General features: G+C 43.2%; 17 protein-coding genes, 1 long non-coding RNA gene and 1 other non-coding gene across 25 annotated transcripts; 8 read left to right on the top strand and 11 right to left on the bottom strand.

Moving 5' to 3' along the window:
- Positions 1–3115: 3115 nt before the first annotated feature.
- LOC112937611 (GRAS family protein RAD1) lies at positions 3116–4448 on the top strand. Its single transcript, XM_026022414.2, has one exon. It carries the CDS (start codon positions 3607–3609, stop codon positions 4198–4200), a length of 594 nt encoding a protein of 197 aa, XP_025878199.1. The 5' UTR covers positions 3116–3606; the 3' UTR covers positions 4201–4448.
- A 2897-nt stretch (positions 4449–7345) lies between these two features.
- On the bottom strand, positions 7346–9237 carry LOC107281671 (GRAS family protein RAD1). Its single transcript, XM_015790713.3, has one exon. It carries the CDS (start codon positions 9173–9175, stop codon positions 7571–7573), a length of 1605 nt encoding a protein of 534 aa, XP_015646199.1. The 5' UTR covers positions 9176–9237; the 3' UTR covers positions 7346–7570.
- A 3365-nt stretch (positions 9238–12602) lies between these two features.
- On the bottom strand, positions 12603–16987 carry LOC4325015 (protein NRT1/ PTR FAMILY 8.1). The gene is made up of 4 exons (XM_015790891.3): positions 15966–16987; positions 15631–15848; positions 15018–15535; positions 12603–13641 (listed from the first exon to the last, which is right to left on the bottom strand). Exons 1-4 carry the CDS (start codon positions 16060–16062, stop codon positions 12867–12869), a joined length of 1608 nt encoding a protein of 535 aa, XP_015646377.1. The 5' UTR covers positions 16063–16987; the 3' UTR covers positions 12603–12866.
- A 1040-nt stretch (positions 16988–18027) lies between these two features.
- Positions 18028–21123, bottom strand: LOC4325014 (protein NRT1/ PTR FAMILY 8.1). The gene is made up of 4 exons (XM_015772372.3): positions 21034–21123; positions 20834–20958; positions 19988–20732; positions 18028–19082 (listed from the first exon to the last, which is right to left on the bottom strand). The coding sequence occupies exons 2-4, from the start codon at positions 20934–20936 to the stop codon at positions 18257–18259; spliced, it is 1674 nt and encodes a 557-aa protein (XP_015627858.1). The 5' UTR covers positions 20937–20958; positions 21034–21123; the 3' UTR covers positions 18028–18256.
- A 7529-nt stretch (positions 21124–28652) lies between these two features.
- On the top strand, positions 28653–31631 carry LOC4325013 (probable carboxylesterase 16). Its single transcript, XM_015783264.3, has 2 exons — positions 28653–29707; positions 30740–31631. The coding sequence occupies exons 1-2, from the start codon at positions 29016–29018 to the stop codon at positions 31278–31280; spliced, it is 1233 nt and encodes a 410-aa protein (XP_015638750.1). The 5' UTR covers positions 28653–29015; the 3' UTR covers positions 31281–31631.
- A 330-nt stretch (positions 31632–31961) lies between these two features.
- Positions 31962–39195, bottom strand: LOC4325012 (probable thimet oligopeptidase). Its single transcript, XM_015767428.3, has 20 exons — positions 38985–39195; positions 38512–38633; positions 38004–38167; positions 37490–37580; positions 36711–36890; positions 36385–36462; positions 36159–36239; positions 35715–35807; positions 35416–35496; positions 35156–35318; positions 34919–35039; positions 34562–34634; positions 34182–34289; positions 33798–33895; positions 33666–33711; positions 33207–33303; positions 32804–32877; positions 32621–32725; positions 32453–32533; positions 31962–32371 (listed from the first exon to the last, which is right to left on the bottom strand). Exons 1-20 carry the CDS (start codon positions 39103–39105, stop codon positions 32261–32263), a joined length of 2088 nt encoding a protein of 695 aa, XP_015622914.1. The 5' UTR covers positions 39106–39195; the 3' UTR covers positions 31962–32260.
- A 6341-nt stretch (positions 39196–45536) lies between these two features.
- On the bottom strand, positions 45537–53417 carry LOC4325011 (uncharacterized). The gene is made up of 3 exons (XR_010738749.1): positions 53059–53417; positions 48780–48854; positions 45537–48221 (listed from the first exon to the last, which is right to left on the bottom strand). It is a non-coding gene; the product is annotated as an uncharacterized lncRNA (long non-coding RNA).
- On the top strand, positions 46484–52679 carry LOC9266691 (putative ABC transporter C family member 15). The gene is made up of 10 exons (XM_015760762.3): positions 46484–47303; positions 47389–48836; positions 49115–49201; positions 49581–50168; positions 50254–50418; positions 50492–50786; positions 51047–51567; positions 51726–51789; positions 51889–52128; positions 52244–52679. The coding sequence occupies exons 1-10, from the start codon at positions 46484–46486 to the stop codon at positions 52339–52341; spliced, it is 4326 nt and encodes a 1441-aa protein (XP_015616248.1). The 3' UTR covers positions 52342–52679.
- A 127-nt stretch (positions 53418–53544) lies between the features above and the next one.
- On the top strand, positions 53545–58032 carry LOC4325010 (protein PLASTID TRANSCRIPTIONALLY ACTIVE 10). Its single transcript, XM_015760769.3, has 12 exons — positions 53545–54294; positions 55284–55343; positions 55435–55464; positions 55563–55636; positions 55730–55811; positions 56050–56123; positions 56263–56329; positions 56470–56562; positions 56696–56872; positions 56988–57038; positions 57122–57273; positions 57350–58032. Exons 1-12 carry the CDS (start codon positions 53593–53595, stop codon positions 57741–57743), a joined length of 1956 nt encoding a protein of 651 aa, XP_015616255.1. The 5' UTR covers positions 53545–53592; the 3' UTR covers positions 57744–58032.
- Positions 58033–58939: 907 nt separating this feature from the next.
- LOC4325009 (uncharacterized) lies at positions 58940–61759 on the top strand. Its single transcript, XM_015768895.3, has 5 exons — positions 58940–59443; positions 60181–60337; positions 60784–60834; positions 61005–61097; positions 61413–61759. The coding sequence occupies exons 1-5, from the start codon at positions 59307–59309 to the stop codon at positions 61488–61490; spliced, it is 516 nt and encodes a 171-aa protein (XP_015624381.1). The 5' UTR covers positions 58940–59306; the 3' UTR covers positions 61491–61759.
- Positions 61760–61992: 233 nt separating this feature from the next.
- Positions 61993–65739, bottom strand: LOC9266226 (uncharacterized). The gene is made up of 11 exons (XM_015764775.3): positions 65425–65739; positions 65223–65305; positions 64991–65126; positions 64420–64913; positions 64253–64300; positions 63812–63986; positions 63584–63696; positions 63393–63489; positions 63020–63239; positions 62674–62833; positions 61993–62585 (listed from the first exon to the last, which is right to left on the bottom strand). Exons 1-11 carry the CDS (start codon positions 65645–65647, stop codon positions 62172–62174), a joined length of 2163 nt encoding a protein of 720 aa, XP_015620261.1. The 5' UTR covers positions 65648–65739; the 3' UTR covers positions 61993–62171.
- Positions 65740–66978: 1239 nt separating this feature from the next.
- LOC9270232 (4-coumarate--CoA ligase-like 5) lies at positions 66979–71070 on the bottom strand. 3 transcript variants are annotated; one of them, XR_003240255.2, is made up of 6 exons: positions 69428–71070; positions 68777–68966; positions 68070–68215; positions 67864–67931; positions 67636–67755; positions 66979–67431 (listed from the first exon to the last, which is right to left on the bottom strand). XR_003240255.2 is itself a non-coding variant. In NM_001424311.1 (6 exons), the coding sequence occupies exons 1-6, from the start codon at positions 70592–70594 to the stop codon at positions 67309–67311; spliced, it is 1797 nt and encodes a 598-aa protein (NP_001411240.1). In that variant the 5' UTR covers positions 70595–70721; the 3' UTR covers positions 67197–67308. The 3 variants fall into 3 exon arrangements, 1 of the variants encoding a protein (NP_001411240.1); XR_003240254.2 differs by having other exon boundaries at positions 67636–67794; positions 69428–70743; NM_001424311.1 differs by having other exon boundaries at positions 67197–67431; positions 67636–67738; positions 69428–70721.
- Positions 71071–71847: 777 nt separating this feature from the next.
- On the bottom strand, positions 71848–75607 carry LOC112935996 (4-coumarate--CoA ligase-like 5). Its single transcript, XM_026022413.2, has 6 exons — positions 74498–75607; positions 74165–74354; positions 73035–73180; positions 72853–72920; positions 72661–72763; positions 71848–72202 (listed from the first exon to the last, which is right to left on the bottom strand). Exons 1-6 carry the CDS (start codon positions 75554–75556, stop codon positions 72077–72079), a joined length of 1692 nt encoding a protein of 563 aa, XP_025878198.1. The 5' UTR covers positions 75557–75607; the 3' UTR covers positions 71848–72076.
- Positions 75608–81251: 5644 nt separating this feature from the next.
- On the bottom strand, positions 81252–81325 carry TRNAI-AAU (transfer RNA isoleucine (anticodon AAU)). Its single transcript has one exon. It is a non-coding gene; the product is annotated as a tRNA-Ile (tRNA).
- Positions 81326–81428: 103 nt separating this feature from the next.
- On the bottom strand, positions 81429–83838 carry LOC4325042 (GDP-L-galactose phosphorylase 2). Of its 3 annotated transcripts, none has more exons than XM_015774053.3 (7): positions 83571–83838; positions 83012–83164; positions 82857–82916; positions 82524–82766; positions 82244–82429; positions 81915–82163; positions 81429–81805 (listed from the first exon to the last, which is right to left on the bottom strand). In XM_015774053.3, exons 2-7 carry the CDS (start codon positions 83105–83107, stop codon positions 81566–81568), a joined length of 1074 nt encoding a protein of 357 aa, XP_015629539.1. In that variant the 5' UTR covers positions 83108–83164; positions 83571–83838; the 3' UTR covers positions 81429–81565. The 3 variants fall into 3 exon arrangements, with proteins under 3 accessions (XP_015629539.1, XP_015629544.1, XP_025878192.1); XM_015774058.3 differs by having other exon boundaries at positions 83012–83141; XM_026022407.2 differs by having other exon boundaries at positions 83012–83124.
- Positions 83839–84615: 777 nt separating this feature from the next.
- LOC4325041 (DNA repair protein recA homolog 3, mitochondrial) lies at positions 84616–89707 on the top strand. The gene is made up of 8 exons (XM_015756709.3): positions 84616–84795; positions 85792–85849; positions 86092–86309; positions 86529–86616; positions 87514–87686; positions 87901–88047; positions 88507–88641; positions 88950–89707. The coding sequence occupies exons 1-8, from the start codon at positions 84718–84720 to the stop codon at positions 89340–89342; spliced, it is 1290 nt and encodes a 429-aa protein (XP_015612195.1). The 5' UTR covers positions 84616–84717; the 3' UTR covers positions 89343–89707.
- A 12261-nt stretch (positions 89708–101968) lies between these two features.
- On the top strand, positions 101969–106280 carry LOC4325040 (U-box domain-containing protein 45). The gene is made up of 6 exons (XM_015758356.3): positions 101969–102250; positions 103115–103192; positions 103343–103528; positions 103630–103737; positions 103880–105087; positions 105202–106280. Exons 2-6 carry the CDS (start codon positions 103142–103144, stop codon positions 106049–106051), a joined length of 2403 nt encoding a protein of 800 aa, XP_015613842.1. The 5' UTR covers positions 101969–102250; positions 103115–103141; the 3' UTR covers positions 106052–106280.
- Positions 106281–109107: 2827 nt separating this feature from the next.
- Positions 109108–112418, top strand: LOC4325039 (uncharacterized). 3 transcript variants are annotated; one of them, XM_026022409.2, is made up of 6 exons: positions 109108–109941; positions 110665–110786; positions 110874–110914; positions 111212–111310; positions 111386–111530; positions 111655–112418. In XM_026022409.2, the coding sequence occupies exons 1-6, from the start codon at positions 109344–109346 to the stop codon at positions 111730–111732; spliced, it is 1083 nt and encodes a 360-aa protein (XP_025878194.1). In that variant the 5' UTR covers positions 109108–109343; the 3' UTR covers positions 111733–112418. The 3 variants fall into 3 exon arrangements, with proteins under 3 accessions (XP_025878194.1, XP_015613862.2, XP_025878195.1); XM_015758376.3 differs by having other exon boundaries at positions 111386–111550; XM_026022410.2 differs by having other exon boundaries at positions 111616–111802.
- On the bottom strand, positions 112051–117476 carry LOC4325038 (transcription factor bHLH128). Its single transcript, XM_015758367.2, has 6 exons — positions 116686–117476; positions 113215–113603; positions 112997–113131; positions 112816–112881; positions 112599–112667; positions 112051–112415 (listed from the first exon to the last, which is right to left on the bottom strand). The coding sequence occupies exons 1-6, from the start codon at positions 117134–117136 to the stop codon at positions 112362–112364; spliced, it is 1164 nt and encodes a 387-aa protein (XP_015613853.1). The 5' UTR covers positions 117137–117476; the 3' UTR covers positions 112051–112361.
- Between the last annotated feature and the right edge of the window lie 4420 nt (positions 117477–121896).

Genomic DNA, 121896 nt, shown 5'->3' with positions numbered 1-121896 from the left:
TCATCCAGCGACCAGTTAAGATTCGGTGTAGAGGGAGGCTGAGGCGGCGGCGACAGGAGAGGCGACAGTGGTGGCAACTTAATGGGAAGCAACGGTGGTGTGTGAAAAAACGGTTAGGGTGGAAGATGGGCAATGGTGGAGCCACCTCCTAGATCTGGCTGCATCGTTGCAGTTTGGCTAATTCTTAATAGCCGCTCGGGCTCAACAATGTTGCTGGCACTATTACCGAAGATGAGGGAATAGATGGTTTGTTGACGTATAGGAAAAATGGTTGGCCAATGAGAAACGCCATTAGTAGTTGAGGATGAAGGAAGGGATGGTTGTCATTGACGTGTGGAAAAAAAATTACTACCTCCATTTTAGGTTGTAAGACATGTTTAACTTTAGTTAAAGTCAAACTACTCTAACTTTGACTAACTCTATAGAAAAAATAGTAATATTTACAACACTAGCATAATTTCATTAAATCTATAATTGAATATATTTTCATAATATATTAGTCTTGGATTAAAAATATTACTTCCTCCGTTCCAGAATATAAGAAGCTTTAGAGTTGGACACGGCTATTAAGAAAGTGTAATGCCGCGCTTCGAGCAAGACATTAAAGATTAATTTAATAAAAACCTATCCGCGAAAAGTTTCGTTCTTTGTGTGCGAGTCTAAGTCGTGCCATGGAATCTCAAATTTTAATCTCCTTGATCCCTCTCATCGACATCCAAAATCCACCTCATCGAAATTTCTCTTCCAATTCAAGTCTCCGAAATCAAATTCCAAATGTCAATCGCTTCCTTTGAATCCTCGTCAAATACTTGTCCCCGTTACCAAAAATATCAATTCCCATTTTGATTTCCCCCTCTTTGACTCCACCTTATGTTCCTAAGACCAAGTATCAAAGTTAGATCCAAATCCTTCTCAAATTCTCTCCAAATCAAAAGTTTCTGACGAAAGTCTAATTAGGGTCCCTCTTGCTCTGTGGGCCGATTTTCTCTTCCCGGCCCATCTCTCCCTCTCGGTCCGTCTCTCTCTCGCACGTGTGTCGCTCGTGTCCAGGAGCAAGAGAGAGCGCCGCCGTCTCCTTCCTCTCTCACTCGATTTTGGGCCTGTTCACTTTGATGCCATTTCAACCTTACCAAATTTTGGTAAAGTTACCAAAAAAGTGGCTACATTTAGTTTGCTGCTAAATTTTGGTAACTATATAAGAAATCCTGCCAAAATTTTAAAAATTTTGGCAAGTTGCCAAAGTTTTGGTAACTATGCCAAAATTTTGGCATAATGTTTTTTTTGGCAACAAAGTGAACAGGCCCTTTCTCTCCCGGCGCCGACTTCCCGCCACCGCCATCTAAATCCCCACCACCTTCGCTGGCTCCCGCCGTGTCAAGCCCTGGCACCGCCCGTGCCCACGCCCGGCCCCGCTGCCTCTGCGCGCATCCATCCAAGGATGGGAGGCAGAACTCCCTGCCTCGCCTCCTCCTCCTTCGCCTTTTTCCCAAATCGGCAAGAGCAAAGCTCCCCTTTTCTCCCTACTTTTTCATTTTTCCTCTCCCGGACCGATGCCCTGCCTCCACTGCTTGGCACCTAGCGCCATGGACAGCGAGCGCCCCTGACGCCACCGCGCCAGCCCCTGTCCTCGCCAGACTTGTTGTTGCCTCGGCTTCAGCCTGCATCTCCGCCGCTTTGTTTTCTTGCTCTCTCTAATAGGACAGAAACTCCATTAAGCCGTCACGAGGAACTGGCGATGGCGTATATTGTTGTGTTTGTGTGTAAAATTTTTAGGGTGTAGCTATATTTATGACGCCATATTTTTCATCAAAAAATAGTCGGCATGTATTTATATTGTAAGTCCCTAAATTACATATGTAATTTTAGTGTATTTACAATGTAAGTCTCAAAATTACATATGTAAGTACTAAAATTACATACTAATTATATATGTATAAGTGGGGTTTAAATGAGGTGTAACTACTGTGTAAGTAGCTGAAAAAAATCGACTGTAGCATATGGCACCATATTTTTAGCAACTCCGAAATTTTTATTCTTGTGTTTTTAATATGATGTGCATGTAACATCTTTATTTTTTGTCCCGTGATTTAGGATGGAGTGATTCGATGTATAAGTAAAAAAAATATTCACATATAATTTGGGGGTAAACTAATTAGACCCCAGTAACACCCTCCTTATTTATTTTTCCTTTTTTTTTCTTGCTTGATGCACTCTCTATAAGAAATCATCAACCGCAATAATGCAATTACTACAAGTTAATGCACCATCAATTTTTATTTACATCGACAATAATACGAATACTACAAGATTTGATCAACTAATATTGTTCATAATCCAACAACTACAAGCACATGCAACATCAATTTTCATTTATGTCGACAGTAACTTGATTACTACAAGATTTCACCAAGCATGGTTGTTGTTAATCCAATTACTACAGGCACATCCGCACATGCACCATCAATTTCATTTACATCGACAGTAATTCAATTCCTACAAGATTTGGTCTCAGTTTATTGCACACCATATTGTAACTACCTCGATTGGAAACAGAGATAAACCAATTACAATGATTGTTTTCAACCGACCACCGATTTTACGGATCTGTAAATGATTTACCCGAATTTAAATAGAACTAAAAAAACACGAATATTAGGGAAGGACCTAATATCAAATAATTAGAAGGGGTGAGGCTTCAAACCCAGGTCGTCTAGTCCACCACCTTGTGGAGCTAGCCGGAAGACCCCTGGGCGTTTCTCAGAACTAATCTACACAGATCGAACGTGGGCAACCGAACACCAGTTTTTGCGGACTCTGGGCGCGATGTGCGGTGCTCGGAACAATATTCCGCGCTCTAGCGCTCGGAATAGCGCTACCGGTAAATATTACTATATTTGTCTACAAATTTAGCCAAATTTAAATTATTTTGACTTTAATCAAGGTCAAAACGATTTGTAATTTGATGCGGAGGAAGTATTTGTTTGGACTTGATTAAACTTAGAAAAAAATCCTATTTGTTTTACTACGACGTGGACGACGCGGGGTTTGGTGGCAACGAGGTAGAGGCGTAGAGCTCTCATCCAGGGTCTCCAAGGCCACTGGCTAGGATGGAGATGGACAAATTCAGCTCGTCGTATCAGCCGTCGTGGCCACCAGCGCAGGCCACCGTCGACGTCGTCGGGTCGGTGGAGACGTACGCCGCGCGTCAGGAAGAAGAGGTTCTAGGATGTTCTTGTCAGCTGCAAGCAGAAGGTTGAGGCCTTGGAGGCTATGGAGACGCCGGCGACGGCGCCGCTTCGGGAAGGTGAGGGTCAGGGGGTTGGTGGTGACGGTGGCGGTGGCCGTGACGCTGGCGGAGGAGGGGAGGAGCTGACGGGATGAGGCTCGCGCAGCTTCTGGTCGCCTGCGCTGAGGCGGTGGCGCCGTGCTAAGACCGCGTGCAGGCGGCAACGCTGCAGGCCGGCGCGCCGGGCGTTCCAGCGCGTCGCGTCGTTCTTCGTGCAGGAGCTCCTGGACCGGCGAGCATCCGCCGGCGCTGGGCCCTGCGAGCACGGCGTTCTGCATCCCGCAGTCGTCGTGCGCGAGGCGTACGCGGAGGGGTTAGGGATGTACCTCGAGTTCAGAGGAATCAACCGTGGCCTCGAGAGCCTCCACATCGACGACCTCGGCGTCGACGCCGACGAGGCCGTCGCCATCAACAGTGTCCTGGAGCTCCACTCCGTGGTGAAGGAGAGCCGCGGGGCGCTCAACTCGGTGCTCCAGACCATCCGCAAGCTGTCGCCCAGGGCGTTCGTGCTCGTCGAGCAGGACGCCGGCCACAACGCGCCATTCTTCCTCGGCCGGTTCATGGAGGCGCTGCACTACTACGCCGCGCTGTTCGACGCGCTCGACGCGGCGCTCCCGCGCTACGACGCGCGGCGGGCGCGCGTCGAGCAGTTCCACTTCGGCGCGGAGATCCGCAACGTGGTCGGGTGCGAGGGCGCGGCGCGCGTGGAGCGGCACGAGCGCGCGGACCAGTGGCGCCGCCGCATGAGCCGCGCGGGGTTCCAGTCGGTGCCGATCAAGATGGCGGCCAAGGCGCGGGAGTGGCTGGACGAGAACGCCGGTGGCGACGGGTACACGGTGGCGGACGAGAAGGTCTGCCTGGTTCTTGGCTGGAAGGGGAAGCCGGTCATCGCCGCCTCGTGCTGGAAATGCTAGACCGCCGGCATCCGGTGGCCGGCCGCCGGAGAGAGGTAGACACCGATGCTGGACGTAAATAAAGAGCTCGATCGAGCACCATTGTCCGACCATGGATGATGGGCAAACACGATGCTGTTCAAGCCATTATATGAGCATGAACACTTGTATAAATAAGGCCACTGGTTAGAGGCTTGTTGTTTTACAATTTTGTGTAGGTTCTTATTGTTTAATTAGCTCATCTAACAACATACACTTATATTGTCCTTTTATTTTCTGTCAAAGTGCAACATGACACATCAGGTTTGTGGTGGGCTGCCCTGAACTTTGACTGAAGACGTTTTGTACACTTTGAGGGAGATGGTTGGATTTTATGATGGATGATTAGAAGATGTTCGGGGGGATACAAATTGGGTTTCTTTTGTGTGTTTGGTAAAAATTTGGCTATCTTAACCAAACCCTTCGTATGGATTCGTTTGTGGGCGAGCCAAACCCTATATCCTACTCCCTCCGTCCCAAAATATAACAATTTTAGCACTCAGGATTTGTCCCAAAATATAATAACTTATCCATCAACATTCTCTTCACAACCAATCACAATCCTCCACCATTTACTTTTCTCACCTATCTCCACTACTCATCCAATCATAACCTTCTGCCACTCACTTTTCTCACCTACCTCCACTACTCATTCAATCATAATCTTCTATCACTCATTTCTACTCTCTTAATAACCGTGTACAACTTTAAAACTTCTTATATTCTTGAACGGAGGGAGTAATTGGTTAGAGCCACCTTTGCTGTCACTAGAGTTCATAGAGGTTGATGGTTGCAAAGGATAAGCATATCGGAGCATAGATCGCAACACATATCATATGAAAAGAAATATGTAAGATTTTGCTCACCGCCATCCCTTCCCTCATTCTTGGTGGCGGAGCTAGTCGACATTGTCAAGCCAAAGCGAATAATAGCGTTTCTAATTGGCTGGCCTGTCTTTTCCATAAGTCAACAAACAACCAACCCTTCTCTCATCTCTCTGGTGGAGCCAATGGCGTCGTCTGTCTTGAGCAACTAATGGCGTTTCTAATTGTCTGATATTTCTTCCACATGTCAATAACAACCATCCCTTCCTTCATCCTCAACGACTAATGGTGTTTCTCATTGGCCAACCATTTTTCCTACACGTCAAAACCATCTATTCCCTCATCCTCAGTAATAGTGCCACCATTTTTCCTACACGTCAAAAAATCATCTATTCCCTCATCCTACACGTCAACAAACCATCTATAGTCTATTCCCTCATCCTCAGTAGTAGTGTCACCATTTTTCCTACACGTCAACAAACCATCTATTCCTTCATTTTTCATACACGTCAACAAACCATCTATTCCCTCATCCTCATTAGTAGTGCCAGCGACATCGTTGAGCCCCAGCGACTAAGAGTTAGCCAACCATGCAGCCTGATCTAGGAGGTGGCTCCACCATTGCCCATCTTCCTCCTTATCCGTTTTTTTCACACACCACCATTGCTGGGTTGTGGCCAATGGGCGATCGACGATCGATCCCCATCCCCCCTATACGCTCTCTCTCCCCCCTTCCTCCTCCCATTCTTCTCTTCCTACTACACCATAAATTTTAAAAAATAAAAAATAACAAAGTTGGAAAAAATATGTATAGAAATACTATATATAAAAAATATTTGAATTTAAATTCAAATTTGAAACGGATATGTAAACTTTTGACTTATAAACTTTAGATCTATAAACTAATATTTGAATTCAAATTCAAATTTGAATCAGGTATGTAAACTTTTGATTTATAAACTTTGGGTTTATAAACTTTAGGTGTATAAACTTTAGATGCATAGAAATACTATATATAAAAAATATTTGAATTCAAATTCAAATTTGAATCGGAATATAAACTTTTGATTTATAAATTTTGGGTCTCTAAACTTTAGATGTGTAAACTTGAGGTGTACAACTATAGATGCATAGTAAAGTAATGCGGTGAAAAAAAAAAGAGAAACCGTGCGGAGGAGAGGAGAGGGGGCCAATGGCCCCTTAGCAATCTCGACCATTGCTTCCCATTACGTTGCCACCATTGTCGCCGCCGCCTCAGCCTCCCTCTACGCCGAATCTTAACTGGTCGCTGGATAAAAAGAAGCACACCAAAGCACAAGATCGCAGCACAAATCATACAAACAAAAAAAAAGTAAATTTTTGCGCTAATTTTCATGCGAATGTGGTATAGCAAATCTGAAGTTTCTTTTCACACATAAGAATTCTAGCCAAACATTTATACGCAGACATCCACAGGCCAGTAGACCGGAAACAGAGAGGCGTAACTTATTTGATTAACGGCGCTAATAATAATCAATCATTCGATCACCTGATCGATCATACACATGTAACACATGGCTTGGCAGTATGCACTACTACATCGTAGCCAGTTGGAATAATTCGGCGCACCCGACGGCAGCCAAGGTGAGCACCAGGTTGAGATCTAACAACCTGAATGTGTAATCCTCCGGCGTGATCCATTCGTGTACCTTGTGCTTGCAGATGATGGCCAACGACGGCGGCAGCGGCGGCAGCACCTCTACTGGCAGCACGACCTCTACTTTCTTCCTCACCCTGACTAGTTTCTTCGTCTTCTGCATCTGTGGGGATGGATCCGCCGCCATGAGAGAAGAACGCGGAGACGTATAACCAAATTGTCTACCAACGAGTATAGGAACCGGATGGTCTACATATAAGCGATGTATATATCCATCCTTTTTTTCAGTTGAGATACGGGTGTATAACTAATCAGCTGCAACGAAATCGATCCGGAGGCTCCGAGGTTCGCGCGGATCTCCGCATGCGTGGCGTGGATCGATCGATCGATCCAGAGGTCAAGGGACTCTAGGGATGTACGGAATACTGAACCCTCGATATCGACGCCGATCGACGCGGTCTTCGCATGAACAGTACTGTCCTGGACGATGGGCTGGCCGTCTTGAACAGCATTGTCAAAACGTCTTATAACTTAAAATGGGAGTAGTAATATTCATCATTCATTGTTCTCTGTGTACGCCATTTAGGTTTGTGTAATATGTTCTCTGTCATGTTGCACTTTGGCAGAAAAGGAGCACGATACAAGTGTATGCTGTTAGATGAGCTAATTAAACAATAAGAACCTACACAAAATTGTAAAACAACAAGCCTCTAATCAGTGGGCTTATTTATACAAGTGTTCATGCTCACACAACGGCTTGAACAGCATCGTGTTTGCCCATCATCCATGAACGGACAATGGTGCTCGATCGAGAGCTCTTTATTTACGTCCAGCATCGGTGTCTACCTCTCTCCGGCGGCCGGCCGGCCACCGGCCACCGGATGCCGGCGTTCTAGCATTTCCAGCACGAGGCGGCGATGACCGGCTTCCCCTTCCAGCCGAGCACGAGGCAGCCTTTCTCCTCCGCCACCGTGTACCCGCCGCCGCCGGCGTTCTCGTCCAGCCACTCCCGCGCCTTGGCCGCCATCTTGATCGGCACCGACTGGAACCCCGCGCGGCTCATGCGGCGGCGCCACTGGTCGGCGCGCTCGTGCCGCTCCACGCGCGCCGCGCCCTCGCACCCGACCACGTTGCGGATCTCCGCGCCGAAGTGGAACTGCTCGACGCGCGCCCGCCGCGCGTCGTAGCGCGGGAGCGCCGCGTCGAGCGCGTCGAACAGCGCGGCGTAGTAGTGCAGCGCCTCCATGAACCGGCCGAGGAAGAATGGCCCGTTGTGGCCGGCGTCCTGCTCGACGAGCACGAACGCCCTGGGCGACAGCTTGCGGATGGTCTGGAGCACCGAGTTGAGCGCCCCGCGGCTCTCCTTCACCACGGAGTGGAGCTCCAGGACACTGTTGATGGCGACGGCCTCGTCGGCGTCGACGCCGAGGTCGTCGATGTGGAGGCTCTCGAGGCCACGGTTGATGCCTCTGAACTCGAGGTACATCCCTAACCCCTCCGCGTACGCCTCGAGCTCCCGCCCGATCGCTCTCATGGTGTCCATGCGCGCGCCGACGCCGGTGACCCGCACGCGCGCCGGCTTGCCGCTGGCGCGGGCGGCGAGGCCGTCGAGGAGGCCGCGCCACTGGTGGCCACGGTCGAGGCCCAGCGTCATGCCGAGATCGACCACGTGGACGTTGCTCTCTCCCTCGAAGGCTTCCAGCATGCACGCGTTCGCCACGAAGTGCGCGAACCGCAGGTACGGGCACAGCTCGTAGGCCAGCGCGAGCGCCTCGCCGCGCGCGCCGTCGCGCCCCGCGCACGACGACGGCGGGATGCAGAACGCCATGCTCGCTGGCCCCAGCGCCGGCGGGTGCGCCAGCGGCAGCCGGTCCGCGAGCCCCTGCACGAAGCACGACGCGACGCGCTGGAACGCCGTGCCGTGCACGGGCGCGCCGGCCTGCAGCTCGCGCAGCAGCGCCGCCGCCTGCGCGCGGTCGCGGCACGCCACCGCCTCGGCGCAGGCGACCAGCAGCTGCACGAGACGCATCCCGTCAGCTCCTCCTCCTCCTCCTCCTGCGCCACCCCCGCCGCCGCCGCCGCCATCACCGGCACCGACCCGGAACGTCGCCGTCGCCGGTGTGTCCATAGCCTCCATGGCCTCGACCTTCTGCTTGCAACTCTCAAGAACGTCCCAGAACCTCTTCTTCCTGACGCGCGACGTCTCCGACGACCCGACGACGTCGACGGCGGCCTGTGCCGGCGACCACGTCGGCTGATACGGCGAGCTGATCATGTGGTCCATCCTGGTGACCTTGGAGAACCTGGAGACGAGCTCTACCTCGTTGCCATCAAACGCCGCTTCGTCCACGTCGTAGAATCGGTAGTAATAATCAAGTTCTTGATTAGTACAAATAATCGTTGAATCTTGTTGCTGTGTCAGAGTCAGATGATGGCTCTGCTGCTGGGAACAGTCTGAGATGGAGTTGCATGGCTCAGGGGACATGCCCATGTTCATGTGAGGTTTGCAAGGGCAAATGACCTAACAAAATTTGTTACAAGGTTAATACATACCCGGTATATATAGACTTGTAGAGTTCATTAGTATAGTGTTTCATTAGCTTAAAAACATTAGCATTGTGTTTAAGCTGTCTGACATCTCAGGCTAGCCGTTTGCCTGTCTCTCTTTTCGATAAGTAGTAGTGCTACTAGAACCCTAGCTAATACTAGTGTTTTTTATTTGGTTAATTACGATGCTGTTTAACTTGTTAAGTAAGTACAATGCAGATAAAACTCACAATCAGTCTGTCTGACAGTGAACATTGAGAGATTACACGTGGGCGAGAAGATTAGATTAAAAATTGGCACAACATGGTAGAATAAATTTCACTCATCCAGTGTCAAAAAAAAATCAGAAACATGCACAGTTCAGAAATGCATCTCTATCGTCTGTGCTATTCAATTAGTAGATGAGTACAAGACAGATGAGGGATCGCGTTTGTTGCACGGAGGTGTTCCAGGGCGAGGGGAATTTTCGCCTGTTTTTGCTTTGGCCGGAGAGAAAGCTGCAAGCAGATGGCGTTAAGCTGATGAAGATCCAGCAGCAAACTTGATCAGCCATCAGAGATAATTATTAATTAAAACAGGAGGTTGATTGTAGAATCTCAATGACTTGGTGCACAGGGCAGGGCTGAATTAGTCTCTTCGTTAATCGTTAGGAGCAAAGTGGTTATCAATTTAATTACCTCCTGTTTGCACCTTGCACCGGCCATCAGCGTGTGGGATTCGGCAGTATTTCCATATTTGAATGTATTTTTATATTTAGACTGCTAATCTTCGCCACTTCAAATTCATAGTGTCAATTAGATAATAACAACATAAATTTCAGAAAAATCTCATGGAGTGAAGTTCGGTACGCTGTTGTGCAATAAGGGACACAGTACAAAAGGCAAATGCTCGCCGGCAATAGCCAGCAAAGAAAGAATACAGCAGTTGATTACAGCTACACGCAGAGTGTCTGAATTCTGCAGTCTGAACGCATGCATGCAAGATTGATTCCACTAATCAAACAGCTAATCTCGATCAATTAAGTAAATGCTTTTGCTCATCTCTATGCTCATGGAGAATTAAAATAGCTGGAGAAATTGGAGCACTTTCACCCAAAACGTCACTGTGGACGCCACTCTCTTTCGTCTGAACCGCAGTAGCACGATCAGGCTCAGCTCCGATCGAGGGCCAGGTATACATTCTTCCTAGTTCGAGCGTTAAAATTTTAGTTGCCGTATGATTAGTTTGTGCGTTAATACTCCTTCATCGACAATGCGTGTGAGATCTAGATGATTGACAAGTGCATGCCATTATGTCATCATGCCAACCATAAACAAATTAATTATGGTGTTACTGATCCAATTAATATCTTGCTAAGTCATGAGTGTAACGCGAAAAAATGCCGTAATGATATAGTTCTTAACCATAAAAAAATGTCTAACATCATGCAGATTATCTTCGTGTGTTCTAATTGGCTTTACTCTTATTGTATGATGCTTTCACAGAAACAACAGGATACTATACGCAATGGTGCTACACGCTTGAAATTGGTAACCAAGTAACTTTTATTTCAGTTTGGATAGCGTAGTACCTACAGAATCTCATGGTAGAATCTACGTGATTTTAAAAACATTATTTTAGTAGATCATATTATCGGTAGAAGTTGGGGGTTTGTCCCATCTCGTCTTTTTTAAGCTCTTTTCTATTCACTTCTAAACTTTTTGGCTGTGTGTCTACGAGCAGAGGCCGGAGATGTAACCCATTTCTATTATCTTAAAAAAAATTGAGTGTAACGTGAATGAAATATCTCTAGCAGCTTAATGCGAAATATGAAAATTAACTAGCTGTAGTGAATCTATGGTTTGTAAATAGTTCGGTACTACTGAACATGACGTACGCATCAGAAAATTCAGTACTATTTTTAAAATATAAATTGGTTCAAAATATATATCGAGCTTGAAGTGGTTCTGAAACTGAAACAAGTGGCCTTGCATTGTTCGTTCCGCTTAATGGTATTCTAAGATACGTGGATTGATGATTGATCAAGGCAAGAAGACTGTTGTGCTTCCTTTCGCTTTCAAATGAAATTTGAAATTATATAGCATTTCGCTAATCGCTAGTCATGCCTATGTACATCATACATGAGCCCTCTCTACAGTAGTCAGTTTGTATCTGAATTGGTTTTCAACTTGGTCGGCGCAGCTAATCATGGACATTTGGAACACCAGTGTGCTAGTGCCCATTTGTTTAATTTTGGCGGTTCAGATTATACAGAGTGGTTTTTCTTGAGATTTCTCCCGGTCCCAATCCATTCAGGAGAAGACAGGCTATATAGTGACATTTTTGAAAGGGACACCAAAGCCAGATAATTTCCATGTTATGTTTGGTCCAAAACTGGCAGCAGCGGTAACTAATTACTAGCTAGGTTACCCCGATGCACGATGCATCTTACTTAGGTAATTTTTTACATTTTCGCCGAACATAGTGGAGATGAGGCTCAACTTTCTCCAACTTGTGTAGCTCTGAGAGGAAGCAGGCGTACGTACGCATGTTTTGCAGTTGCTTTCGTGATATACACGCACTCGAAAGGTTAAAAAAAGTAAAAAAAAATAAATTGGTCGATTTAATTGAAGTACTTTTTCTGAACAGATGTATGTCCAGATTAGTAATAATAAGATATGTCACTTTTAAAACTGTTTTTTCCGTCTTATAAAAAACGAATTTAGAATCCGATATGACACATCCGATATTATATTGATTTTTTATAGTATGGAGGTATAGGTAATGCGTATTCCTTGTACGAGGAGGGTGAAACCATCGTACGATTAGTGCGAGATTCGTCACTACTGACGATCGCAAAGCAGGAACCATGCGGCGAAGTGGTCCAATTCTCGGTTAATTAATTGCAAATGGTAGTTAAGACCGATGTTGCATCGATGAGATGGGAGCGCCAACGGGCTAATATTTATGCCTACTTTGAACCCATGGGTTTCAGAACGAATTTGGATGATGAATTATCGCCGAATCAGTTCGATTTTGCTGGAATTTGAAATTTGGGAGTGCCTAGCAATCATTCGAATGATTTTTTTCATTCATCTCACTCGGATTTTTCAACATATGGATGTGCGCCACGTTGCAGAGGGAAACGGTCTAGCTTAATCGTAAGTTCGTAACAACGGACCCAATCTAATAGTTATAAGTCCAAAGAGGTTTAATAAAAAAAATGTCATCAACATATGCATTAAAAAGTTACACTGTAATTTTAGTATAATTACACTGTAATTAATTTGTAAGTAGTATGTAAGTTTGTTCTTTGGACACAAAACAATATTGGTTCCTTGCTCAGTTGGTAAAAGGCCTTTGTTCGGCAACAAGAGATCGTGCGGTCGACTCCTCGCTTACACGTGAACACACACATTTTATTTTCCCACCCGGTCCAAAAATCGAATGATATGTAACAAAAAATCTGTCGCAAGATTTATAGCAAAACCGTTGAAATTTTTCGAAACGACGCCTTACATGCAAAGCCGAACTGCTGGGGTTTTGGTAATTCTCCATGGGCTAACAGCTGACATGAAGCTTAACTTTTATTGGGCCAAGCCCATTTGTGTCATAAATGGGCTAGCGAGTAAAAGTTGCCAAGTCAACCCGGCCCATGTGCACTAGTCTACGGTCTTCTTATACGTGTACCAGCGTGCGATGAGGAGGTAGGCGGCGAAGTTGGCGACGCAGAGCGCGGTGAGCAGCCAGAAGAAGTAGTCGAGGTGGCCGCGGTTGATGTCGTCGGGGATCCACCCGGGCGCGCCGCCCCTGCGCGCCGCCACGACGACGAGCGCCGAGCTGGCGTAGTCGCCGAGCGCGAACGACGTGCTGGAGAGCGCCGAGCAGAGGCTGCGCATGGCGTCGGGGGCCTGGTCGTAGAAGAACTCCATCTGCCCGATCAGCGTGAACACCTCCGACGCGCCCACCACCGCGTACTGCGGCACCTGCCAGAACACCGACGGCCGCGCGATCAGCCGGCGGCGCGCCGCCTCGAGCGCGCCGGCGGCGGCCATGGCGACGGTGAGGATGACGAGGCCGACGCCCATCCGCGCCAGCTGCGTGAACCCGCCGTCGTGGCGCGTCACGCGGCGCGCCAGCGGCACGATGGCGCGGTCGTAGAGCGCCACCCAGAGAATGACGCTGAGGGTGTGGAAGATGGAGAGCGCGGCGGCGGGTACCTTGAAGCGGCCGAGGCTGCGGTCCAGCGTGTCGCCCTGGAGGATGAAGGTGGTGGTCACCTGGGTGTACGCCGCCGCGTAGATGATGCCGGTCGCCCACACCGGCAGCAGCCGGAGCACGCACTTGAGCTCTTCCACCTGTGTCACCGTGCACAGTCGCCACGGGCTCTGCGCCGCCTTCTCGCCGGCAGTCTTCACCGTAGCTCTGTCCAAGAACCTAGATCAACAAGCAGCCGAGTTCATGAGGCAAACGATTTGAATAGGTGATTTAGGGCCTGATTAGTGAGCTTAAAATTCTAAAAAATAGTTAGTCGGTAACCAGTTTCTAAGAATTTAGAAAAGCTCGGTTTTCCAGCTTTTGACTTCTAGTTTATTTTCTAGATTTTACAACTACAACTTTTCAAAATTATGACCAACGCTAAACTTTTTAAGGGAGTTTTTAATTCTAGAAAAAGCTGCAGCAGTTAGAAGCTCTCCAAACAGAGCCTTAGTTGCGCCATGACAATATGACATGTCATCTCAAAGAAAGGGTCGGCAATTAAAAGTTGATATATATTATTCTAAACTAGCTGAATTTTTATGTGCAGTGCATAGAGCTAATATATGTTCCACTAAAGTAAACTTTTTTGTTTACCTCCCTTTGATAATAAATATTTGACGTTTACTTGCAAATGTTCCACTAAAAGAATATTTATTAGTAACATCTCAAACTTTGAACTTTCTTTGTTTATTTTTGTGGCAATCATGGTTTTTATATCTCTTAGTATTAATGCGATGGCTTGTACATAAAGAAAGACTTTTAAAAAACTTGCATTTATTATACTTTTGTCGAAGTTGAATTACCTTGAGTTACAAATAAATTTGATGCGGAGTGAGTGTAACTTAACTTGTTGGTTTCTTTGTGGTGCAATCCGATCATCCAGATTCAAGTTTAGACTTGGCGTGAGTGCTCGCATTTGCGGCTAATTATTTTTTTCAGTGGTACATGACGTACCCCTTGATACCAAGACATTCGCAGTGAATTCGTTAGTATCAAAATATGTTGACTCAGTCTTTTAAAGATGCTCATAGCTAGAAATAGGATGTGCATGTATGCATTTATAGGGGTGAGTATGCGCGCGTTGTGAGCGCATACGTTTGTACTATGTTTCTAAAAAGAAAAAGAAATATGGCATATTATGTGTTTATGGAGTGATATTTCACATATTAATTTATATTATCATATTCATTTTAAAGAAACATTTGAGTGACATACGAGAAAGGAGAGGATGCCCGCTTGAGACCTTGTTCGTTCGATCCCTACAAGAATAAGATTGAGAGGAATTAATTCCACATCTCATAATAGGTATGAAATTATTCTTCTTCAAATTCTCTTGTGGGTGGGATTAAAAGGAAAAGGCCTGAGGCGGAAAATCCATCTCCTTATAGACTAGACTGGACGATTAGTACTATTAACACAAGAATTTGATGGTACTAATATTTGGGGTTAATCAATCCACATGATTTTTAGCAATCTCAAATCATTTTTTCCTCCAATTCAAAGAGAAACGACAAAGGCAATTGCACTAACTGGAAATGCATACGCTTGCTCACCTAAACTGACCGGTGTGGAGGAGTCGGCGGCGGCCATGTATCGCCGGCATGCCATCGACGGCGTCGCTCTCGTACAGCATGGACGAGTCCGACGGTATCTCCACGTCGAACTTCCTGACCGCGGCGACCACCACCTGCGCGATCCTCGTCAGCGGGCTGCCCCCCGGCGGCTGGTCCCGCCGGTACGTGGCGGTGCCGGCGAGGAACACGGCGACGGACAGCGCGCTGAAGATCGCCGGGACGCCGTACCCGACCCCCCACCCGACGCTGGTCTGCACCCACACCAGCACGGTGCCGCCGACGAGCGAGCCGCAGTTGAGCGAGAGGTAGAACCAGTTGAAGAAGGAGCTCTGCCGCCGGCCGCGCTGATCGTCCTCGCCGTCGTCGAACTGGTCGGCGCCGAACGGCGCCATGATCGGCTCCAGCACGCCGCCGAGCGCCACCAGGTACATCCCGGCGTACAGCGCCGCGCTCTCCAGCCTGATCACCGACGCGCTCGCCGCCAGCACGCCATAGCCCTGCATGCTCGAAAAAGAACACGCGATGTATAAAGCGTGAGCTAGAGCTCTCTGCACACATCCACGACGTACGCCGGCGGCGGCGACGAACGTACCACGGCGGAGATGACCATGGAGAGCACGATGGTCCAGTATCGGCCGAGGAAGGCGTCGGCGAGGTAGCCGGCGACGAGCGGCGCAATGGAGCCGGTGCCCTCCCAGTTGGTGACGTTGTTCGCCGCCGACTTGCTGCCCTCGTGCAGCCTGTACTTGAGGTAGTTCACCAGGTTCGTCGACACGCCGAAGTAGGCCATGTTTTGGAAGAAATTGTTCGCTGATCGACCAACGCATGCACCAAAGCACAGAAGATCGATATGCAAGTATGCAACACGTTACACGTACTGGGATATACTACCAAAATGTCTGAATTTACGAGCGTGTTTTACTTTACCGAGGATGAAGGTGCAGGCCCACCGATTCCGGCGATTTGACTTCCGGCGGTCGGCGGCGGCGCCGCCGTGCCGGTCATTCGATTCCACGCCCTCCATGGTTTCAGCAATTCAGAGAATCAGAGATCCTGGAAAAATGGCTGGAAAAGGATGCAGGGTTGGTGTATCAGAGATGCTGCGAGGCTGAGGTCGAAGGTTTCGAAGGCTGCTGGAGCTGTACAGCTCTATCTTCGATACACCTATACGATCTCAATATCTTGGCCCTTTTACTTAGGGAATGGCTTATCCCTCAGGGATAAGCCTTATCGTTTACTACATGTCATTTAAATAGTTATAAAATATTTAATAATAATAATAATATAATATAATATTTGATATATTACTTCGCAGTCTAGTAGCATTTAATAAAATGCACCATTTTTTTATTTAAAAAACACTTTCAATTAATGGACTTGCAGATGCAACTTATATTCTACTGAATGCAAGAAGCAAAACCAACATGCTAGAAACAGAGCTAACATGCAACTAGTACTAGTAAAGAAAGAAATAAAGGAACTTAACAATCTATGAGCCGATTTCAAAACGGGAAGACCGCCACTCAACAATGCTAATGAGGAAACACTATACTATTTCAAAAGAAGGAAGTTTGGAAGCAATCCAAGGAGCAGAACAACATGGATATGAAAAAAATATAATCCACTACTTGGGGAAGTGCCGTATAAGTGTAAAGCAATAACCACAAAAAGGAGGATTATACTCAAAGAGTCAATGTCTAAAGAAATAGGAGTATATTCCTATGTCCAAATCAACTAATTCAACTGAGCATCTAAGTTTAAATTCTACCTATGTAGGTTGTAAAAAGACAGTAAACTCTAATTAATATACGTTTTTGTTTTATTGTAACTTGAAGAAGTCTAATCTGGGCATATTATTGTAAAAAAGTCATAAAGATAATTATCAAATGCTTAGGTTTTAAAACAACAGTACACATAAATTTGCCTTCAAATATTATTATAACATTATAATTATAAGTTTATTGTATTTTATAAACTCCTAATATCAACAGCATTAGATATTCATGTCTTCATCGATAAAGGGTAGAGATGGAAGATCACATCGAAATGCCTTAAAATTTCATAGTGGCATGTATTTTAATAAAAATAAATAAATGGTAGAGCAATAAGTAATTTGAAACGAGCGGAGTATATATTGGTAGTGTTTAGCAATATCTATAACCAGTAGAGTATTCATTAGAGTTCAAAAAGAATTCCTAAGCACTATTATGTACTCCCTCCATCTAATAAAAAACAAACATCACATTAGATGTGACACATCCTATTATAACAAATCTAAACATAAGTTTGTCTATATTTATTATAATAGGATGTGTCGTATTCACGAGATTAGTTTATTTTGTGATGGAGGGAGTACGACATTATTCATCAGTCACCCCCGAAGGTACTAGCATACACTGAAATATAGGCTGTATGTTGACCATAGGGGTGAAAACGGTAACGGTAATTACCGGCCGACCGGCGTTCGTTTTCGACTTTCTACCGGCCGAGCCATATGGAAATGGTAATCGACCGAAACAAAAATAGAAATGGTAAAAAATATGGAAATGAAAACAGAAATGGTTTTGCTGTTATACCGATCGTTTCCGTATTTACCGTATTCTCGTGGAAATTACCGTTTCTTATAATATGGTAATTACCGTATTCTAAATATGTCGATATTATAGGACATGTCTATACTTGACCCACAGCTTATAGATTGAATGACTCTTCAATAAAATCTCTAACTTTTGTACATGGCTAAAATGAAGTTAATTTATAATTTATATAGTATAAGCTTGAATTTATGTATATATATATATATATAACATACTTATGTAAAGTTAAATATATGTTTTTATAGTTTAATGTTTCCGTATTTGTTACCGGTTTCCGATCTGTACCGACATGTTTCTGTCTGTATTGTTCCGTTTCCGGTTTTCCGATATTTCCGATATCGTTTTCATTTCCGACTTTACCGTTTCCGATTTCGTTTCCGAGAAAAATATGGTTACGGAAATGGTTGAGGCTGTTTTCCGATCGTTTCCGACTGTTTTCATCCCTAGTTGACCATCATACCCTCTATTCAGTATGGGCCAACATATATGTAGCCCACTCCGCCATACAAAGCCCAAATCCAAAGTGATGTGGCCTATTGAAGCCCAGCCCAACACTGCTGATATACGGTCGATGCAAGTACGGCAAACCTTACGGTTTAGGGTACGGTGGGCCCCACCCAGCTAATCTACGGTCTTCTTGTACGTGTACCACCGTGCGATGAGGAGGTAGGCGGCGAAGTTGGCGACGCAGAGCACGGCGAGCAGCCAGAAGAAGTCATCCAGGTGGCCGCGGTTGATGTTGTCCGGGATCCACCCGAGCCGCCCGCCGCGCGCCGTGGCGCGCGCCACGACGACGACGATCGCCGAGCTCGCGTAGTTGCCGAGCGCGAACGACGTGCTGGACAGGCCGGAGCAGAGGCTGCGCATGGCGTCGGGCGCCTGGTCGTAGAAGAACTCCATCTGCCCGATGAACGTGAACACCTCCGACGCCCCCACCACCACGTACTGCGGCACCTGCCAGAATATCGACAGCGGCAGGTACCCCCCGTCGCCGTCGTCGCCGTACAGGCCGTGCCGCGCGATCACGCGCCGCCGCGCCACCTCCAGCGTGCCGGCGACGAGCATGGCGACGGTGAGGATGACGAGGCCGACGCCCATCCGCGCCAGCTGCGTGAACCCGCGATCGTGGCCGGTCACGCGGCGCGCCAGGGGCACGATGGCGCGGTCGTAGAGCGGCACCCAGAGCATGACGCTGAGGGTGTCGAAGACGGAGAGCACGGCGGCGGGGACCTTGAAGCCGCCGATGCGCGGGTCCAGCGTGTCGCCCTGGAGGACGAAGGTGGTGGTCATCTGCGTGTACGCCGCCGCGAAGATGATGCCGCTCGCCCACACCGGCAGCAGCCGGAGCACGCACTTGAGCTCCTCCACCTGCGTCACCGTGCACAGCCGCCACGGGCTCGGCTCTGCCTTGTCGCCGGCGGTCTCCACGGCCGCCTTGTCCAAGAACCTGTGAATCATGCAACAAACCGGACGAGGAATGGCTAATTTAGTCAATGGACTAGTTATAAAACTTTCGAAAGAAAATTTCTCTAAAATCTTTCAAATATAACTACACTGTAACTGTAGTGTGTTTGTATTATTACTCAAGTGTAAATCGAATGTAACTAGTAAAAAATTTTAACAGTCTTGTAACAGCTCAAGTGGCTAGCACGCGTGGCTTGCGAGCATAGGTCCTGAGTACGATCGTGCAAGCGCACAAGCAAATCCAACGGACGAAAAATGGAAAGTTTTTTTTACCCTATTTTCTGTCCACGTAAATTTAGCAAATCCGTTTAGGGGAATAGATAGATCGTCTTAATTACTTCTGTTCCGGCGCAAACGTAAGAGTGGGATGTTGAAATGGTCACGGTGCATGCGAAAATGACTTCCCAAGTTCTCATTCACCTCTACCCAGGTCAGAACCAAATGGAAAATGATGAGAAATGGACCAGACACGAGTACGACAAACTTACTTCTCATTCATCTCCACCCGTAATTTCCAAGAGAAAAGGACCACATTTATATGCGCTCGACGACTCCAAGTCAACCAAAAGTATTGCCCGGCTACAAACTTTCTCTTGAAAAATACTCGTATAAGCATTTTGAAAGATACCCCAAATTTTGTACGCGCCTTATGGTTGAGAACGTCTTTCTTTACAATCTAATCGCTAGTCTTTCTTTCACTAAAAAAAATACCGTCGATGTCACAAGGAACAGTACGCAAATTAGGTGCACCGGTAGACTAAACACTGTCACTAGAGTCACTAGACTACTATAAACTTTTTTTAAAAAAAATTCAGAGAAACTACTGAGCAAGTGAGCAGTGTGACACGTGTCCCAATTTTTAAGGCGATGCATGTTACGCCTACTCACCTAAACTGGTCGGTGTGCACGAGCCGGCGGCTCCCCTGTATCGCGGACATGCCATCGACGGCGTCGCAGCACTCGTGCAGCAACGACGCGTCGGCCGGCACCTCGACGTCGTGCTTCCTGGCGGCGGCGACCACCACCTGCGCGATCCTGGTGAGCGGGCTGCCCCCCGGCGGCTGGCAACGCCGGTACGCGGCGGTGCCGGCGAGGAACACGGCGACGGACAGCGCACTGAAGATCGCCGGGACGCCGTACCCGATCCCCCACCCGACGCTGGTCTGCACCCACACCAGCACGGTGCCGCCGACGAGCGAGCCGAAGTTGAGCGAGAGGTAGAACCAGTTGAAGAAGGAGCTCTGCCGGCGGCGCTCGCCCTCGTCGGCCTCGTCGAACTGGCCGGCGCCGAACGGCGCCATGACCACCAGGAGCCCGCTGCCGAGCGCCACCAGGTACAGCCCCGCGTAGAACGCCGCCGCGCCGCCGTGCAGCAGCGCCGGCGCCGCGGCGCTCGCCGCGAGCACGCCGTAGCCCAGGACGGAGATGGCCATGAAGAGCAGGATGGTCCAGTACCTGCCGAGGAACGCGTCGGCGAGGTAGGCGGCGACGAGCGGCGTGATGGAGCCGGTGCCCTGCCAGTTGGTGACGTCGTTCGCCGCCGACTTGCTGCCCTCGTGCAGCCTGTACTTGAGGTAGTTCACCAGGTTCGTCGACACCCCGAAGTAGGCCGTGTACTGCATGAAGTTGTTCACTGCCCCCATACGTGACAGCATATGATGCATCCATCCACATCAATCACAGATGCAAAATCATCTCGAAATAATGAGATAATGAGTATGTGTTTTGTGTTACCGAGGATGAAAGCGCTGGCCCACGTGGTCCGGCGATCCTTCTTGGACGTCCGGCGATCGTCGGCGTCGGCGTGCCGGCCATTGCAGGATTCTACACCTTCCATGGTCTCAGCGGTTTCAAAGAACCTGGAAAAGAGTTGAGACGATGGGGACGATGCATACAAGACGAAGGCTGAGGGTGAAAGGTTTCAGGAAACGGACCTCTGCACTGAACCGTTTGGAGCGATCGATAGAGCTGTGAAGGCCAGCTGCTCTATCTTCGCATTCACTCCAGCTTCACGCTACGCTCTCGGTATATTCGTCGCGCCCTTTAATAGACACTCTCGTAGGGTGGTTGGATTTTTCACATTTTGGTCCTTTTGAAAAACTTATTTCGTAAGTAGACCCCTAGAAAAACTTATCCCAAAAATGGTCCTTTTTGGGGCGCCAGAGTGCCTGGCGCCGTCATTCAACAGGACGGCGCCAGCCTCTTTGGCGCCGTCCCCCTGCCGACGTGGCGGGGCGATGCTGAGGTGGCTAGGGGGAGTGCGCCAGAGTGGCTGGCGCCCCCCCGAATTTTTTTATTTTTGTTTTATTTGTTTGATATTTTTTCACGCTTAGGGACACACAAGAACCAACCATAGAAAAATTGAACTCAAATGGACGTAATATGTGACATGTAGAATTTTTCCTCTCCTCTCCTCTCTCCGAACTAGTGCAGAGGAGAAAGATGTGCAACTTTTTTATTTTTATTTTATTTTTTTGATATTTTTTTCACACTTAGGAACTCACAGGAACCAACCATGTAAAAAATAAACTCAAACGGACGAAATATGTGGCATGTGGAATTTTCCAAAGCTCCACCGAAAAACTTCTCTCCTCGAAAACACAATCTTGCAAGCGGAATTTGGAGGTTTTAATATCGCCGAACCCGGCAAAGCTGGAGAGAATCGGATGTAACTTTTTCTGTAGATGCCCGTGCATATATTATTTGCCTGATTCCGTGTCCGTATGAGAAAGTTACGCCTATTTTAATAGATGACATATTTTGTCCGTTTCGGTAGAGTTTTGGAAAATTCTACATGTCACATATTTTGTCCGTTTGAGTTTATTTTTATACGGTTGGTTCCTATGTTCTCCTAAGTGTGAAAAAAATATCAAAAAATGAAATAAAAATAAAAAATTACATCTCTATGTACTGTTTAACTTATATAGAGATTAAGTAATTTCATATAGTGGTAGAGTGCATATAGTGGTAATATTTTGAATTAGATTAAGTAATTTCATATATAGTGGTAGAGTGCATTATGTTTAACATGTTGATCAAAGAGTTTTACTAAAGGAGTTATGGTCTAATTTTAGTGAAGGTGCAAAGTAGACTAAGTGGTATGCTAGATATTTTCAGACTTAGCTAGGTGGTAGTTCGAGTTTAAATTTTTTTTGTGGTTGGTTGTATCGTGATCCTGAGTGTGAAAAAACATCCGAAAAAATAAAATAAAAATGACACCGTTGCAACTCCATATAGAGAAACAGGAATGGAGGCGGCGGCGCCAGCCATGCTGGCGCCCTCCTCCCTGGGGCGGCGCCAGCATGGCTGGCGCCCTCCTCCTGCCACGTCGGTTCGCGTGTGCCACGGTGGCAGGAGGACGGCGCCAGAGAGGCTGGCGCCGTCCCGTTGGATGATGGCGTCAGCCACTCTGGCGCCCCAAAAAAGACCATTTCTGGGATAAGTTTTTTCAGGGGTCTATTTGCGAAATAAGTTTTTTAAAAGGACCAAAATGTGAAAAATCCAGCTCTCGTAGAACTCCACGATTTTGGGTTTTGGTAATTTGCTCTGCGTCACATATAATTGGTTATGTCGCCACTTGAGCTAGTTGCAGAGTTGAGAATGAGAGTGCTGAGGGAGGGACCTCTGGAGTACTGCATGACATATGGTCCCATAGATCATCGTTGTCTTGCATGTCAATCTGTAGTATGTATTGCATGTGCAGTACTACAGAGGATCTGAATTGGAGAGTGCTGCGTGCATTGAACTACTGATATGTGCGAATGGCAAGGGGCAACGTTGTAGCGGGTACGCTTTCCTAATTAAGAAAAGGCCAGGTCAAGTGGTCTGCATTTTTCATGATAAAATTTCACAGAACTTCCAGCCTCATTGCTTGCCCATATTTCCTGATAAGTCAAAATGGCTGCCCATATTCCCTGATAAGTCAAAATGGCTTATTAGAAAATAAAAAATAATTTATAGGTAAATCTTTTATATATTTGTTTATAACAACTTAAAAGTCAGTGCTAAAAGAAAATTATATATGTTGAAAATATCTTAAAATCAACTTCATATGCAAGTTTAAAAATTTAAATTTTAGCTATCGCTTTAATTTATTAGGCCAACCGTTGGTGCTCTTCATATTTTAGGGCACTAGTTACTTTCACAAAACCCTATATTTTGAGGCTTGTTTCAGCAGAAGAATCAATCCTGTCAATTCTACTGTCAACACGTGGTTACAGTCTGCCCCAAGACACGTGTGGTTCACTAAAACAAACCTCGAAGTATATGATTTTGTGAAACCAATTACAATTAAAATTTACTCATTTTTCATGCCGCATAAAAGACGACAACACATACATAATAGGCCACAAATAAACTTCCGTGATAAATCGCTTGCAAATTCACACTGAAGCACGGGAGTATATATGAACTCCAAGATTTCTGTACCGTCATGGATAAAGTCATACACGCATTAACTCTATATCATAAAAAGAGTTTCCCACCGAATTAAGTATAGTTTAACTGGTTAGGTTTCTTACGTTGAAACTAGTCTATCCGGATTCAAATCCTATATTTGACACGGGTACTTCTATTAAGGGCTAATTATTATTTCAATGGTAGACGACGTATCTGTCGACAGTGAGATACTTGTGATGACTTCGTCAAACCCAAAATATACCGATCCAGTCTTTCAGTGGTGTTCATAAGTGTGTAAGGTGCAGGGTGTGCGTCTGTGCGTTCATTACGAACAGGGGCGGATTCAACGTGGGTGGGTGGGGGGGGCTTGAGTCCCTCCTACAACCACCAGACTCATGGATACCCCCCGAGTCCCCCCTCAATTTTTTTTGTCATGGTTGGTAAGATAGAAGTTGTTAAAGGTCTCTTAATAGCGTTTTAGCACAATTTAATACTGAGATGATGTGTTTATACTGGTGTACTAGCATGTTGAGTATCCTAATCTTTTGTTTCTGATCCACCCCTGATTACGAAGAGTGTACGTACGTTATGAACGGCTGTGTTTGTATTTTCTAAAGAAAAAAAAGAGCTGGCCAATAAAAGCAAGTGACCGTGGCGGCTGTCAGTGCACAAACATGTGCAATATGCAATGTGACGTACTACGTGGCCGTGCTTCTACCAGACAAACGGAGCCGCACCGCACGAAGAATAGGCAACGGCCGCGAAAACGCATGTGGTTTCCTTTCACTGTCCAAGCCCTCCCATGCATGCATGTGTCCGTGGCACATTGGTCAGCTGAAACATAGGCCCACACGAGAATGATGGTGCCTGCATATTTTAGTACCAGTGGCCTCATTGGTTCCCCTAAAGCGAAACTATATTAAAAATATCTTAAAACCAACTTCAAAAATATATTTTAAATTTGAAATTTTGGCTTTAGCTTATCTTTTTTTAAGCATAGCCGATGGGGCTATTAAGAGTAACAGGGAATGCGTGATGGTATTTCTCTGAAATTGTCCGGGAGCATGCATGGTGTGGACTCTGGAGACTGGAGTGGATATCTAAGCCATAGCTAGGCTTTGGCCTTTGCCCGATCCTAGCTAGTGGCTGCTGGTGACGATCGATATAGGCCATTATCTCCTATCACGAATTCAGGATAGGCAGTAGTGCTCTAGTACTACTCCGGTTTACTATCTCCATCCTACTAGTGCGTACCAATTGGAGCCAAGCCAGCTATTGCTATCTATCATTAATACTCCTTCACGTTTGCGTCCATCTCGATCACCCTACAGAATATAATGCATATACGGAGAATTTTCTCGTGCTTTTCATTTGGCTTCACCGTGAGCAGGACATGACACAAAAATTAACCGTGCGCGGTGTCCAGACCTTTGGTCCGCCGCGCTTGCCGATCGGTCGGCGTGTTACGGGAAAACGGACACGGTGCGTGTGTGAATGAGCGTTGTGGTGGCTTGCGCGCAAACGCACAAAACCGTGGTTCCGAAGGATATTAGTTCATCCGTGTCATAAATATGTTTATCAGTATCAGGATGTTAGTTATATTTAGAACATAATATTATAATATACAGGTAAGTAGTTTAATTATTGGTTATTAAAAATCGTCGGTGTTGTATGACACTGACACAACCACTATGGATGATCCGACCGAAACAAGGAGGCGCCGAGCGACGCGCGGCCTTTGTGCAGCCGGATGCAATGCGGCGCGCGTACGTCACACGAACCGCCGAGCGCAACGGCCGGTGTCTGGGTGGCGGAGCAGAGTGAATGAGTGATGGGTGGAAAGCAAAGCGCGCGGTGCCACGCCATGACGCGGACGGAATTTCAGGTTTGGGATGAGATGGGAAGGACAGTGAGTGGTGTGATGTGGTGTGGTGCGGCGTTGGATATGTTTCTTTTCTTTTCCTTTTTTATGTATCAGCTCGATCTCTTTTCACTGCTAATAATGCAGATCAATCAGCATGGGTGTAAGTGTGCAAGGGCGTAGACGAGCAATAGTGGCGACAGGTCATGTGTACCGTCAAGCTCGCTGCTGCCTTTTCCGTCTTTTTCTCATGCTGTGTTTGTCACCGTGCGCGTCCACCACTTTAGTCCGTGTGGCTCTGTTCCGATGTGCATCAGTTCATGCATGAGTGCACGGATCACGGATGCACCTATCGATCCCAGGTATAGCCGCCGTATACCAGTTCCTACTTCCTAGTGCAAAATCATCATACCGGGGTCCATCTCATTCTCATGCACCAATGCAATCAGTCTACTATTGCAGTAGTACGTGCTCTTCGTCTGTCTATAGATATATATTGCTCCCAAAGTTGCATGTCGCTGTTGATGCCGTCGGCTGTCGGGGATCCAGCCGAGCCGAGCCGGCGCCAAGCCCCTTGGCGTCCTCGCCGGACGGCGGGGCGCGCTCTGGTGATTGGGCGCAAGCATGGATGGCGCGCGGATTGCGTCGGGCAGTGAAGCGCGGGAGCGGAGGACGAGGAGATTTCGAATTAAATTTTTAAATATACATTATTTTTCTCAATTTTGTGTATACGTACATACATGCTTCTAAAAATTTTACAGAAATATACGTCTTCCGCTGGTTGGGGACGCGGAACCGCGCTGTCGACGCGGCTCGAAGACGTGGGATCGACTGGAGGGGGCGGTTCCGCAGCTTCAACACGTGTGACCGGGACGGTCCCGCGCCGAGATAATGCGGCACCGCTCAACCCGCGACTAGGCCGTGTGGCACCAACGCGGTACCGATGGGAGCGGACGGGAGTGACGGCGGAATGCGTCAGACTAGGTCACGGTCCCGCGGAATGGTTAAGCGGGTCCGCCAAATGCAAACGATCAAACACATAATCAAATAAACTTTTGTTCGTAATGCTGCTAATGCATGTGTAATGTGCTATATATGCTAATATGCATCACTGTGCTACACTGATCAAGCGGCGGTGGCGCTGACTGATGACGCGGGAACGCCCGCGGTGCCGCATGCCTGTTCTGCGCCACCGCCAAGCGGTGGCAGGCATGCACCCGAGCAGCGGCCGGTGCGGCGGCCGATGCGGTGCCGCACCGCCCCGGCGCGGGACCGCCCCAGTCACGCATGTTGGCTGGAGGAGGCGGTGCCGCATCACCAGCCTGCGGGAGACGTATATTTATGTAATTTTTTGACGTATATTTATGTAATTTTTTCAAACACATGTATATATATACAAAATCGAAAAAAAATAATGTATATTTTAAAATTTAATTCCGTGGATTTCGTGGAGAGACAACCGTGCGCGGTGGAACGCGTCCGGCGGCGGCATCTCGATCTCCGTACTTCAATCTCGGAACAAGCTGGGAGGCTGGGACGGACCAGATTGGATTTTGTGGGCCTAGTTGTTCCGCTGGCACGAGGCCCCGTGCCGTAATACTGGGCTTCGTCAAAAGCCCGTTGTATTTACGGATGGAATAAGTTCACTTTGACTCCCTTTAAAGTGATCCGAATCTAATGCATGACCCTCGACCGCAAAACCAGATAGGATGACTCCCTGAACAATTTGACAGCGGTTTTGGACGGCGGTTTTATTGACGTGGTGATGTTGACCTAGTATTTTTTTTGAATGACGAATGGGGCCCACATAGTTTTTTATTTTAATGCCTCCTAAGCGTGACGTCAACACCACAGACCAAGTCAACATCGCCACGTCAGTGCCATGTCAGCAAAACCGTCGTCCAAAACCGCTAAGGAATTCAAATTGCACTGGTTTGAATAGTTCGGGGGGTCATACCGGTTGTGCGGTTGAGGGTCACGGATTAAATTCAGGTCACTTTTTAAGGGAGTTAAAGTGGGACTGGTTCCTTTACGGACACGGGACATAGGCGAGTTTTGGGCCATATAGATGGCCCGCATAGGATCTCTATCGGTACCAGGCTGACTTCTCCAGCCCGTACGGTCAAGAAGCGGCCCAAGTAACCAGGGTCACGTAGGCGGCAGGCCAGCTGGCCATTCCAGATAGACACCGACGGTGAAAAGAACGGCTTGACTCGGTTGCGTTGCAGCCTGCGTTTTTCCACTTTGAACCTTCGTGCTCTCGCCCGTCGCGTCTGACTGGTTACTATTACTCGTATATACGTAATACCTCCGTATTTTAATATATGATGCCGTTGACTTTTCGACTAAACCATTCGTTTTATTCAAAAATTTTATGTAAATATAAAAATATTTATGTCATGCTTAAAAAATATTTGATGACAAATTAAGTCATAATAAAATAAATGATAATTACATAAATTTTTTAAATAAGACGAATAGTCAAACGTTAGACAAAAAATCAACGGCGTCATACATTAAAATTAAAATATGGAGGTATATACGTCATACGTATATTGTACCTGCTGGATTGGTCATTGGCAACGCGTTACTACATCTTACCACATGATTACTTATACCCCGTGCCGCCGTGCGTACGTGCGTGCCGTTGAACCGTTCCGGTTAATCGATCAGCTGCTTCTCACAATCAAAATTCTCCGCGGTCTAGTTGTCTATAGTTATAATCGCCGTGTCGCCGGCTCACACGTACTATGCGCACAAGTAGCACAAGTACAACGACACGGTCTTTGCGACGAGCGAATTGGCTGCAGGATGCAGGGGGTATCCTCCGCCGCTCGTGGCGTTGACGGCGGCTCGCTCGCGGGTGAGGATTTGTTACCTCTTCCCAGAAATCGCCTGACCCACCCGCACCGACAACACATGGAACGTGCGTGATCAGCAACCCCTTTTTTTCTGGGAGGAGGTAGAGAACGTGACCAGCAATCTTGGGAGTGAGAACTGGATGCTGTGTACTAGTACTAATCTCGGATACTTGGCCTTGTGAACAGGCTAGCTAATTGGTCTCGATTGCGCTTTGGTTAGACTGGTTAAAACGGTTGACACTTACACTAACCCGTAAACATACAATAATTTCAGAACATTCTAACGGAATTCACCATGAGAAGAGAAACAGAGGGAGGCGGGGGTTTGAATTGAAAAAACACGGTCGCATTTGGGAGCGGGCGTTCGCGTCGGCTCGGCTCGGCCGCATCCACGGAATCAAATCAATCCAACGAGCGAGCGAGCGAACGAACCAACCCCTTCTTCGCCTCGGCTTCGCTTCCCCGTCTTTTCCTTCCGCCTCACCAACCTCGTCTCGTCTCGTCTCGTCTCGCCTCTCGATCCTTCCACCCCACGCCGCCCTCTGCCATCATCGTCGTCATCCCATCCGGATTGCCACCCAACCAATCGCCATTTGCTTCTCGCTTTCCCTCTCCTCCCCCAACCACTCCATCATCATTCGCAATCCAATCTCGCTCTTGGTTGGCGTCGATTTTGACGCGGTCTGGTTCGTGAATCCGACGGAGCCGGGTGATCTGCGGCGGGACTTGCAGATCCGAGCGGGCGGGGCGGGGCGGGTTCGCTCGTCGGATGTGTGGATCCTGGTGAGGTGAGGCGATGCCGGGCGTCGGCGTGAAGATCTACAGCGTCTTCTTCAAGTTCCTCCTCCGCCACAAGCTCCAGTCGCTCGCCGCGGCGGCTGCGGCGGCGGCGGCGGGAGGGGAAGACGACGCGGCGGCGTTCGGGGTCTCCTGCCGCGCGGACGAGGCCACGGCGCCGTCGAACCCGGCCTTCTCCGCGGCGGACGGCGTCGCCTCCAAGGACCTCCACATCGACCCCAACTCCTCCCTCTCCGTCCGCATCTTCCTCCCCACCCCGCCGCCGCGCCCGCACAGCCGCCGCGCCAGCGAGCCCCCGCCCGCCACCGCCAACGGCGGGAGCGCGCCCTACAGGGGCTACCTCCCGCACGCCGTCTCCTCCCCGCGCGCCGCGGCGTCCGCGCGGCGGAGGCTGCCCATCGTCGTCCAGTTCCACGGCGGCGGGTTCGTGTCCGGGAGCAGCAGCTCCGCCGCCAACGACGCCTTCTGCAGGAGGGTGGCCAAGATGTGCGACGCCATCGTCGTCGCCGTGGGATACAGGCTTGCGCCCGAGAGCCGCTATCCCGCCGCGTTCGATGACGGGGTCAGGGTGCTCAGGTGGATCGCCAAGCAAGCGAATCTCGCCATGATGAGCAAGGTCGGTGGCGGGGTGGACACGTTCGGTGCTTCTACCGTCGAGCCGTGGATTGCTGCCCATGGTGATCCGGCAAGGTAAGATTTGTTCAATCCCTCTTGTTTGTACTTGTGTTAATCGGTAGTAGTACTGTATTGCAGTAAATGGGTAGGAACTTAACACTGCATTGGCAAATGAGGCAAACAAAAGAATTGAGTGAAGATAATTGGGTTTTTCTTTCACAACCTTCTATCTATTGATCTAATAGTTCTAATTTGTCATCCACTAGCATTTCTTGGTACTGTACATCAAAATTGCTCTAGTTTGGTGACCATATTAGAAGGGATGAGTAAATACTTGGTCTGTTGGAGATTCAAATGGTAATAATATTATGAATGTGTTGAGTTCCACAATAGTTTCCATTTCTGAGTGGTACCAGATTTAAAATGTGCGAGAATGTTCGCTGAGACAGGTTCAATGTTTAGTGCCCGTTAATTAGGCTTGTTCGATATGTCATGTGTAATTTATGTTGTATCACGCCATCTGCATGCACTTCAGCTTTTCGTGTGGATTGTGATGATACACAGGCTCACAACAGTGTGTAGCTCCAGAATTAAGAATAAGCATTCAAAAAATTCCAAATGCCAGCCCACCAGGACTGTACTCCAGATGGTTGTTGGCATTTATAATACATTGTGCCATTTTAAGATTCGTTTGACTTGTGGCATGTGTGTTGACTTTTTCTTTGGAAAAAAAATGTAAGTTTTTATCTTGTTGGGAAAGCTCTATTCATCTGGAAGCTAAATGTTGAGTAGATGTCTGTTAATGGTCTCTCCACAATGCAATTGCTTTAAATGCAAGCAAAATTACATGTTTTCGTATTGATGTACCATCTTCACTTCAACCTCTGTCGATTGATGTTGCAACTTCCTGGGTGTAGATGTCTCAACGTTCAAAGTGTTCACCTAAGTTCAATTTCCAATATAATATGTTAGTCTTTACCACGCCAACAACTATTCTTGTCTTGCTGGTCAATATACCTGATCATTTATAGTTATTCCTTTTGTTCTAGTTATTGAGCATTACTATTACTGTAATCTGACCATGCATTCTGTCTTTTGATTGAACAGATGTGTACTACTTGGTGTAAGCTGTGGTGCCAATATTGCTAATTTTGTCACTCGGAAGGCAGTAGAAGATGGAAAGCTATTTGACCCTATCAAGGTTGTTGCACAGGTTCTGATGTACCCATTCTTCATAGGAAGCGTTCCAACACACTCGGAAATAAGGCTTGCGAACTCATACTTCTATGACAAGTCCACATGTATACTTGCTTGGAGATTATTTTTGTCAGAGAAGGAATTCAGCCTGGATCATCCTGCTGCGAATCCCCTGGCTCCTGATAGAGGAGGGCCACCACTGAAATGTATGCCTCCGACCTTGACAGTCATCGCGGAACATGACTGGATGAGGGATCGAGCAATTGCATACTCGGAGGAGCTCCGCAAGGTGAATGTCGATGCACCTGTTCTTGATTACAAGGATACAGTTCATGAGTTTGCAACCCTCGATGTTTTCCTCAAGACACCGCAGGCCCAGGCCTGTGCCGAGGACATCGCCATATGGATGAAGAAATACATATCCCTCCGAGGACACGAGTTCTCGTATTAGTAGTTGTAGCAAATATATCAGAACTGTGAAATAGACTTACGGGAAAGCATCAACATGTTCTTTTTCACCTGGTAATGGGAGCAATTGCAAAGTGGAGGCCAGGAACCTGTTAGCCTAATGTGAGTGAGTACTGGGCTTTTTCCCCCCATTTATTATGGTCTTTGTGAGAGAGAATGTAGTGTGCAAATTGTAGACTGAACTCAAAGACGATGCTCTTCCCCCTGTAGAGCTCAATTCTTTAATTTCTTTTGTACCCTTTGTGTAATATGAAATTGTTGGGGCTTGAATTTACCATTTTTGAGAAGGCAAGTGTCATTGTCCAATGATCAATTTAAAGAAAAAGCGTTGATATACCATCGCGTCTGCCAATCAACTCAATTTTCTTTTACTTGGTTAACCTTTACTTGTTTTGGTTGTAATTTTGATACCACTCAGGTTTTCTAACGCAAATTCCAGAACAATATTCAAATGGAAGTTATCTCCAACTTGTTTTGGTTGTTAATTTTGATACCACTCAAAGGTTTACTTTGCATTTCACCCGTTTACTTCAACCTCACCTTCATTTTGCAAGGTTTAAGGCGACACATTGCTTCGTGCTTACACCAACAGATTTCAGGCCTAAGTTTCGTATGTCTTCCAGCTTCTTGTTTAATCCACATGCATGTTCTTTTGACACATGTATGCTCGTATGATCTTTTCAAGTTTCAGCATCGTCAATGAAGTGAAGTTAACTTCACCCCCTTTTCCCAGTTGCTAATTGTACAATAAACGGACATTGCACTACATGGCTGAAACTTGAGGGCAGCTCCGATGTGAGAAAAATGACTGCTCCTAGATACCTTGTCACTGCAAAAGCATTCTCGTTGCAGTAAAAGGTTGAACAAACGAACAGATCATAATCAGATCTCAGCACTAACTATTCCCTCAGAGAAAAAAAAATAATTCAACACTAATTAAACCTTCAAGGGTTACACGATCTTTCACAGACTGTTCCTCGTTCGGCTCTGAATGAAAGCTTGCAATGATGGTTCTCGTCCAAGGTAGTCAGATATGATATCAAGGGGATTTTTCGAGCCTCCTGGAGCCAATACCTGAATAATGAAAGCATTTTAGAACAATTGCCATGAGTCGATGATGGAAATACATAATGCCTCAGGAGCACTAGTCAGTACCTTATTTCTAAACCGCAACCCCGCATGCTGATTTAGCAAGTCGTCTTTAAATTTTGATGCAAACAGATCAGCCGCAAACACCTGCATTGTAAAAGTGAATGTGCTTTACTAATGGTTTAAAATATATGATGAGTGTAATATGCCTTTGGAGTTATGCTTAGATCAGACCTCACTCCATATGTAACTGTAGCACACAGCATCATAGCCAATAGCAATACGTGGAAAACATGAAGCTGGGCTATTCCCTTCCAACAAAGGTATACCTAGCATTACCTGAAAAAAAAAGGAGCATTACACCTTCAGTTGTCCATGCAAGTAATATAAATAATGAATCAGTTATTTACAATGTACCTTTGGATGAAGATCCTTGATTAAGTCATCAATGTTCACATTTTCGCCTGTATGTATTATCTGATCAACAAGGCCTGGTAACAGCAAAAGAACACGTATTAGCTAGCACTAATGAACATGTCAAAAAGCATATACCAGGTTGGGATTACACATATAAAAACAGTAATTTATTCAGTGAATAGGCGGAAAACAAGGGAAGTAAGACTGTTTTTCTTTTGTTCAAAATACAGGTCTTAAGAACGACAAATGAGTTTATTTATCAGTTATTGTGTTGCACAATTAGAGAAAACGAAGTGCTGGGGACATCAATCGTCAATGTCTCATAGTATCCGTATCTCACTATGTTGTCAGAGTATCAGAGATAGTACTGTTGAGAAACAATCTTCCCAGCAAAATGACTCACACAAAAGGATCTCTTGTTTCAGTTTCAGGCCAGCAAATATGTCACGCCTTCTTTTCAGTGATTGGCAAGCCTCACTAGTGATAGACTTCGTAATGTCCTACAATGATAAGAACAGAAACTATTTCAAGTGCAATTTGAAACAAGTTTCATCAGGTCAACACTAACTTGTCTAAGTCTAAAAAGCCTGTATCACCAATACAATTTTTTTTATGTGTCATCAGATTCACTTCATGTCATAAACAAAAGAGGAAACTATTCCCAGTTCATATACTGCTTTCTTAATCTAAACAATGTTTTTCCGGTCATGCAAAAAACATCCACTTCTTATTCATAAGCTTGGTTGTTCCATTGCCTAAAATAACTTGGTAGTATAAAAATCTAAATATCTCCTCTGTAGAGGCAGTGCACAATGTTTCAAATATTATTTCGGCACATAAACATCATGCTAACTTGCATCACCTGATGGAAGCCAGACATCATTTTTAGAGAAATGTTCTCATAGCACCTGAAATGGCAAATTTCATCTTACACATCAGAAATGACAGCTTCCAAAGTGTTGGTATGTTACTGAAGAAACACAGCAATACCTACCAATTCTCAAGTAACAGACTTGGAATTTCAGCAAAATCCCCCTCCAGTTGAAGACCCGAAAATCTAGAAAAGGTGGCTCTGTTGGAGATATGATGGACCTACAGAATATTGGAGACCAATCAACGCAGTTTTATTTGATGTTCAACAGCGGAAGAGATAATCAGCAATCTGGCATTGGTCAAAAGTCGAATTTCTCAAGAAAGAAAGCTAAATTTCATTTACCATAATTAAGGTATAACGATAATTCCCAAGTGGCAAAAACAGTGCCTAATGAAGTAATAGTATTATAAACTTAAAACAAAACATATTTCTGTGAAGCCCTATTTGTAAAGAACATTTCTGTTAAAAAGTTTGCTAAAAACAAAGTGAGAGAATTTAGCATACCACATGACTGAATTCATGGAATATCCTTACAACTTCTGGGAACCTCAGCAGTGCTGAATTCCCATCAAACTCTTTCGGGCATTGAGACAATAGAACTGCAACTGGAACCTGTTGGCAATGACCACCAAATTAACACCGGGCTCCACTAGAATCCACATGTACATTTCACCGATTATAGATATCACGACTCGTGAGAAACTGAGAACCGCAGAGTCGTTTTCTAGCTTGTAAAATTTTGATTGTCTTAAGTCTCCAGTAGCTTTGCTTTAGCAAGACACCCTTTTTACACTACTTTGAATAACCAGTCCTTTCAATTGAGCCGATTCGAACAATTGATCATGCTCTAACTGCACTAGAAATACATGAATTCTCTACATTACCTTTCTTGTGCCATTAGAACACAGGCATCTATTCTGAAGTGCCACGACGCAGGTATGTGCATATTTTCCTTCCCTGGGAATAAAGTCAAGTAGTTCATCAAAATTACTTTATTTGGTCGCAAGTGCAAGTGGAAGTGTGCATTTTTTTCCCTTGTGATTTGTGTTTCCATGTTATGCTGTTTATCCTTAATGTTTCTTTCATGTGTTCTGTGTCTGCATTTATCAAGATAAGATTTTATCCTAAGAGAATTGGCTTTCAGAAGTAATGTTTCAATATGCATGCTCAACTAGATTTCTAAATAGTAGCGTGAGGCTAGCAAAATTATTAAAACTTCACCAGCATGCATCCAAACAAACCTGGAAAAGATATCCAGAAAAAAGTAACCCAAAAGATCACTTGAACTTGCATCCCAGACAGAAAAGAGACGAACTGTATCGTGCCAAGTCTCAGCATCCTTCATTTCCTCAAATCGCAGTGCTGCCAAAATAAGATGAGAGTAAAACACATCCAGTCATATTTTGGAAGAGGTATATCCAGTCGAATTTTATGAATAATGGGGGGTTATGGTTTATTCTCTGATGGGTACATCTTACCAAACAGATCTTGAAACATCTTCAATATTCCTGATATGACCAGGTCAACAGGGAAAAATTGTTTAATTTCACCAATATCAAGATCAACCTTGAGCTCCTCAGCTCTTTTCATGTAGTATAACAGGTCTTCCACGCTAAATTGAGCATCACCCTCCTCCTCCATCTGAAATTAGAAGATTGACTATGAGTTTAAATTGTTAATAAAAAGAGTGTAATCAATAAAAAGAAAGAGAGAGATCAATAAGAGCTTTGTCCAAAACCTTCAGATCTTTGAGTACGCTGAGCTCCCTATTAGCTAGGCCATTTAATTGTTCTGACATCTCCTCCAAAAACTCCAAGACCTGTAGGTACAAGTCCTTTAGAGCATGAGTGGGTCTTGGTATCATATGCAAATTTAGGTGAGCATGTGAAAGGGGATGCAAATGAAATGGCTAAACATCATCTTGTTGGAAAACTGATGATCTGAGAGTAATTATATCAGTATATTGAGACAAAATTAAGAATGCAGATTTAGCTAAAAAAAATCTCTAGCAGATCTGCATAATGGGAAAGTACAAACCTTCCTTGACGTCCTCGGCATTCTAGGTTCAATAGCATAATCAGCATAATTGGGATACCCCAGCAATCTAGCAAGCCGGTGTCTTAGCTGGACCTATTATTATGTTAAAAGGGGGGAAAACACAACTTGTCAGCTGCTGGTTTCCATTATGAACTGAGATTATGCATCTAAAATAAGCAATTGCTTTACCAGTTAAGAAATTAAAACATTGTAACGCTTAAGTCAAATAATGCTCATAAATGTGGATTGCACCCTAGTGCACCTCTACAGCACAGGTTGGACGTAAAATAATAAAATCCTATTTCAATGAGCTATAATGTTACATATCTTTCCTGGGTAATTGACCAACTGCAGCATAGAACTTAGTTGTGCGAAATAAATGAAATCATGAATCGAAAGGTATAAGTTCCTTATGAGTTTACAGATATGAATATTTGGAGTTACCAATTTTTCCAGGATGGCTATATTCTCTTTTCCACCTTTCTGGCCATAAGCAACAGCAATCAGTTTCCTGGTAGAGCCAACCTTGAAAACAAGAAATAAATTAGACCAGTTAGCGATTATATAAAAGAATTGTAGTAAAAAGATTCTAATCTTAAGTACTCCACAGCATATAATATTAAATGCCTTATGCAGATGTGCATGAAAAGAAGCACAAAATAGAGCTGACCTTGCAATGCTCAAGAATTGGAGTAACATGATAACTGGTCAGCAGAACCTTCCACTTCCCATTTGTATTTTCCAGTTCCTGAGTTGAACAGTCATTGTAATGTAGGATCAGATAGAAATAGTATCATCCTTTTTTCTCTTATCACACTTCAGTTCATTCGTAAAGTCCGAAAATAGCTTTCAATAAAAGCTGAGTACTCCCATTTTTTAACAGTCCAATGTTCGCACATTGTAGTTCCTAAAGGTAAACTCATTAAAGAATGATATTGGATGGATCATGGATGTGTGAACATTCGGAAGTGTGTATACTGCATCCTCCCAGCTTACCTTTAAGAACTCTAGTGGCATCCCAGCCAGGTCTTCCTCGTTCAATAGAAGAAATTTTGTGGAATCATTTAAGCTTTGAATATACTTCAAACTTAAGTCATCAATGTGAGATTTCAGTTTCTCCATCTCCGTTTTCTTGCTTTGAGTTAGTTTAGCACCATTGCGTTCAAACTCTCTTACCTGTATGTGTCATTGACATAATGATTGAATCAGCAAGCAGGTACTCGTTGGGTCAAGAAATATGCTGGGACACCTTTTAAGCAAACAGCATATCCTTTATTTCCCAACAGATTCATAAGTAAAGTAGCTATACATCCACTGTCTACCTTCAACTTTGATCTATAGCTAAAAACGAACAGATATTAATCTTTTAAAGTCAATAAATCATAGGTGAAATGCAAAACGAACAAGAAAAGATAGAGCACGCACAAAGGTACTCCCTCCATTTCATACTATAAGTCGTTTTAACTTTTTTCCTAGTTAAACTTTTTAAAATTTGATCAAGTTTATAGAAAAATATAGCAACATTTTCAACACAAAATAAACATATTATCAAAATATGCTCAATGTTACATTTAATGAAACAAATTTGGTGTTGGAGATGTTGCTAATTTTTTCTATAAATTTAATCAAACCTAAAGAAGTTGACTAGGAAAAAAGTCTAGGCGACTTATAATATGAAACAGAGGTAGTACATCGGATGAAGAAAAGATACAATGACAAGGGACATCTATAGAGCTGCGTGATCATAGCATCATTCAGAGAAGGGAATCGTCTACCATGCACTGGACAAATCTTGTTGCTTCAAGGCCTATTCTTTCACCTTTCTGTGTGAATGCCTTTATGACACGATACACATCTTCACGCTGCCTGGACACCTTGCACGAAAAAACAAGGTACTTATACTAGAGTCTCAACAGGAATTTATTAGATCGGAAAGGTCAATAACAGGGAATTCAGGTTATTGTTTTATTTGAAACAGGGGCCCTTGTTTTATTAAGGAAAGGGAATTCAGATTCTATTAAGAATGTGTTTTCTTAACCATATCACTTCATTTAACCATATCAACAATGGAAAGGAATGAATACTGGAATGATGTTATGTGTTACGAATGCTCACTGAATTGGTTATATAATAATACAAGTATCGTGGATTCTTAAGATACCAAGATACCAACCTATGTGCATGGTTTCACATTATTTATCAACAGTGATTGCAACTCTGTCTGGTAGATGTATAACTACCAGCAGTTACACCGTGTAGATAGAAAAGGAAATAAGTAACAAGTTGCACCTGCACTGCTGGAAGTGAGAATCCAATCGTTTCTCTGCTTCTGCACTGGCCCTTCGTACATCATCAGACGGTGAGACCATTCTAGGAAGCACACAGGCTTGAACCAGTGGGAACTGCTGAGCATCTAATTCCGCCAGAGGTGCAATGACATTAGAGAAGCTGACCTGCAACAGAACATATCATGTACCAAAATATGAAACCCGTGCCACTCTTTGGCTTTATGCAGGCAAATAGACAGTATAGGATGAATATATCCTGCCAGTGTTGAGGCATTTAAAAAGAACCCACACATTTATTCATGTCACATTATCAACTTAATGAAATTAAGAAACAACATACTGTAAAGCGTACGTGTTTCTGCTGCTATACCACAAAAAGCATTTCAACGTAATGGTGGGATGCAAATGAAATAATGCAGCATATACACATTCCAAAACAATGCCTAAGATTTGATTGAAAAGGTATATTCCATAAAAAATGCAGAGGCAGCAGAGTGTTGGATACATACTTTATCTAGGGGAACCGCAGCCACAGCGTCGTATGTTTCCTTCGACTTAGAAACGACGCGATCAGCTAATCTCTTGATGTCAGCAGCTGAGAGGTTGACTTGCGCAGTAAACCCTGGGAGCTCTGCAACCATCCAACACATTCAAACATTCAATCACGCGAAAACTACGCCACTAAATCTTCATAACTCCATGCCCCAAGAGTTAAATTCCTGCAATATTTATTGCGATCAAACACATATTTCTACATCTCACGCGTGGATTTGCGGACAGAAGGGCAACATTATGGGGGCCATTTTTCCACTCTTCACCCCCCCCCCCCCCCCCAAAAAAAAAAAAAAAATCAACAGCGGATGCTACATTGCTACACAATTGAGCAGAAGCAGGAGAGGCGTGCACAGCTTGAGGAAAAAGTAGAGCGACATGAGGGGAGCATCGTAACCAAAACTCCGGGGGGGTTTCGGGCGGCGCGTACCTCGCCGCTTCCTGCGGCGGTGGGCGGCGACGGCGGAGAAGGCGAGGTTGAGGCCGACGGCGACGAGCGCCGCCGCGCCGGCCGCGGCGATGACCCGGCGCTCCCGCCTCCGGAGAGACATCGGGGCGGGAGGAAGCTTCTGGAAGGTTCTGGAAGGCGCGCCGCGGGCGGCGAAGAGGAGAGAGAGGGGAAAAAAAACGGAAGAGCAGCTGGAGCAGCGGGCGGCTGAGAGCTAGAGCTAAGCGAGCGGAGGTGACGATGATATGCGAGATCTGGCCGTTGGTATCCGCGTGGACGGCTGGATTTAAGGGAGATTTTTGCACGCCTCTATAGCTGTATACAGAAAATTGATTTGTACAGTACTTTCTACTTTGTTTATGCTGGTTGATAGCGGATTACCAGCTACAGGATCAGCATTAGGATTAATGCTAAAGAGATGGAAAGCTTGTCCATCAGGTTTTTTTTTCAAGCCAAAAGTCACTGTTGAGCTATAGAGCTAAAGATAAGATCTTCTGGATTTGTTCAAATAGAGTTTCGTTATTAAAAAAATAGAGTTTTGTCCCTATCTTTAAACATTGGCGTAGTGAATTTTAATCTTGGTTTTAAGGATGTGTTTGAGATGAGAGGAAATGAGACGATTGAGATGATACACGAAATGAGGTGAGCCGTTACCATATGATTTTTTTATAGGAAGCTGTTAACATATGATTAATTGAGTATTAATTATTTCAAACTTGTAAAAATGGATTAATATGATTTTTAAAGTAACTTTGCTATAGATATTCTTTTAAACGAAAAGACGTACCGTTTAGTAGTTCAAGAAGTGTGCGCGTAAAAAAAAGATAGACTTTTTTCTCTTGATCCAATACCATTTAACATAGACTTAATTAAGCAATGTAATATGATTAGCTTATAGCTTAAGAGCTCATTTAGAACACATGATTTAGAAAATAAAGGAATAGAAAAAATATAGAGATAGGATGACATGGATGTTGAATCTAAAAATGGTCCACATGAGTTTGTAACAAATGTCTTTTGGCAAAACCAAAGAAAAAAATATAGTAACTTCATGACTCTAGAAAGAGAGAGCATTAGGTTAGTTTTCCTCTGAAAATTTTATGAATTGATTATTCCAAAGGAATTTTAAAGAATTTTGTGGAAATCCAGTCCTTTGTTCCAAAGGATCAATTTTCATATAATTCTAATTCTCTAAATTTCTTCCATTTTTCCTTCGTTCCAAGGGTGTATTCTGTACCCTCTCAACTTCTATTTTTTTTTGTCACACGCATACTTCTCAAACTGCTAAACGGTGTTTGTTTAAAAAAATTTATATAGAAAAGTTGTTTAGAAAAACCATATTACTACCATATTTTAAGTTTATTTTTACTAATATTCAATTAATCATATACTAATGTGTCTTTTCATGATCGCAGCCTAAAGAGGCTCGTTTGTGCAGTGCCCATCGGACCATCTCTAAATACAAGCCCATGCCTCGGCCCACAGGCCCATGTGCATGCATCCGGGCCATCCGGCGCGTTGTGAAGGTTCAGATCATGAGCGAGTTTAATGCCTGTGTGCGTACGGAATCAAGTTGCACATTGCCAGTCATGACAAAAAAAAAAAGGTGTACAATGTAGACTCGTATACTAGCCGTCGATTCATCCTCTCAAACATGCCCTGATCCCGAAAAGGTTGTCCAACACACTGAAATTCCTGTGTATAATTATCCATGTTCTTGTTGAAATTGAACGTGCGTTACACGCACCATGCATGTCAAGTTGATTTTTTTTTAACACGGGAAATGGAAGACTGGGTTGATGGTAAGATATATAGAAAGAAATTTAAGCAAGCGGTAATCGGTGAAATAACTAGCTCTAGGATGATATCTTATATTTCAAGACACATTTTGAATGTTTAAGCTTCATATATTTGGGGACGAAGATACTAATAGATAACACCGCTCCATGATGGTGTGTCTGTTTATACCTCTGTGGTTAATATAGTTAGAGAAAATATAGTGCAAATCACATATCTAGTGGAAAACTAGAAACTACTCCTAGATTGAAAAATGAACATATAGGATTTTTTACGTTATAATAAGAGTAAAACTTTTATTCAACAATAGTTTTTTTATTTTCAGTGCACTTGTTTTTCATATAGATAATCCATCCGTGGTGTTTGAATATCCTACGCAAAATGAGGTGATAATAACGTGTGATTAATTAAGTTTTAATTTTTACAAACTTAAAAAATGGATTAATATAATATTTTAGAACAACTTTCATATAGAAAGTTTTCATACAATACATACCGTTTAGCAGTTTAAAAAGCGTGCCAGGAATATTTATAACTTAATCCACTTTTTTTAAGTGGAAACGAACTGAGCAAGAAATGTTGGTCCTGCGGCTTAGCTGTTCGTGGCCCGCGTGCCATCAACCCGTACTCTCTCTGTAGAAAAAGCAAATCATGGGTTTTCGTGTCCAATTTTGATTGTTTGTCTTATATAAAATTTTTTTATAATTCATAGTTTTATTATTATTAGATAATAAAACATGATTAATATTTTATGCGTGACTTATCATTTTAATTTTTTTCATAATTTTTTTAAAATAAGACGGATGCTTAAACGTTGGGCACAGATTTTTTTTTTATTTTTTTTTTTTTACGGAGGGAGTACGTCGTGGTGCCTGACTGGCGACTGCATCTTCATGGTGGACACGCTGGGTCCGTACGCGCGTGAAACCGACTGCTCACGCGCCCAAAGTACAGGGCAAGCTAAGCTATAGCTGTACTAGGCTACTGGCTAGCTAGTGCTACCGTGGTCCGTGGATGTGTACGAGCGCTGCAGGCAATGGCAGGGGGCAGCGTCATATTCACGTGGCAGACGAGGATGCATGGACCGCCGCCCGCCATTCGCTCGCCGGAGACATGCATAGCATACGTCTTTCTCTCGCCGGCCGCCACACTATTATGTCGACACGCTGTGCACACACGCACGGGTACATACGTCCAAATGTAGGCGTTTGCCTTTAATTTGCGAGCTGACCAATCCGAGAGAAACACGTTCAAAATTGGGTGGGTATACCATACTCCCTCCGTTGCGTAAAAAAAAACATTCTTCCTCCGTTTCTAAATATACACCATTGATTTTTAGCACATATTTTACCGTTCGTCATATTCAAATACTTTTGTAAAATATGTAAAATTATATGTATATATATATAAGTATATTTAACAATAAAGCACATGATAGGAAAAGAATTAATAATTACTTAATAAGAAAAACGGTTAAACATATTTTAAAAAATCAACAGCGTCGAATATTTTGAAACGGATGGAGTATTTTTTCAAGTATAAAAATGCTATATATAGGCATATATATATATATATATATATATATATATATATATATATATATATACACACACACACGTACATATACGAGTGATGTTGCGTGCGTCTGTCTCCATGGCGGTCTTCATACGTCTTCTTGGCTGAAGCATTCGGACGCGGCTGGTCACTAGTTAAAAGGCTATGTAGATGAGAAGCAGACTAAATATTAAATATTAATGGTATAGTATATATTTTTATATATAGGCTACTAGATTTATTGTAAGTGATATATTAATTGTCAAGATAATATACTAGCTGACTATACTTTTAAACTTAACTTAGAACTTAGGCTGCGTTCGTTCCTGCTAGTTACAAACTCACTCCTCATTTTTCTACACGTATGCTTTCTAAACTATTAAACGATGCGTTATTTTTACAACAAATTCCTATAAGAAAGTCATATTAATCCATCTTTAAAAAAGAGCTAATACTTAATTAGTTATACGTTAATAAGTCACTCTGTTTTAAGTAATGAACGTAGCTTCAGAGCAAGTGTAATAGAAGGCTATAAGTCGGCTAAATATTGAGGTGAAAGAGAGAGAGGAGAGGAGAGAGAGAAGAAACGAGCTGTAAACCTACAACCGGCTTAGACATAAGAACCAAGATGTTATATGAGAGAAACAAGTGGGCCATATATTAATGGTAAATAGCTATCTATTATATATGTAGGCTAAGAGAAGGCTGCAACAAATTTTATAGCCAACAAATCAGCTGTATTAGCCTTGCTCGGGTTAATTACTTTAAGCACGTATTTGCGTGTTGCCGTCTACGAAGTCTCTGGATTGTCATGCATGCATACAGGTAGGCATGGGCATGATTAAAGTCACTCGCAATCTTCCACTGGTATCTTCACGAAGGTTCAAATTCCTGAATGTTTTTAGAAACTCATCAGATGTGAAAAACAAAATCTCAGATTCTTACGGGAGTGAATTGGTTCCTGCCCAGAAACTCCGATATAAATCAATGAATCCAAACAAAGGGCTTATTCACTTTGATACCATTTTCAGCCATACCATTTTTTAAAAAATTAATTAAAAAATCTACGTTTAGTTTGTTGTCAAATTTAGTAAATACATAAGAAATCATATAAAAAATTTGACAATATTGCCATCTTGTTAAAATTTTAGCAATACCAAAATTTGGTAATGTTTATTTTGGCTACAATCTAAACAGACAAAAAAAAAAAGTCCTGATTGTTTCAAGGAAGAATGAGCAAGAGCGATAATTACCGGAGAAATCAAGTCTTTTACAAGGAAACACTACCATAATAATTTAGTTGGAACAGTAACAGAGTGAGATCAGTAATTTAGTTGGAACAGCAACAGCGTGAGATCAGTAATTTAGTTGGAACAGTAACAGAGCTGTAGCCAGTAAGCGAAAGGGCATGTAGCCATGGTTACCAGTGCCTCAGTAGCAACTGAGATCCTGGGTTCGACTCCCCATGGAAGTGAATTTTCCAGAATTTAACGGCGCTGTGCTTTCAGTGGTAGGCAATGTACCCGTCGACAGCGAGACGCATGTGGTGACTTCGTCAATTTATCCAGGATTTGCCGGCCCAGTCTTCGAAGATGCTCATAAGGGTAGGGTTTACGTGCGTGTGTTTATAAGGGTGAGTGCGCGTGCGTTGTGAGTGTCTGCGTTGTATTGTGTAATTCTTAAAAAAAAAAAGAGCTGTAGCCAGTAGCCTGTAAAGGCTCCCAGCACGAGAAAGATTCACAGCTGCAGGAAAATGACAAGATTTGGCAATCTGATGATCTGATCAGAACGGCGCCGCGCCGGCATGTGCAGATAAAAGAGCATCGGGATTCACGGGCACTGAGTAAAAGCAGCGTCGGGCCCTTTTCTAGCACGAATCTGGATGCTACAGGTATACCAACAGCAAAACGACTGAAAAAAATTGGGTCCAAACAATATGCACTACCACATATGGTGCCATGGTCCTATTCTCCGCTCTTTCCTTGCCAAAAAAGGGGCATCGATCGCGACATGCAACCAAGGCTCAAGTCGTGATTAAAAAAAACATATAGTCATTCCAGATCATTAATCTAAACAAGAACTACTGCTTGACGGGAGGAAGTAAAATAAATATCAAGCATGAGACACATTTCCGGCTGCAACATCGAACAAATAAAAGAAGGGAAAGAAAAGATGCTATTGCATGTGTTCAGTAAGGCACGAAAATAAAATAGAACAAACCGTAGTCCTCTCTTGGTCAATGGCAATATTGATCGTACCGTGCTTCCTGAATCCTTCTCCCGACCGTTTTCATGGTCACATGCACCTGAAAAAGAGAAACTAAATAGAGAATAAAGTGATAATTATCATCAAATCAACATGACACGACAGTACCATCCATCCATACAGACCACACACACAAAAAAGAAGACATTACCACTTGCTAATACAATTGAGATGTGCTTCTATGCTCCTCAGAAAAAAAAAAGCACGAATGTTAAAGATGGTGAATGGTCTAGATTAAAAGGTGATTAACAGGCTAAACGTTATTAGGAAGGGCAATTTCGTCCTTGAGGTAGTTACCCATATCCCAAACGTTCAATCCTGATGCAGCGCCGCCCCGACTGCCGCCGCATTCGATCGCAAGTACAAGAGAAAAAAAGAAGGCATTCCATGATTCCAAAACAGCGAATCCTCCTCTGTTCCGGCTACACATGTGCAGCACCTCAATCCACCATTTGATTGGCATCCATGTTCTTGCCAAATCAAAAAATGAGATGGGGGTAGAGATAAGAAGCATGACAAGAAAAATCAGAAATGGGCGAAGGCAGGGAGCACGCCGCGGTAGACCAACGGGACAGGCGGTGTGGCGAGAGGAGGAAGAAGGGGGTGGCGCAGCAAAAGTATACGGGCGATGCACGGTGGAGGAAGCGAGCACGATCGCTGAGAGTCATCGATTTGTAACTCCTCATCGGCTGATCGAGTATGTGATAACTTCACAGGACAAAATTGCCCCTCCCTAATGACTTTTACTCTGTTAAGCAACTTTTAATCTAAATCATTCATGAGCTTTAATATCCGTGCAGGTTTTTTTAGTGAGAAGCATAGAAGCACATCCCAATACAATTTCTTTTAAGTTCACCTGCTACTAAAACATGTTCTGCGACGTGGATAATGAACAGAAGATAAGATAAAACCACGAAGTATGAAAGTTAAGCACTCATTTTCCCATTCTTTCTTCCCAAGTACATCACTTATATAAAGTAGCGGATCCAGAAAAAAATAGCAGGTATCCTATACCTATTAATAGTTTACTTATCAAGTAATAATATTGTAATTAACATGGCCAAAAACAAACATCCTACCAGGTGTCGTGTGCCCCAGGCTCTAGGTTCTACCTTCTCTTCCACAACCACAAGGTCCTAACCAACCAAATTGGACGCATGTATGTGTCTTTCGCTCACCTTCTACTCACATGCCGTCCTCTTTTGCATTGGCCACCTCGGTAGTTCAATGATCATGCACTCGATCGTACAGCCGAAGGACTCGATGCAAGTGCACGCATGGTGGACACATGCATGTCTGCACAGCACACTGTTGGCAGTTTCCACTGCCACCGAGATGCCGCTCCAAAGTTGCCGATCCGGCGTCAGGATGCCGTAGCGAGATTTGATCTCTGTGGGCAACTTGGATTGGTGTCCCGGTTTGCCATACTTTCTGTCTGCATCTCATAACATGTTGCAGATATAGCCATTGCGTTTGGATAAACACTTCAGCTGTAGTTACTACATTTTCTTTATGCTGCAGCTCAAGGTACCTTGGAGGCCCGGACATGGAAATGGAATCTCAAAAATCATGGATATGTCTTTTTAAAGATCAGAGCACTTCTTGTCGTGAACGAGTTGATTGCAGGTCCGATTAAAAAGAGGAGATCCCAAGTCCAGATCCTATAAGTCATATGCAATCAGGTTCTCCTTTTGGTCTGCTCTTATCGGCTCTGCACTCCTCACTTTGTTTGCTGGCTCTCTTTCAAGTTTGCCTTAGCCCTAGACTCTTGCCTTGCTCCAATGTAACAGTGCAGTTCCTGTCATCTTGGTGTTCTGTTTCTCTCTGCCATAAGCCCATTATCCGTCTGGTGATTTCGGCATTGGATGGAGACCTTAGCAGTATTGGATTATGTCCGCATAGCATCGTTCGCTATCTTGCTGGTTTGGATCCTTGCAGAGCTTGCCAGGCTGAACAAGAGACATCGCCGAGAAGGACATGGCGACATGGTTTCATCACAAAGAAAAGGGGAAGTCCTGCTACCAGCTTATATAATTGTACTTTGCAATGCTTCAATCTCCTTGATGCATATTTGTTTTTCTGTTCTTGTGTTCTGGAAGCGCCAAACTGTCTCCCTGGATTTGATCTTCAAATCAGTCTCATGGCTTCTAGTGACTCTCTTCTTGCTCTACTGCAAACATGAAGGTGCAGGAGTTGTATCCAACTGGCCTTCAGTTCTTCTCTCGTGGTGGTTCTTCAGCTTCTTATCCGAATCACTTCTCACTTCGTTGCATTTGCTTCACCTCTTCAACTCTGCAACTGTTGTCGATTTCACTTCTCTTCCCTTGTGCACATTCATCTGCCTCGTGGCAGTAACTATGAGACCTTCCAAAGCAAACCAGCAAGACCAGAACCAACCGCTGCTTGTGAGAGAAGACAGTGATGACAGTAGCACAGACAGGTTCTCCAACTCCGGGTGGTGGAGCTGCCTCACATTCCAGTGGTTAAACCCAATCTTTGAGAAGGGACACAAGGTGCGTCTTGAGCTCGACCATATCCCATCTGTTCCACAGTCTGACACGGCAAACCAATCTTATGCATTGCTTCAAGAGACACTTCACAAGCAGAAACCTGAGCCAATGCCTATGCGGAGAGCCATTATTTGTGCTGTCTGGACACCTTTGATCGCCAATGGAGTCTTTGCAGGTTAGTGAGCCATTGGAAGAACAAAAGTGGAGCTACCCTTTGACCTTTATATTATACTAACATGATGCTTTGCATTTATTACCAGGGCTTAACACTATTGCTTCCTATATGGGGCCATTCTTGATCACCTACTTAGTGGAGCTACTCTCTGACAAGAATCCTGACAAGGGCCATGGCCATGGCTACATGCTAGCATGCCTTTTCTTTGCCTCAAAGACAGTGGAGTCACTTTCACAGCGGCAATGGTATTTTGGTGCCCGCAGGATTGGTTTCCGGGTGCGTGCAGCACTGATGGTATCCATCTATCAGAAATCCCTGCTGATGAAGAACTCAAGCACAGCCAGCGGGAAAATTGTGAACTTCCTCGATGTCGATGTTGAGAAGGTTAGCGAATTCTTCTGGTACGTACATAGAATTTGGCTGCTACCCTTGCAAATATCCTTGGCACTTGCCATTCTCTACCGTAGCCTTGGTGCAATGGCCTCGCTGTCTGCAGTCCTTGCAACAGTTTTGGTTATGGTGAGCAACACACCACTTGCAAAGTCACAGGAGAACCTCAACATGAAGATCATGGAAGCGAAGGACTCACGGATAAAGGCTATGGCTGAAGCAATGAAGAGTATGAGGATATTGAAGCTGCATGCATGGGAGACAGCTTACTTTGACAAGCTACTGAATCTAAGGGATGTGGAGAGGGGATGGCTCAGGAAATATCTCTACACATGTTCAGCAATTGCCTTCCTGTTTTGGGCCTCACCGACCTTGGTGTCGGTTGTCACATTTGGTGTATGTATTCTTGTGGAGATGCCATTATCAGCTGGAACAGTCTTATCCGCCGTTGCCACGTTCAGAATCCTCCAAGATCCAATCTACAACCTCCCAGAGCTCGTTTCAATGGTCACACAAACCAAGGTGTCCCTAGATAGAATTGAAGAGTTCATCAAAGAAGAACACCAGGGGAAGCCAAGTCGTTCTGACAATAACACTAGGACTAAGGACCTGTCTATGACTGGTGCAATGGAAATTGAACCAGGGGTATATGGTTGGGAAATTGACAATAGCTTGAAGAAGACAAAATTCATGCTTAAGATTGACAGAAAGCTGAGCATCAGCAAGGGTCAAAAGGTTGCAGTGTGCGGGCCAGTTGGTTCTGGTAAATCAAGCCTCCTTTACAGCATCATGGGGGAGATCCCAAGGATTAATGGTGCAGAAACAACAGTTTTTGGGTCAAGGGCATATGTTGCGCAGAGTGCATGGATTCAGACTGGGACAATTCAAGACAATGTGCTCTTTGGGAAGGATATGGACAGAAGCTTCTATGAGGAGGTGCTGCATGGTTGTGCTTTGGATAGAGATTTGGAGTTATGGGCCAATGGTGATATGACTATGGTAGGGGAGAGGGGCATGAACCTGAGTGGAGGCCAGAAGCAGAGGATTCAGCTTGCCAGAGCATTGTATAGTGATTCTGATGTTTACCTCTTAGATGATCCCTTCAGTGCCGTGGATGCACACACCGGAGCACATCTCTTCAAGGTACAGTACATGAGAAATCTGCAACAGTTTAGCTGTAATGAGCTTCAAATGAAATGTACAATAATGTTACAGCACAAAGGCACAAAGCAAGAACCATAATCAAAACAGGAAAACACAAAAGTATTCCACCCATTAGACAATCTGCAAATTATCTATAAGCAATCAAGTACCAAATCTAATTAGTAACCGCAAATGGCTTACTCACTGAATCGTGAGATCATCAGCACAAATATTTCTTCAATTTGTGAAATAAACTAATTCATATTTTGCATCTGCAGGAATGTTTACTGAGGCTAATGTCCTCTAAGACAGTCATATATGTTACTCATCAGCTAGAGTTCTTGAGAGATGCAGATCTTGTTCTGGTAAGGTATCAACTCAATTTCAACATGTTACTAATTTTAACTTGTGATAAAATGGTTGGTAATTGTTAGCTTTAGGTCAAATAAAATGGCTATATTGTTGTAAATATCTTAATTTGAGCAGCTGCTAGGGATGCAAGTGGGTCATATTGGACTTTGGTCAGCCCATTGATGCATCCTAGTCCCTTTGCTTGACCATTAATGCAAGTGCCACACGTGCAAAATAAACATCCAACTAAATGGGAAGCGAACCACTAAGTGGGTGGGTTTTGTATCCTTCAAACCTGTCACAAGCTGTCATATTTCATTTTTGCAATAATTACTAAGAACATACATGTAGAGTTATATGGTCTAACATATGATTGCAAATGTCCAACTGTAGGTCATGAAAGATGGAAGGATTGTTCAATCCGGAAAATATGATGATTTGGTAGCAGACAGGAATGGAGAACTCTCAATGCAAATGGCTGCACATAACCAATCCCTTAGTCAGGTCACACCTGCAAAAGCACATGTCTTGACTAAAAATAAGAGTCACAAGAGAAGGCAGACTGAGCTCACAGAAATAGAATTAGATCACAATGTAATAGGCAGGGAATGCGAGGAGGAGCGCGAATCTGGAAGAGTTAAATGGGATATTTATCGCAAGTTTGTCAACTCTGCATATGGCGGAGCTCTCGTTCCTGTTATTCTTGCATGCCAAGTCCTTTTCCAGGGATTGCAGATATGTAGCAACTATTGGATTGCATGGGCAGCTGAGAGGCAGGAACAAGTAAGCAGGGAGAAGATGATAGGTATCTTTGTGCTGTTATCAGCTGGAAGTTCTGTGTTTATATTGGGAAGAGCTATTGTCCTTTCAACGATTGCCATTGAAACTGCTCATCAGTTCTTCTTAGGCATGACCAGGAGTATTTTTCGAGCACCAATCAACTTCTTTGACTCCACTCCATCAAGTAGAATCCTCAATAGGGTGAGCCAACTACCTCTTCATTTGAATATCGTAATAAAAACGCCCCTTACTTCCAGTTCTCACGGCTTAGTTTTCTGCTTTGCAGGCTTCAACAGATCAAAGCACAGTTGACACAGACATTCCCTACAGGCTTGCAGGGCTTATCTTCGCATTAATTCAGCTCCTCAGTATTATTTTCATCATGTCTCAAATTGCCTGGCCTATATTCATTCTATTCATAATTATAATTGCCATCTCTACTTGGTATCAGGTACACCTTCATTCATTGCAATATGTTTTCCTCAGGTTTGAAAATGCTAGTAATTTGTAAAAACTTCATGCAGAGCTATTACATCTGTTCAGCTAGAGAACTAGCAAGGATGGTTGGCATAAGAAAAGCTCCAGTCCTCCACCATTTTTCAGAGACTGTATCAGGAGCAGCAACTATTAGATGCTTTAATCAGGGAGAGAAGTTCTTCAGGAAGAGTCTTGCGCTAATTGATGACTACTCCCGCATCACTTTCCACAATTCAGCAACAATTGAATGGTTATGTGTTCGCATCAACTTCCTCTTCAACCTTGTCTTCTTTGTGACGCTAGTCATCCTTGTCTCAATGCCTCGAAATACTATTGATCCAAGTAAGCGTTCCCATGAAAAAATAGTATCGTATCTAACAGCTATAATTAGATCTGCAGTCTTGCATTGCATTCCTGCTTATTCTTTTTGGTAAAACAGTGTTTGTTGTTACAAAAAAAAAAAAGGATTTACAGAGAAACCATGTGGTTGTATTTTACGTTTTTCAGAAACCCTAAATGTGTAACTCTACAGTACTTTGATAAATCACAATATTATTACATGGCTATAAACTCTAACCCATTTTGGTTTTCTCCTTGTTTAGGCCTCGCAGGGCTGGCAGCTACCTATGGCCTTAACCTTAATGTGTTACAAGCATGGGTCATATGGAATCTGTGCAACGTTGAGAACAAAATGATTTCAGTAGAAAGAATTTTGCAGTTCTCAAACATAACAAGTGAGGCCCCTTTAGTCATTGAGGACTGTAGACCAAGAGAATCATGGCCCTGGTGTGGAACCATTCAGATCGATTCTCTCCAAGTGAGGTACAACCCGGACATGCCAATGGTGCTCAAAGGCATAAGCTGCACAATTCCCGGAGAAAGGAAAATTGGGGTGGTAGGACGGACAGGGAGTGGGAAATCGACTCTAATTCACGCCTTGTTTCGGATTGTTGAACCATCTGAAGGACGGATACTCATAGATGATGTTGATATATCGCTTTTGGGAGTGCATGATCTGCGGTCAAGATTAAGTGTTATACCACAAGAACCGACTCTTTTCCAAGGGACAGTCAGAACAAACCTGGATCCTCTACAGCAGCATCTGGACACTGAAATATGGGAGGTAAACAATCTATAAAATATAGTGCTGTGAAGATGCTCTTCCAAATGAAATTTCTTTAAGTGTCTATAGCTGTTATAGGTTTTCAAGAAAGCAGTTAACAATTTAAAGACAGCTTCCTTTATCGAGTCTAGTGCTGATTTTTCCCCCCCATCTTTTAGGTTTTGCATAAGTGCCGCCTTGAGGAGATTGTGAGAGAAGACAGTAGATTGTTGGATGCACCAGGTATGAAGAACTATCTTTCCTTGCAGCAGTTTTAATTCTCACGTTCCAAATTCCTTGCTCGAGATGGACAAGTTATATGACTAAAGTTTGATGTTGCAGTTGTTGAAGATGGGGGAAACTGGAGCGTAGGACAAAGGCAACTTGTATGCTTGGCCAGGGTATTGCTAATGAAGAAGAAAATACTTGTTCTGGATGAAGCCACAGCATCGGTTGATACCGCAACAGATAATATCATCCAAAAGACTATAAGGCAAGAGACAAACAATTGCACAGTTATTACAATTGCACATAGGATTCCTACTGTGATTGACAGTGACCTTGTTCTTGTCCTAGGTGAAGGTAAAAGATATCCACGAATAACCCATGTTTTTCCTTTGGTTCAACAAAAGCAATTCTAATTTATAAAAAACTATATTAAGCGATGGAAGTACCTTTTTTATTGTTCGTACTGCAGGTAAGATACTAGAGTTTGATTCTCCAGAAAATCTCCTCAGAGATGAATCATCAGCTTTCTCAAAGCTGGTGATGGAATTCGTGGGAAGATCATCATAGGGTAGACATCAACCAGAGTTAACATAGAGATATCAAGCAGCCACCAACCTACTTAACTCCATCTAGACTTGTATTTATCAACATTGAAACTAACAGGGCATGAAGAAGGTTTACGAGTGGACAGCAGGCATCAGAAGTACAGAAGGAAATTTTGGTTTAAGTGAAGACTATGCTAGCATTAGATACTGATCTTTTCCTGATCTAGCCCTTACCAATTGGACAGTTGCTGAATGGTGTTCATATTATATTGGCAATGCAAGTGATCTTAGATAGATTCATATTCTTTTCCACCAACTACTAGATCAAAATAAATTGTAGCCTTAATTATATTCACCAAATCATTCGTTGTTGATTTGTTTGGATAACCGGGGTATTTTTTATATTGGTTGTCACAGTACGATGCCACCCTATAGTTTGATTTTGTAAACAAAAAGGGGCATAGCTCCTATTTCCATGCCACCATATTTGCTGAAATAACACATGGATCGGTTTTTAGCACATCAGAATTTCCAGGTAACAGAAACATATCAAGAGCAGCGCCTACAGCTCCTCCCACCAGTTTAAGAATACCGGGTTTCTACTCCACAAGCACTGATGCACAATATGCATTAAAAAAACGCCGAAGCTGGCAGATCAGAAAGTAATTGGAAATACAAATCCATGGTCCCTAAATGCTACGATCAGAAACAGCGGGGCGGGTTGGGAGGGAGTCCATACCGAGCGTACGCCCTGCGAGGCAAAAGGTCGAACAGTTGGCGAGCACTTGAAAACGCCCCACGGCTCCATTACACGGTCGCCCTCCCCCACCAGCTCCAGCTCCCCTCCCTCCCACGGACCCGCACGCACGGCCGAACGCGAAAGCAGGCTGGCCAGCGCGTTCCACCGCCGCTGTCTCGCTCTCTCTCCGCCGCCACCGCCGCCGCCGCCGCCAGCCTGCGCGTTCCACCGCCGCTGTCTCGCTCTCTCTCCGCCGCCGCCACCGCCGCCGCCGCTGCGGCGGCGGCGGCATTGGTCTGCGTCGCCGTGGTGAATTCGTTGTAAGGCCCAATCGGACGGAAATCCAAATTTTGGTGGGCCTAGTTGGGCCTCCGCCTTCTCATCTCATGGGCCATTATACTGTAGCAAAAGGACTGAATCTCTCACTGACATGTGGGGCCCACGACCTGCCTTATCCTCTCCTGTTTCAGCTCACTTAAACCCCTCGACGTCGCCACCGCCGGCGACGCCGTCGTCCCCAAAACCCGAGCAAGAATGGCGGCCACTCCGGCCACCGCCACCTTCCCGCACCTCGGCCTCCGCCCCAAGCCCCTCCTCAGGCGCCGCCTCCGCCGCATCGCCGTCTCCGTCTCCCCCTCCGGCCCCGACGAGACCCCCGCGGATGACCCGCCGGTGATCCCCTCGATCCTCGTCAAGAACACCGAGCCCGAGGACGTCGCCCGCCGCCGGAGCTGGGTGGAGCACGGGTGGGCGCCGTGGGAGGAGATCATGACCCCCGAGGTCGCGTTCGCGCGGCACAGCCTCAACGAAGGGGAGGAGGTGCCGCTCCAGACGCCGGAGTCGCAGGAGGCGTTCCGGATGCTCACCCCGGCGTACCGGGAGAAGGTGGAGTCCGAGCCCGGGTACGAGGAGCGCCTCTTCGCCACGCGCGACACGCCCGAGCCCCTCGAGACCTCGTGGGCCGGCGAGCTCCCGCTCCGGCTCGTGCCGCCGCGGGACTGGCCGCCGCCGGGGTGGGAGGTGGACCCCGGCGAGCTGGAGTTCATCAGGGAGGCGCACAGGGAGTTCACGGAGAGGCTGGACATGGCGGCGGTGGCGGCCAAGGGGGTGACGCACGTGGACAAGGTGGAGAACGCGCCGGATGATCTGGGGCTGGATCGATACAAGATGTTCTTGAAGCAGTACAAGGAATGGGTGGAAGCCAATCGGGACAGGTTGGAGGAGGAGTCCTACAAGGTAAAGCCGTTAATTTTGTTCGATCATTTGTGTGATGGTTTGATTTAACTGGGAATTTGCGTTTGACTGTGCATTGTGTTAGTTAGATGTAGAAGTGTTCATGCTTTAGTGGTCTGTGCCTGTAATTAGATATCTGCAGACCAATTGCTTCAGTTCACATTGGTTATGGAACGTGTTGGCATGCTGCTAATTACTATGATAATTATCAGAGGTGATAAGTTCACAAAGGATGGAAGAAATACCTGTAGAATGTAACAGTAGTCCAAAATCATTATTCTGGTAATAACTAGATAGTTGAAAATAAACCTTTTTAGTGATTACTGCAGTGGTTTATTGTGAATTTGTGATATCTTAATAAAAGTATTTTACATTTGTATGAACAGTCTACTATTATCAGAAAACCTAGACAACGGTATCCCGTTGGAACGGGATACCCTTATATGAGACTTACCTAATACCTAATACCTGTTGTGGTACCAGCTGCATGGTACCCTATACCTGTGATACCTGTTACCCGGTACCTGTGATACCTAGGACCTGATACCTGTGATACTCGTGCAAGAGAATAGTTAATATATCTATCCCGTTGCAACGGGATCCCCTTTTGTAGCGGCCCTCTACTATTATTGTATTTTCTTATCACTTAAAAAAAGTTCCTTTTCGACCCAAAAAAAAAAACTGTTATGGTGTTCAGAACCCCCTCAGATGCCTATTTCCTTGTACGTCATGAACACCTGTGTCCTAAACTCTTAGGTTCGATGTTGGCAAGTTGTTTTGTTATTCATTTGAGTGGCTCGGTATTGTCTGTTTTATGCTCTCTTCAGAGAGAGGCACGTCAGATAACCATGGGTTGATTTTATCTCCTGTAACTAAGCTTTGTTTGTTGGTTTAGACCTTTAGTTTAGGGGTTGAGTCTCACTTGTCATCTTTAAGAGTATTTGTAGTGTTCTAGGCGGTAATACCCCTCTTTGGCTATTTTTGTCGTGCAGTTTGATCAGGATTACTACCCTGGCAGACGGAAAAGAGGTGAGGACTACAAAGAGGACATGGTATGTTCATTACCTCTTGACAATTCACTGCCTGGTCAATTTTAATTTCTTGATATTATTAGTTCCTGATGTCTTGATTGCTTTTATGCAGCTTGAACTCCCGTTCTTCTATCCTGGACAGGTTTGCTAGAAGTTCTGATTGTACTCTCATTCTTCAGCAATTTGTTGACTGTTCTCGCCCTTAAATTCTGATTGTTTGGTTGAATGCATCTCATGCAGATCTGTCGTGGTCGAGTGATCAGTGTTCACCTCTATCAGGGAGCTTTTGTGGACATCGGTTGTGTTCATGATGGGTATGGTTTCTTGTTCTGATATACAATTGTGGACCTGGTATACTTATTTGTGAAAGAATTCTGCGTGCCATTTACATCTCATTATTTGTTTAGGTGGGTACCAATAAAAGGAAATGATTGGTATTGGATCCGTCATCACATCAGACCTGGCATGGAAGTCCATGTAGAGATTCTGGTTAGTGATCTCAAATTTCACTCTTACAGTGGTTAATGATATGATGGCAGCAATACAAAAGATTAAGGAAATATTTAAGAAGTTCGCATTGCTAAGTGAATATGCCAATTGTGTCTTTTCAATTTGCATTAACTGAAAATGAATTTATTTTTCATAGAAAAAGTTTTATTCCTTTGTTGCCTGAGTTGTGGAAATTTCTTTAATTAATTAATGGAGCTTGTATAACTGTATGATGCAGGCCAAACGAGATCCCTACCGCTTCCGTTTCCCACTCGAAATGCGCTTTGTATATCCTAACATTGATCATCTAATGTGAGTATCATCATTTGAAATGCGTGTGCCAATGATTTCTGACAATCTGGAGGTTTCAGTGCCCTGTGTCTTGTGCATTTCTTCAGTTTGTTTTTAGTTGACTAACTGTTTGTCATCTTATTTTTCTTTCTAACCGCAGATTCAATAGGTTCGACTATCCACCAATATTTCACCGCAAGGAAGATACTAACCCAGAGCAGTTGTGGGTGTGACCTCTGTCCTCCTGAATCCATAATTTTGTTGAACTTAATAATTTGTGCATTCTCACGTACTAGTTTTGCCTAATGAAATGCATACTCTTCAGTATTGTGCTGTGCATGCATCTGACTCGTATATGCACTGACAGCGTGAAGGTGGAAGACCACCTATTCCTAGGAAAAAACCTTTGAAAGATATGGAGAAAGAACCTTTGGTATCAGACCACCCCTTTGTTGAAACGGTATCTCTTGACCATGTCTCAAATGATAACATGCTTATCATGCCTCTCGCCACCTATATAAGCATCCTCTGGCAGCTTTCATGCCTTGTTTCCTTCTATTCCTGTATTAAATTGATCCTTTTTTTGTTTGCAGCTTTGGCTGTGGCATAATGCAGAGCAAATGATTTTAGACCATGAGGAGGAAAATCCAGATAAATTCAAGGATACGACATATGAGTCCACAGTTGATAGTTCCATTGTTCATGAAGAAAATAGAGTTCAACATACTGAAGGGTATTTCAAAGACACACTGCTGAAAAAGGAAGTTGTGGTACGCAGTCATACGTAGCTACTGATTACTAGCTTTCAATTATCGTAGGGTGTTTTTTTTACAGTACAATGATCCCCCAATGACATTCTGGTTGTGTTCTGAACTCTTCTGTTAGAATATAGATATCAAGGAGCTTGATCTGGATGCCGCTCGTGCTGAGCGTCAGGTACCCTTTCCCTCATAGCGAGGACAATTCTTTATTGATCACTCGCTATTTCCTTTCAACATACTGAAGTTTAATTTCTGCAGCTGATAAAAAAACTAAGAAAGGAAGCAGAGGAAAGAGGAGAGGAATACAAAGTAGGGAAGCTCCGACGAAACAAAGAAATGGATGAGTACGATCTAATGCAATGGCGCCGTTCTTTCGAAGAGCGGGAAGCTCTTATCAGAGACATATGCTGGTAATTGCAACTAATGTTACTACTGCTACAAATTTGATGCCACCGAATGTATATCCACTAACTCAAAAATTGGCAGCCGTAAAGCATTTGGGCTTCCTGTCGACGAACCTGGGCGATATGACGTGGATGAGACCGAAGTTTATGGCAAAGATTACTACGACCCGAGTAAGCCTATGTACCGCTACGACTACTGGGGAGAGCCCAAGAACACCGAGAAGACCAAGCTAGAGAGGGAGGTGGAGCTTCACAACCAGCAGGTTATCGGAGACGCGAAGAAATGGTGCGAGATGTCGTACGACGACTATGTCCGGCAGAAGGTGCGGATGGAAGCCGCTGAAGCCAGGGAGAGGCAGAGGAAGGCATCGGAGCCACAGGAGGAGGACGAGAAGTATGAGGATGAGATGGACCTTGACTTGAAGAAGATGATGGATCCCCAGGCGCCACACAATCGGTGTTTCATCACAAAATGACAGGTTAGAATGTTAGGCACACTATGATTTAGACATAGTAGCTCTTTTTTTGGGTGTTGTATGTGCAAATTTTGTAGGAGATGTAACACTGTTGATGATAGACCAGCAATATGCTTTGCCTGGCATAGCCCTGGATGAAGCCACAGTTGAAGCTAGACTGCTAGAGGCTATGCTGTTTGCTTGGTCACCTGTTCAAAGCTGTAATTTTGGCAATTTTATGTGTGATGGTTTTCTGAAGAATGCAAAATTCAGTTGGTATTGGAAAGTGAAAGAGGAGTTTAGCCAACAATTTCAAAGTCTATGTCAGAGCAATCCAAATTGACTGACTTTAGCATGGAAAATCCACCGTGAACTCCACTTCACAGCTTAAAAAAAAAGCTCTGCAAATCTGCAATTACAGGATGATTGCTTGGATTAATAGCAGGCTATGTGGATTAATGCAGAAAACATAAGTCAACCCTCTCCAACTGGGGAAAAAATGAAGCAACATAAAAGGGGAAAAAAAAGATCTGGCATTGTCTTCGTTGACCTGACTTTGGCGTTCTTCATCTGAACTCCTCGTTTATTGGCTAATCTATGGTTTGTGGACCTGATCAACACCAGACGGGTTAACTACGTCTACATTTGTTATGATTAATTGCGCCATTAGGATATTAATTAATCTGGCAGTCTGTTTTATACGTGAAGCTTTGTGTAAGTTGCTCTTAGTTGCGTAACTGCAAAAGTTTGTGCCAAAAAAAAAATGGCCGCTCGTAAAATGTCCCTTACACGAATCGCCACCATGCAGGTCTTGTTAATCGCTTAATTACTCACATAGTTAAGAAAATTGCGTTCGAGAAAAAAACATAGTTAAGAAAATTATTGTATTTTAAACTGTCAGTAGAGTAAACTATGGGCTAGACAGCAACATTTTTCGACAATTCTGAAATCATAATAGATTTTTTTCGGTTGAATTTAAACTGTTTTTGCACACCCACCCACAGATTCACCATATTGGCGTGGCGGTAAATTCCGCCAATTTTATTTTTTGCGGCGCGAACGAGGTGCATGCAAACATGAATTGAACCAAGCCCGGATCTACCGCCGCCGCAGCAGCACGGACAAAAAAATAAAAATAAAATAAATAAATAAATAAATAAAAGCGCGCCAATAATTCATCATCCATAATACAAGCAGCCGCAACTTGCTTCTTCCTCGGCATATTCTTCTCCATGCTCCCCCCCTCCAAATTCCGATTCCTTCATGTCCACGAGGTACTCCGAAAGAGAGAGTAGTAGTTTTCTGCAAGCTAGAGAGAGCGAGGAGAGGGAGACAGTCCAGTAGGGAAGGCAACGGTTGCAGCAAAGAAATCTCGAATCCGTCGATCGATCGAGCGGAGCAAGATCGCCATTGGTGCAGAGGAGAGAGAAGGAGGAAGCATTTTAGGGAGGAGGTGAGGTGAGGTGAGGTGGGCTATAAATATAGTTGGGGAGGGGAGGGAAGACCCGGGATTAGGCGAGGAGAGGGAAGGAAGGAGGGAGGGAAGGGACGCACCTTGGGGGGTGGGAAGGAGAAGGGAGAGCCATGGGCGACGACGGTGGTGGTGATGGCGGCGCCTCCTCCGCGGGATTCTCCTACTTCGCCGTCTTCCACAACTACCCCCTCGTCGCCGCCTTGCTGGGCTTCGCCGTCGCGCAGTCCATCAAGTTCTTCGTCACCCGGTTCGTACGCCCTCTGCCCCCTCCTCCTCGCGACCTCAATTCGAATCTCATGGGGGGATTCGGATGATGTTCGGTGGAACTCCGGTTTCCTCTCCCGGAGATCTGATCCGGCCGTCAGAACAATCGGTTTCGATTCTTTTTTTTCTTTTTGCTTGCTTAGAAGAATGGTGGAATTGAGAATGTTAGGATTCCGTATAGATTTATTATCGAATGATTTCGGGGAGTTTGAGATGGGGGGCAAAGGAATTGCCGGTGATCTCTTCGGTTTAAGAACCGTTTAAAGGAGAATAGGTGCCATTTAGATTTGCTTAGATTTAATGTGCGTTTTATTCATGGCTAGACTACAATCGACAATTTGACATGTTATTGTGTGCATTTGAGAAATTGGAGTACTTTCACAAGTGAGAAAATTATAGGTATGAATTTTCTTGCTTGACATTGTTTTGTTATCCGATTTCCACTTTGGATTAGCAAGTAGCTCGATGGTGATTGTTGTGCCATTTGAGCCAATTGCAGAGGATACAAAAGCATTGTTTATTCTTTGTATAAAAAAGTTTTCTTTGCGCGCATTGTAAATCTTAACTATATCTTAATTCGGGTAGAAGGACATAGATTTTGTTCATTGACATCAGCCTGATGCAAGATGAGCAATGTATCTTGTGACTTAGTTCTCATTATGTCCTTTTATGATAGAAAATATTGCAACAAGTTTAATGTGTGTTTGTTCTGAAATTAAGGTATAAGGAGAACAGATGGGATCCTAAGCAGCTTATCGGTTCTGGTGGCATGCCATCGTCACATTCTGCCACAGTTACAGCACTAGCTGTAGCGATTGGCTTCCAAGATGGTTTTGGCTGTGCCCTATTTGCGACAGCAGCAATATTCGCAAGTGTGGTAGGTTATCCATCTCGTATCCTGTTTAATTAGTTCAATCGAGTTCCTTTGTTCTGACAAAGACAACGAGCATTGATGGTGTTGCTTGGACTCAATTTCTTGCCTCGACTTGGACACCATGATGTTGAGTGTAGGCATTGTGCAAGAGTTTTTGTTGATTTCCTGTTTGTTATTATTAAACATGTAGTCCCCATCGTTTCGCTTATTGACTGAAGGACATAGATTTTGTTCATATTTACAAACGAAAAAAAAATTGTGAATAAAACTTTTATATACGTGTTCTTAGCAATCTAAAAGCAAAGGCTGAAAAATAAACTTCGATGAACAAACCCTAAAATCAACTTCAAATTTAAGGTTGAAAATTCAAATTTTGGCTGATAAGCATAAGCATAAACGAAAAGATGAGGCTCGAGGGTTCATAATTTCTGTTGTGACTTGATTGGCAGGTTATGTACGATGCTTCTGGTATCAGATTACATGCTGGAAAGCAAGCAGAGGTATGCAGTTACTGTTTCTTTATGTGTTAATATCAATATGAACATGCTAATATCATCATGAGACACCTTTTAACACCATGTATTAGATTTGCCTCTATTGTAATGACACAAAGAAAGATATTTGTTTGTGCAGTTATACTGAACTGTATCTCATTTCTAACTATATTCAGGTGTTGAATCAAATAGTCTGCGAACTTCCTTCTGAACATCCCTTGTCTGAAACAAGACCATTGCGTGAACTCTTAGGCCATACTCCAACCCAGGTTTGCTCAAATGCCATTTTCACTAATCATTTTATTATACTGCACCAATCGAAAGCGATGTCATATTGATTGTGCTGATTACGTGGATACCAACTGAACCACAAACTGGCTGTGCCAATGTCATCAGATCCCCTTTTACCTAGCACCCCATGCTTATCAGTTATCGTCACATCATGCAGCTTCGTCAGCAGTGCTACCATCTTCTTGTTTCTTTCAGTCATGGCCAACTATTTTGTATGCTATCTCAAAAAAAAAAAAAAAAAAAAATCTATTTTGTATGCTGCTAACTTCTTTGGGTGTTAAAACTTGTTCCAGGTTGTTGCTGGAGCTTTGCTTGGGTCTATGCTAGCAACAGCAGGGCAAATGTTCCTTGTAGTATCAGGTTCTGTATGATGCTGTGTTTGAAGGTGGATGGGAATTGCTAGCATTTGAAGGGGACTTGAGAAGAAGAAGAAGAGGCTTCTCCAGTGTCCTGTCACTTAGGTATTGGTAAGATTTGTAACAATGAGATGTTGTGGTGCTGTTGAAGTTTTGACGGCACGTGATACATGTATGTTCAGGTGATGTACTTCTCAGGATTTTTGTACAGAATATTTGTTCGATAACTTCATTATTCTGGTGAAATCTAAAATGTGAGTATGTCAGTGATGGTTGTTGATCTACCATTTTGTTATATTTGGTAAGTTCATTGCATTGTACTTAGTGATATTCAGTTCTTTGATTTGATATTAATGCTATCTATTCAATAAAACAATAATTCGTTACCATATTATGATTCTGAAAATTACCATTCGAAAAACAGAAATGCTGTTATCATAAACAAGAAATCACACAATCAAATTATTTACCACATTTTTTAACGAAGAGAAAATCACTCACGTTGACATAACATCTCTGAGTTAAGATCATATGCATTTCAAGGTAATCAGCGTACGTAAGAACTACACAAACAAAAATTATTGGTCATGGACAGGGCATTTTGTCATAGCAAGCAACACTGAACTGCATGGCAGTTCAGATCGAGCAGCTGAGATCCCTAACTACACTTAGCTCCTGTCACTGAAATGATGACAATTACTGGATGCGGCTAGTTAGACATAGAACTTCAGAAAAGACTCTCCTAACTTCTGAATCTGCATCTGTCACCCTGTCAGATTCTGTTCTCCATGCTATATGCTCGTCAGGCCTAACCAAAATTACACTTTTACTAGTTATCTGGCACATCTCCCACCAAGAATTAACAGGAGCTCTAGGTACTTCTTCGACATCAACATAGTTTGTCCATGGTGCCAACTCCGATCTGCTCCCTTTCACTTTAGCATCAACTGAACCTTGTGGCCATATAACACAAATTTTGGTTGGTAACTTGAGTTCATCTGCTATCTTCAGCATAGCACGAGCAAGCTCATATGACACTTTCATTGGGGCAATGATAAGAGCAAACTCAGGCTTGTCCCCATTTACTAGATCCAGAGTTGAGAACACACCCTGAAAGAGCCCATTGGAGTACACAATTTACACATGTAGAATATTAGCTAAAAATGTGTACATCAAATAGGTGGTGAATTGAGCAAACCTCGTTTGAAGTAGACAATGCTCTCATTAGCATATGTGGAAGCCGTGAGCCAGCCTTAGCAGAGGGGATGTACTCTCTTGACCTCTTAGAATGCTTCTGCTTTTCTGCTTCATAAGTGGTTTCAGCACAATCTTCAGCAACAAGCGCTCCTAATTCGTAACTGGAAGTGCAGAAGTTAGTTAGCATAAGAAACCAGACATAGTAAATGTTATTGAAAATGCAGCACTAATTCTAGAAGTGTGTGATCTACTTTATCATTTGTGCTGTCCCTATGTCCCATCAACAAAATTTGTGAAAGTAAAAATATCAAAATTCTTGACAAATCATTCACTGTAATGAAGCTTACCGGAAGCCAAGATCCTCTGCTGGGAACTGCAGCTGTAGACTTTTGCCTTCATCAAGAATGCTTCTCAATCTTGCTAATCTCAAGGATCCAAGGGGATTTTTCTCATTCAAAATATAGTCTGAAACCTGTGCCCGACCAATGGAAAATAATCCTTCCAAAACCGATTTCTGCAGATTTCTTGGAATGACTGATCCTAGGCTGCTGTTAATTACTTGGTGCACTGGCAAATACATGCAAAGGGTACATAAAATGAGATGATAACACATTACTTAGCATTCAACTATCACCTAAAAACAGTTGTACACACTGCCAATATTTTACTTGAAAATAACAAAAATGTGCATAGCCCTCTTGCACAGGCAGGACATTTCACCTGAATTTGCAACTGTTGGGTCAAGACCAAGGGCTGCAGGAATAGACATTGCTGCTTTGAAATTTTCCACACTAAGTTCTGTATTGAAAATGGCAACCTGCAATTAGCAATCATGCATATCATTATTCATGAATTTTGCGACAGATTAAAATTGGATTGTAGAAAGCCTGTGAGTGTGAGGAGAGTCTAACAGGTCGGCGCTCTGATTCATAAGTCTGTAATATTGATGGTGAAGCAACACCATTCTGCAGTAAGCACAATTTCCAAGCCAAATTGTGTGCATCCTGGACACCAGTGTTCATTCCTGCAAATAGAGATCCCGACGTGCACAGCTTTAGACACTTCAGATACATAAGTGCATAATTAAGCAACTTCACATGGTGATCTTTCAGTACCAAAACTGAAAGTTATACACTAACCAAAACCGCCAGCAGGAGGAAAACGATGAGCAGCATCACCAACAAGGATTATACGATTGTCGCAACCAATGTATTTCTCTGCAACTTCAGCATGCATTACCCATGGTTTTATGTCTAAAACCTGAACATCTGATGGCTCCCATCCAACCAATTTGACTATAATTTCTTCGCATATCTAGAATCACAAAATAAGAAGCATATAAAAAGATTATGCATGGATGCAAGCATATCATGTTTAGCCTGAAGAATGGCTATGCACCACATGTTCAATTCTGAGGATAGCAATAGCAAGAAGATACTAAAGTTGATTTAAGAATACTTATAAATATATATTTCAGAAGAAAAAAAAAGCTTATATACAATTTGATACAAGTTGTACATGTGAATGAGGCAAGAAATGCTGATGAATTGAAAAAGAGAAAAATATCCAACTGGAACCACCTTTGTGCTGAAATCTTCAAACATCTGCTGGGGAGGATAAAATGGAATCTGAAAATATATAGTAGATAAAGTGAATACAAATAAAGCACAAGATAAGTTCACATCAACCATCTAGCATACAACATCATAAAAGCCACAATAAGCACGAGTCTGTTAATGTGGAATACCTGCAATACAAATTCTCCATGTTCCAGGTCATGTGCAACCAGCACACCGATTGCACCAGGATTGAAAATAAAGAATAGCATCCCTGGCCTCTCACGAGATAGATACTTGCCGAGATCTTTGCTCCGAAAATGCACACTGACCAGTTTCTGCAGGTCTCTCTGACCTTTCATATGTATGCCAGCCAATTCACGCACTGTGCTTCTGGCACCATCTGCCCCTAGAAGAAGCCCACAATGAATCTTCCTTTCCTGCATCCTCCCCGCTTCGTTAAACGATGCTCCAATCAAAATGCCTTTGTCTGTCAGTTGAACAGAACTACACTCATGACCCAACAAAATCTTATTTTCCAACACCAAATCTTGAGTCGAGCTACCAATATCACCAGGCAAGCATGTCTGAAAGCCAATGCCATCCAGCTTCTTGAGTAACAAATCAACTAACTTGTGCTGTGAGAAGTGTGCAACAGATATAGGACTAATGATCTTGTCAAAATCTGCAACAAAACAATCATCAGATCTATGTGAAATTGCACAAAGATGCAGGATACCATGACAGAAGAACTAAACCTGCCTTCCTGCTTCATGTGATCAACTGAACCAAGAATGGAGCCAGAGAGTGAAGTGCAATACACAAATTTCCTCCACAAATCCACTGGTGGCTGAGACCTCTCAATGTCCCCAGCCAACCCGTCCAATTTCCGGAAGATCTGTTCATATCATCCCTCCAACCAAACCACACTGACTAACAGAACACGAAACAAATACATCTGAAATGGAAATGTTGGCGAACGCGGTCAACACACCTCCATGGTGCGGTTGTTGATGAAATGCGCTCGCGGATGCCGAGTGAACTCCACATTCTTCTCTAGAACCGCGCACTTGATCCCTGCGAGATTTCAGACAGAGAGGAGAGCAGCGCGTCAACGGGATGCAGCTCTTGCCACAGAAGCAAAATCTCCTTCAGCTGAGCGCGACTGGAACCGGGAGGCGCGGAGTGGGGGTTACCGAATTTGGTGAGGAGGAAGGAGAGGACGAGCCCGACCGGGCCGGCTCCGACGATGACCACGGGCAGATGCGGCGTCACGTCGTCTCCCGTGCCGCCGCCGGCGAGGGACGAGAAGAGCGGGCGCTGGAGGAGGAGGAGGCGGCGGCGGCTGCTGCCCCAGTAGGCCGCGGCTCCGTTCACGGAGAAGAGGCGCCCGCCTCCGGCGCCGGCGATCGACGGCATCGCGGTCGGCGGCGGCGGCGGCGCCCACTGCAAATTCGCGAGGACCAAAACCGAGAGGGGTTTTATGGGTTTAGAATGTGGACACGATTCATGAGCCACGTGGACACACGACGGGGCAGTTCGTCGCGGAGGAAGTCGAGAGGCGGCGGCTGACGGAAAATACGTCTTCTCCACTATAAGACGTATTATTATCACGGGAGCTATGGGGGAAAAGGTTCTTCTATTGAAAAAAAACAACTTCTTTTATTTTGAATAAAAAAGCATTCCTATTTGTCTATTTGAAGATAATATATTATAATTTATTAAAAAATGGATGAATAATATTTTTGTTAAATCGTAATGTCATATATGTCTCCAAATAGGTAGATATTAATGATATTTTTTAAAATTAAAAAAAGCTGTAATGGCATATATCCAATAAAAGAAAAGGAATGGAGATGTAGATGGTTTATCTTTGAATTTTGTTGCGTGCCGTCATTTCATCTTCTACCTCGAGAAAAATAGCCATCCAAGGGCACGCAGTAGTAATGGTTCCGACTTTCAATTCAATCTATTTAGAGTTTTAAGGGCGTTTAGATCCCATTCTAAAATTTTACACCGTGTCACATCGAATGTTTGAACACATGTATGAAGTATTAAATATAGGTTAAAAAATAACTAATTGTATAGATTGCGGCTACTTTGCGAGACGAATCTTTTAAGCCTAATTGCTCCATAATTTGACAATGTGATGCTGTCGACGGGGGATACCCGTAGACCGGATATAGAGGGTATTGGGGTACGCTGGTATGAGGATCTACGTAGTACGACATCAGGGAAACAGGAGACAAAGATTATACTGGTTCAGGCCCCTTGATAGGTAATAGCCCTAATCCAGTTGGTATGGGATTATATGGTGGGAACCACAAATTACAAAGGGGATAACAGAACACGATGATACCGACGAGATCGTAGTCGAGTTGGTTTGACTAGATCACCTGGCGACTTGGCTCCTGTAGACCCGGCTTCGTAGGCTGTGGTAGGTATGTTAGCGGTAAGATTCGATGCCTTAGGTCCTCCCGGGGGGTCCCTTTTATATCGCAGGTCAGGTGGTTTCCAAGTAGGACTCGGAGACATCGGACCCTGCACGATACAGTGACGACCCAGTCCTATACGGGTAGGAATCTTTCCATCGGTGAACTTCGTGATGAATTTCCTTAGCGTATACAGAGAACATCCGTATACGCGTAAATATACTATATTGTCGTATAGCGTATATCCAAGGGTAGAGGGTATGCCTTATCCGTAACCCTGACAGATGCTACATAAAATATGTGCTGCTGATGGATTAATTAGGCTTAATAAATTCGTCTCGCAGTTTATTGACGGATACTGTAATTAGTTTTTTATTAGTGCCCGAACACCACATACGACACTCTATATAATAACCGATGTGACACGCCAAAACTTTACACCCCTAGATCTAAACACCCTCTAACTAACACGAAAACACGGTGGATATCTAACTATATGTATGACAAATTGATCAGCTAAGAACAGCTGAATCAATGTGAAAATCATAGGAAGAATGGTATATATCTCCAGTCTAAATACAACATGCCCCTATTAGATATAATCATATACGCCTCTTCTGCCAGAATATAACAGTATTTTTTTTGTTGTCAAAGTCTGGAGGTGGAGGCCATGGCCTGCAGTACAAGCTCTCGTCTCAGGATCTTCCCTGCAGGAGATTTCGGTATTGCATTGACAAAAGCCACACGGCGCACTTTCTTGTAGGGCGCAACCTGCAGTCAATTGACGAACATTTTGGCCTGAATTTGTGTTTGAATTTGAGAAATGCTGAAATAGACTTAATAGGCAAACGGACCATTGCACTACAGGTAATTAAATCCAAAAGCGAAGAATTTGCTTGTAGAAAAATAGAGCTGACTATATGACAGACACATTTTAAGCCAGCATCAACATCAATGTGGTAATGTAAAACTTACATGTTTAGCGACGCAGTTCATGACTTGTTGCTCGGTAAGGTATGCACCCGGTTGCCTCACTACAAAAGCCATTGGCAGTTGCCCAGCTTCTTCATCAGGATATCTGCATCGTGCATACATCTTACATGTTCCATGACGAAGGAAACACCGTTTTTTAATCTACAGTTCATACAGAATAACTGAAGGTATACTCTCGAAAGAAAGAAGAGAGCAACAGAAGATGCTTACGGGACAACAGCAGCATCAGCGATTTCAGGACGAGACTGTAGAATGTGCTCCAGCTCAGCTGGTGGTACCTGAAGATCACAGGTGTAAAAATCAGCAATTAGAAGCATCACGCAAAAATGGCAAACAAAAACTATTTCAGATAATTCTCCAACGATAGTGTTGTTACTGTAGTTTCTGAATCAGCCGTGCAACCATGAAGTCAGTACCTGATATCCCTTGTATTTTATCAGCTCCTTCAATCGATCAACAACGTAGAGATAACCATCTTCGTTGAAGTAGCAGAGGTCACCAGTTTTCAACCAGCCGTCTGGAGTGATCGTTGCTGCAGTTGCTTCAGGATCACCCACATAGCCTGAAAAAAAGATCCCCATATATGACAGTGTCAAGCAAAGCCCCTAGATTAACCAAATAAAAAACATACCGAGTAATTCACTATTTCTTCTAGCGAAATACGGATACGAGAAGAAAGTATAGGACATGCTACCAAGATGGACCTCACTCAAGCAGATCAAATCGTCAATGTGGAACACAGCTACGACGGTTCATGAAGGGCTACCAAAAAGAGGCCGTATTCCCATTCTATTAACGGCATGTGAAACTTGAAAAAAAAGAAACCGGAAAGTGTTTTAACACAAAGAACTTTTAACGATAATCCTAGTGGCAAAAATTAAGGAGACCAAAACCTGAGGTCCAGTATAAGCAAAACGATTCTTGCAGCTTATCCTATAGTTTTTTTTTCTTTATGGTACAATTCTTGGTACTTATACAACTCATTTTACTCTTGCTATATATTTAATGAATTTGAAACTCTCTAAGTATCGATTCATTTAAAAAAATCACTAACTCTCAATTTCAAACATAATAAACCAAGAAAACATGTAAAGCAAAACGTGCATTCAGCCCAGTGACTTGCCTTTCATGACGACTGGGCCTCGGATCCAGAGCTCGCCGCGCCGCCCCGGCCCCAGCACCTCGCCGGTGGCCGTGTCGACGATCTTCGCCTGCACGCGCGGCGCAAGCCTCCCCACCGATCCGTACGCCGCCGACTCCTCCGGCCCAGCCATGGTGGCCACCGGCCCGGTCGACTCCGTCAAACCGTAACTCTGTAGCCGCAAAATTACGTAGTTAAGCAACAAATTAATTAATTAATAATGAGTAAATTTTCCAAAACCACATATATAATTGGCCAAATTGCATAAATTCACAAGGATTTTGACATGTGACACATAACTCAAGGTATTATGATCCTAAAATTTCACAACGCCATATTACTGATCATTTTGATATTAATCTAATATATTTTTGAGTTCTAAAATCACATCTCAAAATTATAAGAATTTTATTCATCATATAAATATTACATCTATTTTATAAAATTTTGATACGAGAGTAGGGTAAAACATTTAACGGTGTGGTTTTGAGAAACTTTAGTACCATAATACCTGGCATTATATGCCACGTGTCAAAATTTCTGTGATTTTGTGCAACTTAGATCATAATAGTTGGGGTTTTATAAAATTTACTCTTATAGTTAACTAATTAATAATTCGAGGATTATGTTAACCTGGACGATCTGCACGCTGGGGAAGACGGTGGCGAAGCGCTGGGAGACCTCGCGGCCCAGCGGGGCGCCGCCGACGACGATGGCGACCAGCGACGAGAGGTCACGGCGGCGCGCCTCGTCGGACTTGGTCAGCGCCACCACCACCGGCGGCGCGGCGGACAGCTTCGTCACGCGGTACCGCTCCACCGCGCGCGCCGCGGCGGCGAGGTCGAACCGGCGCATCACCACGGCCGTCTCCCCCGACGAGATGGTGCGCGTCAGCAGCCCGAACCCCATCACGTGGAACAGCGGCAAGGGGAACAGCGTCACGGCGGCCGGCGGCGACGGCGACGGCGGCGGCGGCTTGCCCTTGCCCGCGTCGGTGGCGGCCTCCCTCGCCACCGTCTCACGTATCGCGTTGTACGCGCTGATCTGCGCGATGAGGTTGCGGTGCGTGATCGCCACCGCCTTGACCCGCCCGGTGGTGCCCGACGAGTACAGCAACGCCGCGGTGCTCGGCTGCTTCATCGCCACCGCCGGAGGCGCCGCCCATCCGCCGGCGGCGGAGGCGGAGGCTAGCCTGTCGAACACCTCCGACCCGATGACGACGCGGCTCACATGGCGTGGCAACCTCGCGGCCACCTCGGGGGCCACGAACGCGATGGCTGGCCTGGATAGCCTGACCTGATGCGCGTACTCGTCGGCGGTGGAGGCCGGGTTGGCGGGCGACACGACGACGCCGATGGACATGAGCGCGAAGTAGAGCACGGCGACGTCGAGGCAGGACGGGCTCACGACGAGCGCGACGTCCCCGGGACGCAGCCCGAGGGAGCACCAGAGGCCGCCGGCGAGGAAGCGGACCCGCGCGACGAAGGCCGGGTAGGAGACGGCAATACCCGTGGCGGCGTCGACGAGCGCGGGGCCCCGGCCGGCGACGACGAGCGGCGGCGCCGAGGACAGCAGCGAGAACGCGTACGCGGCGACCGTCAGCGGGAGCTCCTCCGGCGGGAGAGGTCCCACGGAGCGGAGGCTGTGGAACGTCCGCGTGGCGGCGCAGAAGCCGCTGCGACTGCGACGGTCGACGCCGCCACCGCCGGCGGCGGAGGACGCGTACGGGTACGGCGGCCGCCACCGCTGCTCGGCCATCGGGATGTGAGCGGGCTGCGGCGGAGGCGAGCGTTTGGACATGTGGCCGTGGCGGGGGTCGGACACTCCGGAGATAAAGCCGCGGTGTGCGGCGCCCCTGCAGACTCCGGCGACGGCGATGGCGAGAGCGAGCGAGTGGGAGAGTGAGAGCGTTTGGACTCTGCAGCCTATTTGGATCGTGGTAATGGAAAAAAAATATAGGAGTAGAAAAAATACAGATTCAGTCTAAAATGGAGGATTATAAAACGCACAAATACAAAATGGAGGATTATAAATCGCAGAAAAACCAGACCGTTCGATTGGATCATGAAAAAAGAAATTTCTAAAAGGTTAAAGCTCTTGCTAAGTTTTGCTTTAAAATCACTATAGAATTGTCTATTTTAAAGGAACTTCAAAAGATATGATATAACTCAATCCTTTGTTTAAATATTTTTATAGGAGATTTTTCTATAGGATTAAAATACTCTACAATTTTTATGTCTTTCCTACAAATTAAAGGGTGCCTTTCATTTGAGGTTACAGCTAGCCTGACAGGTGGCGGGCGACGGCGAGAGCGAGCGAGTGGGAGTGAGGACAGCGAGGACGCTGGCGTGTTCCGGCGACAGCGAGCGATCTGGAACCATGCAGCGGCCCAACGTGATTCTCATTGCACACTTGGTTGCCAAAAACATCGCCTTCAAGCTTCACTGTTCGTTTATACCACTTTTAACCACAGGGACTCATCTATCTTGGCCTCCGTTCTGAAGCAACGGGAAGGAGGATTATTCATTTATTATTCCACGGTGATGCCCACTGATCTCTCTCTCGCTTTCTGACGTGACTCGTGAGTTGCTCGCCTCCTCCTCCTCCTCCATATCGGGCTTCCCTCGCATGTCGCCACTCGCCGCCTGTCTGTCTGCGAATGGAGAGCGTTCGCGAAAAAAAAAATGTCTGCGAATGGAGAAGGTATTGAAGGTGTTGGCTCTTGGATGATTGCCAGATGGTGATGCATGGTGCCCATCCATGTGCAAGGAATGGCTGTGGAAGCGGATCCTCCGATGTTACTGTTCACCGTAATTGACATGTCGACTCCACCACTTCTGGACCGACATTTCAGCCACCATGTATGTCGACTCCACCACTTCCGGGCCAATATGTCAGCCACCACGTCATATGAAAGTTACGGTAGAGGATCTCAATCCAATAGCTGCATTCTACCTCGGTCCAAAAAACATATTACAGATTCTACACTATTTACAATTTACAATCAAAATGGAAAACTGCCATATGTAAATCCATGCAGAAAATATACGGTGTAGACATGGAAATATGATTGGACATTTGGAGGCCGTGTTGTTGAGCTAAAATATACTAGCTCTGGAACATGGGAATTTACATAATTTTCGTAGTCCTCCAAAATTCCCCCCAAAATTTCTCAGCCTCCAAAGGAGGTGTTAATTGGTAAAGCTTGAGGCCTATAAATCTCCAGTTCACTATATGTAAGCAAAATATTCTCTACTAGACTACTGCAGCAAATTACACATTTCAAAGCTTGGAGGCACCCATCGACAGGGCCTGCTGCACAAGCTCCCGCCGAAGGATCTTCCCTGCAGGCGATTTTGGTATTGCAGTGACAAAAGCCACTCGTCGCACCTTCTTGTATGGCGCAACCTGTCGAATGAGAACAAGGGTTTGAAGTTGCAAGCAATTGTCAAAATGACAGAAAGGCCTTGAAAATTATGCTATATTGAAAGGATCGCTCATATAATTTGATATGCAGACTAAGATTTCCATCCATACCTATCACTGCGAACAATATTTCTTTTTGCCGGGTCGGCCAAATGTTATGCGAATGATATTTCTGTGATGCAATTTTCGCAGCAAAAGAATGTTTTTTTTTAAAAAAAAATCCCTAACTGGCAGCAACCAGTGGAGCACTAAACCACTATCTTTTTACAAGGAAGATGGAACTTAACCACTAATGATACTAAAATACTAGAAAAAAAATTGCTCTCAAAAAGCAAAATAAAAAAAAAACAAAGATGATTATGACAGGCACCTTAAAAGATATGCAAATTTATCAGGTACGTAGAATGCAACATTCAGATCACTAAAAAGAGAGACCATACCTGTTTTGCGACATAATCCATGACTTGTTCCTTGGTAATATTTGAACCTGGTTGCCTTACTATGAAAGCCATTGGTAGTTCCCCAGCTTCTTCATCTGGATATCTGAATGGTACACACAGAAGAAACATCAAATGTTGAATGACGAAGGAAGCTTACAAGCTATCTGCAATTTTTTTTCTTAAGATACTAACGGGATAACTGCCGCATCAGCGATTCCAGGATGGGACTGCAGAATATGCTCCAGTTCTGCTGGAGGTACCTGAGAAAAAATTTAAAGGCCAACATCATGCAAACAGAAACTTGTGACAACTTACCCAGGTGGCTGGCGTGAATGTAGTTTTGAACCAGCTGTGCAGCTATGGCAGGCAGTTACCTGGTATCCCTTGTACTTTATCAACTCCTTCAGTCGATCAACGATGTATAGAAAACCATCTTCATTGAAGTAGCAGAGGTCACCTGTTTTCAACCAGCCTTCTGAGTCAACCGTTGCTGCGGTCGCCTCATCATCACCCACGTAACCTGAAAAAGCATCCCCAAAAATGATACAATCAAGAAAAGGCTCAAGTATTAAGGCAAAGCACAGATATGCTAGATGTCCTTGTATATGCTGCACTGGGAAGGCCTACTACCAAAAGGTCAAATCCATCAACAAGCTAAATATTGGCTTTAATTATTTCAGATTTCTATATCCTTAAGCGCTTTTTAAACTAATAACACTACAATTCCAGAAGTTCAATTGGATAGTCGAAAACAAACTTGATGTCTAGACCAGCACTAACTTTCTAGTCTCTCTGATAAAGCATGGATGACGTTTAGTAATATATCAGATATCAAAATCCATGTAGGACCAGTAAGTGATGCCTCCATACAAATAAACAACTTGAGAGCATACCTACTCCTACTGGCATGCTGGCTAGCCGTCAAGTAGCTGAACAAGTGTCCAATTATCTGTTGCAAATGCTATTACTACCACATGGTCCATCACTATTTGGTCTGACAAACTCTCATTTTCTGAAACTACACCGATAACTAAGCCCTTGTTTAGTTCCAAACTTTTTCTTTGAACTTTCAACTTTTCCATCACATCAAAACTTTCCTACACACACAAACTTCCAACTTTTCCGTCACATCGTTCCAATTTCAACCAAACTTCCAATTTTGGCGTGAACTAAACACAGCCTAAAGAAGAAGGTGTCGTGCCACAAAGCACAAGCAGGCAAAACGAGCTAATCATTTACACTTTACCCAAACAACTATTGACCACAACATTTACGTGATACGAGGGACCTCTTACAAGACCTATATATGACAAATAATTGACTGTATGTACCTTTCAGACAAATAATTGACTGTATGCACCTTTCAGAAAGAATCAAACGATAACATAATATTATGTATGGAAAGTTTCAGGCCATGAATCGTCATTGTTGGATGTAATGTTGAAATTTCCTGGCTGTATTATTATCTAAACAAGTAAACAAAAAATGCATAGTCACTACTTGCCTTTCATGACGATTGGGCCTCTGACCCAAAGCTCGCCGCGCTGCCCTGGTCCGAGGGCCTCACCGGTGGAGGGATCTACAATCTTAGCCTGCAAATGCGACCCCAGCTTCCCGACCGATCCGTATGCCTTCGATTCCTCTGGCCCGACTGTGGCAGCCACCGCGCCAGACGATTCGGTTAAACCGTAGCCCTGCAATCGTACAGAACATTGTTAGTTTAATTAGATTCAGTAGATTATTCTGCTGGAACATTATTGTAAGTTTGATGAGATTCAGTAGATTATTCTGCTGCAGAGAGAGTGCACGGGATTGTTGGATGGATGCTTTGCTTAACCTGAACAAGCTCCACGTTGGGGAAGACGGAAGCGAATTGCTCGGCGACCTCGCGGCCTAGGGGAGCGCCGCCGATGCCGATGACCAGCAGGGAGGAGAGGTCGCGGCGGCGCGCCTCCTCGTACTTGACCATGGCGACGAGCACGGGCGGCGCCGCGGGCAGCAGCGTCACGCGGTAGCGCTCGATGGCGCGCAGCGCGGCGATGAAGTCGAACCGCTCCATGAGCACGGAGGTCTCCCCCATGGAGACGGAGCGGAGCACCATCATGAACCCGAACACGTGGAACAGGGGGATGGGGAGCAGCGTCACCGCCGGCGGCGGCGGCTCCTCGCCGGCCTCGGCGGCCTCCCTCGCGACCTTCTCCCGGTTGTCGGCGTGCAGCGACATGAGCGCGATGAGGTTGCGGTGCGTGATCGCGACGGCCTTGACCCGCCCTGTGGTGCCCGACGAGTAGAGCACCGCCGCCGTGTCCGATTGCTTCACCGCCACCGCCGCCGGAGCCGCCGCGCGGCGGCCGTCGGACGCCGCCAGCCTCCCGTACTCATCCGACCCGATAACGACGCACCTCACATGCTCGGGCAGCTTGGCGGCCACCTCGGGCGCCGCGAACGCGACGACCGGCCTGGACAGCGCGACCTGGTGCGCGTACTCCTCGGGCGTGGACACCGGGTTCGCCGGCGACACGACGGCGCCGATGGACATGAGCGCGAAGTCGAGCACGGGGACCTCCAACCTCGAGGGCGCGACAACCAGCGCGACGTCCCCGGGGCGGAGGCCGAGGGAGCACCAGAGCCCCCCCGCGAGGGAGCGGACGGCGGCGAGGAAGGACGGGTAGGAGATGGCAATGCCAGTGGCGGCGTCGACGAGCGCGGGGCGGCCGGGGAGCGTCGACGACGACAGGAGGGAGAAGGCGTAGGCCGCCGCGGTCATCGGGAGCGACTCCGGCGGGAGGTCGCCCGGGGCGCGGGTGCTGTGGAAGATCCGCGTCGCCGCGCAGAAGCCGCTCCTGGAGTCGATCCCGGCGGGCGGCGGAGGCGGAGGCGGCGCGCGGTCGGCCATTGGGGATTCGGATTCCGTTCGCGGCGGGGAACGAACAGAGGAGAGGATGTTGGAGACGTGGCTGGCGGAAATCCTAGGCTTTGTACTAGTGCACGGTCCACGGAGCCGGGGACTGGACGGAGCGCACAGTGGTTGAGTCGGGTACAGTACAGAACTACAGATATCCTCGTTGGTTACCCGGATTTTAGTTTTTTAGGAATAAAAAATACACCATCCGTTCACAATGTAAAACTTTCTAACATTATCTAAATAAATATAGATGTTAATAAATATAAACACATACATATTCTAGATTTATTAACATCTAAATGAATATGGACAATGGTAAAAAAATGTTATACTGTGAAACGGAGGAAGTAATTTATAGGTAAAATTTTATCGGAATTGCTACCTTCTTTCGACAGAAATTGCGTCCTCAAATCTTGCAGATTTTGGGACACTGTATGAGCTTTGAGATTCGTGCTCTATGCCTTCTCCTCCAACTCCGGCGACCTCCTCTTCTTCTTCGGCGCCGGCGACACCCTAGACTCCGGCAGAGGACCTACAGGTTATGGTCCCGGGGTGGGAGAGGGAGGGAGAAGGGGAGGAGTTCGCCGGCTCTAGACGAGAGGCGAGGGGGAAGGGGAGGGCGGTGGGCCGGCGTTGGTGACAGGAAATCTTGTCGCCGACGCTCGAGGAGGAAGAAGGGGAGGAGGCTAGGGGGTAGGGGACGGGGGGGGGGGTCTCGCCGGCACCGTTGATGCCCTCCGGCCAGCCGGTGGGTCGGTGGCGGCGGGGGATCGGGCGGAGCAGAGAAAAACGCGATGGTGGTGGTGGAACTAGCAATGCGAGGGGAACCGAAGGAGGATAGGTAGGGTTAATGTCTCTGCACGAATCTTAAAGCATATCCGATGGTCCAAAATTTGAAAGATAGGAAGTGGAATTTTCTGTCAACAGATATATAGACAGTCATGTGTTCCTGTTTATTTAAAACCAATATTAAATTAACTGCATTAAAAAATTTTAAACTCAACTTCAAAATTAAATTTTAAAATTCAAATTGCAGTTTTGACTTTAGCTCGTCTAGGACAACTAGTGGGGGATCACCGATCGTGTGGTCCGGTGGTCCAGTCTCCGGTGGGCCCGACTGTCATCAGGGCTACTTCGGCCGAGTTTGCCCAGCGCCACAGCCCATATGCGCTTGTTTCATGTGATATTTAAGTCATCACCATATGATTGATTAAGAGTAAATTGTATTAGCGGTACATAAACTTATTGGGTGGGTGCAATTTAGTACATAAACTTGTAAAATGTTCGTTTCAATTCTAGTTCGTGCGAACGAGGACCAAAATAACTTAGCAGTGTTAATTTTATGAAGCTAATGTTGATTAGGATCTGACGTGCGTACGTGTAGTGAGTATGCATAAGAAATACAATATTTATAAATTTGGTCTCTACTTTATCCTTCATCACAGAAATGATGAATTTTATATATTTCTAATTTTTTAATCCTTTTCTCCTATCACTATATCATATTATATTTTTTATTGAAGAGGTGTATGTCTAATAGCAACCTTCTCATATATATGTTTACATAGCATTCTAATCTGCTTCTAAATCAATAAGATTAGACATGTAGTGTCCTTTTTGCCTTCCTCCACATGCACCAGACAAGTTTATGCATCAAAACGAGCATTTTGCAAGTTCGCGCACTAAATTGCACCCACCCGACAAGTTCATGTACCGGCAATGCAATTTACTCATCGATTAAATTTTGGTTGTTACAAACTTAACAATAATATATATATATATATATATATTTGATATTTTAAAGCGATTTCTACTTAGAATTTTTTTTTTCTAAACACACCGTTTAGTAGTTTGAAAAATATGCTAACCAAAACTGAGGTGGATTTTGATCTTTATGAGAAAAAACACATGTGCAAAGGCTATTTATGTGTTCATGTTGTAAAGTGCTTAAAAATACAAATTTGTGATGTTAAATAATTGGATCGTGCATAAAAAAAAGTATGCTCAATGTTCATCTACTAATGACAAAATTGACGCGTATTCACGAAGTAAAATGCATAATTAGTAAAGATTCATGTGTTCCAAAGAAAACATTATTAAAATAAAAAAACTCTGAACATGGATTAAATTTCACCTGTACCAGGCATGGATTTTCCTTTTCCTTTTTAAAAAAATATCATGGCTTTATGATATGGTACATTTATATACATCATCCAGTATGATATGGTACATTTATATACAATCATCCAGTTGTCTTCGCCATAAATATCTCCATGTAATGACGTTAATCCCACGGAGCAAAGACACTGACACGAGGAGATAAGTGTACAATTAATCCTTTTATTAGTTACTCTCCCAATCCTAAAATATAAGTATTTTTAGCACAGTGACAAGTCAAATATTTTCAACTTTAACCAATTATACCATAAAAAATAAAAAGATCAATCATGTAAAATTGATGTTATTAGATTTATCATTAAACAAATTATCATAATATGCAACTATTTTTATTTAAAATATCACATTGTTGATCAAAGTAGCATCTTGAAGACCGTGTCAGGGTCTGAAAATACTTATATTTTGAGACGGGGGAGAGTACTCCACTTGGCTGCTGGTGGTTGTCGTCCCGATCAACTTACATATATACAAGGTGACTAGATATGTGGTTTGATATATATAACCGTGTTACGTTGCAGTATTAAGGCTAATACCAAGTGGCATATCTGTTAATGTACTAGAAACAAGACGCATCTAGCAGATTAGAGCCGGTGTCAATATTACTTGGTTTAGTCAAATTATATGTACCTGTCACATATCAAAAGAGACATGAAAGGCATAGTACCATATCATAAACGTGTTTCTTAACAAAAAAAATTTCTCTCTCCCCTTTTCAATTACACGAAAGTTCCTACTTCTTTATCATGTAGGAGTACTATTTTTTCAAACAAAGTATAGAAATATGGCTATCCAAAACCGTAGTCACAAAGTTCGTCACGCAGAGATCCGTTGACCGATCAAGGTTTTAATCCAAAATACTCCTTCTTTCTTTGATTTAATCGGAGAATTACCAGAGGTTTTATGAGCTATATCTGGTGTACTTTTGGTTTTCTCGGTGTCGTGTTTGATGGAATACGGATGTTGACAGTGAGGGTAATATGAACACGGGTGATTAATAGGAATTGGACAGAAATTTAATGAACCTACAAATATATTAACGCAGTAGTAGTTTGCCTTTATGAGAGGTAAATATATTTCAATAGAACATACATATATGTATGACATTAACTATTATAATAGTAGTATATACTTAAAAAAATATCTCAACAAACATAACATTCGTAATCGTGCATCAAATACTAGAGAACAGAGTAACGCTCTAGTAGCTCTAGTACCTTGTAATGACGCTGACTATACGATCGTTTCTCCAAAAACGAACGATCTACTCCCTTTATCGCAAAAAAACTAACCTAATTGGGATGTGATAGAGTCTAGTAAGATGAATTTAGACATCCCATCTGTTCAGACTTATCGTACTAGATTATTTTTTTTTGAAACCGAGGCAGAACTTTGTTCTAGCTTTTATATTTAGAAGAAGAGAATTGATCTAGTTTATAAGAAAAACCGGACCCGAAAATCATACAATTGCACGGTTAATTCTCTTCAACTAGAGTACTAGATTGTCTCATCTTTAACTATGTTGGGATTTTTTTTGCGGAGGGAGTAACTGTTGCTCTCTCCGTCCTATAATATAAGGGATTTTGGAAGTACGACGAATCTGAACAGAGAGCATATCCAAATACGTTGTATTAGGATACGTCACATCACTTCAAAATTCTTTATATTATGGGATGGAGGGAGTAACAGTTAATAACAGAATCATGCGTTAGTGAACGACTAATACATCAACAACATGTACTATCATCGATACATGACAGATTGCTCCCCTTAACCATATTAACGGCAACATAAATGGCCGTACCAATTGTTTTTTCACAACATTTTATTTTTAGCTGCCCATCCTTCTCCGGCCGGTTGGATGGATCCAAATATATCCCCTCGACAGTGTGTTTATGCTGTGTTTAGTTCACATTCAAATTGGAAGTTTGGTTGAAATTAGAACTATATGATGGACAAGTTGGAAATTTATGTTTGCAGGAAAGTTTTGATGTGATGGAAAAGTTGGAAGTTTGAAGAAAAAGTTTGAAACTAAACAAGGGCCATGTGTACGGGTGTGTTTAGTTCACGCTAAAATTGTAAGTTTAATTGAAATTGAAACGATGTGACGGAAAAGTTGGAAGTTGGAAGAAAAAGTTGTTAAGTACACCATGCCTACGTCGGTGAGCGTTGTACTTGCACAGTTGAGTTGTGTGTGGCAGTACAACTTAAACACACATCAATGATGAGAGTAGCAGGCCGCTGGTACAGTGAGCACCGCGCTGGTCTGGGTCCTGCGCAATCTTTGGTTGCCTGGTTCATCAATGGATTCCCTGCTCAACATTGAAGACACGGATCTGACCACATGCTGTTTGAAATGATGAAGATGAAAGATTAAATCGACACACATAAAACGAAAAAAATATTAGTATATAATAAATTAAGTTTTACTTATTACTCCCTTCATACTGAAATAAAATAAAGTTCTATCTATGAAGCTTAAGATTTCTAAGAAGCAGATTACTGGTAGCCAAACTTTTGAGAATATGAAAAAGCTAGGTTTCGAAGCTTCTGGATTCTACTTTATTTTTTGAATTCAACAACTACGGCTTCTCAGAATCTGGACCAAAAATTTTGGAGGAGTTTCTGATTCTAAGAGAAACTGCAATAGTTAGAAACTCCCTCAAACATGATCTAAGTGCAATTTTGCACTGTTTATGTCAACGTTGTCTTATTTAAAACTCTTTTATATTAGTATTATTATTATTAGATGATAAAATATGGATAGTACTTTATGTGTGACTTTTTTAAAAAAATTCATAATTTTTTAATTAAGATGGACGGTTAAACTTTGTACACGAATATCCACGGCTGTACTTATTTTGGGATGGAGTTAATACAAACTTGATAAATAGTATCGTTTAATAGTTTGAGAAGCGTGCTATCATCTATCCATCACCCGAGTAATTTTATTGTTATCGAGAATGTATAAAAAATATTGTATCTTATGGTGTAAAATTTTATCTTATATACTAAACTTTTACAAATTTCATTAGTACTGTAAAATTTCTCGTATGTCACCGTCTCTGGACGAGACGATCAACGCAACGGCCAGGACGAATGGTTGGTTGGCGCCGGACAACGTGGCTGAGATGGGCAGAAACCAGTATGCATCTCATCTGACGCTGCTCTTCTTTTAAGTTGAGTTGCTGGTAGGTGGTGGTGCTAGTCTCTGTGCCTTGTTGGCCATTATCGTGACGAGATATGAAACAGAAAAGAACCGAGAAAAAAAAAGAGATTGTCGTGACGAGATATATGAAACAAAAACGAGCTGTAAAAAAAACACAAAGGCGAGAAACAACGAACTATAAAAAAAGGAGACCAAACATGAAAAGACAAGCAATTCCCAAAAAAGAAAACAAAGATATGTAAAATAGAGATCACGAACTATAAAAGAACCGAGAAAAAGAAAGAGATTACAACTAATAAAAAAATAAAGATGAAATCGAATCATAAAAATAAAAGCAAAAGGTGGCCCATGCAGGTCTCGAACCTGCGACCTTCGCGTTATTAGCACGACGCTCTAACCAGCTGAGCTAATAGGCCACGTTGAACAGAAGCGAGTCATAATATAAATAATTAAACTTACTGTCCTTGAGATACCTTCAACAACAATAACTCAAGGCTGAAGACAATTGTCCCGATGATCTAACACCAACATCTGTTATATAAAATTTATCAAAGAGGTTTCAATTGTACATCAGTCTGAAGAACAGACTCGGGCCAACTTTTTATTGCACCTACGGTTACAAATCGGTATCTCTCTGAATAACTGTTTGGCCTCCTTTATTCTTCAGGAGCTGCACTGGACAGGAACTCCAAGATGCAGCTCTTCAGTTCTTGGAATTCTGATTCAGACAGAGACGCTTCGACCAAAAACCTGCATATGGTTGCTTCAGATGCTTCATCGTAGTCCTTCCTCCTCTTCAGTACCAAATGGCCACTGAGCTCCCAGACTGCTGGGTTTATTCTCATGTCGAGGAATTCTTGGCTCACTCTCCCGAGGGCCTGCTTCTCGGCGTAGCACTGATCGATCGAATCAGACGGAGACAAAATGTTTGTTATCCATTGCTACTGTGATATAGAGTGTGAAATTATTTTCAGAAGTTATGCAATAAGTGTTCTAGGGTAGTACCTGTGGTAGCAGGAACACTCTCTTGCCAGATTCAGAGATGAGGGCATTGAAAGGTTTATTATTCTCTTGCAAGAAGATGCAGACTTTTGAAACAACATCGGACAAATCCTCCAGGCATGCCCCTCCTTCAAATACAAAACCACTAACTGGATACTGAACCAGCTGAATAATGCTGACACCATTCCCCAGAGTCGTAAGCTTCTCCGTCAGTGCCTTCTCGACTGGATATTGCACTTTCAGATAGTACGCCTACGAATTAATGTGTCAACAGCAGGACATCATAAGAAATTTAGAGTTAGGACACGGGAAAAAGTTATGACATGACCAACCTGGAAGTGGAGATGATTGATAGTTGCGAAACCACCCAGACTGTTGTAACCAACTCTGAAGAATGGATCCTTTGCTTCACTTGCAACATACATGGCAAGTAGGAAGCTCTCTTTATCAACCCTTTGCGGTAAGCAATCCTGGATTCGAGGGATCAGAAGCACATGGCAGTAGCCAATTGGACTCACCTATCAAACAAACAATGGCAAAAACAGATCATGTGTGCACCATATTGGATTAGGATTTAGGCATAACTGTTAGAGGGGTGTAGCACTCACTAACATTGATCAAAATGGCAGTAGGAGAAGCTGCAACAGCATGAGGAACATTGTCGAAGTACTTTACAGAGTCATTCTGAGATTCTTTGAATGTGAAGATCACTTCCTCTGGGCTAACTTTAGTGAAATTGAATTTCACGCTATCAAAAGGCTGCAGGACTTGGTTCATTCCAAATTGAGTAGGCCGCTTCTTCTGGTCACGTCCTTCTATTAATGTCGCCACAAAATTGTGTTCACCAGGTAGTACCTGCCGCATAATTATATGGGATTCAGCTACAAAGAATCAATCAATTCACCAGAAAGTGCCCATAAATCTATTTGGAGAAGAATGTAACACCTTTGTCTCGCAGGAACTGATGTCATGGTGAAACAAACCCCTTGCCTTGCGGTCATCCCACTATATAACAATCATCCATGTTTCACTCCGGTTAGCACTATCATCAAAGATGGGCTAGATTAAATTCATGTTACTGAGGAGCCAACAATACAAACCTCTTTAAAAAGTTTGCGGACAAATGGCGACAAATTTGTGCCATTTTCCTCCTCTTTTCTCAAAGAACAACTCAAGTCAAAACTTCTATTGCCCATGCCTGTTTTCCTTTCAGCTAGCAGCAGTTTCAAACTATAAAAACATCAGACACTTTCCTGCAACATAAATATCATAGTTGACCTTTTTTTTTCTACTGTAATGCATTCAATAGAAGCTCCACAATATTATGAGTAACACAGATTAACAAATGTTCCAATTCCTTCATCTTTCTATGTACTGTATAATTCAAGTCATTTGAGCTGAAACTATGCTGTAGGCTGCAGCGAACAACACGGCAAGTGCACACAGTTTTAAAAAAAACTAGTCCAGATTACTCTTCACTCTCTGCTCCAGTCATAAAACCCAAAGGTTCAGAAACATGCTGAATCATAAGTACAAGTAAAAATCATTAGCTAGCAAACCATTTCTCTAGCTTAACCCTAACAACTCCTACCTTGCACGAGATGAACAACCCAAAGCACAAAAAGATAGCAGAGCTTGGAGACGCGAATTCGGATTTACCAACGAAGCGCCGCCGCGCCGGACGGGCACCAAATGCCGCCGGAGCAACCGAGGACGGAGCGAGGTGGGCGAGGAGAGGGGAGATGGGCATGCGAGCTGCTTCCTCTTCTTGATGAGGAAGAACTCAAGAAGAACTAGATCTCACTCAAAGTAAGCAAAATCTCAATCTCTCCCCCAAAACCAAACCACAAGCCAGTGGCCGGCCGCCCGCTGGATTGGTGATTGATTATCCGAGCAAGCAAAGACGATGAACTCTCACGCGAATCTCACATGGAGGATCGATGAACACTGGATCATAGAGCTACTTCTTAGGTCCACGAACATTTCTCTCAGATCAGCCATGAACTTGAGCACCCATGAGGCTACGAGGAATAAGTCTATTTTGCCTCCATCATATATCGAACCGTGTCCATCAATCACAAAACTGGCTATAACGCCTCTTCCATATTCAGAAATCGGTGTTCACCGAAGGATCATGTTTACGCCGGTTTTGAAGTTGGAGGACACTAAAGACTAGATTTGCACTTTTTTTTGAAGTTGAGAGAGATATTCATGCTTTTGGCGATTCACCTTCAGTGGTTGAGCAAGTTAACAGCTATTTAAGTGTTTTTATGAACTATTGAATGGTTATTTGGACCAATGTCTAGATATAGTTAAATATCGCTTGACACTTTTACTATTCGACACATATCTAGAGAGGATAATGTTGGCTGTCACCCGGTTTTGCGGTGGAGGGATGCGTTTCGATCAAAGATAAGACACGAGGGAGATAAATAGACTTATTCCAGGCTGGGAAGAAGAAGGCGCTCCACGGGCCGGGCCGTAATCTCCAATCGTTCATGGGCTCGTTCCTTCTGGGCCGCAGAAAGTGCCCCAGCATCCTGTGGCCCATTTCCACGGGTTGAAGGATAGCTCGCTGAAGCTGACAAGTGGGCCCCACCCGAGAGGACCGCGGGTGGTGGTTGGCGGTCTTCCCGACACGACCCCCGAATGGGGAGAACGGCGGCCGAGAATTAAAAGGGGGCAAAAACCACCGCAAAAAAAGGGGGCAAAAACCCTAAACCCTAGCAATCCCCACCCTCTTCCTCGCCGCACGGTTCCAGGGGTCGCCGCTGCCGTCGCCGCCGCCGCCGCCGACGACGACGACATGGCGAACCTCCTGAGGCGCGCGTCGCTGCGGCGCGCCGTCGCCGCCGTCGCGGCAGCAGCCGCGCCCTGCCCCGAGGTCGAAACTCCCCTCCTCTCTCCCCGCCGTATTTGACTGTGTTTTTTTTGCCCCCCTTGGTGGCCATGGAGTGTTCCTACTGGCAGCTTGTGCCATATGTGATTGCGATTTGGCATCCTTGCTGGGGTTTGATCGCTTGCGTTTGGTGAACCGCGCGGCTTATATGCCCTCGGCGATTTGCTCTGTGCCACCGAATGACCCCCATTTTGATCACTGAGGGTACCCCTCCCCTTATTTTGTACTACAAACCTAGAATCCGGGATTTTGGAGAAATGCCTATTAAGGCTATGTGCAATCTGTGTGCTTGGACAGATGCTTAGGGGAGTAAACTGTGTCTATTTTTGCCACGCTGGTGCTGCGTGAGGTGCTTGCCGCCAAGTGAAACAGTCGATGCTTGCGAGCGCCTGCATGAAAAATGGAGTGGAGAAGCACCTGAAATAACTAAAGCGTCCGTAAAATAGGTGTTCTCTATTGGACATCAAGGCTCTTGAACAGATGCTAAGGGATTTTTTTCCTAAGCATCTGTACTATTTGTACATGCCCTTTAATGCGCCATAAATATATTTTTTGCTTACAATAGATTAACCTGCAACACCAAAGGTGATTTAGGTTATTAGATTAGTGTAGCCTCCAGGGGTTTTCTTGAGGTTGCAACACATCTCCGTGTCATCTTTATCCTGACCTCACGATTTGTTTGCACCTTCAGACTTGTAGGTATTTGTATGCACTTAAGACAAATACTGGATCATTTGTGACACACACAGTATGCACAATGAAATTGATGAGAATGGAAGAGATTCACTCATAGTGTGCACTTCAAAACAAATACTGAAATCATTTGTGATACGCACAGTATGCATAATGAAATTAATGCGGCTGGAAGATATGTATTCATAATTAGCTTTAAATGATGCCGGTTGAGAATGAAACAATGCTGTTTAATCTTTCACATAAAAACCTTGATATGGTTTTGCTAATGCATCAATCTTTGTGCAGAGCTATAAGCAAGGGATCTGTGGCTCTACTTTCCACTGCCGGTATTTCTCGTCTAAAGGTAGTAGACACTTATTCCTTTTATGATTTATTATGTGCATACCTTACCTTAGATATACTAAATACTGCATCCCATGGCTCAGTTGCTATCATCTTAAATCTTGATATTACCTGTATTGACACATAAGTTACATTGTGAATTTGTGATGAAATTGAACTGCATGATTTTTTTTCTTTTGATTTATGTTTTATTGCTGCCATCTACTGAATCTTATATTTATTCTTTTTGAATCATCTACTTAGCCAAAAAGAAGACAAAGTCCAGTGGAACTGACTCTGGTGAAGAGAATCTGTCAAAGAAAGACTTGGCTCTACACCAGGCTATTGATCAAATAACATCTGCATTTGGGAAGGGCGCAATAATGTGGCTTGGTCGTTCTGAAGGTCGTAGAGAAGTACCTGTTGTGTCAACTGGGTCTTTCTCTTTGGATTTGGCATTGGGAACTGGTGGACTTCCAAAGGTAAGGATTCCTATGTAGTTACAAAATATCTTGTAAGTAGAATCTCACTTGTATCAATGTTTAATTTGTATTGCATGATATTCTTTGCAAATCTAAGTTCTGCTGAGTGTTAACTACCCTAAAAATTAGTCTTCTCTCATCATATGAAGTGTGCAAATGTTCTTTCATGGACAAAACATACTTTGTTTTGTATGAATGTCATGCTATTGTTCTCTGTAGGGTCGTGTTATAGAGGTGTATGGTCCAGAAGCTTCAGGCAAGACAACTCTTGCACTTCACGTTATTGCAGAAGCACAAAAGCATGGCGGTAATATCAGCACTTCGAACCTAATCTATATATTTTAGCAATAGCATATATTTTACATGAGAAAAGGTACAGATTATTCTGTGTTCTCCTTTAATCCAAAGATTTAGGCTAACAACATCTAATACGTATAAAAATTATTACCATGTGCTTAATGCTGTGAACTTGTGATGGTATAGTCAGTCAGATGCTTTTTATGTAGTATGCATAAGGGTTTTGCTGGCTTACAACTGCTTGACAGTGAAAGTGATCTTGCTAATTATGATGTGAACATAGTTCTTAAACTTGTCTGTTCAAAATATTGTACCATTGAGTATTTTGTTGACATCATCAGCAGGGGAGGCCCCCACGGTGCGCTATGTATTTTACCAAGCAGCTTGGTATCTGTGTAATAGCCAATAGCATTATAGTGTCTTTATATTTGGAGTTTGGAGAATGGAATATGACGAAACCAGTTTTAGTGTTTTAGAACATGGAATATGCTGACATTGTGTAGCCCAATATTAGCTCAAAGCCCAGCAACCATGGGATAAGCTACATATGCAAAGTACCTGTCGTGGGCTTTTGTCCTCGTTCGCTCAGAGGGGTTAGGGAATGCTATGTTTTGAGCTCACAGAGGTTATATAGTTTAATTCAGTGTAAACATTTAAATATGAAGGTGTTATTTGCTCCTTCATACTTCTAGATTACTAGCTTCACCAAATAATGTTGGTCTTCAAACACGCACAGAACCTACTCGGGAAAATCTGCCTGTAATGCAATTTAATGGAGCATTTCAAAAAACCATGAACCATTTGGTCTGGAAATCATGAGCACTGACAACTGCAAGTTCATCTAAAATAGAATTTGGACGAACCTAATATATACCTCACCGAGTTTTTGTTTTTGCTATTTTTCTAGGTTATTGTGCCTTCGTAGATGCAGAGCATGCCTTAGATCCAGCTCTGGCTGAATCAATTGGGGTCAACACCAGTAATTTACTTCTCTCTCAGCCAGACTGTGGCGAGCAGGCACTCAGTCTTGTGGACACACTGATTCGAAGCGGCTCTGTTGATGTTGTTGTTGTTGATAGTGTAAGAACCTGACCATCTATCCCCCTCCCATTTTTATTTTTCTTTTCGGAGCATTGCCTTCTTTCAAATTGATAATAGTGCACTTTCTGCTTAAAATTTTAATAACAATGTCCAATTAGCAGTTGGAACATGCTTATCGACACTCAACGTTAATAAATACAACTTCATTTATATGAGAAGTTTGCTAAGCAGTGCATCTTATTTTGTGACATAGGTAGCAGCTCTTGTCCCTAAGAGTGAGCTTGACGGGGAGATGGGTGATGCACATGTTGCTCTCCAGGCTAGATTGATGAGCCAAGCTCTTCGCAAGCTGAGCCACTCTCTCTCACTTTCCCAGACAATTTTGTTATTCATTAACCAGGTATTAAACATGTGCACTGGGCACTGCTCTTAGTGTTTGTTGAATTTGCTTTTTTCAATTTATATATCCCATGTTTTTGTTTGGTGAAGCGAAGGAACAAATTTAACTAGTCTTAAGGCTGTTAATTCCATGATGATTAGCTTATTAGCTGAAAAGCTCCAAAATACGTGACACTACAGCTAAATAAGGATGGTATTTTCAGAAACATTATTGTACAATTCAGACATTTGTTTACAGTGATGCAACTGATTCTACTTGAATCTTGTTCGTCGATCATGAGTTCTCACAGAGTGATCATTTGAACACTCGTTCAATACATTCTGTCCCATCATTACTATAGACTTATATTCAACCTGTCCCAGAAAAAAATTAAATACTTTGTACCCCACTAATCAATGCAGTCTATTCGCTTCATTTCTCTCAGTTTTATATTATTTGCATCCTTTGTATGTGTTATAGATCAGGTCTAAAGTGACCACATTTGGAGGATTTGGAGGTCCAATGGAGGTTACTTCTGGTGGAAATGCCCTTAAATTCTATGCTTCCGTTAGAATGAACATCAAGCGTATTGGTTTGGTAAAGAAAGGCGAAGAGGTAATTAACCAAGTCATATCCTTGACATTTACCTTATTTAGACAGTTAGTCAATACTTGACATATATGCACTGCTATGCCCATATCAAGGTTTCTTTGGAACCTAGTTTTTCACTCCTGCGTCATATCTATTTGGATAGCATCTCCAAAACACTGTTAGACACGTGGCACATGCATGCTTTGTATTTAGCCATATGATTTTATAACCTCATCAATCAAAATTACAGACCTAGTAACCTTACAGATTTAGCTTCAACATATTGTAGTGCTTCTTGAAATGTTACTGACAATTTTTACTTCTGTTTGCAGACTATAGGTAGTCAAGTGCTTGTGAAGATTGTGAAAAACAAGCATGCCCCACCGTTCAAGACAGCACAGTTTGAGCTGGAATTTGGTAAAGGGATATGCCGCAGTTCAGAGCTTATTGAACTTGGATTAAAGCACAAGCTTGTCAAAAAGTTGGGTGGTGCATTTTATTCTTTCAACGAAGAGTCATATCGTGGTAAAGATGCCCTTAAATCTTACCTCAACGAAAATGAAAGTATCGCAAAAGAACTGGAGACGAATTTAAGGAAATTGATGGAAACTCAAGCACCTAAAAAGCAGGAGGATGAAGGTGATTTCCTGAGTGATCTGCCTGAAGAGAGTCTCGCCACTGAAACATCCTCCGAGGAGGAACTGGCAGCTGTAATAGAAGCTTAATCAGTGATGCTTAATCAGTGATGATAGATCAACAAGAAGGAATATGCGCTGAGCAGTTATTCCACTGAACCATACATATTTTGGTTCTTGGAGATGTCATTTTGGCTGCACCGGGCATATAGAATGTGTGGAATTCGTATTTGAACATCCTTCAGTTGTCAAATGCCTGGAGCGAAGTGAGGTAGAGCCGGGGAAGGACCGGGGGGCTTACGTATGGACTTGTATGGTGGCTATTTAGACATTGAAAGGGTTATTAGTAGAATGTAACCATGTATATATGTCGCATATCTGGGATTCCTCGTCGGTTCTGGCTTGAGATACACTTACTAAATGCTTCTGATATTTGATTATTCCGGTTCCATTCCTGTGCGATTGTTTTGGGACTGAATGCTTTTGGTGAACACAAAGCTGCAATATGCCCATGATACAAGGTTAGGCCTGCTTTGGAAGTCAGAATGATGCATTGCCCTTGTTTGTACGGCCCATTTCTTAGCCGGTACTGTCCAACGCTCTATGTTTATTTTCTTACTGGAAAATAAAGAGTAAATTTCACAAAACTGTAGGTACTATGGTCAAACTATTACAAAACTACAGATTTAACTCGGTACATTACAAAACTACATTTTTTACTCCAAATTTATCACAAAATTACACATTTAAGATGAAGTGTTATAAAACTACATGTTTAGTAACTAAATTGTCACAAAACTATGGGTTTAGAAACAATTTAGTCATAAAACAATAATATTTATAGCTCCAGTATAATAATGGTGCTAGAGATTTAAACTCTAGAAGCTATATTTTTGTGATAACTTCAATATTAAATATGTAGTTTTGTGATACTTAACCTTGAATGTATAGTTTTATGATAAATATGGTGCTAAATCTGTAGTTTAGTGATACAACGCCTTAAATATGTAGCTTTACGATAGTTTGATCAAAATACATGTAGTTTTATAAAATTTACTCAAACAAAAATGGCCTTGTTTCAAGGAATGGCATTCTTCCACGTGGCAGTATTAATGCTACTTTTCGTTCGTTAGTTGGTAAGCTTGATGGCCTCCTTTTCTTAATCTTTGAGACCAGAAGAGAAGGTAAGGGGGTAGTACGACTCACCTAGTCCATCCATGATCCATCCAAGTGATAATCTCTCTCGTCTTTCGGCCATTGGTTGACACATTTATTCTAAAGAAGTCAACAACAATAATGAATGTCATGTGAGTATTGTTTATTGACAAGATAGAAACAATAGTAACAAAATAGCATTGCCTCCGGTCGAGTGCCATGTGCATTATCTAATGACATTGGACAAAATAAAGATACTACCTTGCTACTCCCACCTGTTCGTCAACTAAATATCTCAGTTCTTCCTGGATGAATTCTAGTAGTCATGATAGCAAAATTAACAATGGCTACATTCTCGAAATCGACAACAAATTTTAAAAGTTTTCTTAAAAAATGCTATTAACAAAATGTTTTCTCAAAGACCCACAAAAATAGGTCATCAACAAAATGTTACTGCCAGTAGCAAACCAACCACAACCAGAAGACTGATCTGAAGCAGCAGCATGAGTAATCAGGCCTGTCCTGGCTGCAGCCCTCTCCAAATCTCAATGCATGAAACCAACAACACAGCAGCATATCCAGGCGTTAATACGCACAACCACACATGCCCAGGCCCCGGCCTCTGCTTGTTCTTGCAGCCAAACCAGGGCAAATGCAACATTCAGAAATTCAGACATTCAAGAAATTCAGAGAGATTCAGAAAAATTCAGATACATTCAGGAAATTCAGCATGGCACAGTGTCCGTGTGGCTCTTGTCCTTGTCCCACATGCTCTGCACCTTGGAGCCTGGAGGCATCAACCTCACCCTCTCACCTCACCTCGCCATTAAAATTTCTGTGTGGAGACCGAGACCGATGCAGGGAGGAGGGAACATCGCCATATGCACCTCACATGCGAGGCAACCATTGCGAATTCTCAATGGCCTCTTGATCTTGACCAAAGGGGGAAGAACCACATGATGGTTTGGTATCTCCCCTTAGTTTTATGCCCCCCAAGCAAGCACACAAACACTGTCATTAGTGTAGATATAGTTATGGTTAGCAGTACTAAGTAGGAGCAGTAGTTGTTGTTGTTTTAATTAATTAGTACTGCTAGGTCACTTTGTTTGGCCAGTGTGTTGTGCAGTGAGTGAGAGAGAGAGGACTGAAATATATCACTGTGTGTGTGTCTGTCTTTGTTTATAGGTTGCTGCCGAAACTTGTGTTTTTTGCATGCACAATCCCAGCTTGCTCCATTTTCTTCTGGTGATACATGACATGAAACTAAAGTTTGGACTAATATATAAGTATACTATAGGAGTTCTTCTACATTTTGGCAGGTCTATGCTAGTTTCATCTTAAGCTCAAGCAGAAGACTCCATTTTATAGTAAGTATGAGTTCCTATCAAAAATCTGATTTTTACCATTTATTTAGTCCCAACATGCATGCTAAATTAACCACTAATTCTACAGTTCCCTGACAGAGACTACAAGAATGGATCAGAATTAAACTAAGCTAGTACCATCAAGAATGGAGAAGAAATTAAATCAGATGAACTGAATTCAGAGAGTTGTAGTAAGTTGCAACATTGCATCTGCATGAAATTAAAATCAGATGTACCTGTCAGCTGGGATACCGGGCGATATTATGCAGGTGTGCATTGACAATTTGACAGTACTCCACCACTTCATTCATCAGACGACATGGCGCCGAACAATTTACTCCTCCCTGCCGGCCCCTCTCTCTGCGAGACAATCATCTGCTCGAACTTAATCACCATCGACAATTTTCTCTGCCAGTAATTAAAGCTCGGCTGCTTCAAAATTAACTGCAACATCGTCTCAGAGAAAAACTGTCAGGCACCAGGGATGAAGAAAAGGACCAGAAATGCCGGGGAATTCAGATGAAAGTGGATTGAAAAAATATTGAATTGCTCTATCTGTTTATTAGTGTGCGCCATGCAAAGCAAGCAGTACGAACAGAGCACTGATTAGCTACTAGCTAGTGACTATTCAGAGGAGATGATCAGATGAACACGCACTACTGCACATTGCCCAAAATCTGGGAGAAAATGATTAATTCATCTTGACCATCGCTAACCATAGCTATTTGAGAGTATCAACTATTAAAAAGTTGAAAGTTTGTTTTAGAAAAGTATTTTAAGAAAATTTTATATAGAATTATTCATTTTCCACGAAACACAAAGCTGGGCAGCGCTGCGGGATGGCTGATCTCCTCTAGAAGTGTGGCATCGATAGTTACTCGGCTTGCCCTTTTTGCGCTCAGGATCTTGAGACGGCGAACCACATCCTCCTCGTTGCTCGGCAGGTCTGGCTCCGAGTGTTGCCGCCTTCTGGCTGGTCTGCCCTCTCTTCACCCCGTGGCAGTTGGTTCCAGGACTGGTGGCCGTCCTCCAGGGCCTGCTTACCTGAGCACCTCTGCGACAGCTTCGACTCCCTGGAGCTCCTGGTCTCTTGGTGTCTGTGGAAGGAGCGGAACTCTAGGTTTTCGACTACGCTCTCTCTTCGGTCCCAGTGGTTCTGGAGTCCATCCATGTGGAGGGCTATCTATAGTCTTTAGCTGGCGTCGCCGCTTTTGGGGATTTGTTGGAAGTCTAGCGTGGCTTAGCCCCTTCCCGCTGCTTGAAGTCTGTTTTTAGCCGCCGTAGTTTCTCTAAGCTTCAGTTTTTTCTTCTTTTGCTTTTTCTTCCTTCCCCTAGTATAAGCTAGTCTGGCTGATTGCGGTGTGTAACTAAAACTCTTTTTCTTCTAATATATTAACGTGCAATCCTTTTGCGTGTTCGTGAAAAAAGAAACATAAAGCTGGGAAACATATTAAAAAATATAATGCATCTTAGAATAATTCCGAAGCCGACACTGGTTGCATGAGCTAGCTAGTCCATTCTTTGATCAGTATAGCTATCTAGCTAGGAGTGTGATGTGTGAGCTAGCTGCCAATTTTTTTCACCCGTTTCGTAGCATCTCCGGTTTTCATGTGTGACGTGGACAGCTTAATCAGCCCCAAAAAAATGATAATTAATCAATTAATCTAATCTCGCACGGTTGAAGTTGACACGCATAAAGTTCGGTTTGACCGAGAAGCTAGAGCTTTATCATCATCATCATCAGTAATCGCTTTCATCCCGTCAAGAACACGCATAAACAAACAAATTAATTATTAAGACACTGTTTGTTTGTGGATTAGTAATTAGTACGATGTATGTGTTCTAGTTGTGCCACGTCAGCGAGTAATTAAGGATCGAGCTGTACACGTACGAGTACAACCAATACTTAGTTAGATTGCTAGCTGCAGGCAGGTCGTAGTATTTATAATTAGTCATTTTCATTTAATCGTTTCCCAACTGATCATATCTATTCCACCTCACAAAATGATATTAGAGGTACAACGAATTAATTAGATTGACCAAACCTAAAAAGGTTAAGAGGATTCAAGCTTGGCTGGCCGGAAATTTAGGCCCAGCTAGCTGGTGATGATCATTAGCTACCTCGCTCTATCCTTTGCAGCTCTCGTAGCTAGCTTAGGTTTTCAGTTCGATTGGATTAATGATCACGGATAAGTGATTGATTAAAGACAGTGATCTATCGATGGATCGATGGGGTTCATGAATTGGTTAGGTCCAATCTCCATTTCGAGCTGGTGAGGAGCTTAATTTTGTGAACGCGTTGTGAGTGATTAGTGTTCAGCTGTGTGTATTAATCCAAGAGATATGGTGATATGCATGTATCGATAGATCAAAATGGCAAAGCTGGCTACTCTAACGCGTAATCGACGAAGCTAATTAAGCTAGGAATTAAGCAGCTGCATCATACTATGTCTCATAGGCATGCAGGATTGCAGGCTGCTCCTGGTCCGAATGCACGTGGACTTAATTAGGGATGCATTGCGTGCACACTCCTTATCATCATTAATTAAGGCGTGTTTCAGGGTTTTATGAGACCTCTACACAACATTATGATGTGTTTAAATTCGTAATTCAATTAACTTTCTGATCTCTCAAACTTCTCTACAAATGAACTTTTATGCAGGTAATTATATACACAAACATAAATAGTTACCTTTAAGAAAACACACAAGTCTACAATTATATATACGCGCACATATGAGAGATGAGTGGTATATGTTGAGATCAATGAATTCGCCTTGGCAAAAAAATAATGAGATGGATCGACGGACAAAGTCGCCCAAAATGAAACTGAATTTAATCAACTGATCTTTAACCCTGATTATCTGTGACTTCTTTTGGCTCGCAACGATATTCTAAGTGCGTGCACATGCAGTGAGATGATCGATCGATCTAGCCTAATCTCCATTTCGGTTACACCAGATTGTCGTGAAAGCATGCAGGATTAATTGGTAGTTTTTTGTTTAATTATTTATTGATTTATTTCGACCGCCTGTTCCCCTTTCTCCGAGCCCTACTAATTGCTGTCGGTGGCGATGCATGTGGATGCTTGGCTAACCTAAACCTGAAATCCTGAAATCCCATGATCGATGCATATGGTCGGTACTAATTAAGCTTGAGATCAGTCTGATTAATCTCCAGATATAATTCCATTCTGCCTCTGATATCGCAAGAATCTCGCAGGGGCATGTGGGTATCACAGAGATGGTTAGCAAGGTGTTTAAGTTTGGTGAGACAAAAGGGGCTCATAACAGAACCGTGCTAATTAATTAGTGGTACATGAGATCGGCTAGATTTGCTCGAGATGCTTCAGGTAGTTATAATTGATATATATACTACTAATAATTCTCTTTATACAGTTTTAAATAATGATCTTCATAAATATTTATGTGTATGCATTCAAGCTTTCAACATGATTTTAATAAGATCAAAGATGAGTTATTGGTTTTTGTCTCTTTGAGTATATGTATTAGAAAGCGCATTCGCGGTGTGTAAGTGTGGTGTTGTGTATATAGTGATATGCATGCGTGCGTGTATATACTATGTGTAAGGAAAAAAAATCTCTTACCAAATTAAAGGGTGTGTGTTATGTTTCGTCTCTGAATAACTGGATAATTTGTGATGGTTATTTGAAGGTACAAACGAAATAATTATACATTGTAAACTTTAAAAATAGACTTTGAACAATATTTTAGGAAATTCATATATAAAACAATTTTTAAAAGCTCAAATCATAACACATCCAAACAAACACAGAAAGCTCAGAAAGCGTATCTCTGTTCATCTCAAACAAACACTCCCACACTAAACAATCATTCATCGGTATATCAACGTACACAATTTTCAAATAGATTGTACCACACAGATAAATAAGTAGGAGTATGAAATTTTTGCTCAAATTTTATCTAAAAATATTATCTCTTTTTTTTTCTCCAAGGACTCGAACCGATCTTCTGAATCCCGATTGGCCGGCAAGTTCAACGCGTGCATGGGGACCAGTAGTGCAGCTGAGCTGTAGCAGAGTGGTGGTCACTGGTCAGGCTCCAAAGCACGAGGACCTGCCGCGTGTACAGCCCCCCGTGCTGACCTGTCGCATTGATGGCCATGCCAGCTGGCGCGGACAGGGTGGCTCCAGCGTGGTGGGCCCCGCTTGCCTCTCTGGTCAGCGCGCGTGCTGGGCCCCACCCGTCAGTTGCTTCTACGTATGGACGCGAACGCTGCTGTGTCCGATCCCGTGGGTGGCGTGTCTCCCCGTCCACGGGAGCACAGGCCAATAATGTGAATTTTCAATTTAAAGCTGATTTTAATGTTTTTTCATCGAAATTTATTTTTTAGTCTTTGCTTTTATATTGCTAAGAACATATATAAAATTTTTATTTACAAATTAATTTTCGTTAGTAAATATGATGTGGCTCCATAAGTACAGTACTAACAGTTTTGTTCCGATATTGCCCTCGTTGGTGTACTGGTTTTGGAAAATGACCTTTGTTTTTTTCTCCTCTTGAATCAAGGGCTGTCAATGCAATTGGAATGCTGAGTTTGTGAAAGTCTGGCCAGTTTTTATACGGATAGTAGTGGCAAATCAAGTAGTATGAAATCGAAACACAGGAGCTTAGAGTTTAACATGTTCCAAGTACCTGTTGGCAATGCTCCAGATCACTCATACATGCTGAATTTTGGAGAAAATTTTAGTGTTTGTAAGTTATCTAGGGTTCTAAAGTTTTTATATATTTTTAAAATAGAAACAAAATTATTTATCAAATGTTATCGATGTAATTATGGTCTCACAAATATGCATTCATTGATTTATGGATTTAGAAGAGATACCTGTAGGTTTAAAACCTCGAATTCAAACTGTACCAAATATAGGGATGAGTGCACGTGCGTCGTAAGCGTTTGTACCGTGTTTTAAAATAAGGAGGATGCTACATGACGGTATTCCCATTCGGACGCAATGATACCTAAGAGGTATATACTCAGAGGGATCATCCCGTCCGAATGAGGTATCAACCGATACGTACCAATTAGCATGTAATATTTTTGAGGTATCATCCCGTCCAAACAAATATCGTCGTATAGTATTTTCCTTAAAATAATACTCTCTCCGTATTTAAATGTATGACACCGTTAACTTTTTGATCAACGGATACTGATCAACTTTTTAATCAGTATTCGTTTTTTAAGCATGACATAAATATTTTTATATTTGTAAAAAAAATTCAATAAGACGAATGGTTAAACATTGATAAAAAAGATCAATGGCGTCATACATTTGAATATGAATATGGAGGGAGTATAAAAAATGTGCCGAACATGCTCAAACACTGGTTTTGCTGGGTGCAGTGCAGGCCACCGACAGCCGCGTGGCCGGGGACGACAAGCCGGGCCAGCCGCCGACGCGGAGCGGCGCCGCCCAATTACTCGTGCGCGTGCGTGCATGCACGCCGCCGGCGGCCGGCCGGCCGGTCGGACCGCCGCCGCCTCAGCTCGTGGCTCCGTCTGATTGCCACGTAGGTGTACTGCATGTTCTTCTCATCAACACATGATCAATCTGATCCAACCAACCAACCCAACCAAACCAGCTTGCTAATCTCTCTCTTATCTCAGAAAATGAGAGATGCAAATAAATGGCCGATGTTTGTACTGTAAGTGATTAAAAGACCAACAGAAAATTGCTAAATCTCTCTCTTATCCTAAAAATGAGAGATGCAAATAAATGGCCGATGTTGTAGTATACTGCAAGTGATCGAAAGACCAGCAGAAAACAACTGTTCAGTGTTGATAAGAGAGGTTAAGTCAGCTGTTGATGGCATTGTTAATTACTGCTACTAGTTTGTTTAGGCTTCGTTCGTTCCTGGGCGATCCAGGGGATTGAGAGAGAAAAATATTTTATTTTCCGCGCGGACGCTTTCCAAACTACGGTGTGTTTTTTATAAAAAAATTCTATAGAAAAGTTGCTTTAAAAAATCATATTAATCCATTTTTAAAGTTTAAAATAGTTAATACTTAATTAATTATGTGCTAATGGCTCGTTTTGTGTATCTTTTCGATCTACCTAATCCCCTTCTCTTTAAACACACCCTTAGTGTACTGTTTGTACGTAAAAGGTGAAATTAATAGTAAATAGCTTAGGCCACCATATCTGCATGATGGGCATCAGTGATGTCGGTTTGACTTTTCCTACCAACGACGGATGGGTAACTAGAAATTCGAGTTCTTGCCGACAGTAATATACTTTTCCTACTCACGACGGATGAGTAGTACTGTCTCATTCTGTTTAAATTACTTATCTTTCTTTTTTCAAGTCACAAATTTATATCTTTAACCATCATGTAAATCCGTACAATTATATATGATTTCAGACTCACCATGATTTTTTTTCATAATATATAATTTACATGTTGTTAAATTATACAAATTTCTTTTGAAAAAAATTGATGGCAAGAATGTAAATGTTTGATTTAGGACGAAGCTAGATTGATAAGTGATTTGAAATGGAGTAAATAATTAATTTAACTGTGTTGTTACTCCTGAATCCTGATGCATTCATGGTTTCTGACTTCCCGAGAACTTAGGACAGTAGCAGTACTATGGCCGTGTTTAGTTATTTGGCCAAATTTTTTTAAACATACATACACATATTTAAAGTATTAAACATAGTATAATAACAAAATAAATTACAGAATTCGCAAGTAAACTGCAAGATGAATTTATTAATCCTAATTAATTCATCATTAACAAATATTTACTGTAGCACCACATTGTGAAATCATGGCGTAATTAGGCTTAAAAGATTCGTCTCGTAGTTTACCTGTAAACTGTACAATTGGTTTTTTTCATCCATATTTAATGATCCATGCATGTGTATTTGATATGACGGAATTTTAGAAGTTTAAAAGAAACTAAACACAACCTATGTTATTTTTCCCTTCTATCATTGGAGTCAATGCCGGTCAACTGCTGTGTCGTCTGACTTAAATTACTGCAATCACCAACGTAAGCACCTTAAAAATTCTCAAATTCTTTTAGATTATATGGAGATGGTCATGCCCTTTGATTTGCGCCCTTTCCAATCAGAAATGATTGGAATCTTTGGGTATTATTCTGTCCTTGTAGTACACAGTTGTGTACCTCCAGTATCTCTGCATTTTCTCTGTATACATGTGTTACCCGGTTCTGAATTGATATTCAAAACAATAATATTTTAAAAAAATTTCCTCCAGAAAGCGAGCTACTTTTGCATTTTTCTGAAATTAGGTCGGCACTCTGCTTCTTTGTTACTCATGTCTCAGTTTTAAATAATTAATTTCTCTTGCAAGCTACTACAGCTTTCTCCATGAATTCTGAATCAAAGTTAGTGGGCAATATTCTTGCGCCAAGTTTGTTGGTGCAGAAACATCCAGCGCTTTCAAAAGCAAAAAAAAAAAAAAGAGCCATAAAAGATAAGCAAAGAAAAAGAAATCTAAGACTAGATGATCAGTAAGTTGCTATCAAAGTAGCAAACATATGTAATTAATCAAATGGGTGGGCAATGCATTACATCATGGAATTAAATTAGTGGTCAATCCTCTAATCCCTCCCCCTTTTAATAATTTGTCTAACCCATCAACCAAACTTGCCCATCAAACAGTAACATCTTTTCCCTTATTCTCTGCTTAGTGCTATAGCAAAGTTGCTAATAGTTCCTTGACACATAAGTACAAGTCTACTAAGCAATATCTCTATCACCTATGGCTCCAAGTGCTTGTCTCTTAAAGGCCTCATGGTATATTATCTTCTCAGGAAAAAGAGCTTTTTTTTTTCCTGGTGGAGTTAATTAGCAAGTGATGACCTTTCTTAATTTCTCCTGAGACAAACCAAAATCAAATCTGGTTGGGTGATTTGATGTGTGTGTGAGGATCCACTGGAAAGCAGAGCTTGATCTAACTCTGACAAATTTAAAATTCTGAGGGGGAAATGCTTGGAATCATTGAGAGGCTAGGAGCCAAGCCAGTGGAAGGGGGTGGCCTTTCACACACACAATCCTCCTTAGTTAATTGCTTGATTAGTACATAATGCATTGATTGGCATGTTAAGATTTGGTTTTATATTCTTCCTGTCTCATGGCCATGTTTGGTTTTGGCATCTGATGGAATCAGCTGGGATCCCTAGCTAACAAAGTACTCCATCCGTCTCAAAATGTTTGACGCCGTTGACTTTTTATCACATGTTTGACCGTTCGTCTTATTCAAAAAATTTAAGTAATTATTATTTCTTTTCCTATCATTTGATTCATTGTTAAATATATTTTTATATAGACATATAATTTTATATATCTCACAAAAGTTTTTGAATAAGACGAACGATTAAACATGTGCTAAAAAGTCAACGGTGTCAAATATTTCGAAACGGAGGGAGTAAAACATAACAAAATGTTCCAACTTGAGATGCACACCACCACTCTGCTGGCACTAGCTAAGCTAGATCTCTGTTAATTACACTGGCTTGAGTTGTTAATCAAATCTGGGATCAGATCGATTTGGCGCCATTTCCTGCACATTATATTATTCTAATATTCAGAGAAAGCTTGGGTTTATGGGAGAAGTTTGGCGAAATCAAGTTGGCATATTTTGGGGTGTTTTTGGCAGAAACATGTGTTGGTTGTCCAAATTGTTCTGATGCATGCATCAGTAGGTCACAGCGTTTGTTTTTTTGAGATCATCAAGTACTAATTCTAATAATTAACTATGAAATTTTGTGGAGATCACCTTGGTTTAATCTCCTGTCCTAGTGATCAGAGTAACTATTCATAACTGTGAATTCAAATATGCTGATAAGATAACTAAAGTAAAAGAGACTGATTAAAACATTTGAACATGCAGTTGTACGCAACTAAGTTTGTTTAAACATCAGTTTCGTGACGAAGTGATGGGAGAAAAGAAACATCACGCGCGACATGCCATGAAATCATCTTGATTTAATTTGATCGAATTCTTTTTTATAAAAAAAACCGTGCTTTAATTTGAGCAGGATCTCTTTTTTAACCTACTACATGTGTGCGGCATGTACGTCCTTCGGATGCAACAAAAAATAGCTTAGGTGGTAGTTATTGGTAATTATAATATACGATCGCTTTTCAAAAAAGGACCAAGTGAATATATAAACCAGCTATTGAGTATAATGATATTAGAAACAGTTTATTATAGTTGAATGCTGGAGTACATGATTGACTAAATCAAGACCCAAATGAAGAACACAAAAATACTTAAAAAAACACCAGATTTTAAATCCCGAGCTTCCAAAATTCCAGTGCATAATTTGAATTGCACATTCCATGCAAAAATAAATAAATAAATGAGTGCACAACACATATAAAAGCACACACATGGACCCTAACCAACAACTACTAATGTCAACGTCTCACATTATACAACTAGAAAGAGTATGTCTATAAAATGATATATGCTTATCCAAACACCACCAAGGGCATCATGAAACAAATAAATGAAAAGAAAAAAAACACTGGATAAGGGACTCTAACCCTTTTTTTTTTCAAAAGCTATTTTAATACCTCCCTCTATCTCACAAACAATACTCCATTTTGTACAATTTAAAATTTCTCCCACGAAAACTTCACTTCTAGGGCTTACAACTTACAACCAATCACACTAAATCATGCGCATTGAACTAGAGCCTAGGAAAATATAACCAGAGATCCCACTATTAATTTTTCTGAGAATTGCTAGAAATTAAATCTTCATGGATCTGATAATTTTTTTTTTCAAAACACAAATTAATTACTATCTCCGTCGCAAAATAAGAACTTATAGAGCTGGATACATGTATTAAGAAAACAGATAGAACAATATGGAAGAATATTGTGATTGGTTAAGAAATAAAGATACGTTGAATGATTAAGGATTGTGATTAGTTGGATATATGATGTTGGTAAACATACTCCTGTTCAGATTCGTAGTATTATGTGTCTTATCCGGATAAAATCTCTTATACGTTGAGACATATGAGTATATTTTAGAATAAATTCTAAAAGCTTGAAGATGTTATATTTTGAAACGGAGTGATTAAATTAGTTAATTAGTTAATAATCCCATTGAGAAATGGCATTTCATTTTCCATGGGTGACCACCACCACCACCACCTCCCTCTACCCCGCCCTGAAATCTGAATAAAATCCGCCACTCTCCATTCTTCCTCTCCTCCTCCCCCCGCTTCTCCTCCCCACCTCCGCCTCCGCCTCCGATCCGCCGCCGCCGTCGGCGACCGCCGGAGCCGCGTGTAGCACGCCGTCTCACCCCCGCCCCCCCCCCCCAATCGCTCTCCATTTCCCTCCCCTTTCGCTCGCTGCTGCTCCCGCACGCCGCCGGTGCCCGGATCCCGCTGGCCGACGTCGCCCCTGCCGCCGAGCTGCCTCCTCCTCCCCTTCTCTCGCCGCTCGAAATGGTGAGGCCTTCCCACCTTCCCCGTAGGCTGCTGCTCCTCATCCTCCTCGCGCTTCCGCTCGTGTTCTGGTCGCTGCAAATGATTAGGATTTTTTTGGAGGTCGCGGACAAGAGCTGTTCGTCCGCGCCGCGAGGGTCGTCTCGTGTTTTCTCTCATCCTCTTCTCTTCTGATCTTCTCTGAGTTCGTGCATTGGGGGTGGTCTTGGGGATCTCGGGTTAAACCGCGGTTCCAGTGTCGCCGAGTTCTTTTCTTCCTCTGATTTTTTTTTGGTGTCTCGCGGTTAAAAGTAAAAAAAAAAAAGAAGTTCAGATGGGGGAGATTTCGAGTGGTGAAAACGATGTCGCAGCCCACACCTTATCGTATTTCCCTTCCAATCACGGAGGATGCTGCGTTGAATTCTTACTTAGTTTGGGGAAGACTTAAAGCAAGCTGCCGACGTCTGCTTATCTGAATTTTTTTTTTAAAAAAATGAGGCATGATATGGGGTCAAATGCAGCATTCTGGGAACAGTCGAGTGCCTTGGATTAGTTCAAAAGATGTGAGATTGGTCCAAATTCATGGGCTCCAGGAGCTCGAAATCTTGAATTTTAGCCGAAAGATAGGTATCGATCTGTTAGGGAGCACTATTTGTGTAGGCTTGCAGCGGCTGGTTTCTTCTTTTGGCATTCTTATCTCTTCTATTTCGTGCTCATAGGCTGGAAGGCTGCTTTGTCCCGTTCTCTAATGTCCAAATCTGTTCAATGCATTAGTGCTAAGGGAACTTGTATTCTACTATCTGTTTAATTATCTGTAGTGTGAGAATAGCTGGGAGCGATCTGTTCATCTAAGATGGTTTTTTTGCTCTCTTGAATCTTTGTAATCAGATGTTGGAGCTCTGGTGGTAATTAACCATGGATGCAATGGAGGCCGAGGAAGGTCCTTTTCTGGCTAATGATGCTAAGGTATCATCTTGGCAGTGCTTTTATCTTGATGGCAATGAGAGTATATATTTGTTCTTGACCTACTGTCATTAGCCACCTTACTGGAATCTTATCAACCTTTTCTGGATGTATTTGTTGATACATGATCTAAGGAAATCGTGGTTTATGCAGTTGCATGCCGGAATGTACAGAGCATTTCATCCTGCGGTCTCAAAACTTGTAGCGATTTTCCCTTTCATTGAAGCATCAAGACCCAGAAGCAAATCTGGCATACAGGCGCTATGCTCTCTACATGTAGCTCTAGATAAAGCCAAAGGTCTTCTTCAACATTGTGCAGATTGCAGCAGGCTCTACTTGGTAAGCTTATGTTACCAGCATCCCCATAAAGTTCTTCAGAAGATCCGTGCCATTGGGATCATTAAAAATGTTATATGCTTAAATATATTGTTCATTTTCAGGCCATAACTGCAGAAACTGTGCTTTTGAAATTTGAGAAAGCAAGAACCCAACTTCAGGAGAGTCTTAGACGCGTGGAGGGCATAGTAACAGAAGAAATTGGTTGTAAGGTATGTCATGTGAAAATCCTATCCTCCTAGTACTTGATTTCTTTGAACCACAAAACCAACTCTGCCCAAGTTATGTTATGGTTTTACAATTTAGTACACCATATGGTATTTCCTGACATCTGGACCTGTTGGTGCACAACAGATTGTAGAGATTATTGCTGAGTTGGAAGAAGTGGTATTTACATTGGATCAATCAGAGAAGGAAGCTGGTGACGAGGTGATCAATTTGCTCCAGAGAAACAGGAAAATGAATAGTTCCAGTGATAGTGGGGAGCTTGAGGTTTTTCATATGGCTGCACTAAAGCTGGGAATTACGTCTTCCAGGGCAGCACTCACTGAGAGAAGGGCCCTGAAGAAGCTAATTGAGAAGGCTCGTTCTGATGAAGATAAGCGGAAAGAGTATGTTGTGTCATACCTGTACAATCTAATGAGGAAATACTCAAAATTTTTCAGAAGTGAGGCTGGTGATGATACTGATTCTCAAGGATCGTCTCCATGCTCGCCGACAATATTAGGCATGGAGGACATGTATGGACCCTATGGTAATGGCCGAGCATTCAGCAGACAACTTTCGAGTATTCAATCATTCAATTCAAGGTTTGGATCTTTCAACTCTAGGCTTGGGTCATTCAATTGTAGGCGTAGTGGTCCAAGGTCCGAAAACATGTCGATCCCTCCTGAGGAGCTCCGGTGCCCTATTTCCCTACAACTGATGTACGACCCAGTTATCATTTCATCAGGGCAAACTTATGAGCGTGTTTGCATTGAGAAATGGTTTAATGATGGTCACAGCACCTGTCCAAAGACTCAGCAGCAATTATCTCACCTGTCTTTGACTCCAAATTACTGTGTTAAGGCCCTAATTGCCAGCTGGTGTGAGCAGAATGATTTTCCTGTTCCTGATGGTCCACCAGGATCCTTCGATGTAAATTGGAGACTTGCTTTATCTGACTCCGAAGCGACTGGCTGCGTGTCTCTTGAAAGTTTTGACTCTATCAACGTGAAGAGTGTCAAGGTAGTTCCATTGGACAACGTGAGAAAAGAAGAGCCAGCAAACAACGAATCGGGAACATTGGACGACAGCTCTTGTTATGATTTCGATATGAATGAGGGGTACCGAAACTTACTGCTAATGCTTCATGAAAAAACCAACTTACACATCCAGTGCAGGTTGGTTGAGCAGATAAGATATCTTCTGAAAGATGATGAGGAAGCTAGAATCCAGATGGGCTCAAATGGGTTTGCTGAGGCACTAGTTCAGTTCTTGAGGAACGCTGTGCAAGATGGAAATGAGAAGGCACAGGAAATTGGTGCCATGGCTCTTTTTAACCTTGCTGTCAACAATAACAGGTATTGAATTTAATTTCCATTTATGTGCTGCTTATCAATTACAACTAGCTGAGTTCATCTTCAGTATTTCTACTTAATCTGTAGTTTTGCTTAACCTTTGCTTGTTTATTTCAGGAACAAGGGACTTTTATTGTCTGCTGGAGTAATCGATCAACTTGAGCAGATGATATCAAATCCACGCCTATCTGCTCCAGCCACGGCACTATACCTTAACCTTTCCTGCCTACCTGAGGCAAAGAACATCATTGGTTCGAGCCAGGCTGTGTCATTCCTAGTAGACCGTCTGTTCAGTCATGAGGCCCGCGACACAAAAGGCAGCTCTTGCAAGCATGATGCCCTATACACACTATACAATCTCTCCAACCACCAGGCCAGCGTACCGTCGCTTTTGTCTGCGGGCATTGTGGAAGCTCTTCACTCTCTCCTTTCGGAGTCCCTGGCGTCTGAGGGCCTGGGTTGGACAGAGAAGGCCCTTGCAGTGCTCATCAGCCTTGCGGCAACCCAAGCTGGCAGAAAAGATATCATGTCCACCCCAGGTCTGATCAGCACCTTGGCGATGCTGCTGGACACCGGCGAGCCAACAGAGCAGGAGCAGTCGGTGTCCTGCCTTTTGGTGATGTGCTCAGCCGATGACAAGTGCATCGCACCGGTGCTGCAGGAAGGAGTGGTGCCTTCCTTGGTTTCCATCTCGGCAACCGGCACAGGCAAGGGGAAGGAGAAGTCCCAGAAGCTGCTCAAGCTGTTCCGGGAGCAAAGGCAGCGAGATGGGGCACAGCCTGTGCCGCAGCAAGCTCAGCAGCAGCAGCAGCAGCAGCAGCAGCAGCAGCAGGCGGGAGAGACCGGTAACGGCACCATGGTGTGCCGCCGCGACTCAAAACAGCTGTGCAAGTCTAAATCGAGGAAGCTAGGAAGGACTCTGAGCTCACTGTGGAAGAACAGGAGCTTCTCCCTGTACCAATGCTAGCAGATTTTTGAGCTGAGTTTGATCAGTGGATATGTACATCTTTTCTTGTTCCATGTTTCTCTTGATCTTTCTTTTTTTTTTGCCTTCTTTGTTGTTTCCTTGTGTAAAGTAAAACTATCTTCCCCCCCTTCTCGGTGGGGTGATGTAGGCCATTTCCTCTTTGTTTTTCTTTGCCAAGATATGTGCATAGCTCATCTTTCACTCTACTTAACAAGTTCAGATCAGATCATCAGATTGTCTCCCCTGAATCCATATGTTCATAGCTCTCTTCACTTCATTTCACAAGTTCAGATCAGATCATCAGATTTTATGAATCACAACTAACATGTTAACGTGTCTATACTCTATACAGGTTCACTCATGCAGATACTTGTCTTCAGGAGGCCCAACTGCTCAAGAAATTCAACATCAGACAGCTCAAGAAGGTAGTACTACCAATCTTGGTACAGTAGTTAATTAAATTAAATATTGTTGAATGCTAGTACCTCATGGTATAGTTTTGTCCCAAGATGCAACAGTGATAAGATGCAGGGTTAGGCTATGGCTTGACAGGACATGGAAGCCAAGCCAGTGAAGACGATGACATGAGATCAAAAAGGAAGAAAATGCCACAGGAGGCAAGACAGTGATTCGAGGGCCGACATGAATGAAGAAAACTCGTGGACTGGCCTTCAAAGTTTGTTGGTGACATTTCAGCCTTGGGCCCAGGCTACTAGTGTTGTGCAAGAGAGACCTCTGTTGTGTTTGTCTCTTAGGGTCAAGACATGATCATGATGATGATGATGATGCCACCTTTATCTCAAAAAATAATGAGATCCCAAAATATAAACATTTTTAGCTATAAATCTAGACAACTGTGTGTCCAGATTCATAGCCAAAAATTGTTATATTTTGAGACGGAGGTAATATAAGCTAGCACTTTGAATCTAGATAGGCCTCTATAAAGAGCTTGTAGTATTAGAATATATCTAAACTCGTACTATATTACTATATTTCATACTATATTACTGTATTTTAGGACGGAGGAAGTATGTGTCGGCTTTGACATCAACACGAATTCTGGACCAAGTATTTTTCCAGTAGTGCGATGCATATACATCTATATGAACAGGTCTGAAATTATTTTTCTTAGGCTTTTTCTCTTCCCATGAATGGCAATTGGATGGTTCTCATCACCTCCACTTTTAATTATTCAAAACAACATACATTCTTCCATATATAAAAGGTTAAACAATAAATTACACTAACCTAAAATGAAATAAATTTACAATTACGCACATTTATAAAATTCCATGTAAAAAGAATTCAAACTCAGATGAAAATAAATTAAAACTATAAAATGAAATAAAGTTGCACATTGCATAACACTACAATTTTAAGCTCAGCAATGTGTAATTTTAGGTGACTGAAAAATTACAAATTTTCATATGCCCTTAAATCTAGCAAATCTCTTGTTATTAACACAGACATATGAGGGTGAATTTTCTTGGCCATTGGATCCAAGCTTTAACAACACATGATATAGGTGTGCGCTATTGAGAGGTTGATGGCAATGATGATAGAGATGAACCATGGATATGTGATTGTTGGAGGATAGCCCCACCCATCACTTTTGACGATCGAAAAATGACAAGGTCTTCGATAATTGGACACTATTTGACAATGGAATGGATGGATTAGAACGAGTTCTCCAAAAAGAAAAAAAATGGCTCGTGGAGAACTTGACAGGTAAAAACGTCTTGGCAATCTAAGAAGGATGTTGTCAAAAGATTAAAAAAAACAACGATAATTCTGATAACCTTATACACAAAAAATAGACGACAAGATTAAAAAGGATGGAGTATTGAAAAGCAAATAGACCACTCGAGTATCAAGCAATCCATAGAAGACCATGGAATGGCATGGTCCCCTCCTTGTCTAGACTCATGGAACGGAAGAATTAGTGGGGACTATAAGGATAAATTTAGTCCACGTGTCTACGTAAGAAAATAAATAAGTAACATACTTTAATATCATGTACATACGACGAAAAAACAAGAGAAATTATATGATGACGACTATATAAACCATTATTTATACGTGTCAAGAGAAAATTAACGGTTACATATACATAACCTTTTTTTGAAATGCACGAATTCCGTATCCAGAATACAATTTTGATATGAACTACGAAAAAATTCCATGTTGCAAATCTGAACCATAGGTATGTCAATTGCATTTGTTTATACTTTAACTAGGGAAACACATGTCACATACTCATGTGCAGGTAAATAGCCGTTTCATTCCAAGGACATGGCATCACGGCAAACTGGAAATGTTATTTAGCACAATTGTGTTATCAGCGCACACTATTTCAGGATTTTTTTTTGATGAACGTTTTTTTTTTAAAAAAAAGGTGTGTGCATGGGAACACAATTTCGCTGAACAACAACCCACATGGCAAACTATAATTTTATTTTATTTTCAGAAAACCTAGATAACGGTACAAGACAGTACCTGATACCTGTTGTGGTACCAGCTGCATGATACCTGATACCTGTTACCCAGTACCTGTAATACGTAGTACCTGATACCTGTTATACTCGTGCAAGAGAATAGTTAATATGTCTATCCTGTTGCAACGGGATTCCGTTTTGTAGCAGCCCTCTTATTTTTATTAAAATATAAAAAATATTTTTTTCAAAGTATTATAGATCTCTACTACACCTCTAACGCTTTCCCGAAATTTTTACATCTAAGCACATGCAACCTTCTAATTCCAAATATGAGTAGGTAATGGATGTAGTTCTATTTTTAATCAAGAAGCCCACATGTGTGTGTGCAGTGGTCTTCCATCGGACTTAATGTCAAACGAAATATAACAAACTAATGGCTGCTGATCATTGGACAAATCACTAGCTCGTAGCAACTTGTTTAGGTCTAATTGATTGTTTGTCGTCAGAAAAGAAAATCTTATTACCATTTGCAATTGGTTGGATCAACCATTACGAGATAGGGCACCGTACCGTCATGCCGTTAGTCTCGAGCTTTCTTCGTCATTTTTTTTCTTAATCCATATTTGACTTGGATGTTGTTTTCGTTTTGAAAATTGGAACTGTAGCGGTCGGTTGAAATATAATCCATCTGCTTGGATCATCAAAATCATAATATTATGTGTGCTAATAAATCTTGATTTGTTTCACATAGAAGCTGCATCAACAAAGTTAATTGTAATACTAGCGAAACATGTTAATGGATCATTTGCTTTGTGCCTGCTAGCTAGTTTGATTAGAAACAGAATTCAGGACAATATATGCTCACATTTGGAATTATGAGGTCGCATGTGCTTAGATTAAAAAAAATCGGAACGCTTTCTGGAGGGCTTTCTTTTTTCTTTTCCTTTTTAACAAAAAAAAATCAGCCATGCGCCGCTGACACGGAGGGCCCAGGAGCAAGATTCAAAAGTGGACGTCCCACGGCCCACGGCCCACGGCTCTCCCTCCCTCACTCCCGCCATTTATTTGTGGCGGGAAATCGAGCATCCGAGACGGCAACGCCTCCACCCACTCAGCGGCAGCGCCACTGTGGCAGGCAAGAGAGAACTAGAAAAGAAAAAGAAAAGAAAAGAGGAAGAAAAAAAAAAAGAGGCGGCAATCCGAACAGGGACAGAAGCGGAGTGCGTGGGGAATCCAATTCCATCCCAATCCTCTCTCTCCCCACCCCCCCTCCACGCCCAATTTGTTCTTCCCTCCCCCCCATCTCCTCCTCTCGTGCGCCCACGAGCCTGGTCCCCTCTCTGCCTCATTCCAATCCCCCTTCGTCTCCGGCGACGACAGGAGGAGGAGGAGGAAAGAGGAGGATCGCGGCGCGGCGGATGTCGGATCGGGAGCTCCGCCCGCTGCGATCGATCCGTACGTGACGCCGATCGCGAAATGATGCGATGCCCGGCTCCTGTTTTGATTGATCCCCTTGGATCCTTGATTGCCTTGATCTTTCCTCTTACCTCTTTCTTGTTCTTCTCCTGTTGGGTTCTTTATTTTCTTGGTTAGTGATTGGATGCTGCAGAGGAAGCAAATGAGTTAGTTGCTATTAGTGCAAGGTTGCTATTAGGGAGTTGTTACCCATTTGTGAAAAGGTGGGCTTTCTTTTTGGTTGTGATTAGTGGTAAGAGAGATCACTGATTTTAGTATTCGGGGATAAAAAAAGTAGATATGGGAGAAAGGAGAGATCAGTGTTGATTTGCAGTCTAAAGGCTGTAATCTGAAGCGATAAACTAATCGGGTAGCAAGATGCCTTTCCTGTCGCTCCTAGATGTGCTTTTCTTGTGCGATTCTTTCCCTGTTGCGTGTGTATACTATATGCTAGTTTAAGGTCAAGGTCGCAGCTTAAAATAATTTGGTGTCCGCTTTGACAAAATTAGATGAGAGATCAGTCTCTTCCCTTTTGAAAGAAGAAAAGAAAATAGTGACTTTCTTCTTTACATATGTCCTGTTGTGCATCGGAATAATTTTTTCACTGCACTCTCTAACAGTCTAACTTATCAGTTCTGATTGTGTTCTTATTTTTGCTTCAGTTGATGCTCTAGATTGCTGAACATAGGATGTAGCTAGAATGATGTCGTCTTCACATTTCAGGAATTACAGGCGATGGGAGATGCCTCTTTAGGTCTGTTGCGTACGGTGCCTGCTTAAGGAGAGGAAAGCAGTCGCCAAGCGATAGCATCCAGAAGGAGCTTGCCGATGAGCTTCGATCGAAAGTGATTGTTCAATGTTCATCACTTGATGGCTATGCAATTCAGTGAACTTGTGTGATCCACTGAAGAACTTTTTTTTGTCTGTTCCAGGTAGCAGATGAGTTTGTCAGGAGAAGAGGGGACACTGAATGGTTTCTTTTCCTTCCTGTTGTCTATTTGATGCATCTTTTACCTTTGATGATACTTTTGCAGAAGCAGAAGGAGTATAACTAAAAATATGCTTAAAATGACAAACTAATCACTTTTGCTGGTTTATCCATATGTGAAATTCTCATGCAACGACTGGCTTTAGCTATTACTCCTACATGTTTGCCTTCTGGATTTCATTGTTAACTCATAGTCTAATGATGTTTCAACCATAAATTTTAAAAAAGCCTCAGTCAGATAATGTATTTTTTTTTCTGGTTAATCTTCATTATGATGGATAGGTTTCTTGAAGGAGATTTCGAGAGCTATGTGAGACAGATAAGAAAGCCTCATGTTTGGGGAGGAGAACCTGAACTGCTCATGTGCTCCCATGTTCTTAGGTAGGTACCTTTCTTGTGTTATCCATATCTTCCTCTGCATAATTGCAATTGTTATTGAGTGATGCCATATTGCAGGATGCCTATCACTGTTTACATGTATACCAAGGGCTCTGATAGCCCCAGGATCATCGCCGAATACGGTCAGGAGTATGGCAAGGACAATCCAATCTGCGTGCTCTACGATGGTTACGGACACTACGATGCGCTGCAGCCATCTCTTGTAAGAACACAATCAAGGCTGTGAGTATAGCACTGTACAAAATCTGACAATGGCCTACTCATGCTATTAAGTTCTTTTGCTTCAGTCTTCTTTTTGAGGAACCATCCCCCTGTAAAATTTGCAGGAGAGGAATACAGATAACCGAAGATTACGCTACCTAAGATTGTTCTCAAGGACAGTATCAAGATCCTCTGCTACATGATTTCACAAACTGTATAGTGGTATTGTGACACATATGAAATGCTAGCCTGGCTTTACTGTTCCATATTTCATATTTCAAGGCTGATGATAAATAAACTTCAGATGTGCAACTCTTCTTCCAACCAGAAATTGAATACATACCTGACATTATGTATAGAAAAAAATATGCATACTTAGAATCCTGGTTCTGCAAAAACATTTGTATTTTTAGATCATGGAAATGACACAACAACTAATAAGTTTGTTGGAAAAACGAAAAGGAGACATACAAGGTGATTTACAGCAAAAACAACAGTAATGAGTCGGTAATTCACAAAAATGGTGCCAAAGAGGAGGATACTTTTAATAAGAGCAATGATAATAAGAAGCAATCCCATTGGCGTTGAAATGGATGATTTTACATACAAGCCACTGCCTTACATCAATTAAAATACAACAATTAATCTACTTTGTCACCGCCTACTCTTCAAGTCATTGACGCTGTCCATAACACAACCGATAAAGGGGAGGGCGAGGCATGGAGGCCACTTGACATGTGAAGTGCTTTTACACCCTAATCTTCTGAAGCAAAACTTTGGGTTCACCAATCACATCATTACAACATTAGCTCGGAGATCTGGTTCTCCAGCCTCAGCAATCGTGCTTGCCTGAGCAAGTGCAGTTTGCTTGGTCATGTTTTAGCTTCTGCATAAATCAATTTCAATATATGAGAGACTTATTTCAGATGTAATTCTGTAACAGTTCCATTTTAATTCCCTGAATATATCTGTAACTTAGTTACTAATAACTCTACCTATACATGCAAATGAAACCTGTTGGGAGTTTTTTTTTTTCTCTGAAGAGATTTCTGAAGTGGAGCTAGCATACCTCAACTTGGCCCTGAAGCTCCTTGATGTAGGTTACAGCAATATCCAACATGTCTGATGTATTCGTTTGCTGTATATTTGAGAAGAATCCAGTAAATATCACATCAAACATTTTGAACTAATTTCGATTTATAACCGAGGGACAAGCACAGCTCCAATCAGGTTCAGAATTGTCAGGTTCAATTGGTAGAAATGACCCAAACAGTTCATTGAGTTACCTTGTCCATGTTCGGCACGAGATCCTGCAGCTTCTTCAGCCTCTTGCTAATCCTCGTTCTCCTCTCCTAAAACAGCACAGAGAAAACATGAGATCTCCATACCAGCATCCAACATCGATCGTATCATAATCATATCATATGCAAAGATGGGTGAAGGGAAAATTGCCAAATTATGACTAACCCTCTCAGCGATGCTCCGCGGGTGCGTCGCGCAGCCGCGCTTTGCCCGGGCCCTGCAGGCGACGGAGTCTGGCTGGAGCTGCAAGAAGTCATCCATGCCGGCCATCTCCAGCGACGACTGCTTCGACAAGCCAAACTGGATAATCCCAAGAAATGCAGTTTCAGCACAAGGGCAAAAACACAAATCTGAATTGTACCCATGGCAGTGTGGAGTATTACCTGGGAGTCGATGTTGCTGAAGCTGGAGACCATGTCGTCGCCGTGGTCGCCGGCGGCGGCGGCGGCGACGCGGGCCTTCTTGCTGCTGCTCGGGGGCGAGAACATGATGGAGTTGGTGTCGTCCCAGGAGCTCATGGAGAAGTTCCTGGAGGAGAGGAAGGAGGAGGACTGCGCGCCGTGGCCGGCGCCATCGCTGGAGCTGTTGCCGCCGCCGCCGGTGACGATGCTCTCCCCGATGTCGGGGATGAGGCCGCCCATCTCCGATATCTGCGGCAGGTCCTGCCGCGAGAAGCTCCACTGCGAGCTCAGCCTCCTGTGCGCCATCGCGCCGGCGTCGCCGCCGCCGCCGGAGTAGCCGCCCATCCCTCTCGTCGCGGCCATGCCATTGCCTGCAATTCATCACAGGCAGCACGTCAGTTTTTGCAACAGATTCTTCTGTCAGTGAGTGGTCATAACTAATAACTCATAACAATCACGTCAGTTTTTGTAAGTTTTGGCCAATCTTTAAAACAAACTACTGTATAAACGATAAATCTCTTATATTACCAAAAAAAAAAATCTTTCAAGGTGATACAGTACTACAGTAGTATGGTACTCCCTCCATCCCAAAATATAAGGTTATGTCTTATATTTTGGGATAGAGGTAGTACCTCGAAGATTAGTTACTCCCTCCGTTCCAGAATAAGTTCATTTGTTTCCTCTATTTCATCCCAAAATAAGTTAACTTTATTTTTTAATAATTGTTGCATCGGAATTTATAAAAGTAGTGGATAAATACATTTGGAGTAGATAAAAAGACAAATAATTGCATTAAATTTGATAAGTGAAGGTATTCTAATTTTTTTTATTAATAAGTATAAGTAGGTGAAAAATAAATTTGTTTTGGGACCAAGGGTGCCGAACTATAACGTTGCTGATTTTTTTTTTTGTGATTTTTCTCCTATTTTCGCGTTGTCTCTCCTCCGCGCGGTTTAATTTTTGTCGTGTTCTTTTCGATTTTTTTTTCAATCTGCAGCACACGTGTTTTCAAATATTTGACTTGAAGGTTTTAAAATTTAAGTTGAAAGTTTTCCAATTTAAGTTGAAAGTTTCAAATTTGAGTTGAAAGTTTTCAAATCTGAGTTTAGAGTTTCAAATTTTTATTTGAAAATTTTAAATTTTAGGTATGTTATTAATTTTTAATAGAAAATTTTAAATTTTATTTGAAAGTTTCTTTCATTATGTTAGTAAAAATTCTAAAAAAATAAAAATCTTATCTTAATTATCATCATTATCTGAAACTAAACAGAGTTAGTTAAGTTAACTTTTGTGACTGATTTTGGCAAGAACCTTTTGTTGCAACTTTTGGTTCTAACCATTGATACAAAACTAGAAATGAACAATTTTCTTTTCAGAAAGCAAGGACACCAAACAGTACTGCAAGAAACGACACAGATGGTGAAGAAACTATTTTTGGCCCCATCAAACAGCAAATGTCTGTGTAAATCGGCTAAAGAGTAAAGACAATCAGTATGGGGCATCCATTATCTAAAAGCCTACCCCATGAAGGCATAAACAAAAGCTAAGCTAAAGCCAAGGCTTAATCTAAGCTAGATCTAGCATAGCACCTGGCCATTACTCAAGCTGGATATTTGTCATCGCCTTTACATCTTATCCGTGAATGCATCTGATCCGATATATCAGCCCATGATGAAAAGTTGCAAGTTGCAACAGTAATGAATTTACCATGATCGATGCAGTAGCAATTATTAATGCCGTCCCTGGTAATATTTTTTTTAACCTTTGCTTTACAGAAAAAAAAAACTCCTTTATACTCCTTTGTTTATATTCAAACTATTTTATCATGCTGAAAAAAGGCAGTGATGCAGTATTGCTCGAATATACTATTGGCCCCAGCATGACTCATACGACAAGATATGTCTGCCGTTGCTGTCACTCACCTTATGCATGGTGACATTAATCAACAAAAATGGATTGACTTTTCAAACTCAACGAGAACCTGATATTACTATAACGTTTTATCCCTTCTGAATTAACCATGACCATAGAAAAACAAACAATATATTTTTGTTGGTGACATTTGCATTATGCATGATTGGAGCATAGCTGACAGAGCCAGCAGGTTAAACTAACCGATACACTTATCTTAAATCATACTCCTACCTGCACCAACAAGAATCACTTATCTTAACCTTCCGAATAAATATAAGAAAACGGCATTTTTGGGGGACTTATCTTGCACCTTCGAAAATAAATCAAAAATTAAATCCATGGGGCCCGTTTTGATCGACAACAAAATTATTTTTCTGGTGCGATAGAGAGAGGTTTAGTAGCAGGTGCAGTGAACCGAGTGGTACGTGCTTCATTGTTAGGAAATGAATTCTGCGGACACTGACATGTGTCCAGGTTCGCTGCAAGCAGATGGCCGCCAGCAAGTGCGCCAATAAACGGTCGCAGTCATGTCGGCAACATACAATGCACCAGCCTAATCATATCAACTTGATAATACTGTACATTGTACTAAGTATGTTGCAGCACATAATGTATAGGACAGTGTCACGCTGCTTAGTACTATTCCTTCAGCTGTAATTACTGGAGACTACCTATATTTAGCCCTAAGTTACATTAGTAACGGACATTTTTTACTATAAATCTGTGTCGTTGTTGTGTTTTGGATCAACATCCTAAATATAAACAATATGACTTTTTATAGTCAAAATATTTAAAAATTATTAGTGATTGAAGCTATAATAATACTAATTAACAGTTACATGTATTTGGAAAAACGGAGGAAGTCATACTAAACTTGCTAGGCAGTACTCAAGCTCTACAATTGGAAATATAACGGTCGAACTAATAACTATAAACCTGATGCACTTATATAGGAGTAGTACACTAGATACAGTGTGCGAGGATGGGATTCTTTTCCATTTCTTTTGTTCTACTTCTTGCCAGAGATGCATTATTGCACTGTCACGAGCACCATTATTGAAGTTAATTAAGCTTACTTGTGTACAGTAATAACAGCACATATGCCCCTGGAGTATGTGCCAGTGGGGGACTCGCATGAATATAATAGTGGGTCAATTATGATAGTAGAATATGATACTAATATGGATGAGATGAGGTTCTCGGATAACTAATCAGGATACATAATTTATTTTCTCTCTCTCACTCTCTGTTTCCTTCTTTGATTAAAATAATTTAGTCCTAGCAACCCTTCATGACATTTGCCAGCCACCCAAAGGCAAGCTATCACGTATCAGAGACGCGAGTGATCGATCGGACGGCGGAGCGCGAGTCGCCGCGGGGAGCGGGGAACCAATCGGACGGCGACAAGTGCACGCAAAAAGCTAGTAGCGAATATGGTGGCACACGCAAAGGCAAAGCTAAACCCGTTGCCGTCGCCGTCGCCGTCGCCGGCGACGGCGAGATCGACGGATTCGTCGCCGGGGAGGGAGGGGAACGTACCGTGCGGGTCAGCCATGAGGCGGGAGAGGAGGCCGGCGGGGGAGCTGCTGTGGCGGAAGAGCGGGACGGCGGCGGAGGAGGCGTCGACGTGGATCTCGCCGGAGCCGCCGTACGCGCGCTCGAGCGGGTGCCGCCCGACATCGGCCGCCGCCGCTGTGGACGTCGTCGTCGTCGTCCGGCAGCTGGACTCGCAGGAGGTGAGCCCCGACGACTCCGCGGAGAAGTACCTCCCCACCATCTGCTGCTGCTGCGGCGGCGGCGGCGGCGGAAGCTGATGCTGATGCTGATGATGATGCAGCTGATCGACAACCCCAACCCCGCGGCCCCGGATCACCGAGTCGGCGATCGACGCCAGCAGCGACCCCGGCGCCGAGCCGTACCTCGCCAGCCCCCCCGCCGCCGGCATCGGCGGCGGCGGCATCCCCCCGTGCGGCGCCGTCATCCTGTTCATCTCCGGCGGCGCGGCGGCGGCGGTGGTGGTGGTGGGTGGAGGCGGAGGCGGAGGCGGAGGCGGAGGTGGACTTGGTTTTGCAGGTTGCGGCTTCGGCTTCGGCTTCTGCTTTGCCTCCGCTGCTTTTTAGCGGGTTCGGGTCGGCCTGGGAAGGGAAGGGTGACGTGGACGGGGCGACTCCCACGATGCGTGTGCACATGTGTGGGTGTGGCCATGTGCCTTCACAACCCACGTCGGATCTTGACAGCTCGGATGGTTAGCACACGTCGGGATACGGATACCCCCGGGGGTGACTTGGTCAGCCACGTCGGCTCAGGTGGTGGGTCGGCCTGTTTGACCTGCCATCATGTCTTAACTAGTGTAGAGTAACTGAAACGACTTACTACTACTAACTTTCTTTTCAATCTTTTCTTCTCTTAACTTAGGTTGTGTTCTTCTAAGTTCTCAAAACTCATATTCCTTCTTTTTTAACGCGCACGCTTTCATACATAATGTGTTATTTGCAAAAGTTTTTATAAGAAAGTTGTTTAAAAAATATATAGTGATGCATTTTTCATGCGTTTCCGCGTGAAGAGGAGAGGTTCCCTGCACCTCCAAAAGAACATAGCTTTGGACCTGTTTTGGAAGTTTAATATTCTAAGAAGCTACTGGTTAGTAGCCAAGTTATAAAAAATGAAAAAGCTGGGTTTTCCAGTCTATGACTTTTAGTTCATTTTCTAGATTATACAACTACATCATCATAGAATCTTAAAAAAAATGAACTGTTTAGGGGGAGCTTTAGGGGGAGCTTTGATTCTGAAAGAAATTGCAGCAGCTAGAAACCCCTTAAATAGGTGCAAAGTGACTAAACAGAGCTATTTTAACGTATCCCGATGTCTTGAAATTATTAAACGTTATTGTTTGTAGCTTTTCAGAATTATTAGCACGATATACGGAGTAGATAGCTGCGCCCACCGAATCCTATCTTGTTTTTCCCCCCCTTTTGCAGACGGCAATGAAATCCTATCCAATTATTATTATTATTATTCAGTGAAAGGCTGAAAGCTCCACACACATATACGCAACAATAGATGCATATTCTAATTTCGCAGTCGTTGTGTTGGCACTCTCTGAATCACACGAATTAATTTTGTTGGAAGAGAATAAAAAAAATCCACGTCACGTGAAAATGCAAGTTGGGCTGGGCTTTTTTTCCCGCGCCGACCTGAAAAGGTAGTTAATTGTCCACGCGACCCACACATATAATTTGTGCGCGTGCGGAATCCGTCTTGTAGTTTCAAGTTGTAACGAAGTGATCAACTGAATTTCTTTCTTGGCGAACGTACGCACGCACGCGTCCGTTTCGTGGCAATCTCCGGCCTTCTTTTGACTCCTCGTGTGGATGGATCGATCGGCCGACCATCTGGCTACTACTACTAGGGTGTAGGAAGGATATTTTGCAGCTAATTGATGGCAAAAAAAAAAAAAACTAAAGTCAACCATAGTTTTGTTTCTATGTAAACTCTCCTTTTGGATGGAGAAAGCATCAGAATTTAGATACATCTAAGGTCGAGTTTAGTTCTAAAATTTTTTCTTCAAACTTCTAACTTTTCCATCATATCAAAATTTTCCTACACACAAACTTTCAACTTTTCCGTCATATCGTTTCAATTTCAACCAAACTTTCAATTTTGACGTGAACTAAACACACCCTAAATCCAATGTTCGTTTCTTCGGTTAGACATATGCATTCTGCAGGAATGAGATGCAAATCTGATTAAGATACATGTTTAGCTTGGTTTCCGTTAGCACGTTTTTCAAATTGCTAAACAGTGTATTTCGTACGAAAACTTTCTATATAGAAATTGCTTTAAAATATCAAATAAACCTATTTTTCGAATTTGAAATAACTAAAACTCAAATATTTTTTTTGAAAAGAATCAGCACAAGATTGTGCTATTTCATTGAATATAGAAGGAATAAAATACAACCCCTAGGGGTGAAGGAAAAAAAGACTGTTCAACATTTTCAAGATCTACAGGCGGCCGGTTAGGAAGAAATTCTCTGAGCATCTTTGCACCTGCCATGGTTCAGGTTCTTGCCTCATCTTTTATTTTAGCCATAAGGCTAGGGGCTGTGGTCTCCTTTTGTTCAAAGACATGTTGGTTTCTTTTCTTCCAAATTTCCCAGACAATTAGTAGGGTAAGGGTTCGCAGGCCTTTCTTGGGGACACCCTTGATATTGGATAGCATTTCCCACCAGTCTTGGACGCTCTGACACAGATCCCATTGGCTTGGATCCAGTTGTGATATGCCACCCAGGTGGCCGTCATACTCCAGATCCTTCTAGTGTATCTACAGTGGACAAGGAGGTGGCTTGCTGACTCGTTTGTTGTGCGGTATAGAGGGCATGCCCCGTTGTTTGGCCATCCTCTAGCCACCAGCCGATCCGAGGTCCAAACTCTATTCTGGATCACAAGCCATGCGTAGAATTTGCATTTTGGGGAGCCCAAGATTTCTATATTAAGGTGTTGAAGTTGGTGCCCGTGGTTCCATACATTGCGCTTTATAAGCCGAAGCGATCGAGTATTCTCCATGGTTTGACAGCTTCCTGGTGATTTGGTCATGTTCGTTTTTATCAAGGATGATGCCCTGTGTTGCGTTCCACAGGGAGACAAGTTGGTTGATTAAATTCACCGTGAAGTGGTTGTTGCCGTTTAGGTTAAGATTGTCAATCCAAGCTCATTTTCGATGCCATCCCGTAGTGTTTCCCTCTTTTTCTTTTGATATCGCATAGACTAGCAAATGATTTTTTTTAGGTGCCCATATTTAGAGCCTCATTGGTTGGCCTAATAATTCAAAATCAAAACCATAATTTAAAATTTCAAACTTAATTTTGAAGAAGGTTTTAAGATATTTTCAACGTAATCTCTTTTTAGTATTGGTTTTTTAAGTAAAAAAAATACATATATAAAAGTTTTACCTATAAATTAATTTATATTTCATAATAAGCTGTTTTGATTTATTAGAGAATATGCGCAACCGATAAGACCGGACCTTATTCTTCACCCTCATCCCATCTGAACGAGGCTGTCACGCAAATCTTTAGGTAAACATCTACTCTATCTACGCATTTAGCAACCTTGGAACGGAGGAAATAATACAGTAGTATGTCTCCTCTGAATTCAGCATCTGGAGTTCTGAATCTTCTGATCCAAATTAAAGCGAAAAAGCCTGCAGAATTCAGATGGTTGCGTTGGGTTGGTTGGTTGGTTGGTTCGTGGTGGCTGCCAATCTGCAATGCCACCCAACCCAAGGACACACGCACGCCATGGCCGTCGTCGTGCGCACGCACGAGAGGTTGCCGTCGTCTTCTCCGTCCTCCCCATGTGAGCGGCTACTATTTTACAGGCACACACACACTACATAATTACTAGACTAGACTAAACACGCCCCGCCCAATCTAGTACCGGATCGCTGCTGCCAGCTGCTTGGCTAGCTATGGCTGCAACACGACGACGGCCATGGCGGCTAGCTACGGCATCGATCTGCACAAACAGCAGTACACTGTTGGCTATGGTTGGCATTGGCCGGACGTAAGCATTCATGATCATATGCATAATTGCAAGCTGATTGGGGAGCAAACTGCATCGATCGATCATCGATAAACCGGCCGGATATCTGGACACCTAGCCAGACAGCCTATTTCGCCCCCGGGTGCGATGCGATGGCTAAGATTCTCTCGCTGTGGCTGATGGATCACTGTCAGATTAAGGCCCTGTTTAATTTTCGAGGGTGAAAAGTTTTAGCGTGTCACATCGGGTATATGGACACACTTTTTTGAAGTATTAAACGTAATCTAATAACAAAACAAATTATACAGATTCTGCCTGTAAATTGCGAGATGAATTTATTAAACCTAACTAATCCGTTATTAGCAAATGTTTACTGTAGCACCACATTGTCAAATGATGACGCAATTAGCTAGGCTTAAAAGATTCATCTCGTAATTTACACGCAATCTGTGTAATTAGTTTTTTTTATCTATATTTAATACTCCATACATGTGTCCAAACATTCGATCTGATATGATGAAAAATTTTTGCGTGGAAAATAAACCGGGCCTACTTTGGAGTACGTGTGATTCTCAACTCTCGAATAGGCATTGCTAGCTTAATTAGCTGCAGCTATGCCTGCATCAGCTCACATCACTGATGACTTCATGTGCTGCTTCTGAATATTTTTCTTGATTTCTTCAGAGAACCGAGGGGGGTCGTCGTCCTACTGCCAAAAACAGAGATTTATTTTCAATAGATCGTACTGTCAAACCTTAATTAATTACTACTCTTACTTGTCTTCTCAAGATAGTTTGGCGGACGGATTAAGTGACTGGCATGCAGATTAGCTGTTGCGTGTTGATAGTACAGTACATGCATGTCAAGAATGCCTGAACCTGGAACCGGTTTTTGCGTTAACCGGCCTTGACTTTCGATAATTTTATACTCCCTCCGTTCCATAATATAAGAGATTTTAAGTTTTTGCTTGCATTGTTTGACCACTCGTATTATTCAAAAAATTTATGCAAATATAAAAAATAAAAAGTTGTGCTTAATGTACTTTGGATAATAAAGTAAGTCTAAAAAAATAAATAATAATTCTATTTTTTTAATAAGACGAGTGGTCAAACGGTGTAAACAAAAACTTAAAATTTCTCCTTCTTCTTCTTGCCCCTAAACCCAGCCGAACCAATGCCTAACCCTAACGAAAAGCTTTTCGATATCC

The sequence above is a fragment of the Oryza sativa genome, chromosome 1 (assembly GCF_034140825.1).
Source record: "Oryza sativa Japonica Group chromosome 1, ASM3414082v1".
NCBI lineage: Eukaryota > Viridiplantae > Streptophyta > Magnoliopsida > Poales > Poaceae > Oryza > Oryza sativa.
The sequence above is the reverse complement of the archived record's forward strand: the minus strand, read 5'-3'. Positions and strand labels throughout refer to the sequence as shown.

What these genes read in the sequence shown, in the direction of transcription:
- LOC107281671 (XM_015790713.3), bottom strand. Translation starts at nt 9,175, where the DNA reads ATGAACATGGGCATGTCCCCTGAGCCATGCAACTCCATCTCAGACTGT.
- LOC112935996 (XM_026022413.2), bottom strand. Translation starts at nt 75,556, where the DNA reads ATGGCCGACCGCGCGCCGCCTCCGCCTCCGCCGCCCGCCGGGATCGAC. An exon ending in GCTGATGCGGCAGTTATCCC is followed by an intron (nt 72,764 to 72,852) that starts GTTAGTATCTTA and finishes TGTACCATTCAG; the next exon opens with ATATCCAGATGAAGAAGCTG. An exon ending in TGGATTATGTCGCAAAACAG is followed by an intron (nt 72,203 to 72,660) that starts GTATGGTCTCTC and finishes CTCATTCGACAG; the next exon opens with GTTGCGCCATACAAGAAGGT.
- LOC112937611 (XM_026022414.2), top strand. Translation starts at nt 3,607, where the DNA reads ATGTACCTCGAGTTCAGAGGAATCAACCGTGGCCTCGAGAGCCTCCAC.
- LOC4325014 (XM_015772372.3), bottom strand. Translation starts at nt 20,936, where the DNA reads ATGGAAGGTGTAGAATCCTGCAATGGCCGGCACGCCGACGCCGACGAT. An exon ending in GGCCAGCGCTTTCATCCTCG is followed by an intron (nt 20,733 to 20,833) that starts GTAACACAAAAC and finishes GTATGGGGGCAG; the next exon opens with TGAACAACTTCATGCAGTAC. An exon ending in GTGCACACCGACCAGTTTAG is followed by an intron (nt 19,083 to 19,987) that starts GTGAGTAGGCGT and finishes CATGATTCACAG; the next exon opens with GTTCTTGGACAAGGCGGCCG.
- LOC4325015 (XM_015790891.3), bottom strand. Translation starts at nt 16,062, where the DNA reads ATGGAGGGCGTGGAATCGAATGACCGGCACGGCGGCGCCGCCGCCGAC. An exon ending in CCATGGTCATCTCCGCCGTG is followed by an intron (nt 15,536 to 15,630) that starts GTACGTTCGTCG and finishes TCGAGCATGCAG; the next exon opens with GGCTATGGCGTGCTGGCGGC. An exon ending in CTCCACACCGGTCAGTTTAG is followed by an intron (nt 13,642 to 15,017) that starts GTGAGCAAGCGT and finishes TTGTTGATCTAG; the next exon opens with GTTCTTGGACAGAGCTACGG.
- LOC9266226 (XM_015764775.3), bottom strand. Translation starts at nt 65,647, where the DNA reads ATGCCGTCGATCGCCGGCGCCGGAGGCGGGCGCCTCTTCTCCGTGAAC. An exon ending in ATGAATCAGAGCGCCGACCT is followed by an intron (nt 63,490 to 63,583) that starts GTTAGACTCTCC and finishes TGCTAATTGCAG; the next exon opens with GTTGCCATTTTCAATACAGA. An exon ending in CCCAACAGTTGCAAATTCAG is followed by an intron (nt 63,240 to 63,392) that starts GTGAAATGTCCT and finishes TGTATTTGCCAG; the next exon opens with TGCACCAAGTAATTAACAGC.
- LOC4325009 (XM_015768895.3), top strand. Translation starts at nt 59,307, where the DNA reads ATGGGCGACGACGGTGGTGGTGATGGCGGCGCCTCCTCCGCGGGATTC. An exon ending in ATCAAGTTCTTCGTCACCCG is followed by an intron (nt 59,444 to 60,180) that starts GTTCGTACGCCC and finishes TCTGAAATTAAG; the next exon opens with GTATAAGGAGAACAGATGGG. An exon ending in ATGCTGGAAAGCAAGCAGAG is followed by an intron (nt 60,835 to 61,004) that starts GTATGCAGTTAC and finishes AACTATATTCAG; the next exon opens with GTGTTGAATCAAATAGTCTG.
- LOC4325013 (XM_015783264.3), top strand. Translation starts at nt 29,016, where the DNA reads ATGCCGGGCGTCGGCGTGAAGATCTACAGCGTCTTCTTCAAGTTCCTC. An exon ending in GCCCATGGTGATCCGGCAAG is followed by an intron (nt 29,708 to 30,739) that starts GTAAGATTTGTT and finishes TTGATTGAACAG; the next exon opens with ATGTGTACTACTTGGTGTAA.
- LOC4325038 (XM_015758367.2), bottom strand. Translation starts at nt 117,136, where the DNA reads ATGAACAGGATGACGGCGCCGCACGGGGGGATGCCGCCGCCGCCGATG. An exon ending in TCGTGCCGAACATGGACAAG is followed by an intron (nt 112,668 to 112,815) that starts GTAACTCAATGA and finishes TCAAATATACAG; the next exon opens with CAAACGAATACATCAGACAT. An exon ending in AGCTTCAGGGCCAAGTTGAG is followed by an intron (nt 112,416 to 112,598) that starts GTATGCTAGCTC and finishes TGATTTATGCAG; the next exon opens with AAGCTAAAACATGACCAAGC.
- LOC4325012 (XM_015767428.3), bottom strand. Translation starts at nt 39,105, where the DNA reads ATGTCTCTCCGGAGGCGGGAGCGCCGGGTCATCGCCGCGGCCGGCGCG. An exon ending in GATGTTTCAAGATCTGTTTG is followed by an intron (nt 35,040 to 35,155) that starts GTAAGATGTACC and finishes TTATTTTGGCAG; the next exon opens with CACTGCGATTTGAGGAAATG. An exon ending in TCAAGGATCTTCATCCAAAG is followed by an intron (nt 32,726 to 32,803) that starts GTACATTGTAAA and finishes TTTTTTTTTCAG; the next exon opens with GTAATGCTAGGTATACCTTT.
- LOC4325040 (XM_015758356.3), top strand. Translation starts at nt 103,142, where the DNA reads ATGGATGCAATGGAGGCCGAGGAAGGTCCTTTTCTGGCTAATGATGCT. An exon ending in ATTGCAGCAGGCTCTACTTG is followed by an intron (nt 103,529 to 103,629) that starts GTAAGCTTATGT and finishes GTTCATTTTCAG; the next exon opens with GCCATAACTGCAGAAACTGT. An exon ending in CTTGCTGTCAACAATAACAG is followed by an intron (nt 105,088 to 105,201) that starts GTATTGAATTTA and finishes TGTTTATTTCAG; the next exon opens with GAACAAGGGACTTTTATTGT.
- LOC9266691 (XM_015760762.3), top strand. Translation starts at nt 46,484, where the DNA reads ATGGAGACCTTAGCAGTATTGGATTATGTCCGCATAGCATCGTTCGCT. An exon ending in TGGACACTGAAATATGGGAG is followed by an intron (nt 51,568 to 51,725) that starts GTAAACAATCTA and finishes CCCATCTTTTAG; the next exon opens with GTTTTGCATAAGTGCCGCCT. An exon ending in TGTTCTTGTCCTAGGTGAAG is followed by an intron (nt 52,129 to 52,243) that starts GTAAAAGATATC and finishes TTCGTACTGCAG; the next exon opens with GTAAGATACTAGAGTTTGAT.
- LOC4325039 (XM_026022409.2), top strand. Translation starts at nt 109,344, where the DNA reads ATGCTCACATTTGGAATTATGAGGTCGCATGTGCTTAGATTAAAAAAA. An exon ending in CCGCCCGCTGCGATCGATCC is followed by an intron (nt 109,942 to 110,664) that starts GTACGTGACGCC and finishes TTCACATTTCAG; the next exon opens with GAATTACAGGCGATGGGAGA. An exon ending in ATGCGCTGCAGCCATCTCTT is followed by an intron (nt 111,531 to 111,654) that starts GTAAGAACACAA and finishes TAAAATTTGCAG; the next exon opens with GAGAGGAATACAGATAACCG.
- LOC4325042 (XM_026022407.2), bottom strand. Translation starts at nt 83,661, where the DNA reads ATGCCCATCTCCCCTCTCCTCGCCCACCTCGCTCCGTCCTCGGTTGCT. An exon ending in GGCGCGGCGGCGCTTCGTTG is followed by an intron (nt 83,125 to 83,570) that starts GTAAATCCGAAT and finishes AACTGCTGCTAG; the next exon opens with CTGAAAGGAAAACAGGCATG. An exon ending in GAGTGTTCCTGCTACCACAG is followed by an intron (nt 81,806 to 81,914) that starts GTACTACCCTAG and finishes TCGATCGATCAG; the next exon opens with TGCTACGCCGAGAAGCAGGC.
- LOC4325010 (XM_015760769.3), top strand. Translation starts at nt 53,593, where the DNA reads ATGGCGGCCACTCCGGCCACCGCCACCTTCCCGCACCTCGGCCTCCGC. An exon ending in CGTTCTTCTATCCTGGACAG is followed by an intron (nt 55,465 to 55,562) that starts GTTTGCTAGAAG and finishes CATCTCATGCAG; the next exon opens with ATCTGTCGTGGTCGAGTGAT. An exon ending in ATCGGTTGTGTTCATGATGG is followed by an intron (nt 55,637 to 55,729) that starts GTATGGTTTCTT and finishes TTATTTGTTTAG; the next exon opens with GTGGGTACCAATAAAAGGAA.
- LOC4325041 (XM_015756709.3), top strand. Translation starts at nt 84,718, where the DNA reads ATGGCGAACCTCCTGAGGCGCGCGTCGCTGCGGCGCGCCGTCGCCGCC. An exon ending in ATGTTGTTGTTGTTGATAGT is followed by an intron (nt 87,687 to 87,900) that starts GTAAGAACCTGA and finishes TTTGTGACATAG; the next exon opens with GTAGCAGCTCTTGTCCCTAA. An exon ending in TTTTGTTATTCATTAACCAG is followed by an intron (nt 88,048 to 88,506) that starts GTATTAAACATG and finishes TATGTGTTATAG; the next exon opens with ATCAGGTCTAAAGTGACCAC.
- LOC9270232 (NM_001424311.1), bottom strand. Translation starts at nt 70,594, where the DNA reads ATGTCCAAACGCTCGCCTCCGCCGCAGCCCGCTCACATCCCGATGGCC. An exon ending in CCAGCGTGCAGATCGTCCAG is followed by an intron (nt 68,967 to 69,427) that starts GTTAACATAATC and finishes TTGCGGCTACAG; the next exon opens with AGTTACGGTTTGACGGAGTC. An exon ending in TGAACTGCGTCGCTAAACAT is followed by an intron (nt 67,432 to 67,635) that starts GTAAGTTTTACA and finishes AATTGACTGCAG; the next exon opens with GTTGCGCCCTACAAGAAAGT.